The sequence below is a fragment of the Scyliorhinus torazame genome, chromosome 24 (genome assembly GCF_047496885.1).
Source record: "Scyliorhinus torazame isolate Kashiwa2021f chromosome 24, sScyTor2.1, whole genome shotgun sequence".
Classification (NCBI taxonomy): domain Eukaryota; kingdom Metazoa; phylum Chordata; class Chondrichthyes; order Carcharhiniformes; family Scyliorhinidae; genus Scyliorhinus; species Scyliorhinus torazame.
Window position 1 is genome coordinate 42109475 of NC_092730.1, and position 141631 is coordinate 42251105.

At 46.5% G+C, this 141631-nt stretch overlaps 36 non-coding genes across 36 annotated transcripts; 33 read left to right on the top strand and 3 right to left on the bottom strand.

Annotated features, from left to right (window-relative positions):
* Positions 1–7968: 7968 nt before the first annotated feature.
* On the bottom strand, positions 7969–8041 carry trnaq-cug (transfer RNA glutamine (anticodon CUG)). Its single transcript has one exon. It is a non-coding gene; the product is annotated as a tRNA-Gln (tRNA).
* A 6061-nt stretch (positions 8042–14102) lies between these two features.
* On the bottom strand, positions 14103–14184 carry trnas-uga (transfer RNA serine (anticodon UGA)). The gene has a single exon. It is a non-coding gene; the product is annotated as a tRNA-Ser (tRNA).
* Positions 14185–24947: 10763 nt separating this feature from the next.
* trnam-cau (transfer RNA methionine (anticodon CAU)) lies at positions 24948–25019 on the top strand. Its single transcript has one exon. It is a non-coding gene; the product is annotated as a tRNA-Met (tRNA).
* A 7451-nt stretch (positions 25020–32470) lies between these two features.
* trnam-cau (transfer RNA methionine (anticodon CAU)) lies at positions 32471–32542 on the top strand. The gene has a single exon. It is a non-coding gene; the product is annotated as a tRNA-Met (tRNA).
* Positions 32543–35340: 2798 nt separating this feature from the next.
* Positions 35341–35423, top strand: trnal-cag (transfer RNA leucine (anticodon CAG)). Its single transcript has one exon. It is a non-coding gene; the product is annotated as a tRNA-Leu (tRNA).
* A 3905-nt stretch (positions 35424–39328) lies between these two features.
* trnal-aag (transfer RNA leucine (anticodon AAG)) lies at positions 39329–39411 on the top strand. The gene has a single exon. It is a non-coding gene; the product is annotated as a tRNA-Leu (tRNA).
* A 2220-nt stretch (positions 39412–41631) lies between these two features.
* trnal-aag (transfer RNA leucine (anticodon AAG)) lies at positions 41632–41714 on the top strand. Its single transcript has one exon. It is a non-coding gene; the product is annotated as a tRNA-Leu (tRNA).
* Positions 41715–53140: 11426 nt separating this feature from the next.
* On the top strand, positions 53141–53212 carry trnag-ucc (transfer RNA glycine (anticodon UCC)). Its single transcript has one exon. It is a non-coding gene; the product is annotated as a tRNA-Gly (tRNA).
* Positions 53213–54384: 1172 nt separating this feature from the next.
* Positions 54385–54467, top strand: trnal-aag (transfer RNA leucine (anticodon AAG)). Its single transcript has one exon. It is a non-coding gene; the product is annotated as a tRNA-Leu (tRNA).
* A 675-nt stretch (positions 54468–55142) lies between these two features.
* On the top strand, positions 55143–55214 carry trnag-ucc (transfer RNA glycine (anticodon UCC)). The gene has a single exon. It is a non-coding gene; the product is annotated as a tRNA-Gly (tRNA).
* Positions 55215–56374: 1160 nt separating this feature from the next.
* On the top strand, positions 56375–56457 carry trnal-gag (transfer RNA leucine (anticodon GAG)). Its single transcript has one exon. It is a non-coding gene; the product is annotated as a tRNA-Leu (tRNA).
* A 675-nt stretch (positions 56458–57132) lies between these two features.
* trnag-ucc (transfer RNA glycine (anticodon UCC)) lies at positions 57133–57204 on the top strand. The gene has a single exon. It is a non-coding gene; the product is annotated as a tRNA-Gly (tRNA).
* Positions 57205–58365: 1161 nt separating this feature from the next.
* On the top strand, positions 58366–58448 carry trnal-aag (transfer RNA leucine (anticodon AAG)). The gene has a single exon. It is a non-coding gene; the product is annotated as a tRNA-Leu (tRNA).
* Positions 58449–59122: 674 nt separating this feature from the next.
* Positions 59123–59194, top strand: trnag-ucc (transfer RNA glycine (anticodon UCC)). The gene has a single exon. It is a non-coding gene; the product is annotated as a tRNA-Gly (tRNA).
* Positions 59195–60354: 1160 nt separating this feature from the next.
* Positions 60355–60437, top strand: trnal-aag (transfer RNA leucine (anticodon AAG)). The gene has a single exon. It is a non-coding gene; the product is annotated as a tRNA-Leu (tRNA).
* Positions 60438–61112: 675 nt separating this feature from the next.
* Positions 61113–61184, top strand: trnag-ucc (transfer RNA glycine (anticodon UCC)). Its single transcript has one exon. It is a non-coding gene; the product is annotated as a tRNA-Gly (tRNA).
* A 1160-nt stretch (positions 61185–62344) lies between these two features.
* Positions 62345–62427, top strand: trnal-aag (transfer RNA leucine (anticodon AAG)). Its single transcript has one exon. It is a non-coding gene; the product is annotated as a tRNA-Leu (tRNA).
* A 675-nt stretch (positions 62428–63102) lies between these two features.
* Positions 63103–63174, top strand: trnag-ucc (transfer RNA glycine (anticodon UCC)). Its single transcript has one exon. It is a non-coding gene; the product is annotated as a tRNA-Gly (tRNA).
* A 1160-nt stretch (positions 63175–64334) lies between these two features.
* Positions 64335–64417, top strand: trnal-aag (transfer RNA leucine (anticodon AAG)). Its single transcript has one exon. It is a non-coding gene; the product is annotated as a tRNA-Leu (tRNA).
* A 675-nt stretch (positions 64418–65092) lies between these two features.
* trnag-ucc (transfer RNA glycine (anticodon UCC)) lies at positions 65093–65164 on the top strand. Its single transcript has one exon. It is a non-coding gene; the product is annotated as a tRNA-Gly (tRNA).
* Positions 65165–66324: 1160 nt separating this feature from the next.
* trnal-aag (transfer RNA leucine (anticodon AAG)) lies at positions 66325–66407 on the top strand. Its single transcript has one exon. It is a non-coding gene; the product is annotated as a tRNA-Leu (tRNA).
* Positions 66408–67082: 675 nt separating this feature from the next.
* On the top strand, positions 67083–67154 carry trnag-ucc (transfer RNA glycine (anticodon UCC)). The gene has a single exon. It is a non-coding gene; the product is annotated as a tRNA-Gly (tRNA).
* A 1160-nt stretch (positions 67155–68314) lies between these two features.
* Positions 68315–68397, top strand: trnal-gag (transfer RNA leucine (anticodon GAG)). The gene has a single exon. It is a non-coding gene; the product is annotated as a tRNA-Leu (tRNA).
* Positions 68398–69072: 675 nt separating this feature from the next.
* On the top strand, positions 69073–69144 carry trnag-ucc (transfer RNA glycine (anticodon UCC)). The gene has a single exon. It is a non-coding gene; the product is annotated as a tRNA-Gly (tRNA).
* A 1160-nt stretch (positions 69145–70304) lies between these two features.
* On the top strand, positions 70305–70387 carry trnal-aag (transfer RNA leucine (anticodon AAG)). Its single transcript has one exon. It is a non-coding gene; the product is annotated as a tRNA-Leu (tRNA).
* Positions 70388–71062: 675 nt separating this feature from the next.
* Positions 71063–71134, top strand: trnag-ucc (transfer RNA glycine (anticodon UCC)). Its single transcript has one exon. It is a non-coding gene; the product is annotated as a tRNA-Gly (tRNA).
* Positions 71135–72294: 1160 nt separating this feature from the next.
* On the top strand, positions 72295–72377 carry trnal-aag (transfer RNA leucine (anticodon AAG)). The gene has a single exon. It is a non-coding gene; the product is annotated as a tRNA-Leu (tRNA).
* A 675-nt stretch (positions 72378–73052) lies between these two features.
* trnag-ucc (transfer RNA glycine (anticodon UCC)) lies at positions 73053–73124 on the top strand. The gene has a single exon. It is a non-coding gene; the product is annotated as a tRNA-Gly (tRNA).
* Positions 73125–75043: 1919 nt separating this feature from the next.
* Positions 75044–75115, top strand: trnag-ucc (transfer RNA glycine (anticodon UCC)). The gene has a single exon. It is a non-coding gene; the product is annotated as a tRNA-Gly (tRNA).
* Positions 75116–75492: 377 nt separating this feature from the next.
* trnal-aag (transfer RNA leucine (anticodon AAG)) lies at positions 75493–75575 on the top strand. The gene has a single exon. It is a non-coding gene; the product is annotated as a tRNA-Leu (tRNA).
* A 3465-nt stretch (positions 75576–79040) lies between these two features.
* trnag-ucc (transfer RNA glycine (anticodon UCC)) lies at positions 79041–79112 on the top strand. Its single transcript has one exon. It is a non-coding gene; the product is annotated as a tRNA-Gly (tRNA).
* Positions 79113–80266: 1154 nt separating this feature from the next.
* On the top strand, positions 80267–80349 carry trnal-aag (transfer RNA leucine (anticodon AAG)). Its single transcript has one exon. It is a non-coding gene; the product is annotated as a tRNA-Leu (tRNA).
* Positions 80350–90659: 10310 nt separating this feature from the next.
* On the bottom strand, positions 90660–90731 carry trnag-ucc (transfer RNA glycine (anticodon UCC)). Its single transcript has one exon. It is a non-coding gene; the product is annotated as a tRNA-Gly (tRNA).
* A 12819-nt stretch (positions 90732–103550) lies between these two features.
* Positions 103551–103632, top strand: trnas-cga (transfer RNA serine (anticodon CGA)). Its single transcript has one exon. It is a non-coding gene; the product is annotated as a tRNA-Ser (tRNA).
* Positions 103633–120671: 17039 nt separating this feature from the next.
* Positions 120672–120753, top strand: trnas-gcu (transfer RNA serine (anticodon GCU)). The gene has a single exon. It is a non-coding gene; the product is annotated as a tRNA-Ser (tRNA).
* Positions 120754–122767: 2014 nt separating this feature from the next.
* Positions 122768–122857, top strand: trnas-gcu (transfer RNA serine (anticodon GCU)). Its single transcript has one exon. It is a non-coding gene; the product is annotated as a tRNA-Ser (tRNA).
* Positions 122858–141631: the final 18774 nt, after the last annotated feature.

Sequence of the window (141631 nt, forward strand, 5' to 3'; positions counted from 1 at the left end):
GGCTTTCAGGGAGCTAGGATGGAAGCTCAGAACTAGAACAAACAGAGTTGTTATCTCTGGGTTGTTGCCCGCGCCACGTGATAGTGAGATGAGGACTAGGGAGAGAGAGCAATTAAACACGTGGCTACAGGGATGGTGCAGGCGGGAGGGATTCAGATTTCTGGATAACTGGGGCTCTTTCTGGGGAAGGTGGGACCTCTACAGACAGGATGGTCTACATCTGAACCTGCGGGGCACAAATATCCTGGGGGGGAGATTTGTTAGTGCTCTTTGGGGGGTTTAAACTAATGCAGCAGGGGCATGGGAACCTGGATTGTAGTTTTAGGGTAGGTGGTTTGAAGTGTGTCTACTTCAATGCCAGGATTATACGAAATAAGGTAGTGGAACTGGCAGCATGGGTTGGAACCTGGGACTTCGATGTTGTGGCCATTTCGGAGACATGGATAGAGCAGGGACAGGAATGGATGTTGCAGGTCCCGGGGTTTAGGTGTTTTAGTAAGCTCAGAGAAGGAGGCAAAAGAGGGGGAGGTGTGGCGCTGCTAGTCAAGAGCAGTATTACGGTGGCGGAGAGGATGCTAGATGGGGACTCATCTTCCGAGGTAGTATGGGCTGAGGTTAGAAACAGGAAAGGAGAGGTCACCCTGTTGGGAGTTTTCTATAGGCCTCCAAATAGTTCTAGGGATGTAGAGGAAAGGATGGCGAGGATGATCCTGGATAAGAGCGAAAGTAATAGGGTAGTTATTATGGGAGACTTTAACTTTCCAAATATTGACTGGAAAAGATATAGTTCGAGTACATTAGATGGGTCGTTTTTTGTACAGTGTGTTCAGGAGGGTTTCCTGACACAGTTTGTTGACAGGCCAACAAGAGGCGAGGCCACATTGGATTTGGTTTTGGGTAATGAACCAGGCCAGGTGTTGGATTTGGAGGTAGGTGAGCACTTTGGGGACAGTGACCACAATTCGGTGACGTTTACGTTAAGGATGGAAAGGGATAAGTATACACCGCAGGGCAAGAGTTATAGCTGGGGGAAGGGAAATTATGATGCCATTAGACGTGACTTGGGGGGGATAACGTGGAGAAGTAGGCTGCAAGTGTTGGACACACTGGATAAGTGGAGCTTGTTCAAGGATCAGCTACTGCGTGTTCTTGATAAGTATGTACCGGTCAGGCAGGGAGGAAGGTGCCGAGCGAGGGAACCGTGGTTTACCAAAGAAGTGGAATCTCTTGTTAAGAGGAAGAAGGAGGCCTATGTGAAGATGAGGTGTGAAGTTTCAGTTGGGGCGATGGATAGTTACAAGGTAGCGAGGAAGGATCTAATGAGAGAGCTAAGACGAGCAAGGAGGGGACATGAGAAGTATTTGGCAGGAAGGATCAAGGAAAACCCAAAAGCTTTCTATAGGTATGTCAGGAATAAGCGAATGACTAGGGACAGAGTAGGACCAGTCAAGGACAGGGATGGGAAGTTGTGTGTAGAGTCTGAAGAGATAGGCGAGATACTAAATGAATATTTTTCGTCAGTATTCACTCAGGAAAAAGATAATGTTGTGGCGGAGAATGCTGAGCTCCAGGTAAATAGATTAGATGGCATTGAGGTACGTAGGGAAGAGGTGTTGGCAATTCTGGACAGGCTGAAAATAGATAAGTCCCCGGGACCTGATGGGATTTATCCTAGGATTCTCTGGGAGGCCAGGGAAGAGATTGCTGGACCATTGGCTTTGATTTTTATGTCATCATTTGATACAGGAATAGTGCCAGAGGACTGGAGGATAGCAAATGTGGTCCCTTTGTTCAAAAAGGGGAGCAGAGACAACCCCGGCAACTATAGACCGGTGAGCCTCACGTCTGTAGTGGGTAAAGTCTTGGAGGGGATTATAAGAGACAAGATTTATAATCATCTAGATAGGAATAATATGATCAGGGATAGTCAGCATGGCTTTGTGAAGGGTAGGTCATGCCTCACAAACCTTATCGAGTTCTTTGAGAAGGTGACTGAACAGGTAGACGAGGGTAGAGCAGTTGATGTGGTGTATATGGATTTCAGCAAAGCGTTTGATAAGGTTCCCCACGGTAGGCTATTGCAGAAAATACGGAGGCTGGGGATTGAGGGTGATTTAGAGATGTGGATCAGAAATTGGCTAGCTGAAAGAAGACAGAGGGTGGTGGTTGATGGGAAATGTTCAGAATGGAGTTCTGTCACAAGTAGAGTACCACAAGGATCTGTTCTGGGGCCGTTGCTGTTTGTCATTTTTATCAATGACCTAGAGGAAGGCGCAGAAGGGTGGGTGAGTAAATTTGCAGACGATACTAAAGTCGGTGGTGTTGTCGATAGTGTGGAAGGAAGTAGCAGCTTACAGAGGGATATAAATAAGCCGCAGTGCTGGGCTGAGAGGTGGCAAATGGAGTTTAATGTAGAGAAGTGTGAGGTGATTCACTTTGGAAGGAAAAACAGGAATGTGGAATATTTGGCTAATGGAAAAGTTCTTGAAAGTGTGGATGAGCAGAGGGATCTAGGTGTCCATGTACATAGATCCCTGAAAGTTGCCACCCAGGTTGATAGGGTGGTGAAGAAGGCCTATGGAGTGTTGGCCTTTATTGGTAGAGGGATTGAGTTCCGGAGTCAGAAGGTCATGTTGCAGCTGTACAGAACTCTGGTACGGCCGCATTTGGAGTATTGCGTACAGTTCTGGTCACCGCATTATAGGAAGGACGTGGAGGCTTTGGAACGGGTGCAGAGGAGATTTACCAGGATGTTGCCTGGTATGGAGGGAAAATCTTATGAGGAAAGGCTGATGGACTTGAGGTTGTTTTCGTTAGAGAGAAGAAGGTTAAGAGGAGACTTAATAGAGGCATACAAAATGATCAGAGGGATAGATAGGGTGGACAGTGAGAGCCTTCTCCCGCGGATGGAAATGGCTAGCACGAGGGGACATAGCCTTAAACTGAGGGGTAATAGATATAGGACAGAGGTCAGGGGTAGGTTCTTTACGCAAAGAGTAGTGAGGCCGTGGAATGCCCTACCTGCTACAGTAGTGAACTCGCCAACATTGAGGGCATTTAAAAGTTTATTGGATAAACATATGGATGATAATGGTATAGTGTAGGTTAGATGGCTTTTGTTTCGGTGCAACATCGTGGGCCGAAGGGCCTGTACTGCGCTGTATTGTTCTATGTTCTATGTTCTATGAATGTGCTCTGTATTTCAATGAGATCATGATTGATCTGATAGGATATGACGTGTTATGATCTGGTATGGTGGCACGTTGTCACAGTGCCTTCCTCACAGTGCCCGCGATTCCGGTTCAATTCCCGCCTTTGGTAACTGACTGTATGGAGTTTGCACTTTTTCTCTGTGTCTATGGGTTTCCTCCGGGTGCTTCGATTTCCTCGCACGTCCAAATGTGCGTGGGTTAGGTGGAATGTCCATGCTAAATTGCCCCTTTGTGTTTATAAAGTTGGGTAGTGCGTTACAGGGATGTGGTTGGGGCATAGGGACTGTTTCAGAGGGTCGGTGCGGAGTCGATGGGCCGAATGGCCACCTTTTACATTTTAATGATTTCATGATAATCCTCATGCCCACTTTCCCGGCTATTCATCTCTAGATTTCATGATTAACCTTTAAAACCAATACTCCAACCAAGCCTCAGGTACCAGTAACTCAATGGTCGTAAATTTTCCGTCTGTCAATCATTTGATCTGTCTGAGGGAAGCCACATCCTGGAAACATCATACATTGACCCAGTTCTAAAGTAAATTAAGTCGCTTTAGTCCCTGATAACCATAGGCTGCTTTCCCCGTTGACGGTGAGATCTGACTGATGGTGATTTAACCTGAGGATCACGATACCTCAGGCGAATGGCAAGGCTGTGAAGGCGGGGTTTTCCTGATTCAGTTCTATTGTAACCGTGTGATCTGAATCTACTTAACCTGGTTCTCACTCTGTTAATATTGTCTCACGCTGAGGTACACCTCACCGATTGGATAGACGAGTGATCGTTCCTCAGTCTTGTCGTGGACGGACCCGCTGAATATTGAAGCATTTTCTGGAAAGTTTACCTTTCAACCAGGAATAGTCTCATCCCAACACAATAATTTATCTTTAATCTGCTCCAAGTATACTTTCATGACTCGCTGAAAGAATATAATCCCTATTTCCTGGGGAATGAAGCCAGGCAGGAGTAGAAACCTGTAACTGAATGATCAGAAAATGTCCATCGTGAAGTGTGTGCTCCGATGATCGACGGATTCCTCTGTGAAGCCGGGAGCGTTTGTTTTTGCTGTGAAATGCTGGTTGATTCCAGTCTTTCAGCGGGGGCCTTTCACACTGTGTGGAAACATCTTGGAAATAATATTGAAGTGTTTCATATCAGTCCATTCACAAAAGTCCCTGAATGTGATGGGAATTCATTTTACTGAAAAAAACTGCATTTCCAATATTGAACACGGGGCTGAAGACAAAAAGCGGATATTGTCCATCAGTTCACGAATGCAAAACGAATTAAGACTTTTTGACGCATACACTTGTGTGTTGAGCTGGCCGAGTGGTTAAGGCGATGGACTGCTAGTCCATTGCGCTCTATAACGGCGTTCGAATCCCATTATCGTCGATTTTTCATACGCTGTTTTCTCGGAAGTGGGACTCATTTTTCGATGATGGATCTGCAATCACTGACGTGCAAATCCATTCCAGGTTGTGAGGCCGGATTGCATCGAGCTGTGTTGGAAAAGCGAGAATTCAAAATTCAGTCTTGGTCTGATTGAGATGAATTGATCGGGTAGTGAGAGAGGAACCACTTTGATTTGACTTATTGTCACATGTACAGTATTTTTCTGCTTCCAAGGAACATACACATTACATACATAGTGGGCAAAAAAAGAATAATCGACGCAGTGCATTGACAAATGGTACATCGACAAACAGTAATTGGTTACAGTGCGGAACAAGTGGACAAACAAAGTAAATCCATGACCAACAGCAGCATAGGGCGTCGTGAATAGTGTTCTTACAGGGAACAGATCAGTCCGAGGGAGAGTTGTTGAGGAGTCTAGTAGCTGTGGGGAAGAAGCTGTTCCTATGTCTGGATGTGCGGGTCTTCAGACTTCAGTGCCTTCCACCTGATGGAATAATCTGTAAAAAGTCAAAACCTGGGTGGGAGGGTTTCTGATAATGTTGTCTGCTGTCTTGCGGCAGCGAGAGCTGTAGGCAGAATCACTGTGCGGGTGGCATGCTTGTGTGATGGGTTGGGCTGAGTTCACCACATTGCAGTTTCTTGCGAAGTTGGACCGAGCAGTTGCCATACCAAGCTATGATGCAGCCCGATAGGTTGCTCTCTATGGCGCATCTGTAGCGTTTGTGTGAGTCGATGCAGACATGACGATTTTATTTTCCTTCCTTAGGAGGTGCAAACGATGTTGGGCTTTCTAGATTGTTGCATCACCGTGAGTGGACCAGGACAGACTGTTGGTGATGGTGACCCCCCCGAGATGTAAAGCTATCGACCATCTCCACTTCGCACCCATTGATGCAGACGGGTGTGTGTGTTGTGCAACGCTTCATGGCGTCGATGATCAGTTCCTTGGTCTTTCCGACATTTAGAGACAGGCTGTTTTAGGTACTGTTATGGGCGAGGCGTTTTCAGAAACCCAAAATGTATCAGAGAGTTCAACTAATCTCTCCCTTTAATGGATGTGTTGCTTTTCCTGGCACATGGCTTTTTCCCTAGGTGTGGGATTACAATTATGGTCACGTGGGTTTTTAAACAGAAAACACTGTTTATTCCATGAACTCAACTTAACATCCCCTGCAAACGAAGACACTCCCAATCACTTTTCAAACTTGCAGCTTTCTGGAAACCCACAGACACACACAAAGTGCTTTTTGAACTCAAACTAAAAACCTGCAAAATGGCTGACCTAAAGCCCAGTTCCACCCACTCTCTGACATCACTGTTTTGTTAAATGTACATTGCTTAAACATCCATGTCTTAAAGGTACACTCACATGACAGTGCACTATGCAACCATGTGATTTATCTACCTTCTGTATCTGATTCGTCATTGTTTGTGATACGACCTACCGCAGTGGTATCATCCACAAAATTATAGATTGAGTTGGAGCTAAATCCTGCCACACAGGATATGCCTCCATATTCAGCGGGTCCGTCCATGACAAGACTGAAGAACGATCACTCGTCTATCCAATCAGTGAGGTTTGCCTCACTGTGAGACAAGATTAGCAGAAGGAAAACCAAATTAATTAGATTCAGATCACACGGTTATACAAGACCTGAAACATAAAATCCCGCCATCTCACAATTCCCGTTCCAGCCTCCCCGAACCGGCGCCGGAATGTGGCGACTCGGGGCTTTTCACAGTAACTTCATTGAAGCCACTTGTGACAATAAGAGATTATTAGTATTATTATTATTATTGCTCCTCGACTGAGGTATGGTGATCCTCAGGTTAAATCACCACCAGTGAGATCTTACCCTCAAAGAGCCTGTGGTCATCAGGGACTAGAGCGACTTAATTTACTTTCGAACTGGATCAATGTATGACATTTCCATGATGTGACTTCACTCAAGACTGACCAAATGATTGACAGCCGGGACATTAACGACCATTGAGGAGTTACTGCTACCTGAGGCTTGGTTGGAATGTTGGTTTTAAAGGTTCATCATGAAATCTAGAGATATAAAGCCGGGAAAGTGTACATGAGGATTATCATGAAATCATTAAAATGTAAAAGGAGGCCATTCTGCCAATGGATTCTGCAACGATATTCTGAAAGAGCCCCTATGTCCCCACCACATCCCTGTCACACCACCCAACATTTTGAACACTAAGGGGCAATTTAGCATGGACAGTCCACCTAACCCGCACACATTTGGACTGTGCGAGGAAATCGGAGCTCCCGGAGGAAACCCACACAGACAGGGAGAGAAAGTGCAAACTCCACACAGTCAGTGACCAAAGGCTGGAATTGAACCCGGATCGCGGGCGCTGTGAGGCAACCACTGACAACGTGCCACCGTATGAGGTCATAACACGTCATATATCAGATCAAGCATGGTCTCATTGAAATACGGAGCATATTCGATGGCCTACTTCTGCTCCTACGTCTTATACCCTGATATTGTGTAAATGTGTTCCAGGTCTTGTGTAAAACTCTTGTTAAAACAACACAGACACCGCGTGTCAACTGCATCTGATTTTCTGGTGCAGAGAAGGTAATTGTGGAATACATGTCGTACCCATCAAACTCTGCTACTCACCTGACTGAGACTTGTTCTGTATCTGTAAATCACAGGTAGTGTTCGCGAGTGGAGGGAACACTCTGCACCTCAATCTCTGGAACAGGTTGTGAGAGCAGGATTCCTTCAATATGAGTCAATGTCTGGTACTGTATGTGAGGGTGGGTTTCAGTCTCTATCAGACATTGGTACTGAATGTCAGTGTGGAAATCTTTCTGTATCTATCAATCACAATTATTGTTTGGGAAAAGTGAGCTTAATACATAACAGCAGCGCTGCTGTAACAGACAGAGAAAGAAACACAAAAAATCAGGAAGAGACTATCAGGACACACATACAATGACACACAGAAAAGGTGCCGAGATGGCGAAAATGTTTTTTTAGGAAAATGTGTTTTCTGCTGCACACAGAGAGGCCCTGTTTGTAAATGTTTCCTGCTGTGCAACCTTGCTCTCTCTGTCGGTGACAGATCTTCACTGTGGTTGTGTCAAATCATTCTTCTGTTGTGTAAACGTGTCCCCAGTTGTGGAAATTGATCCGCCTAGAAGCAGAACCTTTATGAGCTATTACTGAAACGAAATTTCAATTCCAGATTTATTAAAGCTTGTCACCAAGGGTTAGTTCAGACCTCTGGATTCGCAGTCCAGCGACATAACCTTGCGTTCTTGTTGTGAAGACAGTTCAATCTTCAATCTTTTCCGATAACAGTAAGGAAGCGCCCAACATGGGGCTCGAAACCACGACCCTGGTATTCAGAGTTCCATGCTCTACCGACTGAGCTAGCCGAGCTGGTGCTGCATTGCCCATTAAACCTCTTCTTGTGGAGAGTGGCTGTGGTGCTCATTCGGACGTTATGTGATGACGTGTTGGGCCGAATGGCCTTCTACGATTCTATGATGCAAGGAGGTTGATGCGCTCAAATGCTTCTGCTATAATGTCCACTCCTGACACCATATAGAAATGCTCGTCTCTGAATGACTGGCAACCAAGGTGTTGTAATAAAAAATAATTGATTTCATAATTGAGCTGCTCCTCCTGGCTTGTGCTCTGACCGCGATCCGGGGAGAATTGCCGGAATCCAGACACGTGATCATTTAGTTGCGTCATCCCGCGACCATTCGGTCTGCACTGGTCTCCCTCTGTGCTCTCATTTCTAGATTCATCATTTTAATTTTCTTCCAGACTGGGAAGTGTAGTGCTTCTGCATTTGAGAAGAAACATGAATTTCTAATATTTTTCCAATGTAACTGATGTTGTTGCACAAACTATTTAATCAGTGGAATTGTGCGTTTATGGAACACAGATTTTCGAATATCTGAAGGCTTCTCTCCAAATCGGATGGTTATTTTCCACAAGATTCAACCCCTCCTCACATAAATCCCGGGGCCTTTGATCGCTTGAATGCAATGACTTCCTGGAGTGATTCCAGGCTGGTTTTAGAACGTATTCTATCGACCAAATTACTGTTGAATGATGCAGCTGTGATGGCCGAATGGTCAAGGCATTGGACTTCAAATCCAATAGGGTTTCCCCCCCGCAGATTCGACTGTGATTCGAAATGTTTGTTCAACTCCCCCGGGAAGCTGCCGGCTCGACAATGAATCGGAATTTCGGTTGGTTGTCTGTTAACGGTATGAACATTTATCGAACGCAATTTGTTGGAAAAACGTCCTTTTTGGAAACTAAACGAAATATACAGATAAATAAGGAGATCACACTCAAAGCAACAATCAATAAATAATAACGTTTCCTGCAACGTTTGGAAGGAGAAGCAGCAACGGCAGCGAATGGAAACGTGGTTTGGTTTCATTCAGGTGAATGTATTTCTGGGTAAAAATATCGTGGCAGAAATGGAACATGTTTTTAAAATATTTCCTTGTTCTCTTTCCGTTGTCTCTCTATCTGTTTCTTTGTTTCCTTCTCTTTCCCTCACTCACTGTTTTTGTGCTTCTCCGGGGACTGATTGGATACACAGTCAAACTCAGCCCCATCTCATCCCAACTCTTCTGGACGAATGCGTCCTGGTGATGGACGATCGTGAATCAGTGGAAGAATCGACAAACTATTCCATTCTTGCTCTGTACGAAGGTCCATTCCTGGTTGTGAGGTGGCTCTGGGATAAAGGGATCGAGAGAGAACGAGTCTTACTCTTACTCTGAAAACCATTTCGTGCTCCATAAACACACCACTGACCACACAAATGATTGGGGCTCTTTGATGGTTTTCATCCAATTTGGCTTTTTCGGGAATGAAAGTAAAACTTTATCACGTCTGGTAATTAGTATTTTTATATAAACTACTCTAAACATATGAAACAATACTTGAGAAATGATAATTAACCAATATTAATCAATATTAAAAAAGTGTTCTGCAACGTTTGGAAGGAAAAGCCCATCCCATCAGGGCAGGATATGTTGGGAATGGACCGGAGTGAAACATTCCCAGACCATGTCCAACATGTTTCTCCTCAGCATGAAAACTCCCCGCGGAAAGACTGAAACAGACACTCATTTGATCACATCATGATTAACATCACTCACACCTTAACCATGAGGCCACTGATGAAGTCATGATGACTTCGAATTTCTCCTAAAATGCCAACTGAACCCACTGGCTGGCAGAATTACATTACCTACGTGATTGGCGAGGCGCATCCACAGGCCAACTTGGCGAGTGGTGCAAACTGACATCACTGCTTCTGGTCAGCTCCAGAACAGAGAGATAAATGTCACATTGTTCATTCATATTTCTGATTTATAATTGTGTGGGGAAACTGATGGGCTTTGGACGCAATTACAAGTTGCTTTAAGTGAGATCAAATCAGCGGCTGGCTCGTTGGCCGAGGGAGACCTGTGCCACACAAAGCAATAGAGACTGCAGATAGAGAATGAATGGAATATTCACATGTCACACCAGAGAACACGTAGGAGAACAATTCAGCAGTCAAGGGCATTGAGCCTCTGATCTCCGGGTAAGCGTTCTGCAAGGCGGCCTTCAGGACGCGCGACAAGGAAAATCGCCGAACAGAAACTTCTAGCCAAGTTCCGCATACATGAGTACGGCCTCAACCGGGACCTTGGATTCATGTCGCATTACATTTGTCCCCCACCATCTGGCCTGGGCTTGCGAAATCCTACCAACTGTCCTGGTGTGAGTCAATTCACACCCCTTTAACCTGGGGTGAGCCCTATCTGGTTTAGCACAGGGCTGAATCGCTGGCTTTAAAAGCCGACCGAGTCAGATCAGAAGCACGGCTCAATTCCTGGATCAGCCTCCCCGAACAGGCGACGGAATGTGGCTTTTCACGGTAACTTAATTTGAAACCTACTTGTGACAATAAGCGATTTTCATTTCATCTCTGGATCTGTAAAGACTTAATTACCTGCAAATGCTGGCATTCAAAGCATTGTCTTGCATTTTTGACTTTGCCTATATATATGTTTCCGAAACATACCTCTTCATTCACCTGAGGAACGAGCAGTGCTCCGAAAGCTAGTGTTTGAAACACACCTGTTGGGCTTTAACCTGGTGTTGTCAGACTTGTTACTGTGCACAGCAGGGACTGACAGATAAAGATTCAGTCACCACCCAAATGTCTATATGCACCTCCCCCAACACACGCGCATGCCCACTGCTACTGAAAGCCTTGTCATGATTCTGATATGCAGACGTTTTAACGGAAACTGGCAAACAACATAATGATTTTATCCACTCAATAACAATATCAGAGATTGATCATTACAGATTTAGTTCCACCTTCACACAGATTTTCAGAGAATGAAAGATATTAAATGAATGACAGACTCTCATACAGTCCCAGAGACTCTCGCAAAGCGATTTAACTGAATCCCAAAGACAGATTGTTGCAGAAGATATGTAACAATCCGAAGAATGATTGGTATATTACAAATATGGAATGAATCTGACTCTGCCCTATAGTGTCAGAGACTGAAAGATGCAGCAATTGTATTTCAAAATTGATCGCACTTAGCAGGGTGGTAGTGTCAAATAACCGGATGGTGCGAATCCTCAATGTGCAAATGGGACCTTGTCGCCACAAGGACTGTGTAATGGTCACTCTGAACGTCAGGACTATGGGAGACAGAGCTCCACAGACTGACTCCTACTTTCCACAGACCACCACTGACTGAATCATGGTGAATACCAAGAGCTGAATTATGTTGTCAACACTCACATAGAAATGGCACACAGAATAAAATGGCGAGATCGTGGAAAATGTGGACCGTTTTCCATGACCGGAAGCCACCACTGGAAAAAGGCAGATCCAGCAGATAGGATTCGCCCTAACCTCCAATGCGTCAGCTCAGCCTTCAGCAGATTGAGAAAGAGAATACTTGAGGAGCAGCTTCATGACAGAATCGTTCGGAGTGACCATTGCACAGTGCTTACTCAGCAACGGCAAAGACTGGTCCCGTATGTGTTTTATTCTGTTCGCAGTGGAGGCCAACAAACCAAAAATAACCCAATTTACCCAATGATCCCAGTACGAAAAGCAAGGGACAAAAATTGTTTCTTTTGATTTTATTTCAACAACGAAACTGCGAGGGCAGCATGGCGGCACAGTGGTCAGCACTACTGCCTCACGGCGCCGAGGTACCAGATTCGATCCCGGCTCTGGGTCACTGTCCGTGTGAAGTTTGCACATTCTCCCGTGTTTGCGTGGGTTTCGCCCCCAGAATCCAAAGATGTGTAAGCTAGGTGGATTGGCCACGCTAAATTGCCCCTTAATTGGGAAAAATTAATTGGGTACTCTAAATTATTTTAAAACAAGGTGAAGACTGCGGATCCCGCTCCTGCTGTTTAATACAGATCACTATAACTGGCACAGTGAGCAGAAAGAAATTCGTGTTGTTTGTGTGCATTTCACTCCAATTTAAAACGCTCCTGAATGAAAGTGTCTGTGTCACACGGCTCCCGCTCAGCCAGGAGATGGCACCAGTCCACAATAAATGTATTTATGCAATATATTTATGATGTTCTGTGTGTCATTACATTGGACTCTTACTCTGGTCTGAGACATTACCTTGTCCTTGTGCCCTGATGCTGCCCTTTTCTTCCTGTTTCAGTAATAACTTTTTACTGGTATTAATTATGTAACTTACTTAGTGATTAATTTATTCAGCCACTAGGAGTGTTTTAAGCTCATTTTGTAAACGGAACTTTGCTTGGCTCGTTTTTTTGTTCCGTTTAACCCACCTATTTACTATTGTTGCAGACTGAGAACTTAGTTATTAATGTTGAAGATTGTCGTTTATTTAAACTAAGTTTCCACTCAAAACAAATTGATGCTGGTTATTACATAAGGAACCCATGGATGATGAAAACAATTGGTGAATTTTATTTGAGGAGTGTCCACTCCTTTTCTGTCCTGACCTGCGGTATCTAATTAAATAATTCACCACTGTGATGGGCAGGAACTGAATCTGGGTCAAATGCGGGACAGTCACCACTATACCATCACCTGTCCCTGGGCAATGTTGCCCCCTCTGTATTTATAGAACGAATACACAAACAATGAAGCGGGTGAATGTATTAAATCAGGGGTTCGATATTCTTGTAACCAATATGGCTGCAATGGGAATCTTTCATATTCCGATAGATCGGGTAGAGCTGGGTAGCTCAGTCAGAAATCAGATATCTGGGGATTTCAAGATGATTACTACAATGATAATATTTAACCATGTTAATGTTCTTTTGCTCCAATTGAAATGTGTTACGAATACAGCGTTACCGTGTTCTACAACTCGCGTTCAACCAGGAGATGGCAGCAGTGCGCAATAGTTTGGATATCCTGTTTGTGTCCACAGATCTCGACAGGAATGGAGCAGCTGCTGCACGGGCAGCTGGACAAGCAAGAGGCACAGATATTAACCAACTGCATCCGCTCCAAATAGATTCCCCAAATTATTGAACAAAACAAAAACAAGCACAAATCATATTTTAAGAAAGTATGACAGTGTCTCTGAAAACAATATACCAACACCTCATAAATAATCGGTTTGCCTAAACTAATTCAAGATCAACCGTTTCAATAACAGCCTTAATTCCTTGCCAGTTCTCAGACAGGCGCTGACTGGTTAGAAGATTGCATCACTTTTCAAGGTCCTGCTCAATAAAATCAATCACAGGCCCATGATCTGCTTTCCTCCTGTTCTCAGACACATCCACTTTGTACAAGGGCGCACTAACAGGTTTTCAGAGTAAGAGTCAGACTGCAGTCACCTCGTTCTCTCTCGATCCCTTTATCTCAGAGAAACTCACAACAAGGAATGGGACTTCTCACAGAGCCAAGAATGGAATAGGTTGTCGATTCTTCCACTGATTCAGGACCGTCCATCACCAGGACGTGTTGGTCCAAAAGAGTTGGAATGAGATGGGGCTGAGTTTCGCTGTGTATCCAATCAGTCCCCGGAGAAGCACAAAAACAATGAGTGAGGGAGAGAGAAAGAAACAAAGAAACAGATAGAGAGACAAAGGAAAGAGAACAAGAAAATATTTTTTTAAAATGTTCCATTTCTGCCTCGATCTTTTTACCCAGAAATACATTCAGCTGAATGAAACCGAACCACGTTTCCATTCGCTGCCGTTGCTGCTTCTCCTTCCGAACGTTGCAGGAAATGTTATTATTTACTGATTGCTGTTTTGGGTGTGAGTTCCTTATTCATCTGAATATTTCGTTCAGTCCCCCCCCCCGCCCCCCAAAAAAATGCTAATAACTGACTGAACTTGATTAACGTTCAAACATCTTATTTACAAACCATCGGAAAACGTATTAATTTTCGAGTCAGCGGCTTGTGCGGGGAGTTGAACAAACATTTCGAAACACAGTCGCTGCGAGCAGGATTCGAACCTGCGCGGGGAAACGCCATTGGATTTCAAGTCCAACGCCTTAACCACTCGGCCATCGCAGCTGCGTTCAATGCGTCATTCATTAGTTATTTGGTCGATGAAATACATTCTAAAACCAGCCTGGAATCACTCCAGGAAGTTATTCCATTCAAGCGACCAATAGTCGGCCGGTGCAGACACGGTGGGCCGAATGGCCTCCTTCTGCACTGTATAATCTATGATTAATCTAGGAAAAAGGTTCGGCACAACATCGTGGGCCGAAGGGCCTGTTCTGTGCTGTATTTTTCTATGTTCTAATAGTATTTATGTGAGGAGGGGTTGAAACTTCGTGGAAAATGGCCATTGGATTTGGAGAGAAGCCTTGAGAGACTCGAAAATCTCAACTCCCTAGACGCACAATTCCACTGATTTAATAGTTTGTGTAACAACATCAGTTACATTGGAAATATATTAGAAATTCAAATGGAACAGGACCACACTTCCCAGTCTGGAAGAAAATAAAAATGATGGAATCTAGAAATCACGGCACAGAAGGAGACCTGTACAGGCCGAATGGTCACGTGATGACCTGATGAGGCAACTAACATGATCACGTGTCTGGATTCGAGCAGTTCTCCCCGGATCGCGGTCAGAGCACAAGCCAGGAGGGGCTGCTCAATTATTAATTTAATTATTTTTTATTACAAGACCTTGGTCGCCAGTCATTGAGAGACCAGCATTTCTACATGGTGTCAGGAGTGGGCAGTATGGCAGAAGGACTCCACCGCATCAACCTCCTTGTACCATCGAATCGTAAAATCTCCAGCGCAGAAGGAGGCCATTCGACCCAACGAGTCAACACTGACCCTCCGAATGAGCACCTCCGCTACTCTGCAAGAAGAGGTTTAATAGATAGTGCAGCACCATCCCGGCTAGCTCAGTCGGTAGAACATGGTACTCTTAATTTCAGGGTCGTGGGTTCGAGCCCCATGTTGGGCGTTTCCATATTAGTATCTCAAAATATTCATGCTGAATTAACAGTCTTCATAACAAAAACACAAGGTTATGTCGCTTGACTGGGAATCCAGTGGTGTGAACTAACCCTTGGTGATAAGATTGAATAAATCTGGAATTGAAATTTCGTCTCTGTCATGGCGCAGAAAGGTTCTGCTTCAGACGGATCGATTTACACAACAGGGAATGATTTGACTCAACCAAAGAACAAAGGAATGTACAGCACAGGAACAGGCCCTTCGGCCCTCTAAACCCGTGCCGACCATGCTGCCCGGCTAAACAACAATCTTCTACACTTCTTGGGTCCGTATCCCTCTATTCCCATCCTATTCATGTATTTGTCAAGATGCCCCTTAAATGTCACTATCGTCCCTGCTTCCACCACCTCCTCCGGGAGCGAGTACCAGGCACCCACTACCCTCTGCGTAAAAAACTTGCCTCGTACATCTACTCTAAACCTTGCCCCTCTCACCTTAAACCTAGTAATTGACCCCTCTACACTGGGGAAAAGCCTCTGACTATCCATTCTGTCTGTGCCCCTCATAATTTTATAGACCTCTATCAGGTCTCCCCTCAACCTCCTTCGTTCCAGTGAGAACAAACCGAGTTTATTCAACCGCTCCTCATAGCTAATGCCCTCCATACCAGGCAACATTCTGGTAAATCTCTTCTGCACCCTCACTAAAGCCTCCACATCCTTCTGGTAGTGTGGCGACCAGAATTGAACACTATACTCCAAGTGTGGCCTAACTAACGTTCTATACAGCTGCAACATGACTTGCCAATTCTTATACTCAATGCCCCGGCCAATGAAGGAAAGCATGCCGTATGCCTTCTTGACTACCTTCTCCACCTGTGTTGCCCCTTTCAATGACCTGTAGACCTGTACTCCTAGATCTCTTTGACTTTCAATACTCTTGAGGGTTCTACCATTCACTGTATATTCCCCACCTGCATTAGACCTTCCAAAATGCATTACCTCACATTTGTCCGGATTAAACTCCATCTGCCATCTCTCCGTCCAAGTCTCCAAACAATCTAAATCCTGCTGTATCCTCTGACAGTCCTCATCGCTATCCGCAATTCCACCAACCTTTGTGTCGTCTGCAAACTTACTAAACAGACCAGTTACATTTTCCTCCAAATCATTTATATATACTACAAAGAGCAAAGGTCCCAGCACTGATCCCTGTGGAACACCACTGGTCACAGCCCTCCAATTAGTGCAGTGCAGTGCAGATCTGTCACCGGCAGAGTCATTGTTCCACGACAGAGAGAACAGTCACACAGCAGAGAGCTCAGTTACACAGCTGAGAGCTCAGTTACACATCAGAGAGCACGGTTACACAGCAGGATATACATTTACAAACAGGGCCTCTCTGTGTGCAGCAGAAAACACATTGTCCTAAATACCCAATTTCTCCATCTCAGTATCTTGCTGGTTTGCACTGCACCTTTTCTGTGTGTCACTGTGTGTGCCCTGATAGTCTCTTTCTGTGTGACTTTCTCTATCTGTTACAGCCATGCTGATGTTACGTATTCATCTCACGTTTCCCAAACAAGAATTGTGATTGATAAATACAGAAAGATTTCCTCGCTGACATTCAGTACCAATGTCTGATAGAGACTGAATCCCACCCTCACATACAGTACCAGACATTGACTGAGAGGGAAACCGAGAATGGGAGGCAGTGTCATACTGGACTCGGAACTGTAACTTTCTCTCTCCACAGATGTTGCCAGACCAGCCGAGTATTCCAACATATTCCAATTCTCTTTCAGGATTTTATGAAGAATCTGCATTATGAAGAATGTGCTCGACGCTTCTATTTATAAAGATTGGTCCCGTGTGTCTATTGTTCTGTTCGCAGTGGAGGCCAACAAACCAGAAAGAACCAAATTGACCCAATGACGCCGATAAGAAAAGCAAGGGACAAAAAAGAGTTTATTTGGATTTTACTTTAACAACCAAACCAAATTCAACAGGAATTAAGAAGCCCATTCAGTTAATAAAATAAGCTTCGGTTGGGAAGTAATGGTAAGATTGTTTCAGCGGGACGTTGATCAGAAGGTGGCTCGTTTGTCTAAGGGTATGATTCTCGCTTTGGCGATTCTCACGTAGGCAATTCTGCTGCGATAAAATGCCAGAGGTCCCGGGTTCCAAGCCCGGACGAACCCTGCAAAGCACTTTTTAACATCTGTGCGATCGATATGGTGCCATTGACTGAACGCGGGAGCAGTTTTGAGGAAAAGTAGGGAGGGACGTGTTTGGCGCTTAACCGCTCCTTGACACCTGTTCTTCGGCTGCCCACAGTACAGTCGAGGTGACTCAGTTGACCTCTTCCAGAATCCTCCTCTGCCGCCTCCACTGAATGAAGTTCCTCCTGTTTGTCCACTGGAGGCGTTCTTCATTGAGTTCGGAATTTGGTGCATTTGCGTGCTATAGTGAGAGTTTCGTGACTGAGGGTGTACAAGGGTTAATTTTGATCTAAAGTCTAGTCTTTCTTTTATTTAGTTAATTAACTTAAAAGTTCCTGTTTGGTTGAGAAGGTGAATTTTCAACAAGCTTTAAACAAAGGTTCTACTTGTACGTACTTGCAGCTGGAGCTTATTGATTAGCTAATTGGATTAGGCCAGTCTCCAGAGGCTAGAATCACAGTATAAAAGTGATCCAGCTACAGTGCACACTTTGTTTCCTCTGAGTGATGAATTTGGTGCATTTGACTGCTACAGTGAGTGTTTGGTGACTGAGGGAGTTAGGTGAGGATTTAGTAAGGTGCTCCTTTAACTTCATTTCAGCAAAGAGCGAGAACGGAACCAGGAGTTTAAAGAGTGTGCAGCTGACTGGGAGCAGAGTCAGAGGCCGGAAGTCCAGTTGATCCACAGGGCAGCTATAATCTGTAAGGCAAGAAGGGTTGGAGGCTAGGGCAGTTACATGCTCATCCTGTAGGATGTGGGTGGTGAGGGATACCACCGGTGTCCACGCTGACTGTACCTGAGGGAAGTGCACCCAACTTCAGCTCCTCAGAGACCGTGTTAGGGAACTGGAGCTGGAGCTGGATGAACTTCGGATCATCCACGAGGCAGAGGGGGTTATAGAGAATAGTTACAGGGAGGTAAGCACACCCAAGGTACAGGACAAGAGTAGCTGGATTACAGTCAGGGGAATGGAAACAAACAGGCAGACAGTGCAAGGATCCCTCGTGGCCGTTCCTCTTCAAAACAAGTATACCGTTTTGGATGCTGTTGGGGGGGGGGGGGTGACCTACCGGGGGAAGGCCTTAGCGGCCAGCTCTCTGGCACTGAGTCTGGGTCTGGGGCTCAGAAGGGAAGGGGGAGAAGAGAAAAGCAATCGTAATAGGAGATTCAATGGTTAAGGGAATAGATAGGAGATTCTGTGGTCGCGAGCGAGACTCGCAGAAGGTATGTAGCCTTCCGGGTGCCTGTGCCAGGGATGTCTCGTATCGTGTCTTCAGGATCCTTAAGGGGGAGAGTGAGCAGCCAGAAGTCGTGATGCACATTGCTATCAACGAGGTAGGTAGGAAAAAGGGTGTGGAGGTAATAAACGGAGTTAGGCTGGAAGTTAAAAGCCAGAACAGACAGAGTTGTCATCTCTGGTTTGTTGCCGGTGCCACGTGATAGCGAGGCTAGGAATAGGGAGAGAGTGCAGTTAAACACGTGGCTGCAGGAATGGTGTAGGAGGGAGGGCTTCAGGTATTTGGATAATAGGAGTGCATTCTGGGGGAGGTGGGACCTGTACAAGCAGGATGGGTTGCATCTGAACCAGAGGGGCACCAATATCCTGGGAGGGAGGTTTTCTGGTAATCCTCGGGATGGTATAAACTAATTTGGCAGGGGAATGGGAACCGGATTTGTAGTCCAGCAACTAAGGTAGCCGATATTCAGGACGTCAAAGCGTGTAATGAGGCAGTGGGGAAGGTAACACTGACAAAGGAGAGTACTTTCAGGCACGGAGATGGGTTGAAGTGTGTATACCTCAACGCAAGAAGCATCAGGAGTAAGGTGGGTGAACTTAAGGCATGGATCGGTACTTGGGACTACGATGTGGTGGCCATCACAGAAACCTGGATAGAAGAGGGGCAGAAATGGTTGTTGGAGGTCCCTGGTTATAGATGTTTCAATACGATTAGGGAGGGTGGTAAAAGAGGTGGGGGGGGGTGGCATTGCTATTTAGAGATAGTATAACAGCTGCAGACAGACAGTTCGAGGAGGATCTGCCTACTGAGGTAGTATGGGTTGAAGTCAGAAATAGGAAAGGAGCGGTCACCTTGTTGGGAGTTTTCTGTGGGCCCAAATATTAGCAGAGATGTGGAGGAACAGATTGGGAAACAGATTTTGGAAAGGTGCAGATATCACAGGATAGTAGTCATGGGTGACTTCAACTTCCCAAACATTGAGTGGAAAGTCTTTACAAAGAACAAAGAGCAAAGAAAATTACAGCACAGGAACAGGCCCTTCGGCCCTCCCAGCCTGCGCCGATCCAGATCCTTCATCAAACCCTGTCGCCTATTTTCCAAGGATCTACTTCCCTCTGTTCCCCGCCCATTCATATATCTGTCTAGATGCATCTTAAATGACGCTATCGTGCCCGCCTCTACCAGCTCCGCTGGCAAAGCGTTCCAAACACCCACCACCCTCTGCGTAAAATACTTTCCACGCACACCTCCCTTAAACTTTCCACCTCTCACCTTGAAATCGTGACCCCTTGTAATTGACACCCCCACTCTTGGAAAAAGCTTGTTGCTATCCACCCTGTATATACCTCTCATAATTTTGTAGACCTCAATCAGGTCCCCCTTCAACCTCCGTCTTTCCAATGAAAACAATCCTAATCTACTCAACCTTCCTTCATAGCTAGCACCCTCCATACCAGGCAACATCCTGGTGAGCCTCCTCTGCACCCTCTCTAAATCATCCACATCCTTCTGGTAATGTGGCGACCAGAACTGCACGCAGTATTCCAACTGTGGCCTAACCAAAGTTCTAGACAACTGTAACATGACCTGCCGACACTTGTACTCAATACCCCGTCCGATGAAGGCAAGCATGCTGTATGCTTTTTTGACCACTCTATCGACCTGCGTTGCCACCTTCAGGGTACAATGGACCTGAACTCCCAGATTTGTCTGTACATCAATTTCCCCAGGACTCTTCCATTGACCGTAAAGTCTGCTCTTGAATTAGATCTTCCAAAATGCATCACCTCGCATTTGCCTGGATTGAACTCCATCTGCCATGTCTCTGCCCAACTCTCCAATCTATTTATATTTTCCTGTATTCTCTGACAGTCCTCCACGCTATCTGCAACTCCACCAATCTTAATATCATCTGCAAACTTGCCAATCAAACCACCTATTCCTTCGTCCAGATCATTTATGTATATCACAAACAACAGTGCTCCGAACACGGATCCCTGTGGAACACCACTAGTCACCTTGCTCCGTTTTGAGACACTCCCTTCCACCACTACTCTCTGTCTCCTGTTGCCCAGCCAGTTCTTTATCCATCTAGCTAGTACACCCTGAACCCCATACGACTTCACTTTTTCCATCAACCTGCCATGGGAAACTTTATCAAACGCCTTACTGAAGTCCATGTATATGACATCTACAGCCCTTCCCTCATCAATTAACGTTGTCACTTCCTAAAATAATTCGATTAGGTTTCTAAGTTATGACCTTCCCTGCACAAAACCATGCTGCCTATCACTGATAAGTCTATTTTCTTCCAAATGTGAATAGATCCTATCACGCAGTATCTTCTCCAACAGTTTGCCTACCACTGACGTCAAGCTCACAAGTCTATAATTCCCACGATTATCTCTGCTTCCCTGCTTAAACAAAAGGACAACATCAGCAATCCTCTAGTCCTCCGGGACCTCACCAGTGCTCAAGGATGCTGCAAAGATATCTGTTAAGGCCCCAGCTATTTCTTCCCTCGCTTCCCTCAGTAACCTGGGATAGATCCCATTCGGACCTGGGGACTTGTCCACCTTAATGCCTTTTAGAATACCCAAACTTCCCCCTTCCTTATGCCGACTTGACCTAGAGTATTTAAACATCCATCCTTAGCCTCAACATCCGTCATGTCTCTCTCCTTGGTGAATACAGATGCAAAGTACTCATTAAGAATCTCACCGATTTCCTCTGACTCCACGCATAAATTCCTTCTTTTGTCTTTGAGTGGGCCAATCCTTTCTCTAGTTACCCTCTTGCTCCTTTCTACGAATAAAAGGCTTTGGGATTTTCCTTAACCCTGTTAGCCAAAGATATGTCATGACCCCTTTTAGAACTCTTTATTGCGCGTTTGAGATGTGTCCTACTTTCCCGATATTCCTCCAAAGCTTCATCAGATTTAAGTCGCCTAGATCTTATGTATGCTTTCTTTTTCATCTTCGCAAGTCTCACAATTCCACCCGTCATCCATGGTTCCCTAATCTTGCCATTTCTATCCCTCAATTTCACAGGGACATGTCGGTCCTGCACTCGAATCAACCTTTCCTTAAAAGACTCCCACATTTCAAATGTGGATTTACCCTGAAAGAGCTGCTCCCAATCCACATTCCCTAGTTCCTTCCGAATTTTGTTATACGTGGCCTTTCCCCAATTTAGCACTCTTTCTTTAGGACCACTCTCGTCTTTGTCCATGAGTAATCAAATAGTTTGGATGGGGTGGTGTTTGTGCAGTGTGTCCAGGAAGCTTTTCCAACACAGTATGTAGATTGTCCGACCAGTGGGGAGGACATATTGGATTTGGTACTTGGTAATGAACCAAGGCAAGCGATAGATTTGTTAGTGGGGGAGCATTTTGGAGATAGTGACCACAATTCTGTGACTTTCACTTTAGTAATGGAGAGGGATAGGTGCGTGCAACAGGGCAAGGTTTACAATTGGGGGAAGGGTAAATACGATGTTGTCAGGCAAGCATTGAAGTGCATAAGTTGGGAACATAGGCTGTCAGGGAAGGCCACAAGTGAAATGTGAAACTTGTTCAAGGAACAGGTACTACGTGTCCTTGATATGTATGTCCCTGTCAGGCAGGGAAGAGGTGGTCGAGTGAGGGAACCATGGTTGACAAGAGAGGTTGAATGTCTTGTTAAGAGGAAGAAGGAGACATCTGTAAGGCTGAGGAAACAAGTTTCAGTCAGGGCGCTGGAGGGATACAAGATAACCAGGAGGGAACTGAAGAAAGGAATTCGGAGAGCTAAGAGAGGGCATGAAAAATCTTTGGCGGGTAGGATCCAGGAAAATCCCAAGGCCTTTTACACATATGTGAGAAATATGAGAATGACTAGAGCGAGGGTAGGTCCGATCAAGGACAGTAGCGGGAGATTGTGTATTGAGCCTGAAGAGATAGGAGAGGTCTTGAACGAGTACTTTTCTTCAGTATTTACAAATGAGAGGGGCCATATTGTTGGAGAGGATAGTGTGAAACAGTAAGCTCGAGGAAATACTTGTTAGGAAGGAAGATGTGTTGGGCATTTTGTAAAAGTTGTGGATAGACAAGTCCTCCGGGCCTGACGGAATATATACAAGAATTCTATGGGAAGCAAGAGATGAAATTGCAGAGCCGTCGGCAATGATCGTTTCGTCCTTACTGTCAGCAGGGGTGGTACCAGGGGATTGGGGAGTGGCGAATGTCGTTCCCCTGTTCAAAAAAGGGAATAGGGATAACCCTGGAAATTACAGTCCAGTTAGTCTTACTTCGGTGGTAGGCAAAGTAATGGACAGGGCACTGAGCGATAGGATTTCTGAGTATCTAGAAAGACACTGCTTGATTAGGGATAGTCAGCACGGATTTGTGAGAGGTAGGTCTTGCCTAACAAGTCTTATTGAATTCTTTGAGGAGGTGATCAAGCATGTGGATGAAGGTAAAGAAGTGGATGTAGTGTACATGGATTTTACTAAGGCATTTGATAATGATCCCCATGGTAGGCTTATGCAGAAAGTAAGGAGGCATGGGATAGTGGGAAATTTGGCCTGTTAGATAACGAACTGGCTAACCGATAGAAGTCAGAGAGTGGTGATGGATAGCAAATATTCAGACTGGATCCCAGTTACCAGTGGCGTACCGCAGGGATCAGTTCTGGGTCCTCTGCTATTTGTGATTTTCATTAATGACTTGGATGAGGGAATTGAAGGGTGGGTCAGTAAATGTGCAGACGATACGAAGATTGGTGGAGCTGTGGATAGTGAGGAGGGCTATGGTCGGCTGCAAAGAGACAGATAGGATGCAGAGCTGGGCTGAGAAGTGGCAGATGGAGTTTAATCCTGAAAACTGTGAGGTTGTCCATTTTGGAAGGACAAATATGAATGCGGAATAATGGGTTAACGGTAGGGTTCTTGGCAATGTGGAGGAGCAGAGAGATCTTGGGGACTATGTTCATAGATGTTTGAAAGTTGCCACTCAAGTGGATAGAGCTGTGGAGAAGGCCAATGGTGTGCTAGCGTTCATTAACAGAGGGGTTGCATTTAAGAGCCGTGTGGTGATGATGCAGCTGTACAAAACAATGGTAAGGCCACATTTGGAGCACTCGGATACAGGACTCAGGCTGGGGTTCAAAAGGAGGAAACGCATGTCTTGTTTGAAATGAAACGACGATGAAGATTGAATTTTAGTCGATTTGTGCACGGAGCTTAGTTTTGACGACGACGCATTAGGATGGCCAGACGGTCTAAGATGCTGCGTTCAGCTCGCTGTCTCTTTTGGAGACGTGGGCTAGAATCTCTCTCCTGATATTCACTTTTCCTCCACGAGATTTAATTTCTCCAGCCAGATTTTCAACCTCAGGAAGATCATTGGACAAGCGTTGGCCTGAGGTCATGGGAGTCCTGCTTAAATGCGCACAGCAAGACCCCACAGGCAAAATCCAAGTTAATGGCTCGATAATCAGCTTCAGTGACTCTGGTTGAGGAATTCATATTGATCCCAGGACCCTTGGTAAAATTCGTCTTCTTAACTTATAAATAGTGTGGCTGGTTGGCTTGTTCACATGCCGAGAGGGGAAGTTGGGAACTCGGTTTCTATTGTGATTTATTGCTCGATAAACCTTATTTCCTGATTGTCCCACGGTGAGGTATTACTGGATATCGTTATATATCTATATTGCCCCTCTGTGGTGTACTACTGGATGACGTTTCCCGTGCAGCTTTGACAAATTGTCACGTGGACTAGAAACGTTAGCTCTTTTCTCTCGCTGCAGATGCTGTCAGACATGCTGAGACTTTAAAACATTTTCTCCGTGGTTCCCTCTGTGTGAGCTTTACAATGTTGTAATGTGTCATGCTGTCTTCTTCATTCCTGGGACTAATGTCGGGATGAGACTGCAAGAAACATTCTGATAGGTATTTGCTTCAAAGGAAACAGGAACGTACGTTACGTTTACTTTTGGTGAGAGGGAGAATGTAAATAGCAGAGAACAGCCTCGAATCCTCGACCTCAGGCTAATAACCCAGCACGCTTCCGCTGCGGCACTCTGCTCCTTAAACCAGGAGACACAACATTACTGCCCTGCGGTAGCCAGACAACTATTCATTTCCTCATTTATTCTTTCAACAAGAACACACTTTTGAGCACACTGATTCTGGTCAGCATATTCCAGTTAATTTACCTTCGTGCTCAATGGTTGTTCTGTGAAGGTGATGTGATTTCTTCTGTGACGTTGTTCTGATGGGAAAGCGGGAGTGACTGGAATCACCTTCATAGAATGAAGTTCGGGAAGAAAGTTTCACCTCTTTGGGAACGTTGTTCACGTTGTTACTGATTTCTTCAAACTTTGCCTCAAGACCGACGCCGAAGAGCGTCAACCGCGAGCAGAGTGGCGCAGCGGAAGCGCGCTGGGCCCATAACCCAGCGGTCGATGGATCGAAACCATCCTCTGCTATTTATATTCTCACTCACACCAAACGCAAACATGTGGCGATTTGTCAGCAGCACATCTGCCTTTTTCTTTATTAGTATCAAAATGGTGCTTTCAGTCCGATCCGCTCTTTGACACCTGTTCTTCAGCTACCCACAGTATAGTCGAGGTGACTAATTTGCCTTCTCCCAGAACACTCTTCTGGCGCGTCTACTGGATGAACGTTCACCTGTTTGGACACTGGTTGGATTCTTCGGTTACTTTTCTGTGAAAGCAGCACCGGAAACAGTTGTGGAAAGAGATTGCCGCCGCCAGAATGCAACTCTCCAATTGGATGCTTCACATCGTTCAGATCTTAGTCTCTCAACATCTTCGTGTGAGGAACAGGTAGAGCGGAGATTCGGTACTTGTTGATTGAAGCAAACTGGCCAATGAAGCAAGAGAAGCTCCTTAACATCCAGCGGCTTGGACAAGGAGGACACTCACATAGAGGAGACTGGCTGGGATTCAAAGGTAGGAAAAGCATATCTTGTTTGAAATGAAATGACGATAAAGATAGAATTAAAGTCGATTTGTGCACGGATCGTGCTTTTGATGCCAGCGCATCAGGATGGCCGAGTGATCCAAGGCGCTGCGATCAGGTTGCAGTCTTTTCTGGAGACGTGGGTTCAAATCCCACTCCTGATATTGCCTATTTCTCCAGCGAGATTTTCAACCTCACGAAGATCCAATTCCTCTCATTGAATGGCAAAGCTTTGGTCTCAGGACATGAGATTCCTGCTTAAATACGCACAGCAAGACCCAATATGCATACGCACAGCAAGACCCAACATGCAAAAGCCCAGTTAATGACTCGATAATCTGCTTCAGTTCCTCTGCTTGAGGAATTAATAGTGATCCCAGGACTCCGGGTAAAATTCGTCTTCTCTTGTAAATAGACTGACAGGTTCGATTGTTCACATCCATCCGAGAGGGGAAGATGGGAACTCGGTTTCTATCGCGATGTATTGCTCGATAAAGATTTATTTCCTTATTGGCCCCCTGCGAGATATTAGTGGAAATCGTTATATATCTATATTGCCCCTCTGTTGGGTACTACTGGAGAACGTTTCCGGTCCAGCTTTGACTAAGGGTCAACTGCACTCGAAAAGTTAGCTCTTTTCCCTCCCTACAGATGCTGCCAGGCCTGCTGACACTTTAAAGCATTTTCTCCGTGGTTCCCTATGTGTGAGCTTTGCAATGTTGCACTGTGTCATGCTGTCTCCTTCATTCTTGGGACTAATGTCGGGATTAGACTGCAAGAAATTTCTGATAGGTATTTGCTGCAAAGCAAACAGAAACGTGAGTTATGTTTACTTTTGGTGCGAGGGAGAATGTAAATAGAAGAGAACAGCCTCGATTCCTCGTCCTCAGGGTAATAGCCCAGCACGGTTTCACTACCGCACTCTGCTCCTTAAACCAGGAGGTACGGCATGACTGCCCTGCGGCAGCCACACAACTATTCACTTCCTCATTTTTTCTTTCAACAAGAATACACGTTTGAGCACACTGATTCTGGTCGGCACAGTTCAGATAATTCAGTTTCGTGCTGAATGGCTGTTCTGTGAAGGTGACGTGATTTCTTCTCTGACGTTGTTCTGATGGGAAAGTGGGGAATGACTGCAATCACCTTCATAGAATGACGTTCGGGGCGACAGATTCACCGCTCTGGGAACGTTGATCACGTTGTTACTGATTTCTTCAAACTTTACCTCAAGTCCGACCCCGCAGAGTATCAACCACGAGCAGAGTGGCGCAGCGGCAGCGTGCTGGGCCCATAACCCAGAGGTCAATGGATCGAAAGCATTCTCTCCTGTTTATTTTCTAATTCACACCAAAAGCAAACAAGTCGCTATTTGTCAGCAACACATCTGCCTTTTTCTTTATTAGTATCAAATTTTTGCTTTCAGTCTGATCCGCTCCTTGACACCTGTTCTTCAGCGACCCACAGTGCAGCGAGGTGACTAAGTTGACTTCTCCCAGAACACTCTTCTCCCTCTACTGGATGAACGTTCACCTGTTTGGACACTGGAGGATTTCTCTCGGCGACTTGTCTGTGCAAGCAGCACCGGAAGCAGCTGTGGAGTGAAATTCCAGTCGTCAGGATGCAACTCTCCAGTCGGATACTTCACGTCGCTCCGATCATAGACTCTCAGTGCCTCCGTGTGAGGAACGGATAGAGCTGGAATTCGGTCCTTGTTGATCGGAGCAACTGATCAATGCAGCAATGAGAAGCTGCTTAACCCCCAGCGACTTGGGGAAGGATGGCACTCAGATACAGGACTCTGGCTGGGGTTGAAAAGGAGGAAACGTATGTCTTGTTTGAAATGAAACGACGATGAAGATTGAATTTAAGTCGATTTGTGCACGGAGCTTAGTTTTGACGACGACGCATCAGGATGGCCAGGCGGTCTAAGATGCTGCGTTCAGCTCGCAGTCGCTTTTGGAGACGTGGGTTAGAATCCCACTCCTGATATTGACTTTTCCTCCACGAGATTTAATTTCTCCAGCAAGATTTTCAACCTCAGGAATTTCATTGGAAAAGCGTTTACCTGAGGTCATGAGATTCCTGCTTAAATACGCACAGCAAGACCCCACAGGCAAAAGCCCAGTTAATGATTCGATAATCTGCTTCAGTGACTCTGGTTGAGGAATTCATATTGATCTCAGGACCCCGGGTAAGATTCGTCTTCTCTTCTTATAAATAGTGTGGCTGGTTGGATTGTTCACAACCGTCCGAGAGGGGAAGTTGGGAACTCGGTTTCTATTGTGATTTATTGCTCGATAAGCTTTATTTCCTTATTGCCCCACTGTGAGGTATTACTGGATATCGTTATATATCAATATTGCCCCTCTATGGGGTACTACTGGATAACGTTTCCCGTGCAGCTTTGACAAATTGTCACGTGGACTAGAAACGTTAGCTCTTTTCGCTCCCTGCAGATGCTTTCAGTCCTGCTGAGACTTTAAAACATTTTCTCCGTGGTTCCCTCTGCGTGAGCTTTACAATGTTGCAATGTGTCATGCTGGACGCTTTGTTTCAGGAGGCAGTCACACCCGGTAGAATAAGTACTGTTAATTCGGACAGTGGTCAGGGACAGAGTGGTGTGACTGCAAGGGATGCATGTAGGAGGATCCTGAGTTTAGGAATTGAGGAGCCTCTGCCCTTGACCTTGTCCAACAGGCAGGAGGTACTTACTCCCTGTGTGGATGAGGAAGAGGGCTGTTGGGAGGATGCGTTGACTGACCACTGCACCGTGGTACAGGAAGCCATTCAAGAGGGGCGAGCAAAAAGACAAGTGGTAGTTGTACGGGATTCTATAATTAGGGGGATTGATGTCATCCTTTGTAAGCCAGATCCAGAGTCCCACATGTTATGTTGCCTGCCCGATGCCAGGGTGAGGGACATCTCTGAGCGGCTTGAAATTATTTTGGAGAGGGAGGGGGAGGATCCAGTTGTTGTGGTCCACGTGAGGACTAACAACATAGGTAAGACTAGGAAAGAGGGCCTGTTTGGGGATTATCAAACACTAGGGACTAAATTAAAGAACAGGTCTTCCAGGGTTATAATCTGTGGATTACGACACGAGCCACGTGCCAATTGGCATAGGGTTGGGAAAATTAGAGAAGTTTCCCGCACTAAAGGAGTGGTGCGGGAAAGAAGGATTCCATTTCATGGGGCATTGGCATCAGTACTAGGGCAGGAGGGACCTGTACCGTTGGGACGGACTTCACCTGAACCATTCTGGGACCAGTGTTCTAGCGAATAGGATAAATAGGTTGGTCACAAGGACTTTAAACTAGCAAGTTGGGGGGGAAGGGAAATGTAAAGCTATGGACAGTATAATGGTTAATGGAGATTAAGGCAGCAGGTTACGTGACAGGTTATTATGTAGAGATATGGGTTCAAAGACAAGGAAAATTAGGAGAAATGGTAAGAGGAAAAATAAATTGCGAAAAGTTACTGATCAAGGTGTTAGGATTCATAACAAAGACATAAAAAACAACATAAGTGTACTTTACCTGAATGCTCGGAGTATACGAAATAAGGTAAATGAGTTGATGGCGCCAATCATCGTGAATGACTATGATTTAGTGGCCATTCCTGAAACATGGTTAAAAGATGGTCACAACTGGGAGTTAAATATCCAAGGGTTTCAGACTATACGAAAGGATAGAATGGACGGTAAGGGCGGTGGTGTAGCGTTGTTGTTTAAGGATGGCGTCCGGGCAATAGTAAGGGATGATATTGGTGTTATGGAGGACAAGGTTGAATCAATTTGGGGGAAATCAGGAATAGTAAGGCGAAAAGGGCACTGATAGCAGTAGTCTATAGGCCACCAAATAGTAACAGGATGGTAGGGAAGGCAATAAGCAAAGAAATAACAGATGCATGTAGAAATGGTACAGCGGTTATCATGGGAGATTTTAATCTGCATATCGATTGGTTTGACCAGGTTGGTAAAGGCAGCCTTGAGGAGGAGTTTATAGAATGTGCCCGGGACAATTTCCTGGAACAGTATGTAATAGAACCTACAAGGGAACAAGCGGTCCTAGATCTGGTCCTGTGTAATGAGGCAGGATTGATGAATGATCTCATAGTTCGGGATCCTCTTGGAAGGAGCGACCAGAATATGGTGGAATTTAAAATACAGTTGGAGGATGACAAGGTAAAATCAAACACTAGTGTTTTGTGCTTAAACAAAGGCGATTACAATGGGATGAGAGAAGAACTAGCTAAGGTAGACTGGGAGCAAAGACTTCATGGTGAAGCAGTTGAGGAACAGTGGAGAACCTTCCGAGCGATCTTTCAAAGTGTTCAGAAAAGGTTCATACCGACAAAAAAGAAAGACGGTAGAAAGGGGAAAAATCGACCGTGGATATCTAAGGAGGTGAGGGAGAGTATCAAATTGAAGGAAAAAACATACAAAGTGTCAAAAATTAGTGAGAGACTAGAGGACTGGGAAGTCTTTAAGGCACAACAGAAAACTACTTAAAAAAGCCATAAAGAAGAATAAGGTAGACTATGAAAGTAAACTGGCTGAGAACATAAAAGCAGATAGTAAAAGCTTCTACAAATATATAAGACAAAAAAGAGTGGCTAAGGTAAATATTGGTCCTTTGGAAGATGAGAAGGGAGATTTAATAATAGGAGACGGGGAAATGGCTGAGGAGCTGAACAGGTATTTTGGGTCAGTCTTCACAGTGGAGGACACAAATAACATGCCAGTGACTGATGGAAATAAAGATATGATAGGTGAGGACCTTTGAGATGATTGTAATCACTAAGGAGGCAGTATTGGGCAAGCTAATGGGGCTAAAGGTAGACAAGTCTCCTGGCCCTGATGGGCTGCATCCCAGAGTGTTAAAATAGAAGGCTAGGGAAATTGTAAACGCACTAGTGATAATTTATCAAAATTCACTAGACTCTGGGGTGGTCCCAGAGGATTGGAAAGTAGCAAACGTGACACCACTGGTTAAAAAAGGAGGTTGGCAGGAAGCCGGTAATTATAGGCCGGTAAGCTTAACTTCGGTTGCAGGGAAAATGCTGGAATCTATCATTAAGGAGGAAATAGTGGGGCACCTGGAGGGAAATTGTCCCATTGGGCAGACGCAGCATGGGTTCACAAAGGGTAGTTCGTGTCTGACTAATTTGGTAGAATTTTTTGAGGACGTTACCAGTGCAGTAGATAACGGGGAGCCAATGGATGTGGTATATCTGGATTTCCAGAAAGCTTTTGACAAGGTGCCGCACAAAAGGTTGCTGCATAAACTAAAGATGCATGGCATTGAGGGTAAAGTGGTAGCATGGGTAGAGGATTGGTTAACTAACAGAAAGCAGAGAGTGGGGATCAATGGGTGTTTCTCTGGTTGGCAACCTGTAACTAGTGGGGTCCCTCAAGGATCAGTGATGGGCCTGCAGTTGTTCACAATTTACATAGACGATTTGGAGTTGGGGACCAAGTGCAATGTGTCAAAATCTGCAGACGACACTAAGATGAGTGGTAAAGCAAAAAGTGCAGAGGATACCGGAAGTCTGTAGAAGGTTTTGGATAGGTTAGGTGAATGGGCTAGGGTCTGGCAGATGGAGTTCAATGTTGCCAAGTGTGAGGCTATCCATTTTGGGAGGAATAACAGCAGAATGGATTATTATTTAAACGGTAAGATGTTAAAACATGCTGCTGTGCAGAGGGACCTGGGTGTGCTGGTGCACGAGTCGCAAAAAGTTGGTGCGCAGGTGCAACAGGTGATTAAGAAGGCTAATCGAGTTTTGTCTTTCATTGCTAGAGGGATGGAGTTCAAGACTAGTGAGGTTATGCTGCAATTGTATGGGGTGTTGGTGAGACCGCATATGGAGTATTTTGTTCAGTTTTGGTCTCCTTACCTGAGAAAGGACATATTGGCACTGGAGGGACTGCAGAGGAGATTCACTAGGTTGATCCCAGAGTTGAGGCGATTAGATTATGACGAGAGGTTGAGCAGACTGGGACTGTACTCATTGGAGTTTAGAAGGATGCGGTGGGATCTTATTGAGACATATAAAATTATGAAGGGAATAGATAGGATAGATGCGGGCAGCTTGTTTCCGCTGGTCGGTGAAAGCAGAATCAGGGGGCATAGCCTCAAAATAAGGGGAGGTAGATTTAGGACGGAGTGTAGGAGGAACTTCTTCACCCAAAGGGTTGTGAATTTCTGGAATTCCTTGCCCAGTGAAGCAGTTGAGGCTCCTTCTTTAAACGTTTTTAAGAAAAAGATTGATGCCTTTCTAAAGAATAAAGGGATTCGGGGATATGGTGAACGGGCCGGAGAGTGGAGCTGAGTCCACAAAGATCAGCCATGATCTCATTAAATGGCGGAGCCGGCTCGAGGGGCCAGATGGCCTACTCCTGTTCCTAGTTCTTATGTTCTTATGTCTTCTTCATTCATGGGACTAATGTCGGGATGAGACTGCAAGAAACATTCTGATAGGTATTTGCTTCAAAGCAAACAGGAACGTACGTTACGTTTACTTTTGGTGTGAGGGGGAATGTAAATAGCAGAGAACAGCCTCGAATCCTCGACCTCAGGCTAATAAACCAGCACGCTTCCGCTGCGGCAGTCTGCTCCTTAAACCAGGAGACACAACATTACTGCCCTGCGGTAGCCACACAACTATTCACTTCCTCATTTATTCTTTCATCAAGAACACACTTTTTAGCACACTGATTCTGGTCAGCATATTTCAGTTAATTTACCTTCGTGCTCAGTGGTTGTTCTGTGTAGGTGATGTGATTTCTTCTGTGACGTTGTTCTGATGGGAAAGTGGGAGTGACTGGAATCACCTTCATAGAATGAAGTTCGGGAAGAAAGTTTCACCTCTTTGGGAACGTTGTTCACGTTGTTCCTGATTTCTTCAAACTTTGCCTCAAGACCGACGCCGAAGTGCGTCAACCGCGAGCAGAGTGGCGCAGCGGAAGCGTGCTGGGCCCATAACCCAGTGGTCGATGGGTCGAAACCATCCTCTGCTATTTATATTCTCACTCACACCAAACGGAAACATGTGGCGATTTGTCAACAGCACATCTTCCTTTTTCTTTATTAGTATCAATATGGTGCTTTCACTCCGATCCGCTCTTTGACACCTTTTCTTCAGCTACCCACAGTACAGTCGAGGTGACTAAGTTGCCTTCTCCCAGAACACTCTTCTGGCGCGTGTACTGGATGAACGTTCACCTGTTTGGACACTGGAGGGGTTCTTCGGTTACTTTTCTGTGAAAACAAGACCGGAAGCAGCTTTGGAAGGAGATTGTCGTCGCCAGAATGCAACTCTCCAATTGGATGCTTCACATCGTTCAGGTTTTAGTCTCTCAACATCTTCGTGTGAGGAACAGGTAGAGCGGAGATTCGGTACTTCTTGATTGAAGCAACCTGACCAATGAAGCAATGAGAAGCTCCTTAACCTCCAGCGGCTTGGACAAGGAGGACACTCACATAGAGGAGACTGGCTGGGATTCAAAAGTAGGAAAAGCATATGCTGTTTGAAATGAAATGACGATAAAGATAGAATTTATCTATCTTTACTAGGGTTTCCTGGGGTGGGCAACTTTCTCTAGTATTTTTATCTTTCAGGCATCTGATTGTCTACCAAGTACCCATAATACGTGGTTTCTGCAGCAAGATGATATGGCTTGTACCATACTTTCTAGAGAGTGCTGATGTGCAGCTTCATACTGGACAAATGTTGCTTTGCTCTTCGTGTTTTCTCTCTCTTACTCGAATAGGCTAAGGTTCAATATCCGTCCTTACATGCAAGGCTGTTTTCAGGACATCGTGGTACCAACTAAAGTTCACTTCGCAACAGCTAAGTGTTTGCTTGAATTAATGGGGAATTAAAAGAAAATTCCACCTGGCGTCTTTGGGTTGAATCAAGTTGTGAAGGCTAATCTAATACCGAATTTAAGTTGATTTGTGCACGGATCTTACTTTTGCCGCCAGTGCATCAGGATGGCTGAGTGGTCAAAGGCGCAGCGTTCAGGTCGCAGTCTTTTCTGGTGACGTGGGTTCAAATCCCACTCCTGATATCGACTTTTCCTCCACGAGGTTAAATTTCTCCAGCGAGATTTTCAACCTCGGGAAAATGCAATATCTCCCTTTCAATGGAAAAGCGTTGGTCTCAGTACATGAGATTCCCGCTTAAATGCGCACAGCAAGATCCAACATGCAAAAGCCCAGTTAATGACTCGATAATCTGCGTCAGTTACTCTGGTTGAGGAATTAATAGTGATCCCAGGACTCCGGGTAAAATTCGTCTTCTCTTGTAAATAGTCTCGCACGTTCGACTGTTCACATCCATCCGAGAGGGGAAGATGGGAACTCGGTTTCTATCGCGATTTATTGCTCGATAAAGATTTATTTCCTTATTGGCCCCCTGCGAGATATTACTGGATACCGTTATATATCTATATTGCCCCTCTGTGGGGTACTACTGGAGAGCGTTTCCGGTCCAGATATGACTAAGGGTAACCTGCACTCGAAAAGTTAGCTCTTTTCTCTCCTTGCAGATGCTGTCAGACATGCTGAGACTTTAAAACATTTTCTCCGTGGTTCCCTCTGTGTGAGCTTTACAATGTTGTAATGTGTCATGCTCTCTTCTTCAGTCCAGGGACTAATGTCGGGATGGGACTGCAAGACATTTCTGATAGGTATCTGCTGCAAAGCAAACAGGAGGACCGTGCGTTATGTTTACTTTTGGTATGAGGAAGAATGTAAATAGCAGAGAACAGCCTCGATTCCTCGTCCTCAGGGTAATGGCCCAGCACGGTTTCCCGACCGTACTCTCCTCCTGAAACCAGGAGGTACGTCATTACTGCCCTGCGGCAGCCACACAACTATTCACTTCCTCATTTTCTCTTTCAACAGGAACACACTTTTGAACACACTAATACTGGTCTGCACAGTTCAGATAATTTAGTTTCGTGCTGAATGGTTGTTCTGTGAAGGTGATGTGATTTATTCTGTGACGTTGTTCTGATGGGAAAGTGGGGAGTGACTGGAATCATCTTCATAGAACGAAGTTCGGGACGGCAGTTTCACCCGTCTGGGAACATTGATCACGCTGTTAATGATTTCATCAAACTTTGCCTCAAGTCCGACCCCGAAAAGAGTTAACCACGATCAGAGTGGCGCAGCGGAAGCGTGCTGGGCCCATCACCCAGCAGTCGATGGATCGAAACATTCCTCTGCTATTCGTGTTCTCACTCACACCAAACGGAAACAAGTTGCTATTTGTCAGCAGCACATCTGTGATTTTCTTTATTGGTATCAAAGTTTTGCTTTCAGTCTGATCCGGTCTTTGACAACTGTTCTTCACCGACCCACAGTACAGTCGATGTGACTAAGTTGACGTCTCGCAGAACACTCTTCTGGCGCGTCTACTGGATGACCGTTCACCTGTTTGGACACTGGAGGGGTTGTTCGGCTCCATGTCTCTGAAACCAGCACCGGGAGCAGCTGTGGAGAGAGATTGCAGTCGCCAGAATGCAACTCTCTAATTTTATACTTCACGTCGCTCAGATCTGAGACTCTCAATATCTTCGCATGAGGAACAGGTTGAGCGGGAATTCGGCCCTTGTTGATTAGAGCAAACTGATCAACACAGCAATAAGAAGCTCCTTAACCCCAAGCGGCTTGGACAATGATGGCACTCAGATACAGGTTTCTGGGTGGGGTTCAAAGGTAGGAAAAGCATATATTGTTTGAAATGAAAACACGATGAAGATAGAATTTAAGTCGATTTCTGCACGGAACTTAGTTTTGACGCCAGCGCATCAGTATGGCCGAGCGGTCTAAGGCGTTGCGTTCAGGTCGCAGTCTCTTCTGGAGGCGTGGGTTCGAATCCCACTCCTGATTTTAACTTTTCCTCCACGAGGTTAAATTTCTCCAGCAAGATTTTCAACCTCAGGAAGATCCAATACCTCCCTTTCAATGGAAAAGCGTTGGTCTCAGGATATGAGATTCCTGCTTTAATATGCACAGCAAGACAAATCCAGGCAAAAGCCCAGCTCATGACTCGATAATCTGCTTTAGTGACTCTGGTTGAGGAATTAATATTGATCCCATGACTCCGGGTAAAATTCGTCCTCTCTTCTTGTAAATAGTCTGGCAGGTTGGATTGTTCACATCCGTCCAAGAGGGGAAGTTGGGAACTCGGTTTCTATTGTGATTCATTGCTCGATAAAGCTTTATTTCCTTATTGGCCCCCTGTGAGTTATTACTGGATATCGTTATATATCTATATTGCCCCTCTGTGGGGTACTGCTGGATAACGTTTCCGGTGTAGCTTTGACAAAGGGTTACCTGGACACGAAACGTTAGCTCAATTCTCACACTCCAGATGCTGTCAGATCTGCTGAGACTTTAAAGCATTTTCTCTGTGGTTCCCTATGTGTGAGCTTTACAATGTTGTAATGTGTCATGCTGTCTCTTTCATTCTTGGGACTAATGCCGGGATGAGACTGCAAGAAATTTATGATAGGTATTTGCTGCAAAGCAAACAGGAACGTGCGTTATGTTTACTTTTGGTGTGAGGGAGAATGCAATTAGCAGAGAATACCCTCGATTCCTGGACCTCCGGCTCATGCCCCAGCACAGTTCCGCTGCGGCACTTGCTCCTTAAACCAGGAGCTACAACATTACTGCCCTGCGGTAGCCACACAACTATTCACCTCTTCATTTTTTCTTTCAACAAGAACACACTTTTGAGCACACTAATTCTGGTCAGCATAGTTCAGATAATTTACTTTCGTGCTAAATGATTGATCTATGAAGGTGATGTGATTGATTCTGTGACGTTGTTCTGATGGGAAAGTAGGGAGTGACAGGAATCATCTTCATAGAACGAAGTTCGGGACGGAAATTTCACCTCTCTGGGAACATTGATTCCGCTGTTACTGATTTCATCAAACTTTGCCTCAAGTCCGACCCCGAAAAGAGTCAACCACGATCAGAGTGGCGCAGCGGAAGCTTGGTGGGCCCATAACCCAGAAGTCGATGGATTGAAACCATCCTCTGCAATTCGTGTTCTCACTCACACCAAACGGAAACAAGTTGCTATTTGTCAGCAGCACATCTGCGATTTTATTTATTGGTATCAAAGTTTTGCTTTCAGTCTGATCCGGTCTTTGACACCTGTTCTTCAGCTACCCACACTGCAGTCGATGTGACTAAGTTGACTTCTCCCAGAACACTCTTCTGGCGCCTCTACTGGGTGACCGTTCACCTGTTTGGACACTGGAGGGGTTGTTCGGCTCCATGTCTCTGAAACCAGCACAGGGAGCAGCTGTGGAGAGATATTGCAATCGCCAGAATGCAACTCTCCAATTGGATACTTCACGTCTCTCAGATCTTAGACATTCAATACCGTCGTGCGAGGAACAGGTTGAGCGGGAATTTGGTCCTTGTTGATTAGAGCAAACTGATGAATGCAGCACTGAGAAGGTCCTTAACCCCCAGCAGTTGGACAACGATGGCACTCAGATACAGGACTGCCTGGGGTTCAAAATTAGGAAAACATATCTTGTTTGAAATGAAATTACGATGAAGATAGAATTTAAGTCGATTTCTGCACGGATCTTAGATTTGACGCGAGCGCATCAGGATGGCCGAGCGGCTAAGGAGCTACGTTCAGGTCGCAGTCTCTTCTGGAGGCGTGGGTTCCACTCACACCCCTGATTTTGACTTTTCCTCCACGAGGTTAAATTGCTCCAGGAAGATCCAATACCTCCCTTTCAGTGGAAAAACATTGGTCTCAGGTCATCAGATTCCGCTTAAATACGCACAGCAAGACTCCACAGGCAAAAGCGCAGTTCATGGCTCTATAACCTGCTTCAGTGAAACTGGTTGAGGAATGAATATTGATCCCAGGACTCCGGGACAAATTCGTCTTCATTTCTTGTAAGTAGTCTGGCTGGTTGGATTGTTCACATCCGTCCGAGAGGGGAAGTTGGGAACTCGGTTTCTATTGTGATTCATTGCTCGATAAAGCTTTATTTCCTTATTGGCCCCCTGTGAGTTATTACTGGATATCGTTATATATCTATATTGCCCCTCTGTGGGGAACTGCTGGATAACGTTTCCCGAGCAGCTTTGACTAAGAGTCACCTGGACTCTAAACTTTAGCTCTTTTCTCTCCCTACAGATGCTGTCAGACCGTCTGAGACTTTAAAGAATTTTCTCTGTGGTTCCCTATGTGTGAGCTTTACAATGTTGTAATGTGCCATGCTGCCTCCTTCATTCCTGGGACTAATGTCAGGATGAGACTGCAAAAAGTTTCTGATAGGTATTTGCTGCAAAGCAAACAGGAATCTGCGTTATGTTTACTTTTGGTGTGAGGGAGAATGTAAATAGCAGAGAATACCCTCGATTCCTCGACCTTAGGCCAATGAACCAGCACGCTTCCGCTGCGCACTTTGCTCCTTCAACCAGGAGCTACGTCATTACTGCCCTGCGGTAGCCACACAACTATTCACTTCCTTATTTTTTCTTTCAACAGGAACACACTTTTGAACACACTAATACTGGTCAGCATAGTTCAGATAATTTATTTTCGTGCTGAATGGTTGTTCTGTGAAGGTGATGTGATTGATTCTGTGACGTTATTCTGATGGGAAAGTGGGGAGTGACTGGAATCACCTTCATAGAATGAAGTTCGTGACGGAAGTTTCACTCTCTGGGAGCATTCATCACGCTGTTACTGATTTCTTCAAACCTTGCCTCACGTCCGACCCGGAAGAGAGTCACCCACGAGCAAAGTGGCGCAGCGGAAGCGTGCTGGGCCCATAACCCAGAGGTCGGTGGATCGAAACCATCCTCTGCCATTCATATTCTCAATCACAACAAACGGAAACAAGTTGCTATTTGTCAGCAGCACATCTGCGATTTTCTTTATTGGTGTCAAAGTTTTGCTTTCAGTCTGATCCGGTCTTGGACAGCTGTTCTTCAGCTACCCACACTGCAGTCGATGTGACTAATTTGACTTCTCCCAGAACACTCTTCTGGCGCCTCTCCTGGATGACCGTTCACCTGTTTGGACACTGGAGGGGTTGTTCGGCTCCATGTCTCTGAAACCAGCACAGGGAGCAGCTGTGGAGAGATATTGCAGTCGCCAGAATGCAACTCTCCAATTGGATACTTCACGTCTCTCAGATCTTAGACATTCAATACCGTCGTGCGAGGAACAGGTTGAGCGGGACTTTGGTCCTTGTTGATTGGAGCAAACTGATGAATGCAGCAATGAGAAGCTCCTTAACCCCCAGCAGTTTGGACAAGGATGGCACTCAGATACAGGACACTGGGTGGGGTTCAAAAGTAGCTAAAGCATATCTTGTTTGAAATGAAATGACGATGAAGATAGAATTTAAGTCGATTTGTACACGGAACTTGTTTTTGATGCCAGCGCATCCGGATGGCCGAGTGGCTATGGCGCTGCGTTAAGGTCGCAGTCTTCTCTGGAGGCATGGGTTCGAATCGCACTTTTGACATTAACTTTTCCTCCACGAAATGTTCAACCCCAGGAAGATCCAATACCTCACATTCAATGGGCAAGTGGAGGGACGGACTTTGTAGATTGGAGCAAACTGGTCAATGCAGAAATGAGAGCTCCTTAACACACAGCGTCTTGGAGAAGGATGGCATTCAGATACAAGAGTCTGGCTGGCGTTCAAAAATAGTAAAACCACATCTAGTTTGAAATAAAATGAAGATGAAAATTGAATTAAAATCGATTTGCCCATGGAGCATATCTTTGACCACAGCGGGTCAGGATGGCCGAGCGGTCGAAGGCGCTGCGTTAAGGTTGCAGTCTCCTCTGGAGGCGTGGGTTCGAATCCCACTTCTGACATTAACTTTTCCTCCACGAGGTTACGTGTTTCCAGCAAAGCGTTCAGCACCAGGAAGATCCAATACCACCGATTCAATTGGGAAGCGGTGGCGTAAGGACATGAGATTCCTGTTCACATTCGCAAAGCAAGGCCCAACAGACAGAAGCCCAGTCCATGACTGGATGATCTGCTCAGTGAGTCTGGTTGTGGAAATAATATTGATCGCAGGACGTCGGGTAACATTTCTCTTCTCTTGTTGTAAATAGTCTGGCTGGTTGGAATGTCGAGGTGTCTCAGTTGACCTCTCCTAGAATCCTATTCTGCCGCCTTTCCTGGATGAACTTCCTGCTGTTTGGACACTTAAGGGTTCTTCGGCTACTTGTCTGTGAAAGCAGCAGCAATGGAGAGTGATTCGAGTCGCCAGAATGCAACTCTCCAATTGGATCCTTCACTCCAGTCATACCTTACACTCTCAATACTTCGTGTGAGGAACAGGTAGGCGGCAGTTCGGATTTTGTTGATTGGAGAAAACTGATCAATGAGGAGGTCATTAACGAGCAGGGGCTTGGAGAAGCATGGCTCTCCGATACAGGATTCTGTCTAGGGTTTAAAAATAGGAAAGGAGCATCAAGTTTGAAATGAAATGTCGGTGAGGGTAGAATTTAAATCGATTTGTGCACCGAGCATATGTTTTGCCTGGCCGAGCGGTCGAAGGCGCTGCGTTAAGGTCACAGGCTTCTCTGAAGGCGTGGGCTCGAATCCCCCTTCTGATATTAACTTTTCCTCCACGAAATGTTCAACTCCAGGAAGATCCAATACCTCACATTCAATGGGCAAGCGGTGGGCTCAGGACATGGGATTCCTGCTTAAATTGGCACAGCATGACCCCACAGGCAGAAGCCCAGTTCATGACTGGATGATATGCACAGCGAGTCTGGTTGACAAATTAATATTGATCCCAGGACTCCGGGTAAAATTCCTCTTCTCTTGTTGTAAATAGCTTGTCTTGTTGGGTGGTCGAAGTGACTCAGTTGACCTCTCCCAGAATCCTCATCTGCCGCCTTTACTGGATCAACTTCCTGCTGTTTGGACACTGGAGGGGTTATTCGGCTACTTGTCTGTGTAAGCAGCACCAGAAGCAGCTGTGGAGAGAGATTCCAGTCGCCAGTATACAACTGTCTATTTGGATCCTTCACGCCGCTCGGATCTTAGACTCTCTATACCTTTGTGTGAGGAACAGTAAGGCGGCAGTTCGGACTTTCTTGAATAGAGAAAACTGTTCAATGCAGCAATGAGAATCTTCTTAAACACCACCGGCTTGGAGAAGGATGGCACTCAGACACAAGACTCTGCTGGGGTTCAAAAATAGTAAAATCACATCAAGCTTGGAATGTAAAGACAATGAAGATAGAATTTAAATAGATTTGTGCACGGAGCATATATTTTGTCGCAACGTGGCACCGTGGCCGAGCGGTCGCAGGCGCTGCGCTAAGGTCGCAGTCTTCTCTGGAGGCGTGGGTTCGAATCCTACTTCAGACATTAACGTTTCCTCCACGAGGTTGTGTGTTTCTAGCAAAGCGGTCAACGCCAGGAAGATCTAATATCTCCGATTCAACGGGGAAGTGGTGGCGTCAGGACATGAGATTCCTGCTTACATCCGCACAGCAAGACCCCACAGACAGAAACACAGTCCATGACTCGATCATCTGCTCAGTGAGTCTGGTTGAGGAATTAATATTAAGCGCAGGACGCCGGGTAAAGTTTCTCTTCTCTAGTAAATAGTTTGGCTGGTTGGAATGTCGAGGTATCTCAGTTGACCTCTCCCAGAATCCTATTCTGCAGCCTTTACTGGATGAACTTCCTCCTGTTTGGACACTTCACGGTTCTTTGGCTGCTTGTTTGTGAAAGCAGCAGCAGACGCAGCTGTGGAGAGTGATTCCATTCGCCAGGATGCAACTCTCCAATTGGATCCTTCACTCCACTCAGATCTTAGACTCTCAATACCTTCGTGTGAGGAACAGGTAGGCGGCAGTTCGGTCTTTGTTGATTGGAGAAAACTGATCAATGCAGCAATGAGGAGGTCATTACCGCTCAGGGGCTTGGACAAGCATGGCTCTCCGATACAGGATTCTGGCTGGGGTTAAAAAAAATAGGAAAAGAGCATTAAGTTCGAAATGAAATGTCGGTGAAGGTTGAATTTAAATCGATTTGTTCATGGAGCATATCTTTGGCCACACCTCGTCAGGATGGCCGAGCGGTCGAAGGCACTGCGGTAAGGTCGCAGTCTCCTCTGGAGACGTGGGTTCGAATCCCATTTCTGACATTAACTTTTCCTCCACGCAATGTTCAACCCCAGGAAGATCCAATACCTCACATTCAATGGGCAAGCGGTGGCCTCAGGACATGAGATTCCTGCTTGAATTCGTACAGCATGTCCCGAAAGGCAGAAGCCCAGTTCATGACAGTAGTAGTTTAAATCCTGCCGGTGGCCAGGGACAGCAGGGTGCGACTGCAAGTCAGGCAGGTAACGGGAAGCAGCAGTCAGGAACTCAGGAGCCTCAGCACTTGACCCTGTCCAACAGGTATGAGGCACTTGCTCCCTGTGTGGATGGCGAACAGGGCTGCAGGAAGGATGAGTCAGCTGACCAAGGCACCATGGTTCAGCAGGCCATTCAAGGGGAGGGAGTAAATAGGCAAGTTGTAGTTGTAGGGGATTCTATTATCAGGGGGATAGATAGTATCCTTTGTGAGCAGGATAAAGGGTCCCGCATGATAAGGTGCCTGCCCGGTGCGAGGGTGCGGGACATCTCTGACCGGCTTGAAAGGATACGGGTGAGGGAGGGGGCGGACCCAGTTGTTGTGGTCCATGTCGATACCAACAACATAGGAAAGTCTAGAAAAGAGGACCTGTTTAGAGATTATAAAGAGCTAGGATTCAAATTAAAAAACAGGTTCTCAAGGGTCATAATCTCCGGATTACTGCCCGAGCCACGTGCAAATTGGCATAGGGAGGCAAGAATAAGGGAAGATAATACGTGACTGAAAGAGAGGTGTGGGAAAGAGGGGTTCCTTTGCATGGGACACTGGCATCAGTTTTAGGACAGGGGGGACCTATACCGTTGGGATGGTCTCCACCTGAACCGAGCTGGGACCAGTGTTCTGGCGAAAAGAGTAAATAGGGTGGTCAGTCGGACTTTAAACTAGAGAATGGTGGGGGGGGGGGGGGGGGGGAGTCACGGAACCATGAGGTGAAGTAATCAGTGGGAAGCGTAGCTGCTTAGGAATACAAAAACGCACGAAAAGACAGAACTCAGGAGATGTTACGATAGTCCCCGTCCCACAAAATATGACACAGTGTATGGAAAGCCTCAGTAAACCGAGGTCCACCACACTAAGAAAACAAAAAGTGACGGTCAATAGAGAATTAAAGGTGCTATATTTAAATGCGCGCAGTGTACGGAACAAGGTAGATGAGCTTGTGGCCCAGATTGTGACTGGCAGGTATGATGTGGTAGGCATCACAGAGACGTGGTTGCAGGGGGTTCAGGACTGATATTTAAACCTCCAGGGATTCACAACCTATCGAAGAGACAGAGAGGTGGGCAGAGGGGGCGGGGCTGCCTTGTTAATTAGGAATGAAATTAAATCGATAGCACTAAACGACATAGGGTCAGATGATGTGGAGTCTGCGTGGGTAGAGTTGAGGAACCACAAAGGCAAAAAAAAACATAATGGGTGTTATGTACTGGCCTCCTAACAGTGGTCAGGACCAGGGTCACAAAATGCACCACGAAATAGAAAGTGCGTGTCAGAAAGGCAAGGTCACAGTGATCATGGGGGACTTTAATGTGCAGGTGGACAGGGTAGATAATGCTGCCAGTGGACCCAAGGAAAGGGAGTTCATTGAATGTTTACAGGAGGGTTTTTTTTGGAACAGCTTGTGATGGAGCCCACGAGGGGACAGGCATTCTGGACTTAGTTTTATGTAATGAGCCAGAATTGATTAAAGATCTTAAAGTAAGGGAACACTTAGGAGGCAGTGATCATAATATGGTAGAATTCAATCTCCAAATTGAAAGAAAGAAGATAGAATCAGATGTAAATGTGTGACAGTTAAATAAAGGTAACTACAGGGGCATGAGGGAGGAACTGACGAAAATCGACTGGGAGCAGAGCCTAGTGGGAAAGACAGTAGAACAGCAATGGCCGGAGTTTCTGGGAGTAATTGAGGGCACAGTACAGATGTTCGTCCCAAAGAAAAGAAAGGTTATCAGAGGGGGGATTAGGCAGCCATGGCTGACAAAGGAATTTAGGGAATGCATCAAAGCAACAGAGAAAGCCTATAATGTGGCAAAGAGTAGTGGGAAGTCAGAAGATTGGGAAGGCTACAAAAACAAACAGGATAACAAAGAGAGAAATAAGGAAAGAGAGGATCAATTATGAAGGTAGGCCAGCAAGTAACATTAGGATTGATAATAAAAGTTTCTTTAAATACATTAAAAACAAACGGGAGGCAAAAGTAGACATTGGGCCGCTCCAAAATGTCCCTGGTAATCTACTGATGGGAGACAAGGAAACAGCTGAGGAACTAAATAAGTACTTTGCGTCAGTCTTCACAGTAGAAGACATGAGTAATATCCCAACAATTCAGGAGAGTCAGGGGGCTGAGTTGAATATGGTATCCATCACAAAGGAGAAAGTGCTAGAGAAACAAAGAGGTCTAACAATTGATAAATCTCCGGGCCCAGATGGGATACATCCTAGACTTCTAAAGGAGATATCTGAAGAAATAGTGGAGGCGTTAGTTATGATCTTTCAAAAGTCACTGGAGTCAGGGAAAGTCCCAGAGGATTGGAAAATCGCTGTTGTAACCCCCCTGTTCAAGAAGGGAACAAGGAAAAAGATGGAAAATTATAGGCCAATTAGTCTATCCTCGGTTGTTGGCAAGATTCTAGAATCCATTGTTAAGGATGAGATTTCTAAATTCTTGTTAGTGCGGGGTCGGATCAGGACAAGTCAGCATGGATTTAGTAAGGGGAGGTCGTGCCTGACAAACCTGTTAGAGTTCTTTGAAGAGATAACACATAGGTTAGACCAAGGAGAGCCAATGGATGTTATCTATCTTGACTTCCAAAAGGCCTTTGATAAGGTGCCTCACGGGAGACTGCTGAGTAAAATAAGGGCCCATGGTATTCGAGGCAAGGTACAAACATGGATTGACGATTGGCTGTCAGGCAGAAGGCAGAGAGTTGGGATAAAAGGTTATTTTTCGGAATGGCAACCGGTGACGAGTGGTGTCCCGCAGGGTTCAGTGTTGGGGCCACAGCTGTTCTCTTTATATATTAACGATCTAGATGACGGGACTGGGGACATTCTGGCTAAGTTTGCCGATGATACAAAGATAGGTGGAGGGGCAGGTAGTATGGAGGAGGTGGGGAGGCTGCAGAAAGATTTAGACAGTTTAGGAAAGTGGTCCAAGAAATGGCTGATGAAATTCAACGTGGGCAAGTGCGAGGTCTTGCACTTTGGAAAAAAGAATAGAGGCATGGACTATTTTCTAAACGGTGACAAAATTCATAATGCTGAAGAGCGAAGGGACTTGGGAGTCCTAGTCCAGGATTCTCTCAAGGTAAACTTGCAGGTTGAGTCCGTAATTAAGAAAGCAAATGCAATGTTGTCATTTATCTCAAGAGGCTTGGAATATAAAAGCAGGGATGTGCTTCTGAAGCTTTATAAAGCATTAGTTAGGCCCCATTTAGAATACTGTGAGAAATTTTGGGCCCCACACCTCAGGAAGGAGATACTGGCACTGGAGCGGGTCCAGCGGAGATTCACATGGATGATCCCAGGAATGGTAGGCCTAACATACGATGAACGTCTGAGGATCCTGGGATTATATTCATTGGAGCTTAGGAGGTTGAGGGGATATCTAATAGAAACTTACAAGATAATGAATGGCTTAGATAGGGTGGACGTAGGGGAGTTGTTTCCATGAGCAGGGGAGACTAGGACCCGGGGGCACAGCCTTAGAATAAAAGGGAATCACTTTAGAACAGAGATGAGGAGAAATTTCTTCAGCCAAAGAGTAGTGGGTCTGTGGAATTCATTGCCACAGAGGGCGGTGGAGGCCGGGACGTTGAGTGTCTTTAAGACAGAAGTTGATAAATTCTTGATTTCTCGAGGAATTAAGGGCTTGTATTGAGAACGGGTAAATGGAGTTGAAATCAGCCATGATTGAATGGTGGAGTGGACTCGATGGGCCGAATGGCCTTGCTTCCGCTCCTATGTCTTATGGTCTTATGACGGGATGATATGCTCAGTGAGTCTAGTTGACTAATTAATATTGATCCCAGGACTTCGGGTAAAAATCCTCTTCTCTTGGTGTAAATAGCTTGTCTTGTTGGATTGTCGAGATGACTCAGTTGACCTCTCCCAGAATCCTCTTCTACCGCCTTTACTGGATCAACTTCCTCCTGTTTGGACACTGGATGGGTTATTCGGATACTTGTCTGTGTAAGCAGCACCAGGAGCAGCTGTGGAGAGAGATTCCAGTCGCCAGTATGCAACTGTCTAGTTGGATCCTTCACGCCGGTCAGATCTTAGACTCTCTATACCTTCGTGTGAGGAACAGCAAGGCGGCAGTTCGGACTTTCTTGATTAGAGAAAACTGATAAAGAAGCAATGAGAATCTCCTTAACCCCCAGCGGCTTGGAGAAGGAAGGCTCTCAGATACAGGACACTGGCTGGGGTTCAAAAATAGTAAAATCCCATCAAGTTTGGAAAGAAATGTCAATGAAGATAGAATTTAAATAGATTTGTGCACGGGGCATATATTTTGTCGCAACGCGTCAGGATGTCCGATCGGTCAAAGGCGCTGCATTAAGGTCGCAGTCTCCTCTGGAGGCGTGGGTTCGAATCCCACTTCTAACATTAACTTTTCCCCCAAGTAATGTTCAACCCCAGGAAGGTCCATTACTTCGATTCCATGGGAAAGTGGTGGCCTCAGGACGTGAGATTCCTGCTTTAGTTGGCAGAACAAGACCCTACAGGCAGATGCCCAGTTCACGATAGATGATCTGGTCAGTGAGTCTGTTTGAGCAATTAATTTTGATCCCAGGGCGCCTGCCAAAATTTCTCTTCCCTTGTTGTTAATAGCCGGTCTGGTTGGATTGTCGAGCTGATTCAGTTGACTTCTCCCAGAATCCTTTTCTGCCGCCTTAACTGGATGTTCTTCATCCTGTTTGAACACTGGAGTGGTTATTAGGCTACTTGTCTGTGAAATCATCACCAGAAGCAGCTGTGGAGAGAGATTCCAGTCGCCACGATGCAGCTGTTATATTGGATCCTTCACGCCTCTCAGATCTTAGATTCTCAATACCTTCGTGTGAGGAACAGGTCGGCGGCAGTTCCGTCTTTGTTGATTGGAGCAAACAGATCAGTGCAGCAATGAGAAACTCCTCAAACCCCAGCGGCTTGGAGAAGGATGGCACCCAGATACGGGACTCTGGCTGGGTTACAGAAATAGGAAAAGCATATCAAGTTTGAAAAGAAATGCAAATGCAGGTAGAATTTAAATCGATTTGTGCATGGAGCATATATTTGGCCACACCTCGTCAGGATGGCCGAGCTGCCGAAGGCGCTGCGTTAAGGTCACAGTCTCCTCTGGAGGCGTGGCTTCGAGTCCCACTTCTGACATTAACTTTTCCTCCACGAGGTTACGTTTCTGCAGCAAAACGTTGAAGTTCAGGAAGATGCAATACCTCCGATTCAATGGGGAATGGGTGGCCTCAGAACATGTGATTCTTCCTTAAATTGGCACAGCAAAACCCCACAGGCAATAGCACAGTTAATGACTGGATGATCTGCTCTGTGGTTGAGGAATTAATATTGATCCCAGGACGCCGGGTCAAATTCCTCTTCTCTTGTTGTAAATAGCCTGTCTGGCTGGATTGTCGAGGTGACTCAGTTGACCTCTCCCAGAATCCTCTTGTGCCGCCTTTGCTGGATGAATGTCCTCCTGTTTGGACGCTGAAGGGGTTCTTTGTCTACTTGTCTGTGAAAGCAGCACCAGAAGCAGCTATGGAGAGAGATTCCAGTCGCCAGGATGCAACTGTCTAATTGGAGCTTTCACTCCGCTCAGATCTTAGACTCTCAACACCTTCGCGTGAGAAACTGGTAGGCGGCAGCTCGGTCTTTGTTGATTGGAGCAAACTGATCAATGCAGCAATGAGAAGCTCGTTAAACACCAGCGGCTTGGAGAAGGACGGCACTCAGATAGAGGACTCTGGCTGGGGTTCAAAAATAGGAAAAGCACATGAAGTGTGAAAAGAAATTACGATGAATATAGAATTTAAATCGATTTGTGCACGGAGCATATGTTTTGTCACAAAGCGTTAGGATGGCCGAGCGGTCGAAGGCGCTGCGTTAAGTTTGCAGTCTCCTCGGGAAGCGTGCATTCGAATTCCCTTCTGACATTAACATTTCTTCCACGAGGTTATGTTTCTCAAACAAAATGTTCAACCCCAGGAAGATCCAATACCTCCGGTTCAATTGGGAAGTGGTGGCGTCAGGACATGAGATGAACTTCCTCCTGTGTGGACACAGAAGGGGTTCTTTGGCGACTTGTCTGTGAAAGCGGCACCAGAAGCAGCTGTGGAGAGAGATTCCAGTCGCCAGGATGCAACTGTCTAATTGGAGCTTTCACGCCGCTCAGATCTTAGACTCTCAATACCTTCGCGTGAGGAACAGGTAGGCGGCAGCTCGGCCTTTGTTGATTGGAGCAAACTGATCAATGCAGCAATGAAAAGCTCCTTAACCCCCCAGCGGCTTGGAGAAAGATCGCACTCAGATGCAGGTCTCTGGCTGGGGTTCAAAAATAGGAAAAGCACATCTTGTTTGAAAGGAAATTACGAAGAAGATAGAATTTAAATCGATTTGTGCACGGAGCATATCTGTTGCCACAGCGCGGCAGGGTTCCCGAACGTTCGAAGGCGCTGCTTTAAGGTCCCAGTCGCAGCATTAAGATCGCAGTCTTCTCTGAGGCCTGTGTTCGACTCCCACTTCTGACATTAACTTTTCTTCCACGAGGTTACATTTCTCCAGCAAAATGTTCAACTACCAAACATCCAATACCTCCAATTCAATGGGGAACCGTTGGCCTCAGGACGTGAGATTCCTGCTTAAATTGGCACAGCAATACCCCACTGGCAAAATCCCAGCTAGTGACCGGATAATCTGCTCAGTGACTCTGGTTGAGGAATTAATATGGATCCCAGGACTCCGGGCAAAATTCCTCTTCACTTGTTGTAAATAGTCTGGCTGGTTGGATTGTCGAGGTGACTCATTTAACCTCTCACATAATCCTCTTCTGCCGCTTTTACTGCATGAAACTCCTCCTGTTTGGACACTGAAGGTGTTTTTTGGCTACTTGTCTGTGAATGCAGCAGCAGAAGCAGCTGTGGAGAGAGATTCCAGTCGCGAGAATGCAACTCTCTAATTGCATGCTTCACGCCGCTCAGATCTTAGACTCTCAATAGCTTCGTGTGAGGAACAGGTCGGCGGCAGTTCGGGTTTTTTGATTGGATCAAACTGATCATGCATCAATGAGAAGCTTCTTAACCGCCAGAGGCTTGGAGAAGAATGGCAGCCAGATACGTGACTCTGGCTGGCGTTCAAAAATAGGAAACGCACATCTCGTTCGAAATGAAATAACGGTGAAGATCGAACTTAAATCTATTTATGCACGGAGCATACCCTTTGCCACAAAGCGTCAGGATAGCAGAGCGGTTGATGGCGCTGCGTTAAGGTCGCAGTTTCCTCTGGAGGCGTCGGTTTGAATTCAACATCTGACATTAACATTACCTCCACGAGGTTACATTTCTCAAGAAAAATATTCAACCCCATGATGATCCAATATCTCCCATGCAATGGGAGAGGTGGCCTCGTATCGTGCGATTCGTGCTTAAATTCCCACAGGAAAAAGCCCACTTAATGAATGGATAATCTGCTCAGTGACTCTGGTTGAAGCAGTAATATTAATCCCAGGACTCCGGGTATAATTCCTCTTATCTTGTAAATAATCTGTCTGGTTGGATTGTCGCGGTTACTCAGTTGACTTCTCCCAGAGTCCTCTTCTGCCGCCTTTACTGGATGAACGTCCTCCTGTTTGGACACTGCAGGGGTTCTTTGGCTACTTGTCTGTGAAAGCAGCAAGAGAAGCAGCTGTGGAGAAAGATTCCAGTCGCAAGAATGCAACAGTCTAATTGCATCCTTCACGCCGCTCAGATCTACGACTCTCAATAATGAGGAACAGGTCGGCGGCAGTTTGGTCTTTGTTGATTGGAGCAAACAGGTCAATGCAGCGTTGAGAAGCTCCATCACCCCCAGCGGCTTGGAGAAGGATGCCAGTCGGATGCAAGACTCTGGCTGTGGTTCAAAAATAGGAAAATCACATCGAGTTTAGAATGAAATGATGATTAAGAAAGATCTCAAATCGATTTGTGCACGGAGCAGGGCTTCTGCCAGAGCGCCTCAGGATGGCCGAGCGATCGTAGACACTGCATTCAGGTGGCAGTTTCCTCTGGAGGCGTGTGTTCGAATCCCACTGTTGACATTTACTTTTCGTCCACGAGGTTACATTTCTGCAGCAAAATGTTCAACCCCAGGAAGGTCAAATAACTCAGATACAATGGGGAAGCGGTGGCCTCAGGACATGAGATTCCTGCTTCGATTCGCACAAGAAGACCGTACAGATAGAAACCCAATTCATGGCTGGATGATCTGCTCAGTGACTCTGGTTGAGGAATTAACATTGATCCCAGGACTCCGGGTAAAATTCCTCTTCTCTTGTTGTGAGTAGTTTGGTTGGTTGGATTGTCAAGGTAAACTCAGTTTTTCGAAGAGGTCACAAAGATGATTGATGCAGGTAGGGCAGTGGATGTTATCTATATGGACTTCAGTAAGGCCTTTGACAAGGTCCCTCATGGTAGACCGGCACAAAAATTGAAGTCACACGGGATCAGGGGTGAGCTGGCAAGTTAGATCGAGAACTGGTTAGGTCATAGAAGGCAGAGTGCAGCAATGGAAGGGTGATTTCCTAATTGGAGGGCTGTGACTAGTGGTGTTCCGCAGGGATCAGTGCTGGGACCTTTGCTGTTCGTAGAAAACATAAATGATTTGGAGGAAAATGTAACTGGTCTGATAAGTAAGTTTGCAGACGACACACAGGTTGGTGGAATTGCGGATAGAGATGAGGACAGTCAGCGGATACCGCAGGATTTAGATCGTTTGGAGACGTGGGTGGAGAGATGGCAGATGGCGTTTAATCCGGACAAATGTGAGGTAATGCATTTTGGAAGGTCTAATGGAGGTAGGGAATATACAGTGAATGGTAGAACACTCGAGAGTATTGAAAGTCAGAGAGATCAAGGTGAACAGGTCCACAGGTCATTGAAAGGGACAACACAGGTGGAGAAGGTAGTCAGAATGGCATACAGCATGCTTGCCTTCATTGGCCGGGGCACTAAGTACAAGAACTGGCACGTCACGTTGCAGCTGTATAGAACCTTAGTTTGGCCACACTTTGAGTAGAGTGTTCAATTCTGGTCGCCACACTACCAGAAGGGTGTGGAGGCTTTATGAAGGGTGCAGAAGAGATTTACCAGGATGATGCCCGGTATGGAGGGCATTAGTTACGAGGAGCGGTTGAATAAACTCGGTTTGTTCTCACTGGAACGACGGAGGTTGACGGGCGAGCTGATAGTGGTCTACAAAATTATGAGGGGCATAGACACAGTGGATAGTCAGAGGCATTTGCCCAGGCTAGGGGTGTTAATTACTGGGCGGCATCGGTTTAAGGTGCGCGGGGCAATGTTTAGAGGAGATGTACGAGGCACGTTTTTTACACAGAGGATAGTGGGTGCCTGGAACTCGCTGCCGGAGGAGGCGGTGGGACCATGGACGATAGTAACATGGAAGGGGCATTTTGACAAATACAGGAATAGGATGGGAATAGAGGGATACGGAACCAGGAAGTGTAGAAGATTTTAGTTTAGACGGGCAGCATGGTCGGCACGGGCTTGGAGGGCCGAAGGGCCTGTTCCTGTGCTGTACTTTTCTTTGTTCTTTGTTCTTGTTTGAAATGAAATGACAATGACGATATAATTTAAATCGATTCGTGCACGGAACACACCGTTTGTCACTGTGCGTACCGATGGCCGAGCGGATGAAGGTGCTGCGTTTCGGTCACAGTCTCCATCTGGAGACGTGTGTTCGAATCTCACTTCAGACATTCAACTTTCATCCGCGCGGATCCATTTCTCCAGCGAAGTGTTGAACCCGAGGATAATCCAACACCTCCGATTCAATGGGGAAGTGGTGGCCTCAGGACGTGAGATTTTTGCTTAAATACGCACAGCAAGACCCCGCAGGCAGAAGCCAAGTTCATGACGGGATGATCTGCTCAGTGACTCTGGTTGAGGAATTAATAATGATCACAGGACTCCTGGTAAATTTTCACTTCCCTCGTTGTAAATAGTCTGGCTGCTTGGATTGACGCAGGTGAATCCGTTGGCTTCTCCCAGAATGTTCTTCTGCTGCCTTTACAGCATGAACTTCCTCGTGTTTGGACACTGGAGGCGTTATTCGTCTACTTGTCTGTGAAAGCAGCACCAGATGCAACTGTGGAGAGAGATTACAGTCGCCAGAATGCAACTGTCTAATTGGATCCTTTACGCCGCTCAGATCTAAGACTCTTAATACCTTCGTGTGAGGAACAGGTAGGCGGCAGTACGGACTTTGTTGATTGGAGCAAACTGATCAATGCAGAAATGAGAGCTCCTTAACACACAGCGTGTTGGAGAACGATCGCACTCCGATGCAAGAGTCTGGTTGGCGTTCAAAAATAGTAAAACCACATCTAGTTTGAAATGAAATGAAGATGAAAATTAAATTTAACTCGATTTGCGCATGGAGCATATCTTTGGCTACAGTGCGGCAGGATGGCCGAGCGGTCGAAGGCGCTGCGTTAATATCGCAGTCTTTTCTGGAGGCGTAAGTTCGAATCCCACTTCTGACATTAAGTTTTCCTCCACGAGGTTACGTTTCTCCAGCAAAATTTGCAACACCAGGAAGATCCAATACCTCCCATTCAATGGGTAAGCGGTGGCCTCCTGGAATGAGATTCCTGCTGATATCCGCACAGCAAGACCCCACAGGCAGAAGCCCAGTTCATCACTGGATAATTTGCTCATGACTCTATTTGAGGAATTAATAATGATCCCAGGATTCCGGCTAAATGTCTCGTCTCTTGTTGTAAATAGTCTGGCTGGTTGGATTGTCGAGGTGTCTCAGTCGACATCTCCCAGAAAACTCTCTGCCGCCTTTACTGGATGAATGTCCTCCTGTTTGGACACTGAAGGGTTTTCTGGCTACTTGTTTGTGAAAGCAGCCCCAGAAGCAGCTGTGGACAGAGATTCCAGTCGCAAGGATGCAACTGTAAAATTGGATCCTTCACGCCGCTCAGATCTTAGACTCTCAATACCTTCGTGTGAGGAACAGGTCGGCGGGTGTTCGGTCTTTGTTGATTGCAGCAAACTGATCAATGCAACGACGCGAAGCTCCTTAACCCCCAGCGGCTTGGAGAAGGACGGCACTCAGATACAGGACTCTGGCTGGTGTTCAAAAATAGGAAAAGCACAACTGATTAGAAATGAAATGACAATGAAGATAGAATTTAAAGTTCTTCAGTGAGCGATGGTGGTATAATGGTGAGCGTAGCTGCCTTCCAAACAGTTGACCTGGGTTCGATTCCCAGCCATCGCAGAAAAAACTTATTTCGAAATTTTGGGCAGCAAGGTAGCACAGTTGTTTCACAGCTCCAGGGTTCCAGGTTCGATTCCCGGCTTGGGTCACTGTCTGTGCGGAGTCTGCACGTAGTCTGCCCGTTCTCCCCATGTCTGCGTGAATTTTACCCCGGGTGCTCCGGTTTCCTCCCACGGCATAAAGACGAGCTGGCTAGGGGAATTGGTCATGCGTAATTGCCCTTAGTGTCCAAAAAGGTGGGAAGGATTATTGGGTTGCGGGGTGAGGGTGATAGGATGGAATTGAGGTCTTAAGTGGATCGGTGCAGACTCGATGGGCCGAATGGACTTCTTCTGCACCGTATGTTCTATGTCTATTTGTGCACCGAGCATCACAGTTTCTGCAGCTCGTCAGGGTGGCCGAGCGGTCGAAGGCGCGGCGTTAAGGGCGCAGTCTCCTCTGGAGGCGTGGGTTAGAATCCTACTTTTGACATTGCCTTTTTTTCCACGAGGTTACATTTCTCCAAAAAATGTTCAACCCCAGGAAGATCTCATACCTCCCATTCAATGGAGAAGCGGTGGCCTCGGGACGCGAGATTCGTACTTAAATTCGCACAGCAAGACCCCACAGTCAGAAGCCCAGTTCATGACTGGATGATCTGCTCCGTGACTCTGGTTGAGGAATTAATACTGATCCCAGGACTCCGGGTAAATTTCCACTTCCATTGTTGTAAATAGTCTGGCTGGTTGGATTGTCGGACGTGAATCAGCTGGCTTCTTCCAGGAAGTTCTTCTGCCGCCTTTACAGCATGAACATCCTCGTGTTTGGCACTGGAGGCGGAATTCGCCTAATTTTATGTGAAAGCAGCACCAGATGCAGCTGTGCAGAGAGATTCCAGTCGCCAGGATGCAACTGTCTCATTGGATCCTTCCCGCCACTCAGATCTTAGACTCTTAATACCTTCGTGGAAGGAACAGTTAGACGGCAGTACGGACTTTGTTGATTGGAGCAAACTGATCAATGCAGAAATGAGAGCTCCTTAACACACAGCGCGTTGGAGAACGATCGCATTCAGACGCAAGAGTCTGGCTGGCGTTCAAAAATAGTAAAACCACATCTAGTTTGAAATGAAATGAAGATGAAAATTAAATTTAAATCGATTTGCGCATGGAGCATATCTTTGGCCACAGTGCGTCAGGATGGCCGAGCAGTCGAAGACGCTGCGTTAAGGTCGCAGTCTCCTCTGGAGGCGTGGGTTCGAATCCCACTTCTGACATTCCCTTTTCCTCCACGTGGTTACGTTTCTCCAGCAATATTTGCAACACCAGGACGATCCAATACCTCCCATTCAATGGGGAAGCGGTGGCCTCCTGGAATCAGATTCCTGCTGATATTCGCACAGCAAGACCCCACAGGCAAAAGCCCAGTTCATCACTGGATAATCTGCTCATGACTCTATTTTAGGAATTAATAATGATCCCAGGATTCCTGGTAAATGTCTCGTCTCTTGTTGTAAATAGTCTGGCTGGTTGGATTGTCGAGGTGTCTCAGTCGACATCTCCCAGAAAACTCTTCTGCCGCCTTTACTGGATGAACGTCCTCCTGTTTGGACACTGAAGGGTTTTCTGGCTACTTGTTTGTGAAAGCAGCACCAGAAGCAGCTGTGGAGAGAGATTCCAGTCGCAAGGATGCAACTGTATAATTGGATCCTTCACGCCGCTCAGATCTTAGACTCTCAATATCTTCATGTGAGGAACAGGTCGGCGGAAGTTCGGTCTTTGTTGATTGCAGCAAACTGATCAATGCAACGACGCGAAGCTCCTGAACCCCCAGCGGCTTGGAGAAGGACGGCACTCAGATGCAGGACTCTGGCTGGTGTTCAAAAATAGGAAAAGCACAACTGATTAGAAATGAAATGACAATGAAGATATAATTTAAAATTCTTCAGTGAGCGATGGTGGTATAATGGTGAGCATAGCTGCCTTCCAAGCAGTTGACCTGGGTTCGATTCCCAGCCATCGCAGAAAAAACTTATTTCGAAATTTTGGGCAGCAAGGTAGCACAGTTGTTTCACAGCTCCAGGGTTCCAGGTTCGATTCCCGGCTTGGGTCACTGTCTGTGCGGAGTCTGCACGTTCTCCCCATGTCTGCGTGAATTTCATCCCGGATGCTCCGGTTTCCTCCCACGGCATAAAGACGAGCTGGCTAGGGGAATTGGTCATGCGGAATTGCCCTTAGTGTCCAAAAAGGTAGGAAGGATTATTGGGTTGCGGGGTGAGGGTGATAGGATGGAATTGAGTTCTTAAGTGGATCGGTGCAGACTCGATGAGCCGAATGGACTCCTTCTGCACTGTATGTTCTATGTCTATTTGTGCACCGAGCATAACAGTTTCTGCAGCTCGTCAGGGTGGCCGAGCGGTCTTAGGCGCGGGTTAAGGACGCAGTCTCATCTGGAGGCGTGCGTTAGAATCCTACTTCTGACATTGCCTTTTTTTCCACGAGGTTACATTTCTCCAAAAATTGTTGAACCCCAGGAAGATCTCATACCTTCCATTCAATGGGGAAGCGGTGGCCTCGGGACGCGAGATTCGTACTTAAATTCGTACAGCAAGACCCCACAGTCAGAAGCCCAGTTCATGACTGGGTGATATGCTCAGTGACTCTGGTTGACGAATTGATACTGATACCAGGACTCCGGGTAAATTTCCATTTCCATTGTTGTAAATAGTTTGGCTGGTTGGATTGTCGGACGTGAATCAGCTGGCTTCTTCCAGAAAGTTCTTCTGCCGCCTTTACAGCATGAACATCCTCGTGTTTGGCACTGGAGACGTTATTCGGCTACTTGTCTGTGAAAGCAGCACCAGATGCAGCTGTGCAGAGAGATTCCAGTCGCCAGGATGCAACTGTCTCATTGGATCCTTCCCGCCACTCAGATCTTAGACTCTTAATACCTTCGTGGAAGGAACAGTTAGACGGCAGTACGGACTTTCTTGATTGGAGCAAACTGATCAATGCAGAAATGAGAGCTCCTGAACACACAGCGCGTTGGAGAACGATCGCACTTAGACGCAAGAGTCTGGCTGGCGTTCAAAAATAGTAAAACCACATCTAGTTTGAAATGAAATGAAGATGAAAATTAAATTTAAATCGATTTGCGCATGGAGCATATCTTTGGCCGCAGTGCGTCAGGATGGCCGAGCGGTCGAAAGCGCTGCGTTGAGGTCGCAGTCTCCTCTGGAGTCGTGGGTTCGAATCCCACTTCTGACATTCCCTTTTCCTCCACGTGGTTACGTTTCTCCAGCAATATTTGCAACACCAGGACGATCCAATACCTCCCATTCAATGGGCAAGCGGTGGCCTCCTGGAATGAGATTCCTGCTGATATTCGCACAGCAAGACCCCACAGGCAAAAGCCCAGTTCATCACTGGATAATCTGCTCATGACTCTATTTGAGGAATTAATAATGATCCCAGGATTCCTGGTAAATGTCTCGTCTCTTGTTGTAAATAGTCTGGCTGGTTGGATTGTCGAGGTGTCTCAGTCGACATCTCCCAGAAAACTCTTCTGCCGCCTTTACTGGATGAACGTCCTCCTGTTTGGACACTGAAGGGTTTTCTGGCTACTTGTTTGTGAAAGCAGCACCAGAAGCAGCTGTGGAGAGAGATTCCAGTCGCAAGGATGCAACTGTATAATTGGATCCTTCACGCCGCTCAGATCTTAGACTCTCAATATCTTCATGTGAGGAACAGGTCGGCGGGAGTTCGGTCTTTGTTGATTGCAGCAAACTGATCAATGCAACGACGCGAAGCTCCTTAACCCCCAGCGGCTTGGAGAAGGACGGCACTCAGATGCAGGACTCTGGCTGGTGTTCAAAAATAGGAAAAGCACAACTGATTAGAAATGAAATGACAATGAAGATAGAATTTAAAGTTCTTCAGAGAGCGATGGTGGTATAATGGTGAGCATAGCTGCCTTCCAAGCAGTTGACCTGGGTTCGATTCCCAGCCATCGCAGAAAAAACTTATTTCGAAATTTTGGGCAGCAAGGTAGCACAGTTGTTTCACAGCTCCAGGGTTCCAGGTTCGATTCCCGGCTTGGGTCACTGTCTGTGCGGAGTCTGCACGTTCTCCCCATGTCTGCGTGAATTTCACCCCGGGTGCTCCGGTTTCCTCCCACAGCATTATGACGAGCAGGCTAGGGGAATTGGTCATGCGTAATTGCCCTTAGTGTCCAAAAAGCTAGGAAGGATTATTGGGTTGCGGGGTGAGGGTGATAGGATGGAATTGAGGTCTTTAGGGGATCGGTGCAGACTCGATGAGCCGAATGGACTCCTTCTGCACTGTATGTTCTATGTCTATTTGTGCACCGAGCATAACAGTTTCTGCAGCTCGTCAGGGTGGCCGAGCGGCCGAAGGCGCGGCGTTAAGGACGCAGTCTCCTCTGGAGGCGTGGGTTAGAATCCTACTTCTGACATTGCCTTTTTTCCCACGAGGTTACATTTCTCCAAAAATTGTTCAACCCCAGGAATATCTCATACCTCCCATTCAATGGGGAAGCGGTGGCCTCGGGACGCGAGATTCGTACTTAAATTCGCACAGCAAGACCCCACAGTCAGAAGCCCAGTTCATGACTGGATGATCTGCTCAGTGACTCTGGTTGAGGAATTAATACTGATCCCAGGACTCCGGGTAAATTTCCACTTCCATTGTTGTAAATAGTCTGGCTGGTTGGATTGTCGGACGTGAATCAGCTGGCTTCTTCCAGAAAGTTCTTCTGCCGCCTTTACAGCATGAACATCCTCGTGTTTGGCACTGGAGGCGTTATTCGGCTACTTGTCTGTGAAAGCAGCACCAGATGCAGCTGTGCAGAGAGATTCCAGTCGCCAGGATGCAACTGTCTCATTGGATCCTTCCCGCCACTCAGATCTTAGACTCTTAATACCTTCGTGTAAGGAACAGTTAGACGGCAGTACGGACTTTGTTGATTGGAGCAAACTGATCAATGCAGAAATGAGAGCTCCTTAACACACAGCGTGTTGGAGAACGATCGCACTCAGAAGCAAGAGTCTGGCTGGCGTTCAAAAATAGTAAAACCACATCTAGTTTGAAATGAAATGAAGATGAAAATTAAATTTAAATCGATTTGCGCATGGAGCATATCTTTGGCCACAGTGCGTCAGGATGGCCGAGCGGTCGAAGGCGCTGCGTTAAGGTCGCAGTCTCCTCTGGAGGCGTGGGTTCGAATCCCACTTCTGACATTCCCTTTTCCTCCACGTGGTTACGTTTCTCCAGCAATATTTGCAACACCAGGACGATCCAATACCTCCCATTCGATGGGTAAGCGGTGGCCTCCTGGAATGAGATTCCTGCTGATATTCGCACAGCAAGACCCCACAGGCAGAAGCCCATTTCATCCCTGGATAATTTGCTCATGACTCTATTTGAGGAATTAATAATGATCCCAGGATTCCGGGTAAATGTCTCGTCTCTTGTTGTAAATAGTCTGGCTGGTTGGATTGTCGAGGTGTCTCAGTCGACATCTCCCAGAAAACTCTCTGCCGCCTTTACTGGATGAATCTCCTCGTGTTTGGACACTGAAGGGTTTTCTGGCTACTTGTTTGTGAAAGCAGCACCAGAAGCAGCTGTGGAGAGAGATTCCAGTCGCAAGGATGCAACTGTACAATTGGATCCTTCACGCCGCTCAGATCTTAGACTCTCAATATCTTCATGTGAGGAACAGGTCGGCGGGAGTTCGGTCTTTGTTGATTGCAGCATACTGATCAATGCAAAGACGCGAAGCTCCTTAACCCCCAGCGGCTTCGAGAAGGACGGCACTCAGATACAGGACTCTGGCTGGTGTTCAAAAATAGGAAAAGCACAACTGATTAGAAATGAAATGACAATGAAGATAGAATTTAAAGTTCTTCAGTGAGCGATGGTGGTATAATGGTGAGCATAGCTGCCTTCCAAGCAGTTGACCTGGGTTCGATTCCCAGCCATCGCAGAAAAAACTTATTTCGAAATTTTGGGCAGCAAGGTGGCACATTAGTTTCACAGCTCCAGGGTTCCAGGTTCGATTCCCGGCTTGGGTCACTGTCTGTGCGGAGTCTGCACGTTCTCCCCATGTCTGCGTGAATTTCACCCCGGGTGCTCCGGTTTCCTCCCACAGCATTATGACGAGCAGGCTAGGGGAATTGGTCATGCGTAATTGCCCTTAGTGTCCAAAAAGCTAGGAAGGATTATTGGGTTGCGGGGTGAGGGTGATAGGATGGAATTGAGGTCTTTAGGTGATCGGTGCAGACTCGATGAGCCGAATGGACTCCTTCTGCACTGTATGTTCTATGTCTATTTGTGCACCGAGCTTAACAGTTTCTGCAGCTCGTCAGGGTGGCCGAGCGGTCGAAGGCGCGGGTTAAGGACGCAGTCTCATCTGGAGGCGTGCGTTAGAATCCTACTTCTGACATTGCCTTTTTTTCCACGAGGTTACATTTCTCCAAAAATTGTTGAACCCCAGGAAGATCTCATACCTCCCATTCAATGGGGAAGCGGTGGCCTCGGGACGCGAGATTCGTACTTAAATTCGTACAGCAAGACCCCACAGTCAGAAGCCCAGTTCATGACTGGATGATATGCTCAGTGACTCTGGTTGACGAATTGATACTGATACCAGGACTCCGGGTAAATTTCCACTTCCATTGTTGTAAATAGTCTGGCTGGTTGGATTGTCGGACATGAATCAGCTGGCTTCTTCCAGAAAGTTCTTCTGCCGCCTTTACAGCATGAACATCCTCGTGTTTGGCACTGGAGGCGTTATTCGGCTACTTGTCTGTGAAAGCAGCACCAGATGCAGCTGTGCAGAGAGATTCCAGTCGCCAGGATGCAACTGTCTCATTGGATCCTTCCCGCCACTCAGATCTTAGACTCTTAATACCTTCGTGGAAGGAACAGTTAGACGGCAGTACGGACTTTGTTGATTGGAGCAAACTGATCAATGCAGAAATGAGAGCTCCTGAACACACAGCGCGTTGGAGAACGATCGCACTCAGACGCAAGAGTCTGGCTGGCGTTCAAAAATAGTAAAACCACATCTAGTTTGAAATGAAATGAAGATGAAAATTAAATTTAAATCGATTTGCGCATGGAGCATATCTTTGGCCACAGTGCGTCAGGATGGCCGAGCGATCGAAGGCGCTGCGTTAAGGTCGCAGTCTCCTCTGGAGGCGTGGGTTCGAATCACACTTCTGACATTCCCTTTTCCTCCACGTGGTTACGTTTCTCCAGCAATATTTGCAACACCAGGACGATCCAATACCTCCCATTCAATGGGGAAGCGGTGGCCTCCTGGAATGAGATTCCTGCTGATATTCGCACAGCAAGACCCCACAGGCAAAAGCCCAGTTCATCACTGGATAATCTGCTCATGACTCTATTTGAGGAATTAATAATGATCCCAGGATTCCTGGTAAATGTCTCGTCTCTTGTTGTAAATAGTCTGGCTGGTTGGATTGTCGAGGTGTCTCAGTCGACATCTCCCAGAAAACTCTTCTGCCGCCTTTACTGGATGAACGTCCTCCTGTTTGGACACTGAAGGGTTTTCTGGCTACTTGTTTGTGAAAGCAGCACCAGAAGCAGCTGTGGAGAGAGATTCCAGTCGCAAGGATGCAACTGTATAATTGGATCCTTCACGCCGCTCAGATCTTAGACTCTCAATATCTTCATGTGAGGAACAGGTCGGCGGGAGTTCGGTCTTTGTTGATTGCAGCAAACTGATCAATGCAACGATGCGAAGCTCCTTAACCCCCAGCGGCTTGGAGAAGGACGGCACTCAGATGCAGGACTCTGGCTGGTGTTCAAAAATAGGAAAAGCACAACTGATTAGAAATGAAATGACAATGAAGATAGAATTTAAAGTTCTTCAGTGAGCGATGGTGGTATAATGGTGAGCGTAGCTGCCTTCCAAGCAGTTGACCTGGGTTCGATTCCGAGCCATCGCAGAAAAAACTTATTTCGAAATTTTGGGCAGCAAGGTAGCACAGTTGTTTCACAGCTCCAGGGTTCCAGGTTCGATTCCCGGCTTGGGTCACTGTCTGTGCGGAGTCTGCACGTTCTCCCCATGTCTGCGTGAATTTCACCCCGGGTGCTCCGGTTTCCTCCCACGGCATAAAGACGAGCTGGCTAGGGGAATTGGTCATGCGTCATTGCCCTTAGTGTCCAAAAAGGTAGAAAGGATTATTGGGTTGCGGGGTGAGGGTGATAGGATGGAATTGAGGTCTTAAGTGGATCGGTGCAGACTCGATGGGCCGAATGGACTCCTTCTGCACTGTATGTTCTATGTCTATTTGTGCACCGAGCATAACAGTTTCTGCAGCTCGTCAGGGTGGCCGAGCGGTCGAAGGCGCGGGTTAAGGACGCAGTCTCCTCTGGAGGCGTGCGTTAGAATCCTACTTCTGACATTGCCTTTTTTTCCGCGAGGTTACATTTCTCCAAAAATTGTTCAACCCCAGGAAGATCTCATACCTGCCATTCAATGGGGAAGCGGTGGCCTCGGGACGCGAGATTCGTACTTAAATTCGTACAGCAAGACCCCACAGTCAGAAGCCCAGTTCATGACTGGATGATATGCTCAGTGACTCTGGTTGACGAATTAATACTGATACCAGGACTCCGGGTAAATTTCCACTTCCATTGTTGTAAATAGTCTGGCTGGTTGGATTGTCGGACGTGAATCAGCTGGCATCTTCCAGAAAGTTCTTCTGCCGCCTTTACAGCATGAACATCCTCGTGTTTGGCACTGGAGGCGTTATTCGGCTACTTGTCTGTGAAAGCAGCACCAGATGCAGCTGTGCAGAGAGATTCCAGTCGCCAGGATGCAACTGTCTCATTGGATCCTTCCCGCCACTCAGATCTTAGACTCTTAATACCTTCGTGTAAGGAACAGTTAGACGGCAGTACGGACTTTGTTGATTGTAGCAAACTGATCAATGCAGAAATGAGAGCTCCTTAACACACAGCGCGTTGGAGAACGATCGCATTCAGACGCAAGAGTCTGGCTGGCGTTCAAAAATAGTAAAACCACATCTAGTTTGAAATGAAATGAAGATGAAAATTAAATTTAAATCGATTTGCGCATGGAGCATATCTTGGGCCGCAGTGCGTCAGGATGGCCGAGCGGTCGAAGGCGCTGCGTTAAGGTCGCAGTCTCCTCTGGAGGCGTGGGTTCGAATCCCACTTCAGACATTCCCTTTTCCTCCACGTGGTTACGTTTCTCCAGCAATATTTGCAACACCAGGACGATCCAATACCTCCCATTCAATGGGCAAGCGGTGGCCTCCTGGAATGAGATTCCTGCTGATATTCGCACAGCAAGACCCCACAGGCAAAAGCCCAGTTCATCACTGGATAATCTGCTCATGACTCTATTTGAGGAATTAATAATGATCCCAGGATTCCTGGTAAATGTCTCGTCTCTTGTTGTAAATAGTCTGGCTGGTTGGATTGTCGAGGTGTCTCAGTCGACATCTCCCAGAAAACTCTTCTGCCGCCTTTACTGGATGAACGTCCTCCTGTTTGGACACTGAAGGGTTTTCTGGCTACTTGTTTGTGAAAGCAGCACCAGAAGCAGCTGTGGAGAGAGATTCCAGTCGCAAGGATGCAACTGTATAATTGGATCCTTCACGCCGCTCAGATCTTAGACTCTCAATATCTTCATGTGAGGAACAGGTCGGCGGGAGTTCGGTCTTTGTTGATTGCAGCAAACTGTTCAATGCAACGACGCGAAGCTCCTTAACCCCCAGCGGCTTGGAGAAGGACGGCACTCAGGTGCAGGACTCTGGCTGGTGTTCAAAAATAGGAAAAGCACAACTGATTAGAAATGAAATGACAATGAAGATATAATTTAAAGTTCTTCAGTGAGCGATGGTGGTATAATGGTGAGCATAGTTGCCTTCCAAGCAGTTGACCTGGGTTCGATTCCCAGCCATCGCAGAAAAAACTTATTTCGAAATTTTGGGCAGCAAGGTAGCACAGTTGTTTCACAGCTCCAGGGTTCCAGGTTCGATTCCCGGCTTGGGTCACTGTCAGTGCGGAGTCTGCACGTTCTCCCCATGTCTGCGTGAATTTCACCCCGGGTGCTCCGGTTTCCTCCCACGGCATAAAGACGAGCTGGCTAGGGGAATTGGTCATGCGTCATTGCCCTTAGTGTCCAAAAAGGTAGAAAGGATTATTGGGTTGCGGGGTGAGGGTGATAGGATGGAATTGAGGTCTTAAGTGGATCGGTGCAGACTCGATGGGCCGAATGGACTCCTTCTGCACTGTATGTTCTATGTCTATTTGTGCACCGAGCATAACAGTTTCTGCAGCTCGTCAGGGTGGCCGAGCGGTCGAAGGCGCGGGTTAAGGACGCAGTCTCCTCTGGAGGCGTGCGTTAGAATCCTACTTCTGACATTGCCTTTTTTTCCGCGAGGTTACATTTCTCCAAAAATTGTTCAACCCCAGGAAGATCTCATACCTGCCATTCAATGGGGAAGCGGTGGCCTCGGGACGCGAGATTCGTACTTAAATTCGTACAGCAAGACCCCACAGTCAGAAGCCCAGTTCATGACTGGATGATATGCTCAGTGACTCTGGTTGACGAATTAATACTGATACCAGGACTCCGGGTAAATTTCCACTTCCATTGTTGTAAATAGTCTGGCTGGTTGGATTGTCGGACGTGAATCAGCTGGCTTCTTCCAGAAAGTTCTTCTGCCGCCTTTACAGCATGAACATCCTCGTGTTTGGCACTGGAGGCGTTATTCGGCTACTTGTCTGTGAAAGCAGCACCAGATGCAGCTGTGCAGAGAGATTCCAGTCGCCAGGATGCAACTGTCTCATTGGATCCTTCCCGCCACTCAGATCTTAGACTCTTAATACCTTCGTGGAAGGAACAGTTAGACGGCAGTACGGACTTTGTTGATTGGAGCAAACTGATCAATGCAGAAATGAGAGCTCCTGAACACACAGCGCGTTGGAGAACGATCGCACTCAGACGCAAGAGTCTGGCTGGCGTTCAAAAATAGTAAAACCACATCTAGTTTGAAATGAAATGAAGATGAAAATTAAATTTAAATCGATTTGCGCATGGAGCATATCTTTGGCCACAGTGCGTCAGGATGGCCGAGCGGTCGAAGGCGCTGCGTTAAGGTCGCAGTCTCCTCTGGAGGCGTGGGTTCGAATCCCACTTCTGACATTCCCTTTTCCTCCACGTGTTTACGTTTCTCCAGCAATATTTGCAACACCAGGACGATCCAATACCTCCCATTCAATGGGGAAGCGGTGGCCTCCTGGAATGAGATTCCTGCTGATATTCGCACAGCAAGACCCCACAGGCAAAAGCCCAGTTCATCACTGGATAATCTGCTCATGACTCTATTTGAGGAATTAATAATGATCCCAGGATTCCTGGTAAATGTCTCGTCTCTTGTTGTAAATAGTCTGGCTGGTTGGATTGTCGAGGTGTCTCAGTCGACATCTCCCAGAAAACTCTTCTGCCGCCTTTACTGGATGAACGTCCTCCTGTTTGGACACTGAAGGGTTTTCTGGCTACTTGTTTGTGAAAGCAGCACCAGAAGCAGCTGTGGAGAGAGATTCCAGTCGCAAGGATGCAACTGTATAATTGGATCCTTCACGCCGCTCAGATCTTAGACTCTCAATATCTTCATGTGAGGAACAGGTCGGCGGGAGTTCGGTCTTTGTTGATTGCAGCAAACTGATCAATGCAACGATGCGAAGCTCCTTAACCCCCAGCGGCTTGGAGAAGGACGGCACTCAGATACAGGACTCTGGCTGGTGTTCAAAAATAGGAAAAGCACAACTGATTAGAAATGAAATGACAATGAAGATAGAATTTAAAGTTCTTCAGTGAGCGATGGTGGTATAATGGTGAGCATAGCTGCATTCCAAGCAGTTGACCTGGGTTCGATTCCCAGCCATCGCAGACAAAACTTATTTCGAAATTTTGGGCAGCAAGGTAGCACAGTTGTTTCACAGCTCCAGGGTTCCAGGTTCGATTCCCGGCTTGGGTCACTGTCTGTGCGGAGTCTGCACGTTCTCCCCATGTCTGCGTGAATTTCACCCCGGGTGCTCCGGTTTCCTCCCACGGCATAAAGACGAGCTGGCTAGGGGAATTGGTCTTGCGTCATTGCCCTTAGTGTCCAAAAAGGTAGAAAGGATTATTGGGTTGCGGGGTGAGGGTGATAGGATGGAATTGAGGTCTTAAGTGGATCGGTGCAGACTCGATGGGCCGAATGGACTCCTTCTGCACTGTATGTTCTATGTCTATTTGTGCACCGAGCATAACAGTTTCTGCAGCTCGTCAGGGTGGCCGAGCGGTCGAAGGCGCGGGTTAAGGACGCAGTCTCCTCTGGAGGCGTGCGTTAGAATCCTACTTCTGACATTGCCTTTTTTTCCGCGAGGTTACATTTCTCCAAAAATTGTTCAACCCCAGGAAGATCTCATACCTGCCATTCAATGGGGAAGCGGTGGCCTCGGGACGCGAGATTCGTACTTAAATTCGTACAGCAAGACCCCACAGTCCGAAGCCCAGTTCATGACTGGATGATATGCTCAGTGACTCTGGTTGACGAATTAATACTGATACCAGGACTCCGGGTAAATTTCCACTTCCATTGTTGTAAATAGTCTGGCTGGTTGGATTGTCGGACGTGAATCAGCTGGCATCTTCCAGAAAGTTCTTCTGCCGCCTTTACAGCATGAACATCCTCGTGTTTGGCACTGGAGGCGTTATTCGGCTACTTGTCTGTGAAAGCAGCACCAGATGCAGCTGTGCAGAGAGATTCCAGTCGCCAGGATGCAACTGTCTCATTGGATCCTTCCCGCCACTCAGATCTTAGACTCTTAATACCTTCGTGTAAGGAACAGTTAGACGGCAGTACGGACTTTGTTGATTGGAGCAAACTGATCAATGCAGAAATGAGAGCTCCTTAACACACAGCGCGTTGGAGAACGATCGCATTCAGACGCAAGAGTCTGGCTGGCGTTCAAAAATAGTAAAACCACATCTAGTTTGAAATGAAATGAAGATGAAAATTAAATTTAAATCGATTTGCGCATGGAGCATATCTTTGGCCGCAGTGCGTCAGGATGGCCGAGCGGTCGAAGGCGCTGCGTTAAGGTCGCAGTCTCCTCTGGAGGCGTGGGTTCGAATCCCACTTCTGACATTCCCTTTTCCTCCACGTGGTTACGTTTCTCCAGCAATATTTGCAACACCAGGACGATCCAATACCTCCCATTCAATGGGGAAGCGGTGGCCTCCTGGAATGAGATTCCTGCTGATATTCGCACAGCAAGACCCCACAGGCAAAAGCCCAGTTCATCACTGGATAATCTGCTCATGACTCTATTTGAGGAATTAATAATGATCCCAGGATTCCTGGTAAATGTCTCGTCTCTTGTTGTAAATAGTCTGGCTGGTTGGATTGTCGAGGTGTCTCAGTCGACATCTCCCAGAAAACTCTTCTGCCGCCTTTACTGGATGAACGTCCTCCTGTTTGGACACTGAAGGGTTTTCTGGCTACTTGTTTGTGAAAGCAGCACCAGAAGCAGCTGTGGAGAGAGATTCCAGTCGCAAGGATGCAACTGTATAATTGGATCCTTCACGCCGCTCAGATCTTAGACTCTCAATATCTTCATGTGAGGAACAGGTCGGCGGGAGTTCGGTCTTTGTTGATTGCAGCAAACTGATCAATGCAACGACGCGAAGCTCCTTAACCCCCAGCGGCTTGGAGAAGGACGGCACTCAGGTGCAGTACTCTGGCTGGTGTTCAAAAATAGGAAAAGCACAACTGATTAGAAATGAAATGACAATGAAGATATAATTTAAAGTTCTTCAGTGAGCGATGGTGGTATAATGGTGAGCATAGCTGCCTTCCAAGCAGTTGACCTGGGTTCGATTTCCAGCCATCGCAGAAAAAACTTATTTCGAAATTTTGGGCAGCAAGGTAGCACAGTTGTTTCACAGCTCCAGGGTTCCAGGTTCGATTCCCGGCTTGGGTCACTGTCTGTGCGGAGTCTGCACGTTCTCCCCATGTCTGCGTGAATTTCACCCCGGGTGCTCCGGTTTCCTCCCACGGCATAAAGACGAGCTGGCTAGGGGAATTGGTCATGCGTCATTGCCCTTAGTGTCCAAAAAGGTAGGAAGGATTATTGGGTTGCGGGGTGAGGGTGATAGGATGGAATTGAGGTCTTAAGTGGATCGGTGCAGACTCGATGGGCCGAATGGACTCCTTCTGCACTGTATGTTCTATGTCTATTTGTGCACCGAGCATAACAGTTTCTGCAGCTCGTCAGGGTGGCCGAGCGGTCGAAGGCGCGGGTTAAGGACGCAGTCTCCTCTGGAGGCGTGCGTTAGAATCCTACTTCTGACATTGCCTTTTTTTCCGCGAGGTTACATTTCTCCAAAAATTGTTCAACCCCAGGAAGATCTCATACCTGCCATTCAATGGGGAAGCGGTGGCCTCGGGACGCGAGATTCCTACTTAAATTCGTACAGCAAGACCCCACAGTCAGAAGCCCAGTTCATGACTGGATGATATGCTCAGTGACTCTGGTTGACGAATTAATACTGATACCAGGACTCCGGGTAAATTTCCACTTCCATTGTTGTAAATAGTCTGGCTGGTTGGATTGTCGGACGTGAATCAGCTGGCTTCTTCCAGAAAGTTCTTCTGCCGCCTTTACAGCATGAACATCCTCGTGTTTGGCACTGGAGGCGTTATTCGGCTACTTGTCTGTGAAAGCAGCACCAGATGCAGCTGTGCAGAGAGATTCCAGTCGCCAGGATGCAACTGTCTCGTTGGATCCTTCCCGCCACTCAGATCTTAGACTCTTAATACCTTCGTGGAAGGAACAGTTAGACGGCAGTACGGACTTTGTTGATTGGAGCAAACTGATCAATGCAGAAATGAGAGCTCCTGAACACACAGCGCGTTGGAGAACGATCGCACTCAGACGCAAGAGTCTGGCTGGCGTTCAAAAATAGTAAAACCACATCTAGTTTGAAATGAAATGAAGATGAAAATTAAATTTAAATCGATTTGCGCATGGAGCATATCTTTGGCCACAGTGCGTCAGGATGGCCGAGCGGTCGAAGGCGCTGCGTTGAGGTCGCAGTCTCCACTGGAGGCGTGGGTTCGAATCCCACTTCTGACATTCCCTTTTCCTCCACGTGGTTACGTTTCTCCAGCAATATTTGCAACACCAGGACGATCCAATACCTCCCATTCAATGGGGAAGCGGTGGCCTCCTGGAATGAGATTCCTGCTGATATTCGCACAGCAAGACCCCACAGGCAAAAGCCCAGTTCATCACTGGATAATCTGCTCATGACTCTATTTGAGGAATTAATAATGATCCCAGGATTCCTGGTAAATGTCTCGTCTCTTGTTGTAAATAGTCTGGCTGGTTGGATTGTCGAGGTGTCTCAGTCGACATCTCCCAGAAAACTCTTCTGCCGCCTTTACTGGATGAACGTCCTCCTGTTTGGACACTGAAGGGTTTTCTGGCTACTTGTTTGTGAAAGCAGCACCAGAAGCAGCTGTGGAGAGAGATTCCAGTCGCAAGGATGCAACTGTATAATTGGATCCTTCACGCCGCTCAGATCTTAGACTCTCAATATCTTCATGTGAGGAACAGGTCGGCGGGAGTTCGGTCTTTGTTGATTGCAGCAAACTGATCAATGCAATGACGCGAAGCTCCTTAACCCCCAGCGGCTTGGAGAAGGACGGCACTCAGATGCAGGACTCTGGCTGGTGTTCAAAAATAGAAAAAGCACAACTGATTAGAAATGAAATGACAATGAAGATAGAATTTAAAATTCTTCCGTGAGCGATGGTGGTATAATGGTGAGCATAGCTGCCTTCCAAGCAGTTGACCTGGGTTCGATTCCCAGCCATCGCAGAAAAAACTTATTTCGAAATTTTGGGCAGCAAGGTAGCACAGTTGTTTCACAGCTCCAGGGTTCCAGGTTCGATTCCCGGCTTGGGTCACTGTCTGTGCGGAGTCTGCACGTTCTCCCCATGTCTGCGTGAATTTCACCCCGGGTGCTCCGGTTGCCTCCCACGGCATAAAGACGAGCTGGCTAGGGGAATTGGTCATGCGTAATTGCCCTTAGTGTCCAAAAAGGTAGGAAGGATTATTGGGTTGCGGGGTGAGGGTGATAGGATGGAATTGAGGTCTTAAGTGGATCGGTGCAGACTCGATGGGCCGAATGGACTCCTTCTGCACTGTATGTTCTATGTCTATTTGTGCACCGAGCATAACAGTTTCTGCAGCTCGTCAGGGTGGCCGAGCGGTCGAAGGCGCTGGTTAAGGACGCAGTCTCCTCTGGAGGCGTGCGTTAGAATCCTACTTCTGACATTGCCTTTTTTTCCACGAGGTTACATTTCTCCAAAAATTGTTGAATCCCAGGAAGATCTCATACCTCCCATTCAATGGGGAAGCGGTGGCCTCGGGACGCGAGATTCGTACTTAAATTCGTACAGCAAGACCGCACAGTCAGAAGCCCAGTTCATGACTGGATGATATGCTCAGTGACTCTGGTTGACGAATTAATACTGATACCAGGACTCCGGGTAAATTTCCACTTCCATTGTTGTAAATAGTCTGGCTGGTTGGATTGTCGGACGTGAATCAGCTGGCTTCTTCCAGAAAGTTCTTCTGCCGCCTTTACAGCATGAACATCCTCGTGTTTGGCACTGGAGGCGTTATTCGGCTACTTGTCTGTGAAAGCAGCACCAGATGCAGCTGTGCAGAGAGATTCCAGTCGCCAGGATGCAACTGTCTCATTGGATCCTTCCCGCCACTCAGATCTTAGACTCTTCATACCTTCGTGGAAGGAACAGTTAGACGGAAGTACGGACTTTGTTGATTGGAGCAAACTGATCAATGCAGAAATGAGAGCTCCTTAACACACAGCGCGTTGGAGAACGATCGCACTCAGACGCAAGAGTCTGGCTGGCGTTCAAAAATAGTAAAACCACATCTAGTTTGAAATGAAATGAAGATGAAAATTAAATTTAAATCGATTTGCGCATGGGGCATATCTTTGGCCACAGTGCGTCAGGATGGCCGAGCGGTCGAAGGCGCTGCGTTAAGGTCGCAGTCTCCTCTGGAGGTGTGGGTTCGAATCCCACTTCTGACATTCCCTTTTCCTCCACGTGGTTACGTTTCTCCAGCAATATTTGCAACACCAGGACGATCCAATACCTCCCATTCAATGGGGAAGCGGTGGCCTCCTGGAATGAGATTCCTGCTGATATTCGCACAGCAAGACCCCACAGGCAAAAGCCCAGTTCATCACTGGATAATCTGCTCATGACTCTATTTGAGGAATTAATAATGATCCCAGGATTCCTTGTAAATGTCTCGTCTCTTGTTGTAAATTGTCTGGCTGGTTGGATTGTCGAGGTGTCTCAGTCGACATCTCCCAGAAAACTCTTCTGCCGCCTTTACTGGATGAACGTCCTCCTGTTTGGACACTGAAGGGTTTTCTGGCTACTTGTTTGTGAAAGCAGCACCAGAAGCAGCTGTGGAGAGAGATTCCAGTCGCAAGGATGCAACTGTATAATTGGATCCTTCACGCCGCTCAGATCTTAGACTCTCAATATCTTCATGTGAGGAACAGGTCGGCGGGAGTTCGGTCTTTGTTGATTGCAGCAAACTGATCAATGCAACGACGCGAAGCTCCTTAACCCCCAGCGGCTTGGAAAAGGACGGCACTCAGATGCAGGACTCTGGCTGGTGTTCAAAAATAGGAAAAGCACAACTGATTAGAAATGAAATGACAATGAAGATATAATTTAAAAATCTTCAGTGAGCGATGGTGGTATAATGGTGAGCATAGCTGCCTTCCAAGCAGTTGACCTGGGTTCAATTCCCAGCCATCGCAGAAAAAACTTATTTCGAAATTTTGGGCAGCAAGGTAGCACAGTTGTTTCACAGCTCCAGGGTTCCAGGTTCGATTCCCGGCTTGGGTCACTGTCTGTGCGGAGTCTGCACGTTCTCCCCATGTCTGCGTGAATTTCACCCCGGGTGCTCCGGTTTCCTCCCACGGCATAAAGACGAGCTGGCTAGGGGAATTGGTCATGCGTAATTGCCCTTAGTGTCCAAAAAGGTAGGAAGGATTATTGGGTTGCGGGGTGAGGGTGATAGGATGGAATTGAGGTCTTAAGTGGATCGGTGCAGACTCGATGGGCCGAATGGACTCCTTCTGCACTGTATGTTCTATGTCTATTTGTGCACCGAGCATAACAGTTTCTGCAGCTCGTCAGGGTGGCCGAGCGGTCGAAGGCGCGGGTTAAGGACGCAGTCTCCTCTGGAGGCGTGCGTTAGAATCCTACTTCTGACATTGCCTTTTTTTCCGCGAGGTTACATTTCTCCAAAAATTGTTCAACCCCAGGAAGATCTCATACCTCCCATTCAATGGGGAAGCGGTGGCCTCGGGACGCGAGATTCGTACTTAAATTCGTACAGCAAGACCCCACAGTCAGAAGCCCAGTTCATGACTGGATGATATGCTCAGTGACTCTGGTTGACGAATTAATACTGATACCAGGACCCCGGGTAAATTTCCACTTCCATTGTTGTAAATAGTCTGGCTGGTTGGATTGTCGGACGTGAATCAGCTGGCTTCTTCCAGAAAGTTCTTCTGCCGCCTTTACAGCATGAACATCCTCGTGTTTGGCACTGGAGGCGTTATTCGGCTACTTGTCTGTGAAAGCAGCACCAGATGCAGCTGTGCAGAGAGATTCCAGTCGCCAGGATGCAACTGTCTCATTGGATCCTTCCCGCCACTCAGATCTTAGACTCTTAATACCTTCGTGGAAGGAACAGTTAGACGGCAGTACGGACTTTGTTGATTGGAGCAAACTGATCAATGCAGAAATGAGAGCTCCTTAACACACAGCGCGTTGGAGAACGATCGCACTCAGACGCAAGAGTCTGGCTGGCGTTCAAAAATAGTAAAACCACATCTCGTTTGAAATGAAATGAAGATGAAAATTAAATTTAAATCGATTTGCGCATGGAGCATATCTTTGGCCACAGTGCGTCAGGGTGGCCGAGCGGTCGAAGGCGCTGCGTTAAGGTCGCAGTCTCCTCTGGAAGCGTGGGTTCGAATCCCACTTCTGACATTCCCTTTTCCTCCACGTGGTTACGTTTCTCCAGCAATATTTGCAACACCAGGACGATCCAATACCTCCCATTCAATGGGGAAGCGGTGGCCTCCTGGAATGAGATTCCTGCTGATATTCGCACAGCAAGTCCCCACAGGCAAAAGCCCAGTTCATCACTGGATAATCTGCTCATGACTCTATTTGAGGAATTAATAATGATCCCAGAATTCCTGGTAAATGTCTCGTCTCTTGTTGTAAATAGTCTGGCTGGTTGGATTGTCGAGGTGTCTCAGTCGACATCTCCCAGAAAACTCTTCTGCCGCCTTTACTGGATGAACGTCCTCCTGTGTGGACACTGAAGGGTTTTCTGGCTACTTGTTTGTGAAAGCAGCACCAGAAGCAGCTGTGGAGAGAGATTCCAGTCGCAAGGCTGCAACTGTATAATTGGATCCTTCACGCCGCTCAGATCTTAGACTCTCAATACCTTCGTGTGAGGAACAGGTCGGCGGGAGTTCGGTCTTTGTTGATTGCAGCAAACTGATCAATTCAACGACGCGAAGCTCCTTAACCCCCAGCGGCTTGGAGAAGGACGGCACTCAGATGCAGGACTCTGGCTGGTGTTCAAATATAGGAAAAGCACAACTGATTAGAAATGAAATGACAATGAAGATATAATTTAAAATTCTTCAGTGAGCGATGGTGGTATAATGGTGAGCATAGCTGCCTTCCAAGCAGTTGACCTGTGTTCGATTCCCAGCCATCGCAGAAAAAACTTATTTCGAAATTTTGGGCAGCAATGGAGGAACAGTTGATTCACAGCTCCAGGGTTCCAGGTTCGATTCCCGGCTTGGGTCACTGTCTGTGCGGAGTCTGCACGTTCTCCCCATGTCTGCGTGAATTTCACCCCGGGTGCTCCGGTTTCCTCCCACGGCATAAAGACGAGCTGGTTCGGGGAATTAGTAATGCGTAATTGCCCTTCGTGTCCAAAAAGGTAGGAAGGATTATTGGGTTGCGGGGTGAGGGTGATAGGATGGAATTGAGGTCTTAAGTGGATCGGTGCAGACTCGATGGGCCGAATGGACTCCTTTTGCACTGTATGTTCTATGTCTATTTGTGCACCGAGCATCACAGTTTCTGCAGCTCGTCAGGGTGGCCGAGCGGCCGAAGGCGCGGCGTTAAGGACGCAGTCTCCTCTGGAGGCGTGGGTTAGAATCCTACTTCTGACATTGCCTTTTTTTCCACGAGGTTGCATTTCTCCAAAAATTGTTCAACCCCAGGAATATCTCATACCTCCCATTCAATGGGGAAGCGGTCGCCTCGGGACGCGAGATTCGTACTTAAATTCGCACTGCAAGACCCCACAGTCAGAAGCCCAGTTCATGACGGGATGATCTGCTCAGTGACTCTGGTTGAGGAATTAATACTGATCCCAGGACTCCGGGTAAATTTCCACTTCCCTTGTTGTAAATAGTCTGGCTGGTTGGATTGTCGGGCGTGAATCAGCTGGCTTCTTCCAGAAAGTTCCTCTGCCGCCTTTACAGCATGAACATCCTCGTGTTTGGCACTGGAGGTGTTATTCGGCTACTTGTCTCTGAAAGCAGCACCAGATGCAGCTGTGCAGAGAGATTCCAGTCGCCAGAATGCAACTGTCTCATTGGATCCTTCCCGCCTCTCAGATCTTAGACTCTTAATACCTTCGTGTAAGGAACAGTTAAACGGCAGTACGGACTTTGTTGATTGGAGCAAACTGATCAATGAAGAAATGAGAGCTCCTTAACACACAGCGCGTTGGAGAACGATCTCACTCAGATGCAAGAGTCTGGCTGGCGTTCAAAAATAATAAAACCACATCTAGTTTGAAATGAAATGAAGATGAAAATTAAATTTAAATCGATTTGCGCATGGAGCATATCCTTGGTCACAGTGCGTCAGGATGGCCGAGCGGTCGCAGGCGCTGCGTTAAGGTCGCAGTCTCCTCTGGAGGCGACGGTTCGAATCCCACTGCTGACATTCTCTTTTCCTGCACGTGATTACGTTACTCCAGCAATATTTGCAACACCAGGACGATCCAATACCTCCCATTCAATGGGGAAGCGGCGGCCTCCTGGAATGAGACTCCTGCTGATATTCGCACAGCAAGATCCCACAGGCAGAAGCCCAGCTCATCACTGGATAATCTGCTCATGACTCGATTTGAGGAATTAAGAATGATCCCAGGATTCCGGGTAAATGTCTCGTCTCTTGTTGTAAATAGTCTGGCTGGTTGGATGTCGAGGTGTCTCAGTCGACATCTCCCAGAAAACTCTTCTGCCGCCTTGACTGGATGAACGTCCACCTGTTTGGACACTGAAGGGTTTTCTGGCTACTTGTTTGTGAAAGCAGCACCAGAAGCAGCTGTGGAGAGAGATTCCAGTCGCAAGGATGCAACTGGCTAATTGGATCCTTCACGCCGCTCAGATCTTAGACTCTCAATATCTTCATGTGAGGAACAGGTCGGCGGGAGTTCGGTCTTAGTTGATTGCAGCAAACTGATCAATGCAACGACGCGAAGCTCCTTAACCCCCAGAGGCTTGGAGAAGGACGGCACTCAGATACAGGACTCTGGCTGGTGTTCAAAAATAGTTAAAGCACAACTGTTTAGAAATGAAATGACAATGAAGATAGAATTTAAAATTCTTCAGTGAGCGATGGTGGTATAATGGTGAGCATAGCTGTCTTCCAAGCAGTTGACCTGGGTTCGATTCCCAGCCATCGCAGAAAAAACGTATTTCGAAATTTTGGGCAGCAAGGTGGCACAGTAGTTTCGCAGCTCCAGGGTTCCAGGTTCGATTCCCGGCTTGGGTCACTGTCTGTGCGGAGTCTGCACGTTCTCCCCATGTCTGCGTGAATTTCAACCCGGTTGCTCCGGTTTCCTCCCACAGCCTAAAGACGAGCTGGCTAGGGGAATTGGTCATGCCTAATTGCCCTTAGTGTCCAAAAAGTTAGAAAGGATTATTGGGTTGCTGGGTGAGGGTGATAGGATGGAATTGAGGTCTTAAGTGGATCGGTGCAGACTCGATAGGCCGAATGGACTCCTTCTGCACTGCATGTTCTATGTCTATTTGTGCACGGAGCATAACATTTTCTGCAGCTCGTCAGGATGGCCGAGCGGTCGAAAGCGCTGCGTTAAGACCGCAGTCTCCTCTGGAGGCGTGGGTTAGAATCCTACTTCTGACATTGCCTTTTTTTCCTCGAGGTTACATTTCTCCAAAAATTGTTCAACCCCAGGAAGATCTAATACCTCCCATTCAATGGGGAAGCGGTGGCCTCGGGACGCGAGATTCGTACTTCAATTCGCACAGCAAGACCCGTCAGTCAGAAGCCCAGATCATGACTGGATGATCTGCTCAGTGACTCTGGTTGAGGAATTAATACTGATCCCAGGACTCCGGGTAAATTTCCACTTCCATTGTTGTAAATAGTCTGGCTAGTTGGATTGTCGGACGTGAATCAGTTGGCTTCTTCCAGAAAGATCTTCTGCCGCCTTTACAGCATGAACATCCTCGTGTTTGGACACTGGAGGCGTTATTCGGCTACTTGTCTGTGAAAGCAGCACCAGATGCAGCTGTGCAGAGAGATTCCAGTCGCCAGGATGAAACCTTCTCATTGGATCCTTCCCGCTACTCAGATCTTAGACTCTTAATACCTTCGTGTAAGGAACAGTTAGACGGCAGTACGGACTTTGTTGATTGGAGCAAACTGATCAATGCAGAAATGAGAGCTCCTTAACACACAGCGTGTTGGAGAACGATCGCACTCAGATGCAAGAGTCTGACTGGCGTTCAAAAATAGTAAAACCACATCTAGTTTGAAATGAAATGAAGATGAAAATTAAATTTAAATCGATTTGCGCATGGAGCATATCTTTGGCCACAGTGCGTCAGGATGGCCGAGCGGTCGAGAGCGCTGCGTTAAGGTCGCACTCTCCTCTGGAGGCGTGGATTCGAATTCCACTTTTGACATTTACTTTTCCTCCACGTGGTTACGTTTCTCCAGCAAAATTTGCAACGCCAGGAAGATCCAATACCTCCCATTCAATGGGTAAGCGGTGGCCTTCTGGAATGAGATTCCTGCTGATATTCGCACAGCAAGACCCCACAGGCAGAAGCTCAGTTCATAACTGGATAATCTGCTCAGTGACTCTATTTGTGGAATTAATAATGATTCCAGGATTCCGGGCAAATGTCTCGTCTCTTGTTGTAAATAGTCTGGCTGGTTGGATTGTCGAGGTGTCTCAGTCGACATCTCCCAGAAAACTCTTCTGCCGCCTTTACTGGATGAACGTCCTCCTGTTTGGACACTGAAGGGTTTTCTGGCTACTTGTTTGTGAAAGCAGCACCAGAAGCAGCTGTGGAGAGAGATTCCAGTCGCAAGGATGCAACTGTATAATTGGATCCTTCCCGCCGCTCAGATCTTAGACTCTCAATACCTTCGTGTGAGGAACAGATCGGCGGGAGTTCGGTCTTTGTTGATTGCAGCAAAATGATCAATGCAACAATGCGAAGCTCCTTAACCCCCAGCGGCTTGGAGAAGGACGGCACTCAGATACAGGACTCTGGCTGGTGTTCAAAAATAGGAAAAGCACAACTGATTAGAAATGAAATGACAATGAAGATAGAATTTAAAGTTCTCCAGTGAGCGCTGGTGGTATAATGGTGAGCATAGCTGCCTTCCAAGCAGTTGATCGGGGTTCGATTCCCAGCCATCGCAGAAAACTTTATTTCGAAATTTTGGGCAGCAAGGTAGCACCGTGGTTAGCACAGTTGTTTCACAGCTCCAGGGTTCCAGGTTCGATTCCCGGCTTGGATCACTGTCTGTGCGGCGTCTGCACGTTCTCCCCATGTCTGCGTGAATTTCACCCCAGGTGCTCCGGTTTCCTCCCACAGCATAAAGACGAGCTGGCTCCGGGAATTGGTCATGCGTAATTGCCCTTCGTGTCCAAAAAGGTAGGAAGGATTATTGGGTTGCGGGGTGAGGGTGATAGGATGGAATTGAGGTCTTAAGTGGATCGATGCAGACTCGATGGGCCGAATGTACTCCTTCTGCACTGTCTGTTCTCTGTCTATTTGTGCACGGTTCATAACATTTCCTGCAGCTCGTCAGGGTGGCCGAGCAGTCGAAGGCGCTGCGTTAAGATCGCAGACTCCTCTGGAGGCGAGTGTTAGAATCCTACTTCTGACATTCCCTTTTTTTCACGAGGTTACATTTCTCCAAAAATTGTTCAACCCCAGGAAGATCTCATACCTCCCATTCAATGGGGAAGCGGTGGCCTCGGGACGCGAAGTTCGTACTTAAATTCGCACAGCAAGACCCCACAGTCAGAAGCCCAGTTCATGACTGGATGATCGGCTCAGTGACTCTGGGTGAGGAATTAATGCTGATCCCAGGACTCCGGGTAAATTTCCACTTCCCTTGATGTAAATAGTCTGGCTGGTTGGATTGTAGGACGTGAATCAGTTGGCTTCTTCCAGAAAGTTATTCTGCCGCCTTTACAGCATGAACATCCTCGTGTTTGGACACTGGAGGCGTTATTCGGCTCCTTGACTGTGAAAGCAGCACCAGATGCAGCTGTGCAGAGAGATTCCAGTCGCCAGGATGCAACTGTCTCATTGGATCCTTCCCGCCACCCAGATCTTATACTCTTAATACCTTCGTGTAAGGAACAGTTAGACGGCAGTACGGACTTTGTTGATTGGAGCAAACTGATCAATGCAGAAATGAGAGCTCCTTTACACACAGCGCGTTGGAGAACGATCGCACTCAGATGCAAGAGTCTGGTTGGCGTTCAAAAATAGTAAAACCACATCTAGTTTGAAATGAAATGAAGATGAAAATTAAATTTAAATCGATTTGCACATGGAGCAAATCTTCGGCCGCCGTGCGTCGGGCTGGCCGAGCGGTCGTGGGCGCTGCGTTAAGGTAGCAGTCTTCTCTGGAGGCGTGGTTCGAATCCCACTTCTGACAGTCCCTTTTCTTCCACGTGGTTACGTTCCTCCAGCAAAATTTGCAACACCAGGAAGGTCCAATACCTCCCATTCAATGAGGAAGCGGTGGCCTCCTGGAATGAGATTCCTGCTGATATTCGCACAGCAAGACCCCACAGGCAGAAGCCCAGTTCATAACTGGATGATCTGCTAAGTGACTCTGGTTGAGGAATTAATACTGATCCCAGGACTCCGGGTAAGTTTCCACTTCCCTTGTTGTAAATAGTCTGGCTGGTTGGATTGTCGGACGTGAATCAGTTGGCTTCTTCCAGAAAGTTCTTCTGCCGCCTTTACAGCATGAGCGACCTCCTGTTTTGACACTGAAGGGTTCTTTGGCTACTTGTTTGTGAAAGCAGCACCAGAATCAGCTGTGGAGAGAGTTTCCAGTCGCAAGGATGCAACTGTATAATTGGATCCTTCACGCCGCTCAGATCTTAGACTCTCAATACCGTCGTGTGAGGAACAGGTCGGCGGGAGTTCGGTCTTTGTTGATTGCAGCAAACTGATCAATGCATCAATGCGAAGCTCCTTAGCCCCCAGCGGCTTGGAGAAGGACGGTACTCAGATTCAGAATTATGGCTGGTGTTCAAAAATAGGAAAAGCACAACTGATTAGAAAGAAAATGCGAATGAAGATATAATTCAAAGCGGGTCTGTGAGCGATGGTGGTACAGTGGTGAGCACAGTTGCCTTCCAAGCAGTTGACCCGTGTTCGATTCTCGGCCATCGCAGAAGAAATTTATTTCGAAATTTTGGACAGCAAGGTAGCATCGTGGTTAGCACAGTTGCTTCACAGCACCAGGGTTCCAGTTTCGATTCCCGGCTTCGGTCACTGTCTGTGCGGAGTCTGCATGTTCTCCCTGTGTCTGCGTGAATTTCACCCCGGGTGCTCCGGTTTCCTCCTCCAGCCCATAGACGTGCAGGCTAGGTGAATTGGCCATGCAAAATTGCCCTTCGTGTCCACAAAGGTAGGAAGGATTATCCGGTTGCGGGATGAGGGTGATAGGGTGGAATTGAGGGCTTAGGTGGGTCGGTGCAGACTCGATGGGCCGAATGGCCTCCTACAGCACTGTATGTTCTATGTCTATGTCTATTTGTGCACGGAGCATAACATTTCACCCAGCTCGTCAGGATGGCCGAACTGTCTTGCTGGAGGCGAGGGTTCGAATGCCACCTCCGACATTAACTTTTCTTCCACGTGCTTACATTTCTCCAGCAAAATGTTCAGGCCCAGGAAGATCCAATACCTCCCATTCAAAGGGGAAGCGGTGGCCTCGGGACGTGAGATTCGTGCTTAAATTCGCACAGCAAGTTCCCACAGGCAGAAGCCAAGTTCATGACGGCATGATCTGCTCAGTAACTCTGGATCAGGAATTAATAATGATCCCAGGACTCCGCGTAAATTTCCACTTCCCTTGTTGTAAATAGTCTGGCATGTTGTATTGGCGGATGTGAATAAGTTGGCTTCTCCCAGAATGTTCTTCTGCCGCCTTTACAGCATGAACATCCTCGTGTTTGGACACTGGAGGGGCTATTAGGCTACTAGCCTGTGAAAGCAGCACCAGAAGCAGCTGTGCAGAGAGATTCCAGTCGCCAAGATTCAACTGTATAATTGGATCCATCACGCCGCTCAGATCTTAGACTCGTAATACCTTCGTGTGAGGAACAGGTAGGCGGCAGTACGGACTTTGTTGAATAGAGCAAACTGATCAATGCAGAAATGAGAGCTCCTTAACACACAGCGTGTTGGAGAACGATCGCACTCAGATACAAGAGTCTGGCTGGCGTTCAAAAATAGTAAAACCACATCTAGTTTGAAATGAAATGAAGATGAAAATTTAATTTAAATCGATTCGCCGATGGAGCATATCTTTGGTTACAGCGCGTCAGGATGGCCTAGCGGTCGAAGGCGCTGCGTTAAGGTTGCAGTCTTCTCTGGAGGGGTGGGTTCGAATCCTACTTCTGACATTAACTTTTCCTCCACGTGGTTACGTTTCTCCAGCAAAATGTGCAACCCCAGGAAGATTCAATGGGTCAGCGGTGGCCTCCGGGAATGAGATTCCTGCTTACATTCGCACAGCAAGACCTCACAGGGAGAAGCCCAGTTCATAACTGGATAATATAAGAACTAGGAGCAGGAGTAGGCCATCTGGCCCCTCGAGCCTGCTCCACCATTCAATGAGATCATGGCTGATCTTTTGTGGACTCAGCTCCACTTTCCGGCCCGAACACCATAACCCTTAATCCCTTTATTCTTCAAAAAACTATCTATCCTCATCTTAAAAACATTTAATGAAGGAGCCTCTACTGCTTCACTGGGCAAGGAATTCCATAGATTCACAACGCTTTGGGTGAAGACGTTCCTTCTAAACTCAGTCCTAAATCTACTTCCCCTTATTTTGAGGCTATGCCCCCTAGTTCTGTTTTCACCCGCCAGTGGAAACAACCTGCCCGCATCTATCCTTTCTATTCCCTTCATAATCTCATATGTTTCTATAAGATCCCCCCCCTCATCCTTCTAAATTCCAATGAGTACAGTCCCAGTCTACTCAACCTCTCCTCGTAATCCAACCCCTTCAGCTCTGGGATTAACCTAGTGAATCTCCTCTGCACACCCTCCAGTGCCAGTACGTCCTTTCTCAAGCAAGGAGACCAAAACTGAACACAATACTTTAGGTGTGGCCTCACTAACACCTTATACAATTGCAGCAGAACCTCCCCAGTCTTAAACTCCATCCCTCTAGCAATGAAGGACAAAATTCCATTTGCCTTCTTAATCACCTGTTGCACCTGAAAACCAACTTTTTGAGACTCATGCACTAGAACACCCAGGTCTCTCTGCACAGCAGCATGTTTTAATATTTTATCATTTAAATAATAATCTCTTTTGCTGTTATTCCTACCAAAATGGATAACCTCACATTTGTCAACATTGTATTCCATCTGCCAGACCCTAGCCCATTCACTTAGCCTATCCAAATCCCTCTGCAGACTTCCAATATCCTCTGCACTTTTTGCTTTACCACTTATCTTAGTGTCGTATGCAAACTTGGACACATTGCCCTTGGTCCCCAACTCCAAATCATCGATGTAAATTGTGAACAGTTGTGGGCCCAACACTGATCACTGAGGGACACCACTAGCTACTGATTGCCAACCAGAGAAACACCCATTAATCCCCACTCTTTGCTTTCTATTAATTAACCAATCCTCTATCCATGCTACTACTTTCCCCTTAATGCCATGCATCTTTATCTGATGCAACAACCTTTTGTGTGGCACCTTGTCAAAGGCTTTCTGGAAATCCAGATATACCAGATATACCACATCCATTGGCTCCCCGTTATCTACCGCACTGTTAATGTCCTCAAAATATTCCACTAAATTAGTTAGGCGCGACCTGCCCTTTATGAACCCATGCTGCGTCTGTCCAGTGGGACAATTTCCATCCAGATGCCTCGCTATTTCTTCCTTGATGATAGATACCAGCATCTTCCCTACTACCGAAGTTAAGCTCACTGGCCTATAATTACCCGCTTTCTGCCTACCTCCTTTTTTAAACAGTGGTGTCACGTTTGCTAATTTCCAATCCGCCGGGACGGCCCCAGATAATTTTGGTAAATTATCACTAGTGCATTTGCAATTTCCCTAGCCATCCCTTTTAGCACTCTGGGATGCATTCCATCAGGTCCAGGAGACTTGTCTACCTTTAGCCCCATGAGCTTGCCCATCACTACCTCCTTGGTGATAACAATACTCTCAAGGTCCTCACCTGTCATAGCCTCATTTCCATCAGTCACTGGCATGTTATTTGTGTCTTCCACTGTGAAGACCGACCCAAAAAACCTGTTCAGTTCCTCAGCCATTTCCTCATCTCCCATTACTAAATCTCCCTTCTCATCCTCTAAAGGACAAATATTTACCTTAGCCACTCTTTTTTGTTTTATGTATTTGTAGAAACCTTTACTATCTGTTTTTATATTCTGAGCAAGTTTACTCTCATAATCTATCTTACTCTTCTTTATAGCTTTTTTTAGTAGCTTTCAGTTGCCCCCTAAAGATTTCCCAGTCCTCTAGTCTCCCACTGATCTTTGCTACTTTGTATGTTTTATCCTTCAATTTGATACTCTCCCTTATTCCCTTAGATATCGACGGTCGATTTTCCCTCTTTTTACCGCCCTTCCTTTTTGTTGGTATCTACCTTTGCTGAGCACTGTGAAAAATCACTTGGAAGGTTCTCCACTGTTTCTCAACTGTTTCACAATAAAATATTTGCTCCCAGTCTATCTTAGCTAGTTCTTCTCTCATCCCATTGTAATCTCCTTTGTTTAAGCGCAAAACACTAGTGCTTGATTGTACCTTCTCACCCTCCATCTGTATTTTAAATTCCATCATATTGTGATCGCTCCTTCCGAAAGGTTCCCTAACTCTGAGATCCTGAATCAATCCTGTCTCATTACACAGGACCAGATCTAGGACCGCTTGTTCCCTCGTAGGTTCCACCTAGGAAACTATCGCGGATACATTCTATAAACTCCTCCTCAAGGCTGCCTTGACTGACCTGGTTAAACCAATCAACATGTAGATTAAAATCCCCCATGATAACTGCTGTACCATTTCTACATGCATCTGCTATTTCATTGTTTATTGCCTGCCCCACCATAATGTTACTATTTGGTGGCCTATAGATTACTCCTATCAGTGACTTTTTCGCCTTACTATTCCTGATTTCCACCCAAATGGATTCAACCTTATCCTCCATAGCACCGGTGTCACCCCTTACTGTTGCCCGGATGTCATCCTTAAATAACAGAGCTACACCACCTCCCTTACCATCCACTCTGTCCTTCCGAAAGGTTTGATACCCTCGGATATTTAACTCCCAGTCGTGTCCATCCTTTAACCATGTTTCAGTAATGGCCACTAAATCATAGTCATTCACGACGATTTGCGCCATCAACTCATTTACCTTATTCTGAATAATACGAGCATTCAGGTAAAGTACACTTATGTTGGCTTTTTTACCTCTGTTCTGAATCTTAACACCTCGATCAGTAACCTCTCCTAAGTTATATTTCCTCTTAACCTTTCTCCTAATTTTCCTTGTCATCGAACCCATATCTTCCTGTAACAACCTGCCGCGTCGCTTAATATTAATGTTTTCACTTCCCGTTTTATTTCTTTTATTATTCGTGGTCCAATTCACTGAGCTCCCCTCAGTCACTGTACCTTGTACCGTCGCCCTTTTTGATTTTTGACTATGGCTTCTCTGCCTTACACTTTCCCCATTACTGCCTTTTATTTCTGTCCCTGTTTTACAACCTTCCAACTTCCTGCATCGGTTCCCATCCCCCTGCCACATTAGTTTAAACTCTCCCCAACAGCTCTAGCAAACACCCCCCCCCCCCCCCTAGGGCATCAGTTCCAGTACTGCCCAGGTGCAGACCGTCCGGTTTGTACTGGTCCCACCTCCCCCAGAACCGGTTCCAATGTCCCAGGAATTTGAATCCCTCCCTCTTGCACCATCTCTCGAACCACGTATTCATCCTCTCTATCCTGACACTCCTACTCTGACTAGCTCGTGGCACTGGTAACAATCCTGAGATTACTACCTTTGAGGTCCTACTTTTTAGTTTTCCTCCTAGCTCCCTAAATTCAGCTTGTAGGACCTTGTCCCGTTTTTTACCTATATCGTTGGTGCATATGTGCACCACGACAGCTGGCTGTTCACCCTCCCCCCCCCCCCCTCCAGAATGTCCTGCAGCCGCTCCGAGACATCCTTGACCCTTGCACCAGGGAGGCAACATACCATCCTGGAGTCTCGATTGCGTCCGCAGAACCGCCTGTCTATTCCCCTTACAATTGAGTCCCCTATCACTATAGCCCTGCCATTCTTCTTCCTGCCCAGCTGCGCAGCAGAGCCAGCCACGGTGCCATGAACCTGGCTGCTGCTGTCTTCCCCTGGTGAGCCATCTCCCTCAACAGTATCCAATGCGGTATATCTGTTTTGCAGGGAGATGACCGCAGAGGACACCTGCACTGCCTTCCTACTCTTGCTCTGTCTTTTGGTCACCCATTTACTATCTCCCTCAGTACCTTTCACCTGCTACTTGTTTCTAGCTTGAAATTAAATGACGACGAAGATAGAATTTTAATCGATTTGTGCACGCAGCATATCTTTTGCGACAGCGCGTCAGGATGGTCGAGGGTTCGAAGTCACTGCGTTAAGGTCACAGTCTCCTCTGGAGGCATGGGTCCGAATCACACTGCTGATATTAACTTTTCCTGCACGAGGTTACATTTCTCCAGCAAAATGTTCACCCCAGGAAGATCCAATGCCTCCCATTCACCGGGGAAGAGGCGGCCTCAGGACGTGAGAATCCTGCTTAAATTGGCACAGAAAAACCTAACAGGAAAAGATCAGTTATTGACTGGATAATCAGATCTGTGACTCTGGCACTCAGATACAGGGTTCAAAAATAGTAAAAGCACATCAAGTTTGAAATGAAATGACGATGAATATAGAATTTAAATCGCTTTGTGCATTCCACTGAAACAATTTACCATTTCCTCCGAAGCAAAGCTTATTTTATCAAGTCAATGTGCTTCTTAATTCCTGTTAAATTTTGTTTCCTTGCTGATGTAAAATCAAAAGAAAGACTTTTTGTCCCTTGGTTTTATATCGGGATCACTGGGTCAATTTGATTCTTTCTGGTTTGGTGGCGTCCACTGCGAACAGAACAATAGATATAAGTGAGCAGTCTTTACAAATAGAAGAGTCGAGCACAAGGGCAATGCCGCTATGCAGATTCTTCATAAAATCCTGAAAGAGAAATAGAAAATGTTGGATAACTCGACTGGTATGGCAACATCTGTGGAGAGAGAAAGACAGTTACAGTTCCGAATCCAGTATGAAACTCCCTCCCATTCTCTGTTTCCATCTCCATAGCTGCTGCCAGGCCTGTTAAGGATTTCCAGCATTTTCTGTTTTTATCACGGGATTACACGCCAGCTCTAGGCGGCTGTCATGGGCACGGTGGGCGGAATGGACTCATCCTGATCTGTAACCATTTTATGATTCTCTAAACAAGAGTTAGCAACGGGAAGTATCCAATTGGAGAGTTGCACCCTGGCGTATGTAATCTCCCTCCACAGATGCTACCGGTGCTACTTTCACAGACATGTAGCCGAAGAACACCTCCAGTGGACAAAACAGAAGGAAATTCATCCAGTGGAGGCGACAGAGAAGGATTGTGGAAGAGGTCAACTGAGTCACCTCGACTGTACTGTGGACAGCCGAAGAACTGATGTCAAGGAGCGGTTAAGCTCCAAACATGACCTTCGCCCCTCCCTCCTTTTCCTCCAAACTGCTCCTGAGTTCAGTCAATGGGACCATATCGATCGCACAGATGTTATAAAGTCCTTGCAGGGCTCGGCGGGGGTTTGAACCCGGGACCAATCGCATTTTGCCGATCAGAAGACCTTAAGCGAGAATCATACCCCTAGATCAACGAACAAGCCGGAGATCAGTATTCCGCTGAAACCATCTTACCATTACCTCCCAAGCAAAGCTTATTTTATCAACTCAACTGACTTCTTAATTCCTGTTGAATTTGGTTTGGTTGTTAAAGTAAAATCAAAAGGAACTCCCTTTTGCCCCTTGCTTTCCTTATCGGGATTATTGGGTAAATTTGGCTTTTTCTGGTTTGTTGGCCTCCACAGGGAACAGAACAATAGACAGAAGGGACAAGTCTTTGTAAATAGAAGCGCCGGGCACGAGGGCAATGCTGCTATGGAGATTCTCCACAAAATCCTGAAAGACAAATAGAAATTGCTGGACAAATCGTCTGGTATGGTAACATCTGTGGAGAGAGGAAGAGAGTTACTATTCCGAATTCAGAATGACCCTGTTTCCCATTCTCTGTTTCGCTCAACCCAGCTGCTGCCAGGCATGTTGGGATTTTCCAGCATTTTCTGTTTGTATCACGGTACTATACGCCAGCTCTAGGCGATTGTCATGGACACGGTGGGCGGAATGGACTCACCCTGATCTGTTACCATTTAATGATTCTCTAAACGAGTGTGAGCAACGTGAAGTATCCAATTGGAGAGTTGCATCCTGGCGACTGGAATCTCTCTCCCCCGCTGTTTACGGTGCAGCCTTCACAGATACTTAGCAGAAGAATCCCTCCAGTGGACAAACAGGAGGAAATTCACCCAGTGGAAGCGGCAGAGGAGGGTTCTGGGCGAGTGCATCAGTGCCTGTCACTGTCTGTAAGTGTGCAATTCTACCAGTCAGTGTCTGTGACTGTGAGTGTATGAAAATGAAATGAAATGAAAATCGCCTATTGTCACAAGTAAGCTTCAAATGAAGTTACTGTGAAAAGCCCCTAGTCGCCACATTCCGGCGCCTGTTCGGGGAGGCTGTCACGTGAATTGAACTGTGCTGCTGGCCTGCCTTGGTCTACTTTCAAAGCCAGCGATTTAGCCCTGTGCTAAACAGCCACACGCTGATTGGAAGTATCAGCGTGTGTAAATGTCTGTGAGTTGTGATTGTAACTGTTAGTATCTGTTAATGCCTGTTAGTGTGTGATTGTAGCTATCAGTGTATTTCAGTGTATGTGAGTTGTGATTGTATCTTTCAGTGTTTGATACTGTGTGTGAAGGTACAATTGTATCTGTCAGTGTGGGTTACTGTCTGTAAGTGTCTGATTGCATCTGTCAGTCTCAGTTCTTATCTGTGAGTGTGATTTACCTGACAGATTGTTACTTTCTGTCAGTCTCAGTTGCTGTCAGTATCTGTCAGTGTCTGAAAATACTGCAAATTGTTATTCGTCCTCTCCACAATGCTCATAATTGAAAACAGACACTTCTCTAATTGTTACAGTGCTCCAGGAGATCCGACACCCAGACTATAGAATTGGTGGATTCTATGGACTACTTCATGCAACATTATTTGTTTGTCTCTGAAATCCATTCTCCCTCCTGTACTCGTCCAGATTTCACTTAAAAACATTTCTGCTATTCGTCTTAATATTGATCCTCAAGATAAACACTTCCAAATTCTACCAACTCCATTGGGAAATACATGAATATAGATTGTTTAAATTTTACTTACTTCTAACACCTCTCAGTCCTGCCGATCACATTCTATCACCGGTTCTTCATGTTGACCTGTTTCTGCAACACCGACAGTTCATGTGAATCTCCCCCGCTCTGTTGCGGTTCTGTGTCGTGGCCAATAGATGTCAGCACACTCTGGTGGAACGAAGTTCGCAGGTCAGAGTGACACACAACTGATAACAATTGTTTATATTATATTGAACTTGGGACGGCGGGATTTATGAGAACATAATATTTGGTGATGATCTTTTCTTATATTTTGGTTGTGTTGAATCCGTCAACATGTTGTATGTGGGAGTGAGGTGCATTCGCTCTGCCCTTCTCTGGTCCCGTTTGTAAATGGGGGGTTCCTGTCACTCTCAGGTAATGAGTGAGAGTGAAAGAGACAATCTGAACCTGACAATCTTCGTCACTATATGTGCATATGGATACGTTTACAGTGGAACCGCTCCTTGACACCAGTTCCTCGGCTACCCACAGTACAGTTGAGGTTACCGGGATGACTTCTCCCCTAATTCTCTTCAGCCAGCTCTCCAGGATGAACCTCCTCCTGTTTGTAGACGGGAGGGGTTCTTTAGCTACTTGCCTGTAAGAAGATCGCGTATTAAAATTCAATAAAGTAAAGGAGTTGTATCATGTGGTTAATGAGATGCACAATAATCCATTGTACTCTACACACGTGGAATGAAATCCCATCCTCGTCTGTAATGTGTCTGTTGTGTCTCTGTTTGGTCCACTTCATGAGCAAAAAGTAAAAATGCTGTGATTTTTAGCATTTGTTCAAGGGCTTGGAGGGTGGCGATTTCGTCCAACACTGTCCATGTTGATACCACGTTATAAAAAGGTGAGAAAGTTACTTATTTCACTCCCTGCCCTAATTGCGCATAAATCCTGAGTTCGAAATTGCTTCTTCCTCTCAATTTGAAACTCACAAAGTCGCGCAAGAGATAAGTTCATAAGGTATAGGAGCAGAATTAAGCCATTAGACCGATCGAGTCTGCACGCCATTCTATCATGGCTGAGTTGTTCCTCATTTGCTACCTACAAAGTTACAGATGAAGTGGTCGATTGCAATATCAGCCAGAGCACCTCCTCCCGAGAACACACGTCTTTGGAGCGGGAGTAGGCAATTTAGCCTACTGAGCCTAACACCTTCCAGGTGATCCTGGCTTATGCCATCCTGGCCTCAACTCCACCATCCTGCCCGTTCTCCATAACCCATCAACTCATTACCAATAAACATCTCTCTAACCCCCCCCTTAACTTTACTCACTCTCCCTGTATGCAACGCACCCTGGGGTAGCGAAGTCCACAAAATCACAACCCTTTGGGAGAAGTAGTTTTTCCTCAAATCTTTTTAAATTTGCAATCTCTTATTCTAAAACTATGACCTCTCGATTTAGAATGCCCCATAAGAGGAAGCATCAGCCCCACGTCTACTTTATCCATACCTTTTGGCATCTTATACACCTCAATTAGATAATTGCGCATAGATTCTGAGTGAGAAACTGTTGGCCAGTCTTCCTCAGTTTGAAACTCATGGTGTCGCGCAAAATCATCCGATACAACTATTACTGCGATGGCCGGGATCCGAACCCGGTACAACTGCTCGGAAGAAAGCTGTGCTGACCACTGCACCACCATCGCTGCATTTCCAAATTTGAACACCAGGTGGAATAGATGGAGGCCGATACTTTCCATCTGTTCATGGATGCAAAACGAGTGAAGACCCGTTAACTTGCGCGCTTGTGGGCCGCGGTAAAGGCGATCGACTGATAAGCTATTGTGTTCTGCACACGTGGGTTCGAATCCCATCCTCGGCTGAAACGTGTCTGCTATGTCTCTGTTTGGTCCATGTCACGAGCATAAAGTAAAAATGCTGTGATTTTTATCCACTGTTTCCGCGAAATGTGACTCATTTTTCCAAGGTGGATCCACAATCACTGATGTGACAGTCTATTACAAGTTGTCAGGCCAGAATGCATCCAGTTGGGTTAGAGGACCGAACGGAGGCAGACGTGTTTGGGGCTGAACCGCTCATTGACACCAGTTCTTCTTCGGCTATCCACAGTCTCGGCGAGGTGACCGGGCTGACTTCTCCCACAATTACCTTCTGCTACCTCTCCTGGATTAATTTCATTCTATTTGTCCACTGGAGGAGTGCGTCGGCTGCTTGTCTGTGAGAAGATCGGACATTAATGTTTCATGAAGTAAAGTAGTTGTACCACGTGGTTAAGGGGCTGCACAATAATCCTTTGCGCTCTGCGCACGTGGGTTCGAATCCCATCCTCGGCTGAAACGTGTCTGCTGTGTCTCTGTTTGGTCCATGTCACGAGCATAAAGTAAAAGTGCTGTGATTTTTAGCTTTTGTTTAAGGGCTTGGGGGTGGTTAATAGTCGAACACTATTCATGTTGAAATCACATTACAAATAGGTGAGAAAGTTACTTATTTAACTCACTGCTCTAATTGCGCATAAATTCTGATTTGGAAACTGTTTCTTCCCCTCAGTTTGAAACTCACGAAATCGCGCAAAAGATACGTTCATAAAATATCAGGAGCAGAATTAAGCCATTAGACACATCGAGTCTGCCCCGCCATTCTATCGTGCTGATATGTTCCTCATCTGCTACCGACAATGTTTCAGATGAAGAGGTCGATTGCGCTTTAGCCAGAACACATCCTCTCTGGAAAACAAGACTTCGGAGCTGGAGTAGGCAATTTAGCTTCGTGAGCCGAACACATTTCATGTGATCTTGGCTGAACCCATCCTGGCCTCAACTCCACCGTCTGGCCCGTTCTCCACAACCCTTCAACTCCTCACCAATAAAAATCTCTCTAACACCTCATGAAATTTACTCAGTCTCCCTGCATCCAACACACTCTGGGGTACCGAATTCCACAGACTCACACCCTTTGCGAGAAGTAGTTTTTCCTCTACTCTTTTTTAATTTGCGATCTTTTATTCTAAGGTCATGACCTCTCGTTTTAGAATGCGCCACAAGAGGAAGCATCAGCTCCATGTCTACCTTTCCGGACCTTTTGGCATCTGATACACCTCAGTTAGATAATTACACATACATTCAAGTGAGAAACTGTTGACCAGTTTTTCTCAATTTGAAACTCACGATGTCAAGACATCCGAGCTAACAATTACTGCGATGGCCGGGAATCGAACCCGAATCAACTGCTTGGAAGGCAACTATGCTCACCACTATACCACCATCGCTTCATTTCCATCGTTGAACACCAGTTTGAAACGAACGAGGCAGATAATTTCCATCAGTTCATGGATGCAAAACAAATTGAGTCGTATTGGCGTCTGAACCAGTGGGACGAAGTGGCCGCGTGACTAAAGCGATGGACTGTTTATCTTTCGTGCTGTGTACACGTGGGTTCGAATCTTGTCCTCGTCGATTTTTCATCCACACATTTTTCGGAAGTGGAATTCAGTTTTCCACGATCGATCTGCAATCACTGATGTGACAATCCTTTCCAGTTTGTCAGGCCAGATTGCATCGAGTTGGATTAAAGGGAGGAATGGAGGCAGACGTGTTTGGGGCTTAACCGCTCATTGCCACCAGTTCTTCGGCTACCCACAGTGCAGTCGAGGTGATCGGATTGACTTCTCCCATAATTCTTTTCTGACGATTCTACTGGATGAACTCCCTCCTGTTTGGACACTGGAGGGGTTCTTCGGCTACTAGTATGTGAAAGTAGCACCGGAAGCAGCTGTGGAGAGAGATTTCAGTCGCCAGGTTGCAACGCTCCATTTGGATGCTTCACGTCGCTCAGATCTTAGACTCTCAATACCTTGGTGTGAGGAACAGGTAGAGTGGGAATTCGCTCCTTGTTGATTGGTGAAAACTGACCAATGCAGCTTTGAGCAGCTCCTTTATGCCCTGCGGCTTGGAGAAGGGTGGCACTCAGATACAGGACTCTGGCGGGGGTTGAGAAATAGGAAAAGCATCACTACGCCGAGGTCCCAAGTTCGATCTTTTTCTGGGTAGTTGTCCGCGTAGAGTTTACACATTCGCCCCGTGTTGGCGTGGGGTCGCCCCCATCACCCAAAGATGTGCCAAATAGGTGTATTGAACACGCTAAATTGCCGCTTAGTTGGAAAAAATGAATTAGGTGCTCTAAATTTATTTTTAAAATAAATAAATGGGAAAAGCAGATCTAACTTGAAATGAAATGGCGTTGAAGATATAATTTAAATCGATTTGTATCTTCTATCGCAACGTGTTCGGATGGTTGGGCGGCCAAAGGCGCTGTGTTAAAGTCGAAGCCTACTCTGGTGCTCTGGGTTCGAATTCCACTCCTGATATGGACTTGTGTTCCACGAGGTTACATTTCTCGAGCAAGATTTTCAAACCTGGGAAGATCACATACCTCCCATTCAAGGGAAATCCTAGGTCTCAGGACATGCCTAACCTGTTGACATTTTACAGCATTTTCTCCGTGGTTCCCTATGTTGTAATGCTGTCTCCTTCATTCCTGGGACAAATGTCGGGATGATAGGTATTTGCTGCAAAGCCAACAGGAACGTGCGTTATGTTTACTTTTGGTGTGAGTGAGAATGTATACAGCAGAGAACAACCTCGAACTAGGGCTAATGGCCCAGCACGGTTCCGCTGCGGTCCTCTGCTCCTTAAACCAGGAGCTACGGCATTACTGCCCTGCGGTAGCCAGACAACTATGCACTTCCTCATTTTTTCTTTCACCAAGAACACACGTTTGAGCACACTGACTCTGGTCAGTATCGTTCAGATATTTTAGTTTCGTGCTGGATGGTTAGTCTGTGAAGGATCTGTGATTTATTCTGTGCCGTTGTTCTGATGGGAAAGTGGGAGTGACTGGAAACAACTTCACAGGAGGAAGTTCGTGGCGGCAGTTTCACCTCGCTGGGAACATTGATCAACCTGTTACTGATTTCATCAAACTTTGCCTCAATCCGATCCCAAACAGACTCAACCACGAGGAGAGTGGCGCAGCGGAAGCGTGCTGGGCCCATAAACCAGAGGTCGATGGATCTAAACCATCCTTTGCTATTTGTATTCTCACTCACACCAAAAGCAAACAAGTCGCTGTCACCCAGCAGCACATCTGCCGTTTTGTTTATTAGTATCAAAGTTTTGCTTTCAGTCCGATCCGCTCCTCGACACCTGTTCTTCAGCTACCCACAGTACAGTCAAGGTGACTCAGTTGACTTCTCCCAGAATGATCTTCTGCGGCATCTGCTGGATGAAATTTCTCCTGGTTGGACACTGGAGGGGTTCTCCGTCTACTCGTCTGTAAAATCAGCATCAGGAGCAGCTGTGGAGAGAGATTCCAGTCGCCAGGTTTCAACTGTCCAATTGGATACCGCACGTTGCTCAGATCTTTGAATCTCAATGCATTCGTGGGAGGAACAGGTAGAGCAGGAATTCGGTCCTTGTTGATTGGAGCAAACTGATCAATGCAGCGATAAAATGCTCCTTAAGCCGCTGCGGCTTGGAGATGCATGGCACTCAGATACAGGACTCTGGCTATGGTACAAAAATAGTAAAAGAACATTTAGTTTCAAATCAAATGACGATGAAGATAGAATTTAAATCGATTTGTGCACGGAGAATATCTTCGGCCGCAAAGTGTCAGGATGGCCGAGCGATCTAAGGCGCTGCGTTAAGGTCGCCGTCACCTCTGGAGGCGTGGCTTCGGATACCATTCCAGAGATTGAGTTTTCCTCCAAGAGATTACATTTCTCATGCAAAATGTTCAACTCAAGGAAGATCCAGTACCTCCCATTCAATGGGGAAGCGGTGACCTCATGACATGAGATTCCTGCTTAAATACGCACAGCAAGACGCAACAGGCAAAAGCCCAGTTAATGACTGCATAATCTGCACATAAACTCTGATTGAGGAATAAATATTGATTCCTCGACTCCGGGGAAAAATCGTCTTCTCTTGTGGGAAAATGTCTGGCTGGTTGGAGTGTTCACATCCGTCCAAGAGGGGAAGTTGGGGACTCGGTTTCTATTGCGATTCATTGCTCGATAAAGATGTATTTCCTTATTGGCCCCCTGTGAGGTATTACTGGAAATCGTTGTATATCTATATTGCCCCTCTGTGGGGTACTACTGGAAAGCGCTTCGAGTCCAGCATTGACAAAGGGTCAATGCTGGATCAACTTCCTCCTGCTTGGAGATTTTACATCATGTTCTCTGTGGATCTTTGTTTGTGAACTTTACAGTGTTGTAATGCTGTCTCCTTAATTCCTGGGACAAATGTCGGGATGAGACTGCAAGCAAGATTCTGATAGGTATTTGTTGCAAAGTTAACAGAAACGTGAGCTATGTTTACGTTTTTGTCAGTGTGAATGTAACTGCAGAGAATGGCCTCGATTCCTCGACCTCGGTCTAATGGCCCAGCACGCTTCCGCTGCGGCACTCTGCTCCTTAAACCAGGAGCTACAACATTACTGCCCTGCGGTAGCCACACAACTATTCACTTTCTCATTTTTTCTTTCACCAAGAACACGCGTTTGAGCACACTGACTCTGGTCAGCATCGTTCAGATATTTTACTTTCGTGCTGAATGGTTGTTCTGTGAAGGGGATGTGATTTCTTCTGTGACGTAGTTCTGATGCGGAAGTGGGGAGTGACTGGAAACACCTTCATGGAAGGAAGTTCGTGGCGGCAGTTTCACCTCTCTGGGAATATTGATCAACCTGTTACTAATTTCTTTAAACTTTGCCTCAAGTCCAAGCCCAGAGGCATTCAACGAGGTGCAGAGTGGCGCAGCGGAAGCGTGCTGGACCCATATCCCAGAGGTCGATGGATTGAAACCATTCTCTGCTATTTATACGTTCACTCATTCGAAAAGCCAACAGTTTGGTGTCACCCAGCTGTACTCCTGACTATAACTTTATTAGTATCAAAGTTTTGCTTTCAGTCTGATCCGCTCCTTGACACCTATTTTTCAGCTACCCACAGTACAGTCGTGGTGACTCAGTTGACTTCTCCCAGAATCGTCTGCTGCCGCATCTCCTGGATGGAATTTCTCCTGTTTGGACACTGGAGGGCGCCTTCGGCTACTTGTCTGTGAAATCAGCTGTGGAGAGAGATTCCAGTCGCCAGGATGCAACTTTCCTATTGGATCCTTCACGTCGCTTAGATCTTAGACTCTCAATACCTTCGTGTGAGGAACAGGTAGAGCGGGAATTCGGACCTTGTTGATTGGGGCAAACTGATGAATGCAGCAATGAGAAGCTCCTTAACCACCAGCGGCTCGGAATAGGATGGCACTCAGATACAGGCCTCTGGCTGGGGTTCAAAAATCGTAAAAGTACATCTAGTTTGAAATGAAATGACGATGAAGGTGGAATTTAAATCGATTTCTGCACGGAGCATATATTTTGCCACAACGCGTCAGGATGGCCGAGCGGTCGAAGGTCACAGTCTTCTCTGGTGGCGTGGATCCGAATCCGCCTCCTGATATTGACTTTTCCTCCACGAGGTTACATTTCTCCAGCAAAATGTTCAACCCACGAAGATCAAATGCCTCCCATTCAATGGGGAAGCGGCGATCTCAGCACAAGACATTCCTTCTTAAATTCGCACAGAATGATCCCACAGGTAAAAGCCCAGCCAATGACTGGATAACCTGTTCAGTGACTCTGGTTGAGGAATTAATAATGATCCCAGGACTCCGGGTAAAATCCTTCTTCCCTTGTTGTATATAGTCTGGCTGGTTGGATTGTCCGCATCCATCCGAGAGGGGAAGCTGGGCACTCAGTTTCTATTGTGACTTATTCCTCGATAATGTTTTATTTCTTTATTGCTCCCTTGTGACGTATTACTGGTTATCGTTATAGATCTATATTGCCCCTCTGTGTGGTACTACTGGATAATGTTTCGTGTCCAGCTTTGACAAAGTGTCACCTGGACTCCAAACGTTAGCTCTTTTCTCTCCCCATAGATGCTGCCAAAGCAGCTGAGATTTAGAACATAGAACATAGAACATTAGAGCGCAGTACAGCCCTTCAGCCCTCGATGTTGCGCCGACCTGTGAAACCACTCTAAAGCCCATTTACACTATTCCCTTATCGTCCATATGTCTATCCAATGACCATTTGAATACCCTTAGTGTTGGCGAGTCCAATAATGTTGCAGGCAGGGCATTCCACACCCTTACTACTCTCTGAGTAAAGAACCTACCACTGACGTCTGTCTTATATCAATCTCCCCTGAATTTAAAGCTATGTCCCCTCGTGCTAGACATCAACATCCGAGGAAAAAGGCTCTCACTGTCCACCCTATCCAATCCTCTGATCATCTTGTATGCCTCAATTAAGTCACCTATTAACCTTCTTCTCTCGAACGAAAACAGCCTCAAGTCCCTCAGCCTTTCCTCATAAGATCTTCCCTCCATACCAGTCAACATTCTGGTAAATCTCCTCTGTACCCTTTCCAATGCTTCCACATCCTTCCTATAAAGCGGTGACCAGAATTGCACGCAGTACTCTAAATGCAGCCGCACCAGAGTTTTGTTCAGCTGCAACATGACCTCATGGCTCCGAAACTCAATCCCTCTACCAATAAAAACGAACACAGCGTACGCCTTCTTAACAACCCTCTCAACCTGAGTGGCAACTTTCAGTGATCTATGTACATGGACACCGAGATCTCTCTGCTCATCCACACTGCCAAGAATCTTACCATTAGCCCAGTACTCTGTCTTCCTGTTATTCCTTCCAAAATGAATCACCTCACACTTTTCTGCATTAAACTCCATTTGCAACCTCTCCGCCCAGAGCTGCAGTTATCTATGTACATGTAAAGGTGTTACAGTTAAAAAAAGCTAACTACAGGGGCATGAGGGAGGAACTGACGAAAATCGACTGGGAGCAGAGCCTAGTGGGAAAGACAGTAGAACAGCAATGACAGGAGTTTCTGGGAGTAATTGAGGACACAGTACAGAGGTTCATCCTAAAGAAAAGAAAGGTTATCAGAGGGGGGGGGGGGGTGGATTAGGCAGCCATGGCTGACAAAGGAAGTTAGAGAATGCATCAAAGCAAAAGAGAAAGCCTATAATGTGGCAAAGAGTAGTGGGAAGTCAGAAGATTGGGAAGGCTACAAAAACAAACAAAGGATAACAAAGAAAAATAAAGAAAGAGAGGATCAAATATGAAGGTAGGCTAGCCAGTAACATTAGGAATGATAGTAAACGTTTCTTTAAATACATTAAAACAAACGGGTGGCAAAAGTAGACATTGGGCCGCTCCAAAATGACGCTGGTAATCTGGTGATGGGAGACAAGGAAATAGCTGAGGAACTAAATAAGTACTTTGCGTCAGTCTTCACAGTAGAAGACATGAGTAATATCCCAACAATTCAGGAGAGTCAGGGGGCAGAGCTGAATACGGTAACCATCACAAAGGAGAAATTGCGAGAGAAACTAAGAGGTCTAAAAATTGATAAATCTCCGGGCCCAGATGGGCTACATCCTAGAGTTCTAAAGGAGATAGCTGAAGAAATAGTGGAGGCATTAGTTATGATCTTTCAAAAGTCACTGGAGTCAGGGAAAGTCCCAGAGGATTGGAAAATCGCTGTTGTAAATCCCCTGTTCAAGAAGGGAACAAGGAAAAAGATGGAAAATGATAGGCCAATTAGCCTAACCTCGGTTGTTGGCAAGATTCTAGAATCCATTGTTAAGGATGAGATTTCTAAATTCTTGGAAGTGCAGGGTCGGATTAGGACAAGTCAGCATGGATTTAGTAAGGGGAGGTCGTGCCTGACAAACGTGTTAGAGTTCTTTGAAGAGATAACAAATAGGTTAGACCAAGGAGAGCCAATGGATGTTCTCTATCTTGACTTCCAAAAGGCCTTTGATAAGGTGCCTCACGGGAGACTGCTGAGTAAAATAAGGGCCCATGGTATTCGAGGCAAGGTACTAACATGGATTGACGATTGGCTGTCAGGCACAAGGCAGAGAGTTGGGATAAAAGGTTCTTTTTCGGAATGGCAACCGGTGACGAGTGGTGTCCCGCAGGGTTCAGTGTTGGGGCCACAGCTGTTCTCTTTATATATTAACGATCTAGAGGATGGGACTGGGGGCATTCTGGCTAAGTTTGCCGATGATACAAAGATAGGTGGAGGGACAGGTAGTATGGAGGAGGTGGGGAGGCTGCAGAAAGATTTAGACAGTTTAGGAGAGTGGTCCAAGAAATGGCTGATCAAATTCAACGTGGGCAAGTGCGAGGTCTTGCACTTTGGAAAACAGAATAGAGGCATGGACTATTTTCTAAACGGTGACAAAATTCATAATGCTGAAGTGCAAAGGGACTTGGGAGTCCTAGTCCACGATACTCTAAAGGTAAACTTGCAGGTTGAGTCCGTAATTAAGAAAGCAAATGCAATGTTGTCATTTATCTCAAGAGGCTTGGAATATAAAAGCAGGGATGTACTTCTGAAGCTTTATAAAGCATTAGTTAGGCCCCATTTAGATAACTGTGAGCAATTTTGGGCCCCACACCTCAGGAAGGACATACTGGCACTGGAGCGGGTCCAGAGGAGATTCACACGGATGATCCCAGGAATGGTAGGCCTAACATACGATGAACGTCTGAGGATCCTGGGATTATATTAATTGGAGTTTAGGAGGTTGAGGGGAGATCTACTGGAAACTTACAAGATAATGAATGGCTTAGATAGGGTGGACGTAGGGAAGTAGTTTCCATTAGCAGGGGAGACTAGGACCCGGGGGCGCAGCCTTAGAATAAAAGGGAGTCACTTTAGAACAGAGATTAGGAGAAATTTCTTCAGCCAGAGAGTGGTGGGTCTGTGGAATTCATTGCCACAGAGGGCGGTGGAGGCCGGGACGTTGAGTGTCTTTAAGACAGAAGTTGATAAATTCTTGATTTCTCGAGGAATTAAGGGCTAAGGAGAGAGAGCGGGTAAATGGAGTTGAAATCAGCCATGATTGAATGGTGGAGTGGACTCGATGGGCCGAATGGCCTTACTTCCGCTCCTATGTCTTATGGTCTTATGGTCCCTCTGTAACTTGTAACATCCTTCCGCACTATCCACAACTCCACCGACTTTAGTGTCATCTGCAAATTTACTCACCCATCCTTTTTTACAGCATTTTCTCTGTGGTTCCCCATTTTTTACCTTTACAATATTGTAATACTGTCTGCTTCATTCCTGGGACAACTGTCGGGATGCGACTGCAAGCAGGATTCTGATAGGTATTTGCTGTAAAGCAAACAGGAACGTTGTTTCTGTTTGCTTTCTTGTGAGGGCGATTGTAAATAGCAGGGAATACCCTCGATTCTTCGTACTCGGGGTAATGGCCCATCATTCCGCTGCAGCACTCTGCTCCTTAAACCAGGAGCTTCGACATTACTGCCCTGCGGTTGCCAGTCAACTATTCACTTCCTCAATTTTTCTTTCAACAAGAACTCACGTTTGAGCAGACTGATTCGGGTCAGCATAGTTCACATATTTTACTTTCCTGCTGAATGGTCGTTTCTGTGAAGGTGATGTGTTTTCTTCTGTGACGTTGTTCTGATGAGAAAGTGGGGGAGTGACTGGAGGAACCTTTCTGGAAGGAAGTTCCGGGCGGCAGTCCTCTGGGAACATTGATCAACCCGTGACTGATTTCGTAAAACATTATTTAAAATGTGACTCTCATGGGAGTCAAACCCACAACCATTGAACGTCTCACCACGACAGCAACCAGAAGTCCAACGCACTATCCGTTGCGCCATAGAGCCACACTTGCAGCAATCGCCCATCCCCACATGGGAATTTCCGATGTTGTCCAACAGGCAGTTCAAAAGTTCAGCAATTTGCACAGTTCAAAGAGTACATTTCAAGAGAACATTATTGTCTGAAATGGTTTGGGCCGGCCTGTGGTTGTGAAAAGAGTTCCAGGAATTCTGAACACCGTCGAACACTGAAAGGACATCGACTTGTTGGTGCAACAGGAGAACATATGGCAGACAAGAAATGAAGTGATTAATTTCTGTACGAAGAACACAAGTAGGCAATATAAAATAAAGGATATAATTCCAAAAGTGTGTGCAGGAACAGCGGGAAATGGATGGACAAGTACATAAATCATTGAAGCAGGTAGAAAAGGTTGCAAGAGCCGTTAATAAAGCAGACGGTATCCTCGGCTTTATTAATAGGGCACAGAGGACAAGATGACCTCTCTCCCTTTTCAGATTCTGATTGCAGTGTTTGTTGTGAAATATTTTATTGTGAAAACATGTTTTTCCGCTGCCTGAAAGGATGGTGGAGCAAAGACCCTCATAATATTGAAGTATTTAGATGTGCACTTGCCATCCCAGGGCACACAATGCTTTGGGCCAAGTTCTGGAAAATGGGATGAGAATGGTTAGGTGGTTGTTTTTGAGCAGCACAGACGTGACGGGCCGAAGGGCCTTTTCTGTGCTGTATGGTTCTATGACTCTATGAATGAAATGCAATGTGTGTTTTCAACTGTTTCTCTTGATATTCTGTTGTATTCCCAGGAACAAACAAACTGTGCTGGCCACTCAGCCCCTCGAGACTGTTCCACTCTTTATTTAAATTGAATTAGGGCTCGGCTGCATCTTCACTCCAGCTCCCTTACAGGATTTCAGAAACAATCAGACCAGAGCTTGTTAAAAATATGTGAAATATTCAAAACTATATTATTGACTCTGAGTTTCACTGGCTTGTTCGGCGCGAGTTCCTCATTTCCGTTACATTTTGTGTGAAGAAACGTCTCTTTACCACATTCAACTCTCATGTTCTGCTTTTCTCATTGTTCTGGAGTGAAGTCCACACTGCAGAAAAACAACCTTCCCTCTGACCCTGTCTCTCGGGCTTTGTATTGAGGGACCGGGTTAGCACAGTAGTCGAAACAGCTGCCTTGTTCTGCAAAACAAAGTCAGCAGCGCGGATTCAATTCCCATTCTGGCCTCCCCGAACAGGTGCCGGAATGTGTCGACTTCACAGTAACTTTAAAGAATCCGACTTGTGATAATAAGCGATTATTATTTTTGTTATTTGTCCCATGATGATAATCTAAGTCTGTCTCTGCAATTGCTTTTGTTGCTGGTCACAGGCAGCAGGCGGCTGCAACGAGTGTGACCTGCTCACTGATAGGGAATGCTGCTCCTGAATGCAGTAAATGGGACTAGCTCATGATAAATCGTTCAATGATTCATAAAGATCCCAGAGATGGATAATCAGCGATAATCACATCCAGAGAGACCTGCAATAACCCTCAGAGCAGGAAGGACAACTCATTGTCCTTAGGCCCAAAACCAAAATACTGCGGATGCTGCAAACCCGAAACAAAGACAGAAAATGCTGCAAATATTCAGCTGATCCGGCAGCTTCTGTGGATAGAGGAACAGGTCGTTCCAATGAAAGGTCAGGATCTGAAATGGTAACTATTTCTCTTTTCACAGATACTACAGATCCGTAAAGTATTTCCAGCATTCCCTTGTGATTACCTCAAAATACTCATACACTGTAGTTTAGTACGTTAAAGTGTCTGTTCCCTAAAGAAAAATCTAACTTCAAATCTCAGCCGAGCCTTATTCCCTTTGACCATGTGTAAGAATGAGAACTTCCTCCATAACAGCGGGATATCTGTCTTTTGCAAATTCTCCTTCCCTTTCCTGTGGAATATCAACAGGGATTTTAACACAATTGCTGATGTCAGCTGACGTTATCCAGTTGTTAAATCTTTCGACCAGAAATTCATCGAATATTCCCCATTTGATTTGAGTCCAGCTCCCAGAGGATCTATTCAGTGTTTTGTTTCAATATAAATTTAGAGTACCCAATTCATTTTTCCAATTAAGGGGCAATCCACCTACCCTGCACATCTTTGGGTTGTGGGGATGAAACGCACACAAATACGGGGCGAATGTGCAAACTCCACACGGACAGTGACCCAGGGCCGGGATCGAAAGTGGGACCTCTGTGCCGTTAGGTATTCTGCAGGTTGTGACTGCGCCGTCTAATGGAGACATGCTCACAGGACTGTGAGAGAGGCTTTCTTTCAGGGTTTAGGCCTCTTTTGATCCATCAACAGCAACCGGCTGTCTGCAGGGGATCTCGGAATGTCAAGCCCCTCTTCCCAAGATGGACTTAATCAGGGACAAGATGTTGGTTGAAGAGAGAATCAAATGTCTGAAGATTTGGTCTGAGATTCCTGATGTTTTGTGAAGAGAACAAGGTGGTGGAGCAAGGTGACAATAGCAGGATACAAGTTTGGGATATTATCCAGTCCTCAGGGAACTAAGGAAATTCGGCATGTCCACATTATCTCTTACCCACTTTTACAGATGCACCATTGAAAGAATCTATCTGGCTGCATCACAGCCTGTTATGGCAACTGCTCGGTCCATGACCGTAAGAAAATTCAGAGAGTCGTAAACACCGCCCAGTCCATCACACGAACCTGCCTCCCCTCCATTGACTCCATCTACACCTTCCGCTGCCTGGGGAAAGCGGGCAGCACAATCAAAGACGCCTCCCACCCGGATTACTCACTGTTCCAACTTCTTCCAATGGGCAGGAGATACCGAAGTTTGAGATAACGCATGAACAGCTTCTTCCCCGCTGTTAGCGGACTCCTAAACGATCCTCTTATGGACTGACCACATGAACACTACACCCCTGTATGCTTCACCCGATGCCGGTGTTATGTAGTTACATTGTGTAACATGTGTTGCCCTATTATGTATTTTCTTTTATTTCCTTTCCTTTTCATGTACTTAATGATCTGTTGAGCTGCTCGCAGAAGAATACATATCACTGTACCTTGGAGAACGTGACAATATACAAAATAAAATCCAAGGAGACCGTCCGAATATATTAGCCAGAAAACCATGGTCTCTTATTTTATTAAGTTAACTTATGTGTGGCATCTTGTCGAACGCGTTATTGGGTATCCAAGTATATTACACCTTTTGGGTCTCCTTTATTTATCCTGGTGATTAACGCCGCAAAGAATTCCAATTAATCTGTCGTCCATGACGTTCCCTTCATAAAGCCGTGCTGAATCTGCTTGATTCTGAGATTCTGATTGAACACCCACACAAACTTTGCCTCCAGCCTGGAGCTCAATGTCTGAAGATAGTGTTTGACTTTCTAATGAAAACGATTGTAGTTTGAACAATTTGCTGTCGTTCCTTTGATTATCTCCAGGCCTGTCGGGAAGTTGCTGGGTGACATGTACAATATTGTAGTGAGGAAAATGGAAAAGAAAATTGGTGCTATGACGCACCCTTTGTTTGTCTGCAGTTCTTATTGAGCCGGGTTTGTGTTGATTCACTTGGTGAGGATCACTGACTCTATGTGAATGCCGAACAGGCAGAGGATATGACACATGCCCGTGAGCAGCTAAATTTGAGGATGATGCTCCATGAATCTTCACGGCTCTCAATGTGAAGGACTTTTGCGACATCGAAAATGACCATGTCCGGCAGCTGGAGCTTTCCGTGTATTTTCTGTGATCTGGGAAAAAGGGTATCATCAAAAACAGAACTGAAATGGAAATATTGACAGTGATTATTGACAGGGAGAAAACATCAGCTTCCTCTTTGCAGCGGATGGAAACGGCGTCTGACGTCGAGGAATTTAACGTTGAGTCCATGTGGTAGACCTGCTGCGGTCACTTCACACAGAAATCTGGTGGAACTTCCTGATAACCCAGTCATCACGTGACCACTCGGTCTGCGCAGGTCTCTTTCTGTGTTGTAAGATTCTTCGATTCCATTACTTTAATTTTGACCGAGACTGGGAAGTTCTGTACTGGTCCATTCAAAAAACATCAATTTATCGCATATTTCCTTTGCAACTGATAATTGTGACACAAAAGTAGAACAGTGCGTTATGGTAGGTGAGATTTTCGTGCAGCTCAAGGCGTTGCCCCAAATCTCATGGTCTTTTTCCATGTTAATTCTACCCTTCCCAGATAAAGACTGGGACACCGTTCATTGCATTACTGCAATACCTGGAGTGCATTTTACAATGCTTTCGACAAGCGAGCTGTCAGCTGCAATGGCCGAGTGGTTAAGGCGTTGGACTCGAAATCCAATGGGGTTTCCCCGCGTAGGTTCGAACACTACTCGCAGCGGCTATGATCCGAAACCATTATTCCGTTTGGAACAATCTGTTTGCAGAACACGATGTCAGTCTAAGTATCAATTTGAAGTTCTTGTTCATTCAATGTTTCGGATTAAATGTCTGTGTCATGACAGAAGAACCTTCCTTTTTCTCATTCTGCTTTCGCTCTGAATTTTCTTATTTGTCAGGATAGTTTCACAACCTCAGTAACGTTCATATTAACTTCACCGGGCACCAGAATTGTGAAAATCGATGATAACAAAGCTTCAAATTTATTTTTGCCTGTCATTTGTTAGATCTTTTTGTTCTCTTATTTTGAAATTGACCAGCTCGCATAAATTTCTAAATAAATTGGCGCAACAATGGCCGGTAATCGAACGCTGGTTAACCACCGGGAACACCGCGGTGCTCCCCACTATGCCGGTTCAGGCGATGGACTAGAAATCCATTGGGCTTTCCCCGCGGAGGTTCGAATCCTGATGACAACGTGTCTTCCTTTACTCATGCAATTTACAAATTCACGCAAGTTTCGTTGTCATAAGTTATGCCTTACATGGAAAGCTGTGAGGTGGTGTAAAACACAAAAATGTCAAAGGAACTTTCGTGAAAATGTGTCGAACGGCAAGACTTCTCTGCCGTTCTTAATGGCCGCTGGTCTCGCCGACGAATGAGCAAAATGTCTGGATATCATTTTATTGCTCAAATCAAAGGCTAATGGATGAATAGAACGAGGTGCGAGCAGGCAGTGGGACTGCACCGGCTACCTTCCACACTTCAACCATCTGCAGCTTAGTTGGATGGGCCATGTTTACTAGGCCTTTACTTTCCAGACATTAGGTGGAGTTATGGGCAGGGCATGGACAGGGTATGAAATGAAATATGAAATATGAAAATCGCTGATTGTCACAAGTAGGCTTCAAATGAAGTTACTGTGAAAAACCCCTAGTCGCCACATGCCGGCGCCTGTTCGGGGATGCTGGTACGGGAACGGTATGATGCTCGTTCGGAGGGTCGGTGCAGACTTAATGGACCGAATAGCCCTTCTCTGCCCGCAAGGGAATCGATTTTTCAATTAATTACAGCAGCTCATTGGAGAGATTTGCCCAGACAATGGACTGGAGGAATGAATGTCGCCTCTGATATGACAGCCTGGAAGTTGAGAACGAGAAACTAGTAATCGGATATTTCCACTGACGGTGAATGACTCCGAAACAAGGGTCTCCAATCCCTTTGCTCCTCCAAGGTCTATCGTTTCTCACCATCTGCAAAGTACACCAATTTCCCACTGGTCCTGCAATGTAAGGCTGTTGTGTAACCCCGCACATCTTTACTGACTGCCTCTGCGTCTACTATTCATTGCATTTCCAGCCTGTATTCTACTGGCACATATCAGTTTATTTCGTTCTAGCCGAGGAATTCACATATTCCTTTTTCATATCTCCGCCAATCTAAATTGCAGAATGGATGCGACAAATGACAGAAGAATATAAAATCTTCGAGTTCCTCCCGCTGAAGAACGCACTCCGATGGCATCTTCAACGTAGCTGTTGCAGGTATTGGATAATATCAAGCTCTAAATAAAACAATATTTATGATTACTATTGCGACGTTTGCATTTGAATTTTATGTGAAGGAGCATGATAGTGCGTTGAATAATAGAATAATTGTGTATTTATTTCTGTTATCTCTCAATCTGTTTGTGTTGAGCTGCTTTGTGTATCAATGTGTTTTGACCTGATTGAAAACTGAAGGAAAGATGTTGCCTTTTCTTTGCCTGTCTTTTCTGTGACTCTGTTCCAATTATGGCAATCAATAAGTTTGCCCACCTTTCTTTTGATATCTATGTTCTAATGCTCAGAGTCGCCAGGTATCATATGATACCACCACAAGGTTCAACCGGCTATTGATCAAAGAGCCAAACACCAGTTAGATAGTTCAAGGTCAAGGGTACTTTATTTACACACAATTAGTCATGCAACATAAACACTGCTAGTGAACTACACCTATCGACTAAGACAACCTGTACTTAACTTCAGACACCCGGCTTAGGTCAGAGGAACAGTGGCTGCTGTCCAATTCTGGAACACTCGAGTCTGGAGAAATAAGTGCTGCTCCGCTCGGCTCATCCGTCTGGTAGCGAGCGTTGAACTTGCACCTACGTCTGGTGTTACTGCACTTGGAAATGGTCGTGGCCGGGGCGCAAGGTCCAAGAGAGGACGAATATCTGGCAAACTCTTCTACTTATACTTGGGGGGGGGGGGGGGCTTCGTGTTCTTTTGGCGGTCCTTCAGTTTGGACCCCACTAATTGGGTGACCCCTGATCACTCTGTTCGATTCCTAACCAATAAGTTGGCGGGGACCTGGATGGCTGGCCGTGTTCCAAGCGGTCACTGACCCGGTTGCTTACGCTTCCCCTGAACAGGGAGTGGCGCTGAAATGTCCTGGACTGTACCGGTCGCTCGAGTACCAGTCCTTTGTTTTGGTGAAGATGGGCCATCAAATGCTAATCGGCCGCATCAAAATGCTAATTGGTCGGAGTTTCGATAACGTCTGGATTTCTTGCTTGCAAATATACATCTCAGGCTCTGAGCCTGCCTGAGCCTTGCCTTGTCCGTTTTACCCGCTAGGCTTTGCGAGTTTCTCTGTCCCTAGTTGTAAGTGGCCATCCCAGATGGCTACACTCCGTCCTCTTGATCCTCATCGCGAAGCGTGAAGGATCACAATACTGGGTCTTCTCCTGTTCTCTGAAATGCCAGTACTCTCAATCAAGGACAGGTTCTACCCTACTCTGTGCCACGGGTCGAAAGCATTTACCTAAATCTCCCTGATACAACACGTACCTAAATATTCCTAAGGGGCCTTTTAACATTCAATCCTATATTCCATTCTCCGTATAAATAATATAAAAGGAGAACCTCTAACTGTGTCTCAGTAAACTACCCTCATGCTGCTATTTAACAATCAAAGAACTTATCTTGCAGCACAAAAATCCAATAGCAGTATCACATTTCTTCATATCACTAACATTCATATACAGAAAATTAACTTTATTAACGAAGCAACAACTGTGGAATTTATGAAATAAAAAAGTTCAGAAAGAGTGTGGGGTTTGCTGGAGTCCGAGGATAGGGACTCTAACTGTGTATACTGGAGGGCGGGAGGCTCTCCTTCTCCATTTCCGCAATCTGATTGTCTGGGTGACTCTGCAGAATATGGCTATCACTAGTAAGGCTTCTACTGTTTTTGACAGGGAGTACCATTTAATCAGATTCTCACACCATGTGGGGGTATCGGTGGCTGGGTCTATGTGTGATGTCGTGTCCAGGCTGGGGTTGTTGTGTTGGGTAGTCGTGTTCGGGGCCTCTGTGGTGATGGAGGTAGAGGTAGGTAACTCGCGCAACTGTATTGTTCCAGCTATGGTCATGATGCAGATCATCAGGGTCGTCTTCATCTTGTTCAGGCTTTTCTCCGTCTGCAGGTATCTTCGTATCTTCTTCGGGGAGCAAGCAAAATGTCTGTTATTATCTTGTTGCTTAACATCTCGTTTGTCTGTCTGTTTCTCCTTAACGTCAATTTCCCGTTAGAATCGTCACCATATGTGACTCCCTCATTTTATTTGTATACCAACCATTTGCGGAGACAAGACATCCGAAAAACAAATTCTGTCACAGTGCCAGCAGTCTCGCAGCTGGTGTTTGATGGGCTGAGTGGACGGACAATTTCTCCGTCCTCTGCAAACTCGTTTTTACAACGAAGTGATTCTGACATGTAAATAGTAGGTGGGGGATAACAACCGAAGGGTTGCCTGAAAGGGGCAAAGTTGTGGCAAAATGCATTCTTTAAACCACAGGAATGAAAAAGAACAGCAAAGAGATTCGAAAATAATTCTCTGAATGGCGTGCGTATGATCTGCGGCAGGGCAAGAATGGGTGGGATCCCCGGGTAGGGTGGTGACCAGTGCCTTTACACCACTCCCCGAGCTTGGCTGACCAAATGTATAAGGGGTCCTCAGGCAGGGCGGCGATAAATGCCGTTACTCTACTGCCCGAGTGACCTTCCAAGAGCGGTACGAATTTGGAAATTTGTTTTCTTAACTGCCATGTGGCGTCAGAAGAGTAGTTATTACTGTATCAGGAAAGTATTCGTGAGGCTGACACAAAATCGTACAAGAGAGAATATACAACATTTAAAAACAAAGTAAAGAACAAAAGCGGACAGGTTCCATCAGAGTATAGGACACCGTAAATCTCAATCGGTTCCTGTCTCTCATCATCTGGACACCTCAAGGTTCCATTCTGAAAAGGATTTCAAAGGGGTTACCATGGTGGGAGTCAGACATGGAGTCATCAGCATCTCCCAGGTGCCAAACTCGCGTGTAGAGTTTCCGTGCTAACACCGCGTTTGCCGATGTGGGGTCCATTCCATCATTCCGTGTCAGACGACAGGAATGATCGCTTTGCCAGTGTTTCATGTTCCATATGGCGGTCTGGGCAATGTCCCTATCGGCGGGTGGTGGGTCAGTTTCCGGTGTGGGCAAATAAATCGTCACGAAGGGGATGAATGTATCCTGATCGGTGTCTCTGGGGCTGCAAAGACTGGGGTCTGGCCTGTGTGTCCATTGTTCGGTTTTCTCATGGGCTTCAGTTGTGCTGTCGCTGTCAGCAGAATCAAGCGTCAGGGTGAAATTTTATTCTAGGCGCCGGGTCAAGGTTGTGTGTGTGGACGTGCTGCTGCTGCTGGGGGAGGGGGGATTGGGTTGTCAGTGGGCGGGTCTTCATTGTTTGCCATCGCCGACGAGAGGTGGTGCGAGTGGCTGCACTGGGTTCCATAAACCTTAAGCTGATTTGCATGGAACCATCCTGATTTTCCGTTCGGATACGTGATTTCATAAACTGGGGGGCTTACTTTCTCCGAGGTTGAATAGGGACTTGCAAATTTAGGGGAGAGGAATGAGCTGTGGTTGTATAAGGTGATCATTACTTGCTGTCCGACTGTATACTCTGTCGGGTGTACCGTCTTATCAAAGCAGGCTTTACTCTGCTTTCATTTTGCACCTAGTCGAACAGCTGCAGCGACTTGTGCTGCTTTAATATTTTCTACCATGTGCTGGACTGCTTTCTCATGGGTCAGGGTGGGGACTGCGGCGCTGGCCAAATCAAGTCCAAATAAATACTCGGTACACTTCATGGGTCGTCCGGTTATGAGAGTATATGTGGACGTGCGAATTTCTCAGGGTATATCCTGTTGAACTCGACACTGTGTTCCGAACAAACATCAGTGCGAATGGGAGAACTGTGTGCCATGTCGTGTTGTGCTGCTGCACCGTTTTCTTAAGTGTTGCCTTTAGTGTTCGATTCGTGTGTTCCACAATGCCGCTGGACTGCGGGTGATAGGCAATGTGGAACTTTTGCTTTATACCAAGAATGGGCATAACGTTTTTCATAACCCTGCCTGTAAAGTACGAACCTTGGTCCGACACAGTACTACAGGGGAGTCCCCATCTGGTGACAATTTGCTCGGTTAGGATCTTTGCCGTGGGCTTGGCTGTATTTGTTCTCGAGGGGAAAGTTTCGACACATTTCGTAAATGTATCGCTTACAACCAACACATATTTGTATCCATTTCTGCAGGGTGGGGGTGGGGGGGGGGGGGGTGGGGGGGGGCGGTGGGTGGGAACCAATATAATCTAGCTGAAGGTTTGTCCACGGGCCATTCACAGGGCGGGTGTGTCGTAGCTGGGCTTTTTTCGCATATCTATCCGGGCTGTTCTGTGCACAAATCAAGCAATTTTCAACGTAATGGGATACGTCGGTTTTCAAATCAGGCCACCAGCAGAGAGGTCTGAGGTGGGCAAGGGTGGATTCAATTCCTTGGTGTCCATATCCGTCATGGAAATAACAAAATATTTGGTTCCTGTCCTGGGTGGGGACTATATAAATGCCATCTTTTAAAACGATTCCATCATGGATCGTGGAAGAATTCCTAACATTTTCGCAGGGAGCTGAGAAGTTTCCTTTTAAAATTCCCTTCAATGTCTCGTCTTCCTTCTGGGCCTGGGTTAAGTCTTGGATGTTGGTCTGTGAGACCTGAACTGCGTGTACTGGGGCAGTCTCGGGGGGTTGCCAAAAGTGGCCATGTCGTGAGCCTGCCCTCGCTTGGGCATCAGCTTTCATGTTGCCGGGTGGGGAGGAACGATGGTGACTTCTTACTTTTACCGCACCAGATTTTCTGCCTCTCGCATTCTGAAGGATATATTTGATCAGTGGGGCTGAGGGTAGAGGTTTTCCGTCGTCGGAAATTAATCATTTAGACTCCCACAGGGATAGGAATTCTTTTAGGCTGTTGCAGACATGCAAACTGTCTGAATATATGTCTGCTGGGGCCGGGAACGAATCGGGGTGCTAGACAATGTAAGCGATGGCTGCTAACTCGGCTGCCTGCGAACCTAAGTGTCCAGGCAACTTTAAAGCAATTTCTTCTGAAGCGCGTCCCTGCGCATCCTCGACATAAATACCACATCCTGTGATCCTTTTTCCATCAAGGACTGTGGAGGAGCCATCTACATAGATTCTCAATGCTTTGTCTGTGTTTGTCTATCGTCGGATGCCTGTCTTTTTTGGTGCCGACTTTGGAACAAAGGGGCCTGTACTGTGCTTGGGGGCTATGATCTCGCACTCATGTGGGGTTCCTGCATCGTGCAAATGGTCGGCCAGAAACATGTGCGTTTTTGTCCGTTTTACCGTAATGTCGCTTCCTTGTACGAGTAGGGTCCATCGTGCTGTTTGAATGTCGCTTACTGTGCCGTCTTTTAGTCTGCGTCCAGTAAAAGCTGTGTCGGGGTATGCTCGGTCAAAATGGTTACTGGGTTGAGTCCGGTTACGTACGAGAAGCACTGTACTGCCCAGAAAACTGCTAACAGCTTTCACAGGCTGAAAATCCCTGCTCGACTGCATCTAAAACACGTGAGGCATAGGATATGGTTCCGAAACGATCGTGCCTTTCCTGCAGTAGTACGACCGAAAGGGTTCGGTCGGTGGTCGCTACCTCTATCGCATATGGGGAGTGAGGATCTGGGGCTTGCAAGGCGGGGATTGTGCTCAGGGCGCGATTTAAAACATTCATGGCATCCGTGTGCTGTGGAAGCCATTTCCATGGGGCCTGTTTCTTTCTGAGCTCGGAAAGTGGGGCTGCTTTTGCGGCGAATCCATCTATGGGGTTTCTACAAGATCCAACCACTCCTAAAAATGAACGGAGTGCTGTAACGTTCTGGGGCAACGGCAAATTTAGAATGGAATCTATGCGTTTGAATTCTATTTTACTCTTCCCATGCGTGATGACCATACCTAAATTTGTGAAATTTCCCTGGAGGATTTGGGCTTTCTTGGGGTTAATTTTGCATTCAATTGTTGTGAGTAGTCGTAATAGTTCTGAAAGAAGCAAGATGTGTGCTTCCTTGGTGTCCATCTGTCGGAGCAAGTCATCCACATACTGAACAAGGCATTCAGGGCGGGAAAATTTAGATAAGCCATTCGCCAATTGTCTGTGAAAAATGGAGGAGAAGTTTTGGAAGGCACGTCCACGTGTACTGCTGTCCCTGGAACGTGAACGCAAATTTATACTGGCAACCTTTGTCCAGTGGTATGGACCAAAAACCATTGCTAATGTCCAATACCGTGAAAACGTTCGACTGGAGTCCCTGTTTTAACATGGTCTCGGAGCTCGTGGCAACAGTGAAGACTGCTAGGGGAGTCACTTTGTTCAATTCCCTGTAGTCGATGGTCAGTCGCCATGAACCATCTGGTTTTCTTACTGGCCAAATCGGGGCATTGTTCGTCGATGCTACTGGTCGAATCACTCCTTGATTTAATAAGCTTTAATAAGCAATTACCTTGACTATCTCTTCCTCGGCTTCCTGGGGGAAGCCATAGTGTTTCTGGGGCTTAGGATTGGGACCTGTAATGTTAACCACTCTTGGGAATTTGTCGCAGTCGTGCTTGTGCTGGGCAAACGCTGCTTTATGTCTCTTCAAGACCTCTCTAACCGCTTTGTCTGTGGTAATGGTTTGTGCATCAAACCAGTACTCTCCTAATGAGCTGCGTCAATGGGCATAATCTACTACCGTGAGCCTGGCGGCGGCTCGCGCTGCTCTAGCCATTTCCCATATACATCTGTTGACTGGGTCCAATGAAAGGTTGGTGCACTCATGAAATCTATGCCTAGGATGTGTTCTGCTGCCTGGGGTAAATCTAAAAAAATGACCAAGTGTTTTGTTTTAATATTGCCAATCTGTACATCCACAGGGGCTGTGATGTGTCCGTGCTGGAGTTGACCTGTAAAGCGATGAAGGTTAATGGTGTCCGTAGTGGGCCATATCTCTCTTTGGTACATGGTGGAGGGGTTTACCGTGGTTCAGGACCCTCCTGTATCCCAAAGGAACTCTACGGGGCGTCCCCGGACGGTGCATGCAACTACCGGTCTTCCGGAGTTATCCTAAAGTGTATCTCAGACCCAGGTTGCGGAGCCCGAAGACCGTCAATCGGTGCCATTCATGGCCGAATTATCTGGTCGGGTGCTAACACAGTGGATGGGTCTGGCATTGTTTCTGGGCGGGGGTGGGGGGGGGGGGGGAGGTGCTTATTCCTTTGCTGCTTCGGGCGGCATTGCATTCTCCGGCAAAATGTCCTTCGTGTCCGCAATTATAACATTCCTATGCTTTAGCATGCTGCGCGCTACTTCGACCTTAATTTACCCATGCGGGGTCTTGGTGTGCCCTTACTGGGTTAATTGAGGCGCCCACTCTCTCCTGCTCTGTCGTTCTCTGTACAGACGGTTCCCAAGCTCTCGATATGCGTTTCAGAACCCACACTTCATTGTGTGCCGGGTCTGAGGGGTCGTAACTGGCACATCTTCTGTCCTGCTTCTGTGGCATGGGATACTAGTGTATGGTTCCATTTGACCGTATCGTCTGCTGATGAACGGGCGCGGGCTAACTCAGCAAATACAGCAGTAAAGTGAATCCAAAGGTGTTCAGCAAAAGCTGTTGGATGCTCTCCCTTTTTCTGTCTGCACCGGTTGAGTCCTTCTACCGCATCTCCTCTATTATAGTCAATGGCGTCTAAAATGGCTGTTTTCATGTCTTGGAGGCTACTACCTCCTACCGTTTGTGAGTTGGGAAGGGCTGAACTAACTGACGGGTCGAGGCACATAACTATGAGCGTTACCTCCTCATTCTCATCTAAACTATACATGAGGGTCTGTTGCTTCACTAGCTCGAAAAGGTGGTGTATGTCTGATGTGCGGTGGAAAGTCTCAATCTTATCGTCGGCATCTCTTAACTGGGTGATGGTTAATGGGGTTGTCTATAGAAAATCGGGTTAGTCTTCCGTGGTGACCCTGCGCTGCATGGTGATGGGGTTCATTGTGTTGGGTGCTGCCTGCGCAGTCGGTGGTGCGGGTGCTTTTCTTTTCGGAGCCTGGGGGGGGGGGGGGGGGCTCTATTTTGATTTTCGGTCTCACTCATGTACCGTTGGGCCGTTTCACTGAGTTCCTGCCAATCAGGGCCGTCTTCCTGACCTAGCTGTGGGCCAAAGGTGTCTCTGAACCCATTTTGAACAGATAGCAGGGATTGCAATTTTGCAATTTGCTGCCTGCACTTGGCATGACCCACCAAACTCTGCCTCTGTCCCGTGGTGGAACTGTGGAGTCCTCGGAGGGCTGCCTACAAATCATAGCACTGTTTCCTCAATTGTTCTAACTGGTTCGCTGTTCCTTCTCTTACCATCACATCACGTTGCGTGTCCTGGTAGGCCTTATCATAGTGAATTTGGAAGCTGCTACGGTGGGCGAGACAGGATTGGTGTGTCTTCTTGACATCATCCATCTCATTGTCCTTCGCCGCTAGCTGGTACCGCAGCTGCACATTTAATCTCTCGCTTGCACTAATTTCTCCCTCTCGACATCTCTCCTTCTCCTCAAGCCGCTTACGGAGTGCCCTCACGACCTCCTCCGTGACACGCAATTGCCAGACAGGACACGATTGCCATCGGCTTACGAACCTCACTTAAACGTTTCTTGTGGATCTCTGTCAGGCTGTCCCACCAAGTCTGTCCTATGCTGCCAGGAACTCTTTCCTCAGTTGCGCAAAATTCCGACCATAGGGGCCATCCTTTCCCCTTTAGGTATCTCCTAAGCTCTTCTTCCCATACGGGACACTGTTCTGATCTGTTGCTCGCTGCACCCTCGGGTGCCTGTGGATGCATAACGCGTTCCATTGCCTTCATGGCAATCCCAACAATTACTTCTGTCTCTACCGGAAATTTGGAACAAGGGGGAATAAAGCGGTGGTGCCAATACGGGTAAGGCTCAAGCTATTTTCCGGTTTACGCAACTCCCGAGAGTTTCACGCAACAAAACCTATCGAGTTTACCTTATATCACTTTGTTAGTACGCATGCAGATTACACACTCCTGAATTTTGGATGTTTGATCGATATTGGTTTCGCTTGTGGTTTCTTTTACTTTGCCAATTTGGATATCTAATTCAAACACTTTTGTGGGTTCTCCCGGAGTGACACGGTCACGTTTGGGTCAATTCCCGTCAGGTGTCGCCAATGACTGTTGCCTTTTTTCCCCCTGTCTTTTTCTGTGGCTCTGTTCCAATCATGGCAATCAGTGAGTTTGCCCTCCTTTCTTTTGGTATCTATGTTCTAATGCTCAGAGTCGCCAGGTATCAAATGATACCACCACAAGGTTCAACCGGCTATTGATCAAAGAGCCAAACACCAGTCAGTTAGATCAAGGTCAAGGATACTTTATTTACACACAATTAGTCATGCAATATAAACACTACTAGTTAACTACACCTATCGACTAAGACAACCTGTACTTAACTTCAGGCACCCGGCTTTGGTCAGAGGAACAGTGGCCGCTGTCCGATTCTGGATCTATCGAGTCTGGAGAAGTAAGTGCTGCTCAGCTAGGCTCATCTGTCTGGTAGCGAGCGTTGAACTTGGACTTGCCTCTGGTGTTGCTGCGATTGGAGATGGTCGTTGCCAGGGCGCCAGGTCCAAAAGAGGTCGAACACATGGCGAACTCTTCTTCTTATACTTGGGGGTTTTCGCGCTCTTTTGGGCGGTCCTTCAGTTTGGACCCCACTAATTGGGTGATCCCTGATCACTCTGTTCGATTCCTAACCAATAGATGGACGAGGATCTGGATGGCTGAAGGTGTGCCAAGCGGAATTGCTTTAGCTTCCCCTGAACAGGGAGTGGCGCCGAAATGTCTGGGACTGTACGGTCTCTGGAGTACCAGTCCTTTGTTTACGTGAAAATGGGCCATCAAATGCTCATCGGCCCCATCAAAACGCTAATTGGTCGGAGTTTCGATACCGTCTGGACTTCTTGCTTGCAAATATACATCTCAGGCTCTGAGCCTGGCTGAGTCTTGCCTTGTCCGTTTTAGGCTTTGCGAGTTTCTCTGTCCCTCGTTGTAAGTGGCCATCCCAGATGGCTACAAAGGCTGATTAAAACCCACCCCGATTAAATACGATTCACTCTAAATGCAGAGTACAGATCTACATAACCATCAGAATGCCGAAATACATTAAGATGCAGCACCGGAATTCAAAATGCGGCAGTACATTTTTGACATGTTTATAGATAAGGACATGCTTCATTCAATGTTAATCTCCTTAATCGCGTCAAATATCAATTGCTCTGAGATCTCTGACAATAAATATTCGTCAAATTCTGCAAACTGTCCACGAACAGCCCGCCCTTCAACCCATTTATTGTGACTTTAATTTTACTAAACCTACTTCTTTATCACAAATAAATAATAGGATTCGTGTACAGAATGTGATTCACGCAGTTTTCTGCTCTGAATTCAAATGTGATCCTTCTGTATCACGTGGTGATGGTTCTTCCGACATCCGAGGAACATCACTCCAGAACAATGGAGTGAAGCAGAAAATGAGAGTTGAGACGCTGAAAGATGGCTTCGTACGAACGGAATATGGCGTTCGACTCATCGATCAACAGTTCCAACGCACCACAGCAAAAGACCGCACGGACCTCCTCAGATGACTAAAACGGGACACAACCGACAGAGTACCGTTCGTCGTCCAGTACTTCCCTGGAGCGGAGAAACTAGGAAATCTTCTTTCCAGCCTACAACACGTCATCGACGAAGACGAACATCTTGCCAAGGTCATCCCCACACCTCCACAACTTGCCTTCAAACAACCGCGCAACGTCAAACAAACCATTGTTTGCAGCAAACTACCCAGACTTCAGAACAACGACCACGCCACCACCCTTCTCTGCCATGCCAATCTTGTCAAGATGTGCCAGATCATCGACATGGGTACCACCATTAAACATGAGAACACCACCCACCAGGTACGTGGTACATACTCGTTCGAGTTGACCAATGTTGTCTACCTCATACGCTGCAGGAAAATTTGTCCCGAAGCGTGGTATATTGGCGAGACCATGTAGATGCTTGGACAACGGATGATCGGACATGGCGCGACAATCGTCAGGCAGGAATGTTCCCTTCCAGTCGGGGAACACTTCAGCTGTCAAGGGCATTCAGGCTCTGATCTTTGGGTAAGCATTCTCCAAGGCAGCATTCAGGTCGCGCGACAACGCAGAATGCCCGAGCAGAAACTTGTAGCCAAGTTGCACACTCATTGCTACGGCCTCAACCGGGACCTTTGATCCTTGTCGCATTACATTCACCACCACCCACCATCTGGCCTGGGCTTGCAAAATCATCCTACCAACTATCCTGGCTTGGGCAATTCACACCCCTCTTAAATCTGGGATCACCCCTGCAAGTGCATGCATTCTAAGTATCGTTTTGCATCTTTGACTTTGTCGGTATATATGTTCCTGGAACCTACTTCTTCATTCACCTGAGGAAGGAGCAATGCTCTGAAAGCTAGTGATTTGAAACAAACCTGTTGGACTTTAACCTGGTGTTGTAAGATATCTTGCTGTGCTCACTGCAGTCCAACGCAGGCATCTCCACATCTTATATAATTGTAACAAGACATCCTTGCTCCTGCACTGAAATGATGTCGCGATGAAAGCCAACGTACCACTTGCCTTCTTTACCGCCTGCTGCACCTGCACGTTTATCTTCAGCGACTGGTGCACAGGGACACCCAGGTCTCGTGGCACATTCACATTTCCTAATTTATTGCCATCCACATAATAATCTACCTTCTTGTTTTTGCTACCAAAGTTGCGAACCTAACATTCATCCAAATTGTACTGCATCTGCCATTCATTTGCCCACTCACTCAACTTGTCCGAATCATGTGGAGTTACAGCAATTCTGCCTGTCAGTTGGCGTTTCGTAATAGTTGGATTCCGGTCTTGCGTGGCTATCCGTGTGGAGTTTCCACATTCTCCCCGTCTCTGCGGAAAGAGGATCTTCCGGGTGCTGCGGATTCGTACCTCATTTTTAAGCTATGCAGGCTAGGTGGATAGGCCATGGGCAATGCGTGGTGTTAGGGGAATAGGGCGGGCGGGGGATTGGGGGGTTCTGGACAGAGGGCTGTTTCGGAGGGTCGGTGCAGACTTAATGGGCCGAATGACCTTCTTCGGAATTTGAGGGATTCTATGGATAACAAATTAGATTTGTCATGAGTTCCACATGACCTGATCCTTAAGGCGCCTGAGCGATGTTCATCATGATGTGATCAAATGTTTGTACCACGTGGTTAAAGCGATACTCAATCATCCATTCTGCTCTGTACACGTGGTTTCAGCTCCCATCATCGTCTGTAAAGTATCTGTTGTGTCTCTGTTTGGTCCAGTTCATGAGGGTGAACTGAAAATGCTGTGATTTTTAGTTTTTAATTCATGGAGTTTAATATATTCACAGAAACAAGATGGCAGATGATGTTTGAGTGCCTGGAATAATCGAACTCCTTCTATATTGAATCCAAAGTTTACGCTCTTCAAACAAAATGCTGAGTAAGTTAAGTATTTCACTACTTGACTTAATTTCTCATACCTCCCGAATTAGAAACTGTGTCTGTTCCTCTCATTCTCTGAGCCTCGATTTCCTCGCCGTCTTCGTTGCCAGGGTGGGCCTCACACGCTGCTTCCTACCGGCTCTGCTGAATGGAGTCTTCGCTGTTCGGGGGACCGGGATTTGATTGTTATACCCCTCCCCCTGCCTTTCTAGAACTTTATCCGGCCCCCAGCCAATGAGGTCACAGTGTGTGAGTGGACCATTGAGTGGTGCCAATTTACTTAATACTACCCCAATGCGACTAACTTGGGTATTTGGTTCAGGTAGGGCCACCTTCTCAAACTCACCCCTCTCCCGAGGTGCAGCGGTTCTCAGGTTAAATCAACACCAGTCAGCTCTCCCCCTTAGAGGAGGAAACAGGCGCCGCAGTGCAGCGACTAGTGATTTTTCATTGTAACTTCATGGCTGTGTTAATGGAAACCTATGTGGTAATAAAAAAGTGGATTATTATTCGATTATTATATCTGTCAGTCTCTCTTGCTGTCTGTGTGTGATTATATATGTCAGTTTCTGTTGCTGCCAATCTGTTTCTCTCTGTGCGTGTGTGATTGTATCTGTCAGTGTCTGTTACTGTGTCTGATTGTGTGATTGTGCATGCCAGCCTCTGTTACTCTCTGTGAGTGCCTGATTCTATCTGTGAGCCTGTCATTTACCGTGTGATAGGCCTGCAATTCTTTGTTTCGGTATATGAGTATGTGGATGAATCTGTCAGCCTCGTTCTATCTGTAAGTGTGAGACAGTATCAATAAGTGTCTGCTACTGTCTGTGCCGGCGCGATTGCAGCTATCCGTGTCTGTTCCTGTCTGTGAGTTTGTGTTGTATCTATAAGTGTCTATTACAGTTTGTGAGTGTCTGATTGTGTCTGTCAGTGTATGTTACTGTCTGAGTGTGTGATTGCATCTATCAGTGTGCAGTGTTGCCGACGAATGTGTAATTTCATCTGTCGGTTTACGTTACTGTCTGTGAGTGTGTGAATGCATCGATGACTGTATCTTACTGTCTGTGAGTTGTGATTAGATCTGCCAGTATGTGTTACTGACTGTGCGTGTGCGACTGTATCTGTCAGTGTCTCTTACTGTCTGTGATTATATCTATCAGTGCCTGTTACAATCAGTGAGTGTACTATTGGACCTGCTAGTGTCTGTTACTGTCTGTGAGTGTGTAATTGCCTCTATCAGCGTCTGTTACAGTCTGTGGGTGATCTATTGCATCTATCAGTGTCTTTTACAGTAAGTGTGCCATTCCATCTATAAGTGTCTGCGGCTGTCTGTGAGTGTGCAATTGCATCTTTCCGTGTCTGTGACTGTCCGGAAGAGTGCGATTGCATCTTTCAGTGTCTGTGGGTGTGTGATTGTATCTTTCAGTGCCTGTCGCTTTCTCTAATTGTGTGGTTGTATCTGTCAGTGTCTGTGACTGTGAGTGTGTGATTGGATCTATCAGCGTGTGTCACTGTCTGTGCGTTATCATTGTATCTATCAATGTTTGATACTATTTGTGAGTGTCTGATTGTATCTGTCAGCGTTGCTTACAGTCTATGAGTGTGTGATTGTATCTGTCAGTATCTGTTACTGTCTGAGTGTGTGATTGCATCTATCTGTTTCTGAGACTGTCTCTGAGTGTGTGCTTATGCGTATCGCTATATTTCACTAACTGTGAGTGTGTCATAGTACCTGTCAGTGTATGTCACTTTTTGTGACTGTGTGATTGTATCTGCCAGTGTTTGGGGTTTAACCGCTCAACGCCACCAGTTCTTCTTCGGTTACTCACTGCGCAGTCCAGGTTACCATATTCACTTCTCCCATAATTCTCTTCAGCCACCTCTCCTGGATGAACCTTCTACTGTTTGTACACTGGAGGGGTCCTTCGGCTACTTATCTGTGAGAAGATCGCATATTACATTTCCATGAAGTAAAGGAGTTGGACCACGTGGTTAAGGTGATGCACAATAATCCATTGCACGTGGATTCCAATCCCACCCTCGTCTGTAACGTGGTCAACTTTATGAGGATAAAATAAAAATGCGGTGATATGTAGCAATTGTTGAAGTGCTTGGCGGGTGGTGAATAGTAGAACACCTTGCATATTGAAACCACATTCAAAAACGATGAGGAAGTTACTTAATTCACTCTCTGCCCTAATTGCGCATACATGCTGAGTCGGAACCGTTTCTTTCCCTCAGTTCGAAACTCACGAATTCGCGCAAAAGGTAAGTTCATTAAATATAGGAGCTGAATTAAGCCATTAGACCTTTAGAGTCTGCCCTGCCATTCTATCATCGCTGATACGTTCCTTATCTGCTATCTACAATGTTACAGATGAAGAGGTCGATTGCGATATCAGCCAGAGCACCTACTCCCATGACCTCGGAGCGGGAGGAGGTAATTTAGACTCCTGAGCCTAACACCTTCCATGTGATCTTGGCTGAACCCACCCTGGCCTCAACTCTACCGTCCTACCCGATCTCAATAACCCTTAAACTCCTTACCGCTAAAAATCTCTCTAACTCCTCCTTAAATTTACTCACTCACCCTGCATCCAACCCACTCTGGGGTCGGGAATTCCACAGAATCACAAGTCTTTGGGAGAAGTAGTTTTTCCTCAAGTCTTTATTAAATTTGCAATCTCTTATTCTAAGGTCATGACCTCGCGTTTTAGAATGCCCCACTAGAGGAAGCATCAACTCCACGTCTACCTTATCCATACGTTTTGGCATCTTATACCCCTGAATTAGATACTTGCGCTTATATTCTGAGTGAAATACTGTTGGCTAGTCTTCCTCGTTTTGAAACTCACGGTGTCGCACAAAAACATCCGATACAACTATTACGGCGATGGCGGTAAATCGATCACTGTTCAACTGCTGAGAATGCAGCGATGCTCACCACTATACCACTATCGCTGCATTTTCAATATTGAACACCAGGATGAATAGAACGAGGCAGATATAATCCATCAGTTCATGGGTGTAAAATGAACTAAGACGTATAGACAAGCGAGCTTGCGGGACGGGGTGGCCGAGTGGTTAAGGCGATGGACTGCTAATCCATTGTGCTTTGCACGCGTGGGTTCGAATCCCATCCTCGTCGATTTTTCATCCACCGTTTCTCGAAAGTGGGACTCATTTTTCAAAGATGGATCTGCAATCACTGATGTGACAGTCTATTATTCAAAGTTGTCATCCCGGATTGCATCGAGTTGGGCGAGAGGAGGGACGAATGGAGGCAAGCGTGTTTGTTGTTTAACCGCTCAATGCCACCAGTTCTTCGTCGGTTACCCACAGTACAGTCGAGGTTACCGGGTTCACTTCTCCCAGAATTCTCTTCAGCCACCTCTCCTGGATGAACCTTCTCGTGTTTGTACACTGGAGGGGTTCTTCGGCTGCTTGTCTGTGTGAAGATCGCATATTAAATTTCCATGAAGTAAAGGAGGTATACCACGTGGTTAAGGTGATGCACAATAATCCATTGTGTTCTGCGCACGTGAATTCCAATCCCATCCTCGTCTGTAAAGTGGTCAACTTCATGAGGATAAAATAAAAATGCTGTGATATTTAGCTTTTGTTTAAGGGCTTGGCGGGTGGTGAATAGTAGAACGCTTTCCATATTGAAACAACGTTAAAAAACGATGAGGAAGTTACTTAAATCACTCTCTACCATAATTGCCCATAAATTCTGAGTTGGAAACCGTTTCTTTCCCTCAGTGTGAAACTCACGAATTCGCGCAAAAGATAAGTTCATAAAATATAGGAGCAGAATTAAGCCATTAGACCTTTCGAGACTGCCCCGCCATTCTATCATCGCTGATATGTTCCTCATCTGCTATCTACAATGTTACAGGTGAAGAGGTCGATTGCGATATCAGCCAGAGCACCTCCTCCCGAGAACACATGACCTCGGAGCGGAAGTAGGCAATTTAGCCTCCTGAGCCTAACACCTTCCATGTGATCTTGGCTGATCCCATCGTGGCCGCAACTCCACCGTCCTGCCCGCTCTCCTTATTGGTAAGGAGTTGAAACGCCTTACCAATAAAAATCTCTCTAACTCCTCCTTAAATTTACTCACTCTCACTGCATCCAACGCACTGTGGGGTTGCGAATTCCACAAGTATCACAAGCCTTTGGGAGAAGTAGTTTTTCCTCAAATCTTTGTTAAATTTGCGATCTCTTATTATGACCTCGCGTTTTAGAATGCCCCACTAGAGGAAGCATCAACTCCACGTCTACCTTATCCTGACCTTTTGGCATCTTATACCCCTCAATTAGATAATTGCGCATAGATTCTGAGTGAAAAACTGTTGGCCAGTCTTCCTCGGTTTGAAACTCACGGTGTCACGCAAAAACATCCAATACAACTATTACTGCGATGGCGGTAAATCGATCACTGTTCAACTGCTGAGAAGGAAGCTATGCTCACCACTATGCCACTATCGTTGCATTTTCAATATTGAACGCCAGGATGAATAGAACGAGGCAGATATGATCCATCAGTTCATGGGTGCAAAATGAACGAAGACGTATAGACGTGCGAGCTTGCGAACGGGGTGGCTGAGTGGTTAAGGCGATGAACTGCTAATCCATTGTGCTCCGCACTTTATCCATACCTTCTGACATCTTTTCCTTCTCAATTAGATAATGGCGCATAAATTCTGAGTGAAAAACTGTTGGCCAGTGTTCCTCAGTTGGAAACTCACGATAAATTGCCCTTCGTGTCCAAAATTGCCCTTAGTGTTGGGTGGAGGTGTTCTTTCCAAGACCCGGTGCAGACTCAATGGGCCGAATGGCCTCCTTCTGCACTGTAAATGCTATGATAATCTATGATGAATCTAGGACAAAGGTTCGGCACAACATCGTCGTCCGAAGGGCCTGTTCTGTGCTGTATTTTTCTATGTTCTATGTGGCGCAAAAACATCCAATACAACTATTACTGCGATGGCCGGGAACAGATCCCCGGTCAACTGTTTGGTAAGCAGCTATGCTCAACACTGTACCGCCATCGCTCCATTTTAAGTTTTGGACACCAGGTTGAATAGAATGAGGCAGATAATTTCCATCAGTTCATGGATGCGAACCGCATTTAGACGTATTTGCGGCTGAGTGCGTGGGACGTGGTGGCCCAGTGGTTACGGCGATGGACTGCTGATCCATTGTGCTTTGCGCGCGTGAGTTCGAATCTCATCCTCGTGGAATTTTCATCCACTGGTTCTCTGAAGTGTCGCTCATTTATCCAAGATGGATCTGCAATCACTGATGTGACAATCTATTCCAGGTTTTCAGGCCAGATTGCATCGAGTTGGGTTAGTGGAGGGAGGAACGGAGGCAGACGTGTTGGGGCTTCACCGCCGGTTGACACCAGTTCTTCTTCGGCCGAACACAGTAGAGTCGATGTTTCCGTGTTGACCTCTCCTATAATTAAGTTCTCCCACCTCTCCCAGGTGGAATTCCTTCTGTTTGTGCATTGGAGGGGTGCCTCGGTTCCTTGTATGTGAGAAGATCAAATATTAAAGTTCCATGAAGTGAAGGAGTTGTACCACGAGGTTAAGGGATACACAATAACCCGTGGTGCTCTGCGCTCGTGGGTCCGCATCCCATCATCTTCTGTAACGTGTCTGTTGCGTCTCTGTTTGGTCTATTTCATGAGGGTGAAGTAAAAATGCTGTAATTTTTAACTTTTCTTTAAGGGCTGGAGGTGGTGAATACTCGAACACTTGCCATATTCAAACCACATTAAAAAATGACGAGGAATTGACTTTATTCACTCCCCGCCCTAATAGCGCATAAATTCTGTGTTGGAAACGATTTCTTTCCCTCAGTTTGAAAGGCATGAAGTCGCGCCAAAAAGATAAGTTCATCAGGTATAGAAGCAAAATTAAGCCAGTCGACCCATCGAATCTGCCCGCCATTCCATCATGGCTGAAAGGTTCCTCAGCTGCTACTTAGAATATTACAGACCAAGAGATCGATTATGATACCAGCCAGAATTCCCTGTCCCAAGGATACATGACCTCGGAGCGGGAGTAGGCAATTTAGCCTCCTGAGTCTAACACCTTCCATGTGATCTTAGCTGATCCCATCGTGGCCTCAACTCCACCGTCCTGCACGCTCTCCATAAACCTTCAACTCCTTACCAATAAAAATCTCTCTAACTCCTCCTTACATTTACTCACTCTCCCTGCATCCAACGCACTGTGGGGTTGCGAATTCCACAGAATCGCAAGCATTTGGGACACGTAGTTTTTCCTCAAATCGGTTTTAAATTTGCGATCTCTTATTCTAAGATCATGACCTCTGGCTTTAGAATGCCCCACAAGAGGAAGCATCAACTCCACGTCTACTTTATCCATACCTTCCGACATCTTATACATCTCAATTAGATAATGGCGCATAAATTCTGAATGAAAAACTGTCTGCCAGTACTCCTCAGTTTGAAACTCACGATGTCGTGCAAAAACATTCAATACAACTATTACTGCCATAGCTGGGAATCGCACCCAGATCAACTGTTTGAAAGGCAGCTGTGCTCATCACTGTACCACCATCGCTCCATTTCAAATTTTGGACACCAGGTTGAATAGAAAGAGGCAGATAATTTCCATCAGTTCATGGATGCGAACCGAATTTAAACGTATTAGCGGATGCGTGCCTGTAATGTGGTGGCCGAATGGTGAAGGCGATGGACTGCTGGTCCATTGTGCTCTGAAAACATGGGTCCGAATCCCATCCTCGTCGAATTTTCATCTAGTGTTTCTCGGAAGTGGGGCTAATTTTTCCATGATGGATCTGCAATAACTGATGTGTCAATCTATTCCAATTTTTCAGGCCTTTTGCATCGAGTTGGGTTAGTGGAGGGAGGAACGAAGACAGACGTGTTGGTGCTTAACCACCCGTTGACACCTGTTCGTCTTCGGCCGAACACAGGAAAGTCGATGTTTCCGTGTTGACCTCTCCTATAATTAAGTTCTGCCACCTCTCACAGATGAAATTCCTTCTATTTGTACATTGGAGGGGTACCTCGGATCCATGTCTGTGCGAAGATCAAATATTAAAGATCCATGAAGTGAAGGAGTTGTACCACGTGGTTAAGGGGATGCACCGTAACCCTTTGTGCTCTGCGCTCGTGGGTCCGTATCCCATCATCGTCTGTAACGTGTCTGTAGCGTCTCTGTCTGGTCCACTTCATGAGGGTGAAGTAAAATTGCTGTGATTTTTAGCTTTTGTTTAAGGGCTTGGAGGTGGTGAATACTCGAACACTTTCCATATTCAAACCACATGACAAAATGACGAGGAATTGACTTTATTCACTCCCCGCCCTAATAGCGCATAAATTCTGTGTTGGAAACGATTTCTTTCCCTCAGTTTGAAAGGCATGAAGTCGCGCCAAAAAGATAAGTTCATCAGGTATAGAAGCAAAATTAAGCCAGTCGATCCATCGAATCTGCCCGTCATTCCATCATGGCTGAAAGGTTCCTCAGCTGCTACTTAGAATGTTACAGACCAAGAGATCGTTTATGATATCAGCCAGAACACCTTCTCCCAAGAATACATGACCTAGGAGCGGGAGTAGGCAATTTAGCCTCCTGAGTCTAACACCTTCCATGTGATCTTAGCAAATCCCATCGAGGCCTCAACTCCACCGTCCTGCACGCACTCCCTAAACCTTCAACTCCTTACCAATAAAAATCTCTCTAACTCCTCCTTACAATTACTCACTCTCCCTGCATCCAACGCACTGTGGGGTTGCGAATTCCACAGAATCACAAGCATTTGGGACACGTAGTTTTTCCTCAAATCGGTTTTAAATTTGCGATCTCTTATACTCAGATCATGACCTCTGGTTTTAGAATGACCCACAAGAGGAAGCATCAACGCCACGTCTCCTTTATCCATACCTTCCGACATCTTATACATCTCAATTAAATAATGGCGCATAAATTCTGAGTGAAAAGCTGTTGGCGAGTCTTCCTCAGTCTGAAACTAACGATGTGGCGCAAGAACATCCAATACAACGATTACTGCGAAGGCCAGGAATCGAACCCGACTCAACTGCTTTTGGTCAGCACAGTTCAGATATTTTACTTTCGTGATGAATGGTTGTTCTGTGAAGGTGATGTGATTTCTTCTGTGATGTTGTTCTGATGGGAAAGTGGGGAGTGACTGGAATCACCTTCATAGAAGGAAGTTCGGGGCGGCAGTTTCACCTCTCTGGGAACATTGATCAACCTGTTACTGATTTCATCACACTTTGCCTCAAGTCCGACCCCGAAGAGAGTCAATCACGAGCAGAGTGGCGCCGTGGGGGCGTGCTAGGCCCATAGCCCAGAGGTCGATGGATCAATACCATCCTCTGCTGTTTATATTCTCACTCACACCAAACGGAAACAAGTGGCAATTCATCAGCAGCACATCTGCCTTTTTCTTTATTAGTATCAAAGTTTTGCTTTCAGTCTGATCCGCTCTTTGACACCTGTTCTTCAGCTACCTTCAGTACAGTCGAGGTGACTCAGTTGACTTTTCCCGGAACACTCTTCTGCCGCCTCGACTTGCTGAAAGTCCTCCTGTTTGGACACTGGAGGGGTTCTTCGGCAACTTGTCTGTGAAAGCAGCACCGGAAGTGGCTGCGGGGAGAGATTCCAGTCGCCAGAATGCAAGTCTCCAATTGGATACTTCACGTCGCTCAGATCTCAGACTCTCAATAACTTCGTGTGAGGAACAGGTAGAGCGGGAATTCAGTCCTTGTGATTAGAACAAACTGATGAATGCAGCAATGAGAAGCTGCTTAACCCCAGCGGCTTGGACAAGGATGGCACTCAGTTACAGGTCTCAGGCTGGGGTTTAAAAGTAGGAAAAGCGTATCTTGTTTGAAATGAAATGACGATGAAGACAGAATTTAAGTCTATTCATGCACGGATCTTCATTTCGACGGCAACGCGCCAGGAAGTGTTTGATAAGGTTCCCCACGGTAGGCTATTGCAGAAAATACGGAGGCTGGGGATTGAGGGTGATTTAGAGATGTGGATCAGAAATTAGCTAGCTGAAAGAAGCCAGATGGTGGTGGTTGATGGGAAATGTTCAGAATGGAGTTCAGTTAGAAGTGGCGTACCACAAGGATCTGTTCTGGGGCCGTTGCTGTTTGTCATTTTTATAAATGACCTAGAGGAGGGCGCAGAAGGGTCGGTGAGCAAATTTGCAGACGACACTAAAGTCGGTGGTGTTGTCGACAGTGCGGAAGGATGTTGCAGGATACAGAGTGACATAGATAAGCTGCAGAGCTGGGCTGAGAGGTGGCGAATGGAGTTTAATGTAGAGAAGTGTGAGGTGATTCACTTTGGAAGGAATAACAGGAATGCGGAATATTTGGCTAATGGTAAAATTCTTGGAAGTGTGGATGAGCAGAGGGATCTCGGTGTCCATGTACATAGATCCCTGAAAGTGGCCACCCAGGTTGATAGGGTTGTGAAGAAGGCCTATGGAGTGTTGGCCTTTATTGGTAGAGGGATTGAGTTCCGGAGTCATGAGGTCATGTTGCAGCTGTACAAAACTCTGGTACGGCCCCATTTGGAGTATTGCGTACAGTTCTTGTCACCTCATTATAGGAAGGACGCGGACGCTTTGGAACGGGTGCAGAGGAGATTTACCAGGATGTTGCCTGGTATGGAGGGAAAATCTTACGAGGACAGGCTGATGGACTTGAGGTTGTTTTCGTTAGAGAGAAGAAGGTTAAGAGGAGACTTAATAGAGGCGTACAAAATGATCAGGGGGTTAGATAGGGTGGACAGTGAGAGCCTTCTCCCACGGATGGGAATGGCTAGCACGAGGGGACATAGCCTTAAACTGAGGGGTAATAGATATAGGACAGAGGTCAGAGGTAGGTTCTTTACGCAAAGAGTGGTGAGGCCGTGGAATGCCCTACCTGCAACAGTAGTGAACTCACCAACATTGAGGGCATTTAAACGTTTATTGGATAAGCATATGGATAATAATGGCATAGTGTAGGTTAGATGGCTTTTGTTTTTTGACTTCCCATGTCGGTGCAACATCTTGGGCCGAAGGGCCTGTACTGCACTGTATCGTTCTATGTTCTATGAAGGCCGAGCGTTCTAAGGCTCTGCATTCAGGTCGCAGTCTCTTCTGGAGGCTTGGGTCCGAATCCTACTCCTGATATTGACTTTTCCCCCCGCAGGTAAAATTTCTCCAGCTAGATTTTCAACCTGAGGAAGATCCAATATCTCCCATTCAATGGATAAGCGTCGGTCGCAGGACAGGAGATTCCTGCTTAAATACGCACAGCAAGACGCCATTGGCAAAAGCCCAGTTAATGACTCGATAATCTGCTTCAGTGACTCTAGTTGAGGAAATAATATTGATCCCAGAGCTCCGAGTAAAATTGGTTTTCTCTTGTTTCAAAAGTCGTGCTGGTTGGATTGTTCACATCCGTCCGAGAGAGGAAGATGGGAACTCGGTTTATTTCCTTATTGCCCCCTGTGAGGGATTACTGGATATCGTTATATATCTATGTTGCCCCTCTGTGTCGTTCTCCTGGATAACGTTTCCAGTCCAGCTTTGACAAAGCGTCACCTGGACTCGAAGCGTTAGCTCATTTGTCACCCTACAGATGCTGTCAGACCGGCAGAGATTTTAAAACGTTTTCTCCGTGGTTCCATATTTGTGAGCATTACAATGTTGTAATGTGTCATTTTGTCTCATTCATTCCTGGGACAAATGACGGGATGAGACTGCAAGAAACATTCTGACGGGTATTTGGTGCACAGCAAACAGGAGCGTGCGTTATGTTTACTTTTGGTGTTAGGGAGAATGTAAATTGCAGAAAATTGCCTCGATTCCTCGACCTCGGGGTAATGACCCAGCACGCTTCCGCTGCGGCACTCTGCTCCTTAACCAGGAGCTGCAACATTACTGCCCTGCGGTAGCCACACAACTATTCACTTCCTCATTTATTCTTTCAACAGGAACACACGTTTGAGCAAACTGATTCTGGTCAGCATAGGTCAGATAATTTACTTTCGTGCTCAATGGTTGTTCTGTGAAGGTGATGTGATTTCTTCTGTGACGTTGTTCAGATGGGAAAGTGGGGAGTGTCTGGAATCACCGTCATAGAATGAATTTCGGGCGGCAGTTTCACCTCTCTGGGAACATTGATCACGCTGTCACTGATTTCTTCAAACTTTGCCTCAAGTCCGACCCCGAAAGAACACAACAAAGAGCAGAGTGGCGCAGCGGAAGCGTGCTGTGCCCATAACCCCATGGATCGAAACCATCATCTGCCATTTATATTCTCTCTTACATCAAACGGAAACAAGTCATTGTTTGCCAGCAGCATATCTGCCTTTTTCTTTATTTGCATCAAAGTTTTGCTTTCAGTCTGTTCCGTTCTTTGACACCTGTTCTTCAGCTACCCACAGTACAGTCGAGGTGACTAAGTTGATTTCTCCCAGAACACTCTTCTGGCGCCTCTACTGGATGAACGTCCTCCGGTTTGTACACTGGAGGGGTTCTTCGGCAACTTCTCTGTGACAGCAGCACCGGAAGCAGCTGTAGAGAGAGATTCCAGTCGCCGGGTTGCAACTCTCCAATTGGATACTTCACGTCGCTCAGATCTTAATCTCTCAATATCTTCGTGTGAGGAACAGGTCGAGCGGGAGTTCGGTCCTAGTTGATTAGAGCAAACTGATCAATGCAGTAATGAGAATCTACTTTACCCCCAGCGGCTTGGAGAAGGATGGCATTGAGATACAGGACTCTGGCTGGGGTTCAAAATTAGGAAAATCACATCAAGTTTGAAAACAAATGACGATGAAGATAGAATTTAAATCGATTTGTGCACGGAGCATATCTTTGCCGCAACGCGTCAGGATGTTGGAGCCGTCGAAGTCGCAGCGTTAAAATCGCAGTCTCGTCTGTTGGCGTGGGTTCGAATCCAACTTCTGGCATTAACATTTCCTCCACGACGTTACGTTTCTCCAGCAAAATGTTCAGCCCAAAGAAGATCCAATACCTCCCATTCAATGGGGAAGAGGTGGCCTCAGGACATGAGATTTCTACTTAAATTCGCACAGCAAGACCCCACAGGCAGAAGCCGAGTTCATGACTGGATGACCTGCTTAGTGAGTCTGCTTGAGGAATTAATATTGATACCACGACTCCGTGTAAAATTCCTCTTCTCATTATTTAAATAGCCTGTCTGGTTGGATTGCCGAGGTGACTCAGTTGACGTCTCCCAGAATCCTCTTGTGCCGCCTTTCCTGGATGTACCTCATCCTGTGTGGACACTGAAGGGCTTCTTCGGCTACTTGTCTGTGAAAGCAGCACCAGAGGCAGCTGTGGAGAGAGATCCCAGTCGCCAGGATGCAACTGTCTAATTGGATCCTTCACGCCGCTCAGATTTTAGACTCTCAATACCTTCGTGTGAGTAACAGGTAGGGGGCAGTTCGGACTTTGTTGTTTACAGCAAACGGATCAATGTATCAATGAGAAGCTCCTTAACCTCCAGCGGCTTGGAGAAGGATGGCACTCAGATACCGGACTCTGGCTGGAGTTGATAAATAGGAAAAGCACATCTGATTTTGCGCAGTTCAAGGAGACACATCCTGAGTGAGTGAGACACATCCAGAATGAGAATTGAAACTTGGTAATTTGGTGAGTGAGGAAATCAGGAAAGGTAAGTGGGAAGTCAAATTCTGCTGCTTCTCAGTTAAAGGTGCAGTGTTTAGCGTAGTGTATGACTTGCTGAAGCTGCCCCCACCCTACTTGCTGAGAGGCAGTCATCTGTCAGTTCTGTGAAAGCTGCACCTGAAGCAGCTGTGGAGAGAGATTATAGTCGCCAGGATGCAACTATCTCATTGGACCCTTCATGCCGCTCAGATATTAGACTCTCAATACCTTCGTGTGGGAACAGGTAGAGCGGCAGTTCGGTCATTGTTGATTGGAGCAAACGGATCAATGCAGCAATAGGAAGCTCCTTAACCCCCAGCGGCTTGCAGAAGTATGGCACTCAGATACAGGACTCTGGCTGGGTTTCAAAAAGAGGAAAAGCACATCGAGTTTGCAGAGAAATGACGATGAAGATATAATTTAAATCGTTTTGTGCCAGAAGCGTGTCGTTTGCCACTACGCGGCTGGATGGCTGATCAGTCGAAGGCGCTGCGTTAAGGTCGCAGTTTTCTCTGGAGACAATGGTTTTGAATCCCACTTCTGACATTAAGTTTCCCTCCACGAGGTTACAGTTCTCCAGCAATATGTTCAACTCCAGGAAGTTCCAATTACGCCAATTCATTGGGGAAGCGGTTGTCTCCGGACAAGAGATTTCTACTTAAATTCGCACATCAAGACCCCACAGGCCGAAGCCCAGTTCGTGACTGGATGACCTGCTCAGTGACACTGGCTGAGGAATTAATATTGAACCCAGGACCCTGGATAAAATTCCCCCTCTCTTGTTGCAAAAAGCATGTCTGGTTGGATTGTCGAGGTGACTCAGTTGACCTCTCGCAGAATCCTTCTCTGACGCTTTTCCTGGATTTACCTCCTCCTGTGTGGACACTGAAGGGTTCTTCGGCTACTTGTCTGTGAAAACAGCACCAGAAGCAGCTGTGGAGAGAGATCCCAGTCATCAGGATACAACTGACTAATTGGATCCTTCACGCCGCTCAGATCTTACACTCTCAATATCCTCGTGTGATGAACAGGTCGGCGGCAGTTCTGTCCTTGTTGATTGGAGCAAACTGATCTGTGCAGCAATGAGAAACTCCTTAACCCCCGGCGGCCTGGAGAAGGCTGGCACTCAGATACACGACTCTGGCTGGGCTTCAAAAATAGGAAAAGCAAATCTAGTTTGAAATGAAAGGACATAGAACATAGAACCGTACAGCACAGAACAGGCCCTTCGCCCCTCGATGTTTTGCCGAGCATTTTCCGAAACCAAGATCAGGCTATCCCACTGCCTGTCATCCTGGTGTGCTCCATGTGCCTATCCAATAACCGCTTGAAAGTTCCTAAATTGTCCGACTCCACTATCACAGCACGCAGTCCATTCGACACCCTAACCACTCTCTGAGTAAAGAACCTACCTCGGACATCCCTCCTATATCTCCCACCCTGAATCTTATATTTATGCCCCCTTGTAACAGCTACATTTACCCGAGGAAATAGTCTATGAACGTCCACTCTATCTATCCCCCTCATTATCTTATAAATTTCTATGAAGTCACCTCTCATGATTTGAAGTTGGGGACCAAGGGCAATGTGTCCAAGTTTGCAGACGACACTAAGATAAGTGGTAAAGCAAAAAGTGCAGAGGATACCGGAAGTCTGCAGAGGGATTTGGATAGGCTAAGTGAATGGGCTAGTGTCTGGCAGATGGAATACAATGTTGACAAATGTGAGGTTATCCATTTTGGTAGGAATAACAGCAAAAGGCATTATTATTTAAATGATAAAATATTAAAACATGCTGCTGTGCAGAGAGACCTGGGTGTGCTAGTGCATGAGTCGCAAAAAGTTGGTTTACAGGTGCAACAGGTGATTAAGAAGGCAAATGGAATTTTGTCCTTCATTGCTCGAGGGATGGAGTTTAAGACTAGGGAGGTTCTGCTGCAATTGTATAAGGTGTTAGTGAGGCCACACCTGGAGTATTGTGTTCAGTTTTGATCTCCTTACTTGAGAACGGACGTACTGGCGCTGGAGGGTGTGCAGAGGAGATTCACTAGGTTAATCCCAGAGCTGAAGGGGTTGGATTACGAGGAGAGGTTGAGTAGACTGGGACTGTACTTGTTGGAATTTAGAAGGATGAGGGGGGGATCTTATAGAAACATATAAGATTATGAAGGGAATAGATACGACAGATGCGGGCAGGTTATTTCCACTGGCGGGTGAAAGCAGAACTAGGGGGCGTAGCCTCAAAATAAGGGTGAGTAGAATTAGGACTGAGTTTAGGAGGAACTTCTTCACCCAAAGGGTTGTGAATCTATGGAATTCCTTCCCCAGTGAAGCAGTAGAGGTTCATTCATTAAATGATTTTAAGATAAAGATTGATAATTGTTTGAAGAATAAAGGGATTAAGGGTTATGGTGTTCGGGCCGGAAAGGGGATCTGAGTCCACAAAAGATCAGCCATGATCTCATTGAATGGTGGAGCAGGCTCGAGGGGCCAGATGGCCTACTCCTGCCCCTAGTTCGTATGTTCTTATGTTCTTATGTTCATCCTCCTCCGCTCCAAAGAGAAAAGCCCTAACTCCCTCAACCTTTCCTCATAAGACCTATCCTGCAAACCAGGCAGCATCCTGGTAAATCTCCTTTACCCCCTTTCCAATGCTTCCACATCCTTCCTATAATGAGGTGACCAGAACTGCACACAATACTCCAAATGTGGTCTCACCAGGGTCATGTGTAGTTGCAGCATAATCCCACGGCTCTTAAACTCAAGTCCCCTGATCATAAACGCTAACACACTATAAGCCTTCTTCACGGCCCTATCCACTTGAGTGGCAACCTTCAGAGATCTGTGGACATGAACCCCAAGATCTCTCTGTTCCTCCAGCTTCCTCAGAACCCTGCCGTTGACCCTGTAATCCGCATTCAATTTTTTTCTACCAAAATGAATCACCTAGCACTTATCAAGGTTAAACTCCACCTGCCATTTTCTGGCCCAGCTCTGCATCCTATCAATGTCTCTTTGCAGCGTACAACAGCCCTCCTCCTCATCCACTACTCCACCAATCTTGGTGTCATCAGCAAATTTACTGACCCACCCTTCAGCTCCCCCCTCCAAGTCATTGATAAAAATCGCAAATAGCAGACGATTAAGGTAGAATTTAAATCGAGTTGTGCACGGAGCATATGGTTTGCCGTAGCGCGTCAGGATGGCCGAGCGGTCGAACGCGTTGCCTTAAAGTTGTCGGCTTCTCTGGAGGCGTGGGTTCGAATCACACTTCTGACATTAGCTTTTCCTCACGAGGTTACATTTCTCCAGCAAAATGTTCAACCCCAGGAATATCCATTATCTCCCATTCCATGGTGAAGTGGTGGTCTCAGGACGTCAGATTCCTGCTGAAGTAGGCACAGCAAAACACCACAGGCAAAAACCCAGTTAATGGCTGGATAATCTGCTCTGTGAGTCTGGTTGAGGAATTAATATTGATCCCGGGGCGCCAGGTAAAATTCCTCTTCTCTTGTTGTAAATAGTCTGTCTGGCTGGATTGTCGAGGTGACTCAGTTGACCTCTCCCAGAATCCTCATCTGCCGCCTTTATTGGATGAATGTCCTCCTGCTTGGACGCTGAAGGGGTTCTTTGGCTACTTGTCTGCGAAAGCAGCACCAGAAGCATCTGTGGAGAGAGATTCCAGTCGCCAGGATGCAACTGTCGAATTGGATACTTCACCCCGCTCAGATCTTTTAGACTCTCAATACCTTCGCGTGAGGAACAGATAGGCGGCAGTTCCGTCAATGTTGATTGGAGCAAATTGATCAATGCAGCAATGAGAAGCTCGTTAAACCCCAGCGGCTTGGAGAACAATGGCACTCAGATACAGCACTCTGGTTGGGGCACAAAAATAGGAAAAGCGCATCAAGTTTGAAAATAAATTACGATGAAGATAGAATTTAAATCGATTTGTGCACGGAGCATGTGTTTTGCCACAAAGCGTTCGAATGACGGAGCGGTCGAAGGCGCTGCCATACGGTCGCAGCCTTCTCTGGAGGCGTGGGTTCGAATCTCACTTCTGGCATTCACTCTTCTTCCACCAGGTTACGTTTCTTCAAATAAACGTTCAACCCCAGGAAGATCCAATACTTCCGGGTCAATGGGGAAGTGGTGGCCTGTTGAGATTTTCCAGCATTTTCTGTTTTTAACACGGGACTACACGCCAGTTCGAGGCGACCGACGTGGACACGGTGGGCGGAATGGACTCACCCTGACCTGTCAGCATTCTATGAATCCCGAAACGAGTGTGTAAGATCTGAGCAACGTGAAGTGCTCAATTGGAGAGTTGCATCCTGGCGACTGGAATCTCTCTCTCCTGCTGCGTCCGGTGCTGCTTTCACAGCCAAGTAGCCCAACCTGTATCCTAGATTGATCATGGATTATCATAGAATTTTGCAGAACAGTGCAGAAGGAGGCCACCCGGCCCACCGGCTTCCGGAAAGAGCACCCTACCCAAGGTCAACACCTCCACCCTATCCCCATAACCCATTAACCGCTAAAGGCAATTTTGGACACTAAGGGCAATTTATCATGGCCAATCCACCTAACTACAGCCAGAGAGTGGTGGGTCTGTGGAATTCATTGCCACAGAGGGCGGTGGAGGCCGGGACGTTGAGTGTCTTTAAGACAGAAGTTGATAAATTCTTGATTTCTCGAGGAATTAAGGGCTGTGGAGAGAGAGCGGGTAAATGGAGTTGAAATCAGACATGATTGAATGGTGGAGTGGACTCGATGGGCCGAATGGCCTTACTTCCGCTCCTATGTCTTATGGTCTTAACCTGCACATCTTTGGACTGTGGGAGGAAACCGGAGCACCCAGAGAAAACCCACGCACACACGGGGAGGATGTGCAGACTCCTCACAGACAGTGACCCAAGCCGGAATCGAACCTGAGACCCTGGAGCTGTGAAGCAATTGTGCTGCCCACAATACTACCATGCTGCCCTTAGAATCAAATTAATCTACACTATATAATTATACCGTAATCCATGTACCTATCCAATAGCCACTTGAAGGTCCCTCATGTTTCCGACTCAACTACTTCCACAGGTAATGCATTCCATGCCCCCATTACTCTCTGGGTAAAGAACCTACCTCTGACATCCCCCCTTTATCTTCCACCGTTCACCTTAAATTTATGTCCCCTTGTAATGGTTTGTTCCATTCGGGGGAAAAGTCTCTGTCGACTCTATCTATTCCCCTGATCATCTTATAAACCTTAGTCACGTCGCCCCTCATCCTTGAGCCCCCTCAACTTTTCCTCGAAAGACCTACTCTCCATTCCAGGCAACATCCTGTTAAATCTCCTTTGCACCTTTTCCAAAGCTTCCACATCCTTCCTAAAATCAGGCGACCAGAACTGTACACAGTACTCCAAATGTGGCCTTACCAAAGTTTTGTACAGCTGCATCATCACCACACGGCTCTTAAATTCAATCCCTCTGTTAATGAACGCTAGCACACCATTGGCTTTCTCCACAGCTCTATCCACTTGAGTGGCAACTTTCAAAGATCTATGACCATAGTCCCCAAGATCTCTCTGCTCCTCCACATAGCCAAGAACCCTAACGTTAACCCTATATCCCACTTCCCACACAGCTCTGCATCCTATCTATGTCTCTTTGCAGCCGACAATAGCCCTCCTCACTATCCACAACTCCGCCACTCTTCGTATCGTCTGCAAATTTACTGACCCACCCTTCAATTTCCTCATCCAAGTCATTAATGAAAATCACAAACAGCAGAGGACCCAGAACTGATCCCTGCGGTACGCCACTGGTAACTGGGGTCCAGGCTGAATATTTGCCATCCACCACCACTCTCTGACTTATATCGGTTACCCGGTGCGTTATCCAACTGGCCAAATGTCCCACTATCCCATGCCTCCTTACTTTCTGAAGAAGCCTACCATGGGGAACCTCATCAAATGCCTTAGTCAAAGCCATGTACACTACGTCCACTGCTTCACCTTCATCCACATGCTTGGTCACCTCCTCAAATAATTCAATGAGACTTGTAAGGCAAGGCCTACCGCACACAAATCCGTGCTGACTATCCCTAATCAAGCAGGGCCTTTCCAGATACTCAGAAATCCTATCCGTCAGTGCCCTTTCCATTCGTTTGCCGACCACCGAAGTAAGACTAACTGGCCTGTAATTTCCAGGGTTATCCCTATTCCCTTTTTTTAACAGGGGCACGACATTCGCCACTCCCCAATCCCCTGGTACTACCCCTGTTGACAGTGAGGACGAAAAGATCATTGCAGACGGCTCTGCAATTTCATCTCTTGCTTCCCATAGAATTCTTGGATATATTCTGTCAGGCCCGGGGGACTTGTCTATCCTCAACGTTTTCAAATGCCCAACACATCTTCCTTCCTAACAAGTATTTCCTCGAGCTTACTGTTTCACACTGTCCTCTCCAACAATATGGCCCCTCTCATTTGTAAATACTGAAGAAAAGTACTCGTTCAAGACCTCTGCTCTCTCTTCAGACGCAATACACAATCTCCCGCTCTTGTCCTTGATCGGACCTACCCTCGCTCTAGTCATTCTCATATTTCTCATATCTCTGTAAAAGGCCTTGGGGCTTTCCTTGATCTTACCCGCCAAAGATTTTCTATGCGCTCTCTTAGCTCTCCTAATCCCTTTCTTCAGTTCCCTCCTGGTTATCTTGTATCCCTCCAGCGCAGTGTCTGAAACGTGTTTCCTCAGCCTTACATTAGTCTCGTTCTTCCTCTTAACAAGACATTCAACCTCGCTTGTCAACCATGGTTTCCTCACTCGACCATCTCTTGCCTGCATGACAGGGACATACATATCAAGGACACGTAGTACCTGTTCCTTGAACAAGTTCCACATTTCACTGTCCTTTCCTGACAGCCTATGTTCCCAACTTATGCACTTCAACGCTTGCCTGACAACATCGTATTTACCCTCCCCCCAATTGTAAACATTGCCCTGTTGCACGCACCCATTCCTCTATATTACTGAAGTGAAAGTCACAGAATTGTGGTCACTATCTCCAAAATGCTCCCCCACTGACAAATCTATCACTTGCCCTGGTTCATTACCAAGTACCAAATCCAATATGCCCTCCCCACTGGTCGGACGATCTACATACTGTGTTAGAAAAGCTTCCTGGACACACTGCACAAACACCACCCCATCCAAACTATTTGATTACTCATGGACAAAGACGAGAGTGGTCCTAAAGAAAGAGTGCTAAATTGGGGAAAGGCCAAGTATAACAAAATTCGGAAGGAGCTAGGGAATGTGGATTGGGAGCAGGTCTTTAAGGGTAAATCCACATTTGAAATGTGGGAGTCTTTTAAGGAAAGGTTGATTCGAGTGCAGGACAGACATGTCCCTGTGAAATTGAGGGATAGAAATGGCAAGATTAGGGAACCATGGATGACGGGTGGAATTGTGAGACTTGCTAAGATGAAAAAGGAAGCATACCTTTTTCATCTAGGCGACTTAAATCTGATGAAGCTTTGGAGGAATATCGGGAAAGTAGGACATATCTCAAACGCGCAATAAAGAGTTCTAAAAGTGGTCATGACATATCTTTGGCTAACAGGGTTAAGGAAAATCCCAAAGCCTTTTATTCGTAGAAAGGAGCAACAGGGTAACTAGAGAAAGGATTGGCCCACTCAAAAAAAAAAAGGAATTTATGCGTGGAGCCAGAGGAAATGGGTGAGATTCTTAATGAGTACTTTGCATCGGTATTCACCAAGGAGAGGGACATGACGGATGTTGAGGCTAAGGATGGATGTTTAAATACTCTAGGTCAAGTCGGCATAAGGAAGGGGGAAGTTTGGGTATTCTAAAAGGCATTAAGGTGGACAAGTCCCCAGGTCCGGATGGGATCTCTCCCAGGTTACTGAGTGAAGCGAGGGAAGATATAGCTGGGGCCTTAACAGATATCTTTGCAGCATCCTTGAGCACTGGTGAGGTCCCGGAGGACTGGAGAATGGCTAATGTTGTCCTTTTGGTTAAGCAGGGTAGCAGAGATAATCGAGGGAATTATAGACTTGTGAGCTTGACGTCAGTGGTAGGCAAACTGTTGGAGAAGATACTGCGTGATAGGATCTATTCACATTTGGAAGAAAATAGACTTATTAGTGATAGGCAGCATGGTTTTGCGCAGGGAAGGTCATAACTTACAAACCTAATAGAATTCTTTGAGGAAGTGACAACGTTAATTGATGAGAGAAAGGCTGTAGATGTCATATATATGGACTTCAGTAAGGAGTTTGATAAACTTTCCCATGGCAGGTTGCTGGAAAAAGTGAAGTCGTATGGGGTTCAGGGTGTACTAGCTAGATGGATAAAGAACTGGCTGGGCAACAGGAGACAGAGAGTAGTGGTGGAAGGGAGTGTCTCAAAACGGAGAAAGGTGACTAGTGGTGTTCCACAGGGATCCGTGCTCGGAGCACTGTTGTTTGTGATATACATAAATGATCTGGACGAAGGAATAGGTGGTTTGATTAGCAAGTTTGTAGATGATATTAAGATTGGTGGAGTTGCAGATAGCGTGGAGGACTGTCAGAGAATACAGGAAAATATAAATAGATTGGAGAGTTGGGCAGAGAAATGGCAGATGGAGTTCAATCCATGCAAATGCGAGGTGATGCATTTTGGAAGATCTAATTCAAGAGCGGACTATACGGTTAATGGAAGAGTCCTGGGGAAAATTGATGTACAGACTGATCTGGGAGTTCAGGTCCATTGTACCCTGAAGGTGGCAACGCAGGTCGATAGAGTGGTCAAAAAAGCATACAGCATGCTTGCCTTCATCGGACGGGGTATTGAGTACAAGATTCGGCAGGTCATGTTACAGTTGTCTAGAACTTTGGTTAGGCCACAGTTTGAATACTGCGTGCAGTTCTGGTCGCCACATTACCAGAAGGATGTGGATGATTTAGAGAGGGTGCAGAAGAGGTTCACCAGGATGTTGCCTGGTATGGAGGGTGCTAGCTATGAAGAAAGGTTGAGTAGATTAGGATTGTTTTCGTTGGAAAGACGGAGGTTGAAGAGGGACCTGATTGAGGTCTACAAAATTATGAGAGGTATATACAGGGTGGATAGCAACAAGCTTTTTCCAAGAGTGGGGGTGTCAATTACAAAGGGTCACGATTTCAAGGTGAGAGGGGGAAAGTTTAAGGGAGGTGTGCGTGGAAAGTATTTTACGCAGAGGGTGGTGGGTGTTTGGAACGCTTTGCCAGCGGAGCTGGTAGAGGCGGACACGATAGCGTCATTTAAGATGCATCTAGACAGATACATGAACGGGCGGGGACAGAGGGAAGTAGATCCTTGGAAAATAGGCGACAGGTTTTGATGAAGGATCTGGATCGGCGCAGGCTGGGAGGGACGCAGGGCCTGTTCCTGTGCTGTAATTTTCTTTGTTCTTAGTTCTTTGTAAAGAGTTTCCACTCAATGTTTGGGAAGTTGAAGTCACCCATGACTACTACCCTGTGATTTCTGCACCTTTCCAAAATCTGTTTCCCAATCTGTTCCTCCACATCTCTGCTAATATTTGGGCCCACAGAAAACTCCCAACAAGGTGACCGCTCCTTTCCTATTTCTGACTTCAACCCATACTACCTCAGTCGGCAGATCCTTCTCGAACTGCCTGTCTGCAGCTGTTATACTATCTCTAATTAGCAATGCCACCCCCCACCTCTTTTATCACCCTCCCTAATCGTATTCAAACATCTATAACCAGGGACCTCCAACAACCATTTCTGCCCCTCTTCTATCCAGGTTTCTGTGATGGCCACCACATCGTAGTCCCAAGTACCGATCCATGCCTTAAGTTCACCCACCTTATTCCTGATGCTTCTTGCGTTGAGGTATACACACTTCAACCCATCTCCGTGCCTGCAAGTACTCTCCTTTGTCAGTGTTCCCTTCCCCACTGCCTCATTACACGCTTTGGCGTCCTGAATATCGGCTACCTTAGTTGCTGGACTACAAATTCGGTTCCCATTCCCCAGCCAAACTAGTTTATACCCTCCCGAAGATTACTAGAAAACCTCCCTCCCAAGAAATTGGTTCCCCTCTGGTTCAGATCCAACCCATCCTGCTTGTACAGGTCCCACCTCCCACAGAATGCACTCCAATTATCCAAATACCTGAAGCCCTCCCTCCTACACCATTGCTGCAGCCACGTGTTTAACTGCACTCTCTCCCTATTCCTAGCCTCGCTATCACGTTGCACCGGCAACAAACCAGAGATGACAACTCTGTCTGTTCTGGCTTTTAACTTCCAGCCTAACTCCGTTTATTACCTCCACACCCTTTTTCCTACCTACCTCGTTGATAGCAATGTGCACCACGACTTCTGGCTGCTCACTCTCCCCCTTAAGGATCCTGAAGACACGATACGAGACATCCCTGGCACAGGCACCCGGAAGGCAACATACCTTCTGGGAGTCTCGCTCGCGACCACAGAATCTCCTATCTATTCCCTTAACCATTGAATCTCCTATTACGATTGCTTTTCTCTTCTCCCCTTCCCTTCTGAGCCCCAGACCCAGACTCAGTGCCAGAGAGCTGGCCGCTAAGGCCTTCCCCCGGTAGGTCATCCCCCCCCCACCCCCAACAGCATCCAAAACGGTATACTTGTTTTGAAGAGGAACGGCCACGAGGGATCCCTGCACTGTCTGCCTGTTTGTTTTCTTTCCCCTGACTGTAATCCAGCTACTCTTGTCCTGTACCTTGGGTGTGCTTACCTCCCTGTAACTATTCTCTATTACCCCCTCTGCCTCGCGGATGATCCGAAGTTCATCCAGCTCCAGCTCCAGTTCCCTAACACGGTCTCTGAGGAGCTAGAGTTGGGTGCACTTCCCTCAGGTACAGTCAGCGTGGACACCGGTGGTATCCCTCACCACCCACATCCTACAGGATGAGCATGTAACTGCCCTAGCCTCCAACCCTTCTTGCCTTACAGAATATAGCTGCCCTGTGGATCAACTGGACTTCCGGCCTCTGACTCTGCTCCCAGTCAGCTACACACTCTATAAACTCCTGGTTCCGTTCTCGCTCTTTGCTGAAATGAAATTAAAGGAGCACATTACTACCTCCTCACCTAACTCCCTCAGTCACCAAATACTCACTGTAGCAGTCAAATGCACCAAATTCATCACTCAGAGCAAACAAAGTGTGCACTGTAGCTGGATCACTTTTATACTGTGAATCTAGCCTCTGGAGACTGGCATAATCCAATTAGCTAATTAATAAGCTCCAGCTGCA